The 141,344-nt window shown below is 46.5% G+C and overlaps 4 protein-coding genes and 2 pseudogenes across 10 annotated transcripts; 4 read left to right on the top strand and 2 right to left on the bottom strand.

Annotated features, from left to right (window-relative positions):
- Positions 1-17,459: 17,459 nt before the first annotated feature.
- On the top strand, positions 17,460-18,775 carry LOC136376448 (ribosome biogenesis protein NSA2 homolog; annotated as a pseudogene).
- Positions 18,776-55,150: 36,375 nt separating this feature from the next.
- COX5A (cytochrome c oxidase subunit 5A) lies at positions 55,151-76,281 on the top strand. Of its 2 annotated transcripts, XM_066342747.1 has the most exons (5): positions 55,236-55,464; positions 62,951-63,067; positions 66,836-66,957; positions 72,155-72,277; positions 76,053-76,281. In XM_066342747.1, the coding sequence occupies exons 1-4, from the start codon at positions 55,356-55,358 to the stop codon at positions 72,266-72,268; spliced, it is 462 nt and encodes a 153-aa protein (XP_066198844.1). In that variant the 5' UTR covers positions 55,236-55,355; the 3' UTR covers positions 72,269-72,277; positions 76,053-76,281. The 2 variants fall into 2 exon arrangements, with proteins under 2 accessions (XP_066198845.1, XP_066198844.1); XM_066342748.1 differs by lacking the exon at positions 72,155-72,277 and having other exon boundaries at positions 55,151-55,464.
- On the bottom strand, positions 60,699-60,835 carry LOC136377717 (U2 spliceosomal RNA; annotated as a pseudogene).
- Positions 76,282-84,652: 8,371 nt separating the features above from the next.
- On the top strand, positions 84,653-89,126 carry FAM219B (family with sequence similarity 219 member B). Of its 3 annotated transcripts, none has more exons than XM_066344375.1 (5): positions 84,653-84,947; positions 85,152-85,239; positions 85,817-85,894; positions 86,335-86,383; positions 88,873-89,126. In XM_066344375.1, exons 1-5 carry the CDS (start codon positions 84,734-84,736, stop codon positions 89,035-89,037), a joined length of 594 nt encoding a protein of 197 aa, XP_066200472.1. In that variant the 5' UTR covers positions 84,653-84,733; the 3' UTR covers positions 89,038-89,126. The 3 variants fall into 3 exon arrangements, with proteins under 3 accessions (XP_066200472.1, XP_066200471.1, XP_066200473.1); XM_066344374.1 differs by having other exon boundaries at positions 88,870-89,126; XM_066344376.1 differs by lacking the exons at positions 86,335-86,383; positions 88,873-89,126 and adding an exon at positions 86,198-86,327.
- Positions 89,127-93,373: 4,247 nt separating this feature from the next.
- On the bottom strand, positions 93,374-102,648 carry MPI (mannose phosphate isomerase). Of its 3 annotated transcripts, none has more exons than XM_066344370.1 (8): positions 102,570-102,648; positions 101,964-102,091; positions 100,411-100,611; positions 97,956-98,097; positions 97,231-97,413; positions 94,960-95,133; positions 94,165-94,373; positions 93,374-93,894 (listed from the first exon to the last, which is right to left on the bottom strand). In XM_066344370.1, exons 1-8 carry the CDS (start codon positions 102,583-102,585, stop codon positions 93,676-93,678), a joined length of 1,272 nt encoding a protein of 423 aa, XP_066200467.1. In that variant the 5' UTR covers positions 102,586-102,648; the 3' UTR covers positions 93,374-93,675. The 3 variants fall into 3 exon arrangements, with proteins under 3 accessions (XP_066200467.1, XP_066200468.1, XP_066200470.1); XM_066344371.1 differs by having other exon boundaries at positions 102,601-102,620; XM_066344373.1 differs by lacking the exon at positions 100,411-100,611.
- An 8,425-nt stretch (positions 102,649-111,073) lies between these two features.
- On the top strand, positions 111,074-140,885 carry SCAMP2 (secretory carrier membrane protein 2). Of its 2 annotated transcripts, XM_066341841.1 has the most exons (10): positions 111,074-111,254; positions 130,037-130,105; positions 130,511-130,609; positions 131,246-131,374; positions 132,562-132,679; positions 133,542-133,670; positions 134,326-134,485; positions 136,165-136,266; positions 139,899-140,016; positions 140,220-140,885. In XM_066341841.1, exons 1-10 carry the CDS (start codon positions 111,198-111,200, stop codon positions 140,352-140,354), a joined length of 1,116 nt encoding a protein of 371 aa, XP_066197938.1. In that variant the 5' UTR covers positions 111,074-111,197; the 3' UTR covers positions 140,355-140,885. The 2 variants fall into 2 exon arrangements, with proteins under 2 accessions (XP_066197938.1, XP_066197937.1); XM_066341840.1 differs by lacking the exon at positions 131,246-131,374 and having other exon boundaries at positions 111,076-111,254.
- Positions 140,886-141,344: the final 459 nt, after the last annotated feature.

The raw sequence follows: 141,344 nt of genomic DNA, 5'->3' as shown, positions 1-141,344 counted from the left end.
CCACACCTGTGGGGAAAAGGGTGAATGGCTAGCCAGGTACAGGAAGAGAAAAGCCAAAATAAACCTTTTCTCATAGCAATGAGCCATTTGCGGGCATTTGTCCCCACTGAAACTACCTCTCCTATGTAAATGCGTGTGGTTAACACGTGTGACTCAGGACAGAGAGATAGCAGATGAACACTAGATAATATAGGAATGCCTTTTAATATGTAAAGAGACATCTTTCTACCATTGTGTTGGCTTGTAAACTTTGTTTTCCCCAAAAGGATGTATGGCTTGCAAATTGAACGTGGTCTTATGTTAAAGGACATATGACTATAACCAATAGTGGTAAGGGGCTCCTAATTGCAATTTTTGCTTCTGTACTTCCCACTTAAAAACTATAAAAACTAAGTAGAACAAAGGGCCGGCGCGTGCTTTCCTTCAGAATTCTGTTGGAGTAGCCGCCGCTTGGCCAAGCTAGACAATAAAGCTTTGATGTGTAACCGACAGACCTTGTTACTGTCTTCAATGTTACGGGTCCCTCCCAATTAGGCTTAACACTTACTAGTGCTAGTATGTACCTACTCAGGATGGGTAGAAGCTTACCCTACCCGGATTAAAAAGGTCAAAGAAGCAACAAAGGTGTTGCTTAAAGAAGTCATTCCAGGCCGATTGGCTCAGCTGTAGAGCGTTGGCACAGTGTGTGGAGGTTCCGGGTTCGATTTCCGGCCAGGGCACACAGGAGAAGCACCCATCTGCTTCTCCACCCCTCCCCCTCTCCTTCCTCTCTGTCTTTCTCTTTCCCTCCTGCAGCCAAGGCTCCATTGGAGCAAAGTTGGCCCGGGCACTGAGGATGGCTCCATGGCCTCCACCTCAGGCACTAGAATGGCTCTGGCCACAGCAGAGCAATGACCCAGATGGGCAGAGCACCACCCCTTGGTGGGTAGGCTGGGTGGATCCCAGCCAGGTGCATGTGGAAGTCTGTCTGACTGCCTCCCTGCTTCTAACTTCAAAAAAATACAAAAAAAAAAAAAAAAAAAGAAGAAGTCATTCCAAGGTTTGGACTGCCACTTCATATAGGCTTAGATAATGGTCCTGCCTTTGTGGCTAAAATAGTGCAAGAGATGGCTCAAGCCTGAGGCATCACTTGGAAGCTTCATACAACATAGAGGCCTCAAAGTTCAGGGAAGGTAAAACGCATGAATAGAACCTTAAAGTTAAGGCTTAGCAAGTTATGTCAGGAAACAGGTCTTAAATAGGCACAAACCCTACCTTTAATTTGTTTAGAATCCGGTGCACCCCATCCCAAAACACTGGATACTCACTTTTATAAGGTATTATACAATAGGCCCTCCTTATTACATAACTTGCCCTCCCCCCCAGAAGCTAAGAAAGACAAAGCTACACAGACAGAGCCTTTAGGCCAGGGGCGGGAACCTATGGCTCGCGAGCCAGACGTGGCTCTTTTGATGGCTGCAACTGGCTCGCAGACAAATCTTTAATAAAAAAATAATAACATTAAAAATATAAAACTGCCTGACCTGTGGTGGTGCAGTAGATAAAGTGTCAACCTGGAAATGCTGAGGTTGCCGGTTCAAAACCCTGGGCTTGCCTGGTCAAGGCACATATGAGAGTTGATGCTTTCTGTTCCTCCTCCCTTCTCTCTCTCTCTCTCTCTCTCTCCCCTCTCTATAATGAATAAATAAAAAAATCTTTAAAAAAAAATATAAAACATTCTCATGTATTACAATCCATTTGTTTCCTACCGCTCATGTTCATGGTTGTGGGTGGCTGGAGCCAATCTCAGCTGTCCTCCGGGACAACACCAAATTGTTATTGGATAATGCATAACGTACACGGGTCGTTGTATGGCTCTCATGGAATTACATTTTAAAATATGTGGCATTCATGGCTCTCTCAGCCGAAAAGTTTCCCAACCCCTGCTTTAGGCAGAATAGTCACAACCATTTCCAACTAGGTGTTAGAAAAGATTCCAATCAGTCTGTTTGCTCCTGTTTATCCTTTTTCCCCAGGAAATCAAGTGTAAGTCAAGGATTGAAGTCCAGCTCCCCTCTGGCCCAAGTGGAAGGGACCCTACACGGTAATCCTGACCACTCCTGCAGCTGCCAAGATAGAAGGCATTCCCACATAAATTCACCACAACTGGCATAAGCCTTCAGCCCCTCCAGAGACACCCTCATGCACAGCACAGATAGACCCTACCAAGCCTTATATGCTGACATGTCCTGCTCCAGCCACAAACCAGGAGCTGGCTGGTCAATGTGTGCCTGAAACCTGATGAACCTCACTGTGAGGCTCCTGATAATTAGACTATAGGAAGGGAAAGATATCAGGACAGAGGACTGTGAATTATGTGTCCATGTCACCAAAAAGGGCCAGAGAGTTTCTACCATTCTGATATTCTACAGTTTCTATGAATGTGAAGGAACTCACCTGTACATATAATCAGACCCAATATTCAGTGTATGACCCAGAAAATAACCAGCCCTATGTCTGTTATAACCCTAAAGACCCCTCCTACCTCAATAGTGTTTAAAATAAAAATAACAGTAATATAATAAGGAAAATAAATAAATAGACCAACCATAGCCCAAACCAGGGTCAAGAGGAACCCTGATCAGGTTACACTAAGGTTTGATGCATGTGCAGCTGTAAGTCATTCAGCAAGAAGGTGTAGGTGCTTCCGCTAGAAGAAATACTATATAACAACAACAACAACAACAAAAAATAGCTCATTTTTACTCACCACTACCAAGCTCTCCCTCAAAATCTGAATTAAAAAAAGTGAGACTCCAGTGTGAAAGAGACTTCTGGAGTCTCAAAGGGGGGAATGAGTGAGGAAAGACTCAAAGGGCTAAGTTTTTTTTTGTTTGTTTGTTTGTTTTTTATTTATTTATTTTAGGGAGGGAGAGAGAGAGAAAGAGAGAGAAAGAGAAGGGGGAGGAGCAGGAAGCATCAACTCCCATATGTGCCTTGACCAGGCAAGCCAGGGTTTTGAACCGGCAACCTCAGTGTTTCCAGGTTGACACTTTATCCACTGCACCACCACAGGTCAGGCGGGCTAAGTTTGTTTGAAAAAATAACAAACCTCAGCTATGAAGCCCTTTATCAGCTCCCTGAAATAACTTGTAACACAGGCATGAAAAACTGGATACGTGAACAGTCAAGGACAAACAGTTCGAACCTCCTCTCATACCCTCTCTCTTCCCAGAGACATAAAAGTCACATAGGTCTGCAAACAAAAAAGTCAAAGAAATCAGGCACTTGTCACATGAAAGCTAAAGCTATAAAGATATATAATACTAAAAAAAAAAACTAACTTCAGAGAACTCACGTTTTGTTGCCTTTTTTAGGTACCGCTGCTCCACCAACTAAAATAACCTCCTCTTCCTCCAGCACTTGTCTGAACGTCTTTGTCCCCCTTTGTGTCCTGCAACACTACCTTGGTTTGTTTAGGGTTTGAGACGGATCCCTCCAACACCGGTAGGGGATGGGGGGTAGGGTCCACAGTTTCAAATTGGTAAAAGCTATAAGAGCTGTTGTGCATTACAGCAGGGAGAAGACCTGGGTACCTTACCACCACACCTACCCCTCCCCTTCCCTCCATCTCCCAGCCCCAAACCCATGAGCTGGGTAGTTAGGATGATTGCTATGTCTGCTTTGGCCACTAGGGATGTTCTAGTCTCCTCAGTTTCACTGAGATGTTAAAACACCTCTAGATCTCCCAGAGAAAGAGGTGAATGGAGGAAAGTGAGGGAAGGAGGCAGGAGGGAGAGAGGAAAGAAGGAAAGAAAGGAAGAAAAGGAGGGAGGGAGAAAAATACAACCACAGGAGGGTCTCCTTAGTGACACCAGGTTTCTTCTTGGAGCACAAGGTCTTAGTTTGTCCCCTCATTAATGTGATCCTCTGGCTGTGAGTCACTCCATTGAACCAGAAGCCCATGATTGAATAAATCCTGCCTGCCTTGTTCCCTACCTAGCTCTTGCCTCACAGAAAGCCCATAGAGACCTGGTGACTGAATGCACTAGCTGAGTCAGATTTCTGAGCTGCTCTGATGCCATATCAAAGTCCTTAACTGTCTAGCTCCACAGTGACCAAAGCTTCCCCTATCCTCACCACAGCTTCTCTTCCCATGTGGGCCCTTGTGTCTTCCCTGTTCTTTGAAAAAACTAGGTCACCATGGTGATTGGGTTTCTATACCCAATTTGAGGATTGCAGTGGGATTTCTGACACCACCTGATTATCACAGATATTGTGGATTGAACTGTGCCCTCCCCCCAAGATATGTTAAAGCTCTAAACCTGGTATTGGTGAATGCTCTTATTTGGAAATAGGGTCTTTACAGATGTCATTCATAGGTAATATGAGGTCATAATGAAGTAAGATAGGTCCTTAATCCAATATAACTAATGTCCTATAAGAAGAGGAGAAGAGATGGAGACAGACAGAGGGAAGATAACGTGAAGATGGAGGCATTTGCTACCTGTTTTATTTATAGTTCTCAGGATCTATGAGAAAATAGATTTCTATTGTTTCAAGTCACCCAGTCTACAGTACTTTGTTACCTCAGAAAACAGATACAATAGGTATTCTCACCATCTTCAGTGGAAATAGGGAAAAGGAAAGGATTGTGGGGTGTTTGCCAAGGTTCTTTTTATCAGAATTTCTGGTCCTGAAAGGAGGGAGGTTTTCTACTCTATAGGCAAATGCAATGCCTAGTGTCATGCTAAACATAACACAGGCTTGGGAGGAAGAAAGGCTGACAGTGATTTGCAGCAAGTTAATTCTCTGAGCCTCAATTTTCTTATCTGTGACATGTGCCAGACTGGAGTAGGATAAGAGATACAATAATATCAGGCTTCCAGACCTTGGTTCATCAGAATTACCTAGGACACGTTTGTTGTGTTTTTCTTTTTCTTTTTTAGTGAGAGACTGAGAGAGGGACGGATAGGGACAGACAGACAAGAAAGGAGAGAGATGAGAAACATCAATTCTTCGTTGCAGCACCTTAGCTGTTCATTGATTGCTTTCTCATATGTGCCTTGACTTGGTGGGGGGGGTGGTTCCAGCCAAGCCAGTGACCCCTTGCTTAAGCCAGCGACCTTGGGCTCAAGCCAGTCATGTTTATGACTCCATGCTCAAGCTGGCAACCTCAAGGTTTCAAACCTGGGTCTTCAGCATCCCAGGCCAATGCTCTATCCACTTTGCCATCACCTGTGCCGGGGTCCAGCCCCGGGGGGGATCCAGGGGTCCCACAGGAAGAGACGGCGTCGGCGAAATCGAGTGAGAGAGCCGAATTCTTTTCTTTCTCTTTATTCTCTAGTTAGCATTTACTGCCAGGCATCTCTACCAAATGCTAGTACAGCTCCTTTTTTATACACACACACCAAGTTACAATTACATGGTATTAATCATTGCTTCTGTTTCACTATGTTTACATGTTTCCAGATAACAGTTAATTTATATCTGTAAACTACAAATCAGGTGGCAAATCATTCAAAGTACAATTAAAAAATAACTTGAATAGCGATAACATCGGTAAAAGCTTTTAAAGGATTAGTACTAACTAATAACTCAACTTTACTGTTGTTGTGAGTCAAGGGGCAGAGAGAGATTAACAGACAAAATCATTAAGGACTAGCAAATGACCACCGCTTGCTCAGGCAAATGGCCTTGAGTTTATGCAGTGTCCTGACTTTTCTCACAAGATAACAAAAGCCTTGCCCATTAAGAAATTGACATAACATTAAGAGTAACTTTTACTTAAAGATATATAGAGTGCACTCGCAAGATAGCTTAGTAGCAACATAATTTCAGAAGACATTAATTGCTATTGCTTCTATGGATGCCCCCCGCCCCATACCTCTCATTATCTGAAGAAAGAATTTTTGGGAAAGTTATAAATCTCATGAGTGTCTCACTGAGAAAGTCCAGCAACTGCCTTCAGTCATAAAACAATTCTCTTAGCAAAACATTCTTTTCTTGCTGACTGCATTCCTATCCCAGGCCACGCAACGGGCCATTCCATAACACCTTACCTAAGATTCTATTGTCTAGTCAAACTTTATTTATTTACTATATTCACACACTAGCTAAGTTCTAACTATATTCTTTCTAACATGATTAATAAGAAGAAATTCTCCTACAAACTTAACCCTTTATGAGGGATATCATAGCCAGCCTCTTATGTTTATGAGCCCAGTTCAAGGGGCTTACAGGCTTTTCTGTGGAACTTACACCTTCTGTCTCATTTCCAAAGAAATTACTACAAATCTACAGGGAAAGTACGGTACTATTATCCCTGTGCCACAAATAATAGCACACACCCAGAAAAAGGGGGGATATAAGGCCAGATTAATTCAAAAGATTAAAGGGGGAAGTATCGTGCCTTTCCTTGCGGTGACTTTGTCAACCCGCAGCTGTTGGTCTTTACTGCGGTGACTCTATCTTCTTTTGCTGTGACTTTGTCAACCAGCAGTTGTGGATCTTCTTCTGCTGTGACCTAGTTAGCCAGCATTAGTGGATCGGCTCCCGACACACCTGGTCAGGCAAACAGAGCATTTCTTGAATGCATACTTTCCTTCACTAGATTTTCAAATGGTGGAAGAGTGTCTTTGTCCTTACAAGCTCCTCAATAGCATCATTTCTCTGCCCTGCACACATCAGAGAACATGCCTTATCACAACACTTCCAGGTTGAGAGCTCTGGTCACAGCAGGAAGGTGATAGGCCAGATCAACTGATGATGATGCCATGCTTCAGGCATTAAAAGTCCAGCTGCTGCCCTCGCCCAACAGAATGGTTGGAGTATCATCCCTATACACAAAGATTGCAGTTCTCTTTCCCTTCCTTTCTCTCTCAAATCAATAAAATAAATTTTAAAAATAAATAAAAATCCAGCGGCTGCTTCTCCAGAGGAACAGCAAATGGTAAGAACAGATAAACAGAGAGAGACCTGTGCACTGACCAGGGATGGAACCAGCGACCTTTGCTCTTCAGGACAATACTCTAATCAACTAAGCCACCTGGCCATGGAAACAATATTCATTTATTATTTCCCAGTTTCGGTAGGTCAAAAGTCCAGGCATGCCCTGGCTAGATAGCTTGGTTGGTTAGAGCATCAACTGGAAGCACAGAGGTTAAACATGTCTGGGGAAGGAGCACCCATCACAAGCAACAGAACTAAGCTGGAACCATCCTGGAGGCACAACTGGAGGCAATTTGGGAACAAGTAGAACCCTCAGTTGGCCCCAGTGATGTGCATGCTAAATTAAAAATGCCCCCCAAGATTCATGCCTCCTGGTGTACATGCTTTGTATAACCCAGGTGGAATCTGTGAGTTTGCTGGGATATTATTTCAAAGATTAGCCCTTTACTTTGAGCTAATCAAACGGGAGGTTACCTTGGATGTCTGACCTGATCAGATGAGGTCTTTAAAAGAGGTTGAAGTGTCTCCTGCTGGCTTGAAGAAATAAGCTGTGGTATTGTGAGGGGGCCTATGGAGGGGCCTCTAGAATCTGAGAGTGGTCACTGGCTAATAGGTAGCAAGAAAAAATGAGGACTCAGTCCTACAACTGCAAGGAACTAAATTCTGCCAACAACCTGAACAAACTTAGAAGAGGATTCCTAAGTTCAGGTGAGACCACAGACCTGCTGAAATTTTTTTTTTTTCTTTTTTTTTTTTTTACCCCCTCTGGCTAATATCTTGATTCCAGTCTTTTGAAACTCTGCATAGAGAATCAGTTGTGCCATGCCTGGACTTTTTTTTTCAATTTTTACTTATTGATTTCAGTGAGAGAGAGAGAGAGAGAGAAACCGGAACACTGAGCTGCTCCTGTATATGCCCTGACCGGGGATCAAACCGGCAACCTCTGTGCTTCCAGATGATGGTCTAACCAACCAAGCTATCTAGCCAGGGCATGTCTGGACTTTTGACCTACAGAAACTGGGAAATAATAAATGTTGTTTCCCTGGCCAGGTAGCTTGGTTGGTTAGAACATTGTCCTGAAGAGCAAAGATTGCTGGTTCCATCCCTGGTCAGCGCACAGGTCTCTCTCTCACCCAACCTACCTCTCTTACTGAAATCAATAAATTAAAATCTTAAAAATAAATAAATAAATAACTCGATATTGTATTAGGCTGCTTAGTTTGTGGTAAATTGTTATACAGCAACAGAAAATTAACTCAGGTGTTAAGAACTGAGAATTGCCCTCAAGTTAGTAGGGAGTTCAGAATTCACTGAGAAGTCAGCAAAAACTACCTTCACAGGTGGTAGGGGGGGAAATAACCTGATTTCTGGCCTGAACTGTGTTGGCACAGTGGATAAAACATCAACTTGACGTGCTAAAGTCAACAGTTTAAAACCCTGGGCTTGCCCAGTCAAGGCACATACAGGAAGCAACTACTACGAATTGATGCTTCCTGGTTCTCCTCCCTCTCTCCCTCTATCTAAAAATCAATAATTAAAAAACAAACAGCCTGACCAGGCGGTGGCGCAGTAGATAGAGCGTCAGATTGGGATGCGGAGGACCCAGATTCAAGATCCCGAGATCGCCAGCTTGAGCGCGGGCTCATCTGGTTTGAGCAAGGCTCACCAGCTTGGACCCAAGCTCGCTAGCTCGAGCAAGGGGTTACTCGGTCTGCTGTAGCCCCACAGTCGAGGCACATATGAGAAAGCAATCAATGAACAACTAAGGTGTCACAACGAAAAACTAATGACTGATGCTTCTCATCTCTCTCTGTTCCTGTCTGTCTATCCCTGACTCTGACTCTCTGTCTCTGTAAAAAATATAAATAAATAAAAAATAAACTAAAAAAAAACACAACGATTTCTGGAATCAGACAAACCTAGATTCCTATCTAAGCACTAGTATTTATTAGCTGGGAGATTCTTTTTATTTCTTATTTATTGATTTGAGAGAGAGAGAGAGAAAGAGACTGATTTGTTGTTCCTCTTATTAATGCATTCATCAGTTGATTATTGTGAGCGGCCTGAACAGCAATGGGTCCCGCAACTTGGCTGTATGGTAGCTGTGTGATTCTTGGGTTAGTATGCTTTAAGTCCATTCTGTCATCCACAAAATAGGGTTAAATACTTGATCTTATAAAGTTATGAGGCTCAGATAGGATAATAAATAGTTTGAGTGTTGTTAGTATCCAGGGTTTCACGAAGAGGAGCCACAAATGAATGAGGCTGCAACAATACCACAAGTGGTGGAGGACCCCAGTCTTTCCAGGATTAAGGTGACTTAGAGAGATCAGTTATCCAATTTATTAAGCAGAAACATGACATCATGCATAAGAAACTAACAAACAGAATACAGTGTACAATTTTATTATTTAGTATTGCAAAACTGATTAGATTTCTCTTACCCTTTCTGAGACATAACACCACACCATCTGCTGTCAGATTCCTGACCTGCAGAAAGCTCCAGCAGGGCCAAGCTTCCATGTCCCTGAGCCTTCCCTGGACGTGACTGCCTTCAGTCATGTGTGCTTGGTCTCGACCTTCATTACCTCAGGATGGGAACAGAAAGTCACTTGGTGCTTTGGCTTTCCTCCAACATTTGAATATGTGGTGACACATAATAAAATTATAGTCATAATTATATTAAACAATACTCTAGTAGCCAATCTAAGGCACTATAGGCAACGTGAAGAGACTGACAGCAAAGTGACCAGCTGGGATTCCTTTGCAATATGCCCAGTACTTTCTCAATTGTGGGAGCCCTCTTTGAGATTTGATGACTATTACCATATTTTTTTGCTTCATAAGCTGCACCTGACGATAAGACACACCTAGGGTTTTAAGGAGGAAAAGAAGAAAAAAAATATTCTGAACCAAATGGTGTGCTAAAATATTTAATAAAATACCGTATTTTTTGCTCCATAAGACACATGGGCATTTTCCTCTCCACATTTGGGGGAATAAAAGTGCATCTTACAGAGCAAGAAATATGGTAATATAAATGCAAAGAGGTCAAAGCTCTCCGTAGTGTCCTTTGGTTATGGGAGAAAGTGAGGGCAGGTGCTTTAGGGAAAAAATAGTCTTTTTATCCTTCCTGCAACCAGGTTTGTATCCCTAAAGCCCCTAAAGCCACATTGCTAAGGAGGGAAAATAAAAAGGTGTGAAATAGTGCCTGGGGTGAGGAAGAGGAGGCTGAGTCTCCATGTTTTCTTTTCTCAGTAAGTCAGGGGATAGAGAATGACGGTTAACATTGCGGAAGTGAACACAATGCACTAGACAAATGATGTGTTGTGGAATTGTGCACTTGAAATCTGTATATCTTTGTTAACCAATGTCACCCCAATATATTCATTTAAAAAGGAAAAGAGAATGAGAGACACCAAGTCAAAAGAAACTGTCTCGCCTGACTGGGCGGTGGCGCAGTAGATAGAGCATCGGACTGGGATTTGGAGGACCCAGGTTTGAGACCCCAAGGTCGCCAGCTTGAACGCGGGCTCATCTGGTTTGAGCAAAGCTCACCAGCTTGGACCCTAGGTCGCTGGCTCAAGCAAGGGGTTACTCCATCTGCTGTAACCCACGGTCAAGGCACATATGAGAAAGCAATCAATGAACAATTAAGGTATCGAAATGAAAAACCAATGATTGATGCTTCTCATCTCTCTCTGTTCCCGTCTGTCTGTCCCTATCTATCCCTCTCTCTTACTCTGTCACTGTAAAAAAACAAAAACAACAACAACAACAAAAAAAGAAACTGTCTCATTACCTCCAGGTGCAGTGAGATCATTCAGGCTTGAGAAGAGTGCTCAGGAGCTCAAAGTCAAGATGTAGTTAGTGGGGCCCTGGCCGGTTGGCTCAGTGGTAGAGCGTCGGCCTGGCGTACAGGAGTCCCGGGTTCGATTCCCGGCCAGGGCACACAGGAGAAGCACCCATCTGCTTCTCCACCCCTCCCTCTCTCCTTCCTCTCTGTCTCTCTCTTCCCCTCCCGCAGCCAAGGCTCCATTGGAGCAAAGTTTGCCCGAGCACTGACGATGGCTCTGTGGCCTCTGCCTCAGGTGCTAGAATGGCTCTAATTGCGGCAGAGTGATGCCCCAAGATGGGCAGAGCATCGCCCCCTGGTAGGCATGCCGGGTGGATCCCTGTTGGGCGCATGCGGGAGTCTGTCTGACTGCCTGCCCGTTTCCAACTTCGGAAAAATACAAAAAAAAAAAAAAAAAAGATGTAGTCAGTGGGGCCAAATTAGATGTTAAATGCCTGGGAATTTAACAATGGGTACAGAAGTTGGGCCAGAAATATCCAGGTGAGTCCTCAGATTTGTGCTTTGGTGACAGGAGAGCCTTGATTGCTGGCAAGCAACCTAATTTCTGAGCCTGTTTCCTTATCTGTAAAGGGAAGCGGTGAGACTTATTTTTCAAGGCTTGCAGATGTGTGACATTAGAACAGTTATTCATACCTGACTGGTGGTGGCACAGTGGATAAAGCATGGACCTGGGACGCTGAGGACCCAGGTTTGATACCCTGAGGTTGTTGGCTTGAGAGCGGACTCATCTGGCTTGAGCGTGGGATCATAGACATGACCCCATGGTTCCTGGTGTGAGCCCAAAGGCCACTGGCTTGAAGCCCAAAGTTGCTGGCTTAAGACCAAGGTCACTGGCTTGAGCAAGGAGTCAGCTGGAGCCCGGGGTCAAGGTGTGACAAGGTGCTAGGAAATTATAAAACTGTTAGTAAAAGTAAATGCTATTTCTTGTATTTTATATGACTTTCTGTAACCCCCTTGGAAAATTTTTATGTTTCTGTGAAAACTTGCAAACTGAGCTAGAAACCACAGAATGTATTAAGCAAAGATTATGTAACCTGATAAGTTAACCACAAGTTTTTGCTTCTATGTGATAGCTTCTGCATGGGCAGTGGTTTTCGCTTAAAAAAATTCGAGGCTCTTGCTCCTTATGGCTGCTGATTTGGGACTTCAGCCCCAGCAGTCAGATTAGCTTGAATAAATCTCCTTGAATCCTTCTGTAATCCTGGTGTTTCCTTGGAACTCATGGGTCACTTTACAACATTTGGAGGCCACAGCAAGATCCCCAGTACTCCATGTCACTGGATTGAGACATCCCGGCCAACTGGCCTCTCTGGGAGGTGGCCCAACCCCGCTGGATCTCTAGGAGCAACGCCCCTGAGATATTCCAGGAATCCAGCTATCCAGTGGGTTGCAGACAATTTCTTGGCAGACACCTCAGTCCAAAATTTGGCAAGGAACCCGAGGAGCACAAGCTGACCTCTGGAGGTAAGAAAAGTAAAGTAGAGCGGGAAATCTTTTGCTTTACTGTTGAGAGCTCTTGGTTTTATGGGACTAGTCAAGGACTGTTGCAATTGAGGATTGGACGCAATCACACTCACACAATAGGCTCTCCAAGGCTGAGATGTTGGCAGAGAGTTTTAGATGCCAGAACTCAAAGGAAAGAATTCTGGTTAGGTGAGGAATTAAGAACAACAGAAGGTTGTTCTCATTTTAGTTGACATTGTCTGTTTCTTATTTGTTTCTGTCTTGTTGAGATCTAAGTCTTTATGCTACTATTATTTGGTCTCCACACTACAACCTCTGAGTGATTAGTGCGTTAATGGGACCTCTGGTGCCTGCACCTGAGTCTCCAGTTCGTAGCTCCATGGTGAATAACTACGGAGTCTGAGTGGGTTCTAACCTGCGGTTCTGTGGAGATCCTCATATGGCTTAGGGTGGTATCAGACACTCTTTGATCTGAGTTGAGGCTTTATACCAATCCACCAATTGCTAAGAGGCACCTAAGCTCCTGCAAGGGATGCAGCCAAGTGAGCACCTGAGAGGCTCCTCACGGGGCACTCCATTCCTTTGTCCGTTGAACTGTGTTCAAAAGCCAAGCATAGCCATGTTGGCTCAGTGATAGAGTGTCGGCCCGCCGTGTGGAAGTCCCGGGTTCAATTCCCGGTCAGGGCACACAGAAAAGCGCCCATCTGCTTCTCCACCCTTCCCTTTCTCCTTTCTCTCTATCTTTCTCTTCCCCTCCCACAGCCAAGGCTTCATTGGAGCAAAGTTGGCCCAGGCGCTGAGGATGGCTCCATGTCCTCCGCCTCAGGCACTAGAATGGCTCCAGTTGCAGAGGAGCAACGCCCCAGATCATCACCCCCTAGTGGGCATGCAGGTGGATCCCAATCGGGTGCATGTGGGAGTCTGTCTGACTGCCTCCCCACTTCTAACTTCGAAAAAATACAAAAAAAAAAAAAAAAAAAGCCAAGTATAAAGGTAAATGGTAAATTGTTCTATAGATTCTCCCTTTTCTTTTCTTTTATATATATATATATAAAATATATATATTTTTTAATGGTGAGGGTGGAACCCAGGCACCAGTACTTTTTTTTTAAATTTTATTTATTGATTTTTAGAGAGAGAGGAGTGAGAGAGAGAGAGAGAGAGAGAGAGAGAGAGAAGGAGGAGGAGCAGGAAGCATCAACTCCCATATGTGCCTTGACCAGGCAAGCCCAGGGTTTCGAACCGGCAACCTCAGTGTTCCAGGTCGATGCTTTATCCCACTGCGCCACCACAGGTCAGGCAGATTCTCCCTTTTCATACAAAGAGTCTCTCGCGACATTTCTTGGTTTGGGCCACTCTCCTCGGACCCATTAGATCTCTTCTCTTGGATCCAAGACCTCTAGCTTTAAGGCACTCTGTCGGACTTTTCCCCAGAGGAAATTGTCCTTTTTGTTGGCTCCTGCCTCTGCTCTTGTATGATGTTTGACACTACTGTACTTAAATATCCTTTGTTCTGGGTACTAGTTCTTATCTCTGTGCTCTTTCTTGTCCTTAATCGATGTGCTGATTCTTGCCTCTTTCCAGATGGTTTTAATTTTGCAAACTGCCGGTGCCCTAAGAACTAAACACAGGTGGAGGGCCAAATGCACAAAGACTCCCTTCAGTTGTCTCCTTTTTTTTTTTTCCAGACTCTTTTATTTTATTTATTTATTTTTTTAATTTTTACAGAGACAGTGAGTCAGAGAGAGGGATAGAGAGGGACAGACAGACATGAACGGAGAGAGATGAGAAGCATCAATCATTAGTTTTTCGTTGAGCGTTGCAACACCTTAGTTGTTCATTGATTGCTTTCTCATATGTGCCTTGACCGCAGGCCTTCAGCAGACCAAGTAACCCCTTGCTGGGGCCAGTGACCTTGGGTTCAAACTGGTGGGCTTTTGCTCAAACCAGATGAGCCCGCACTCAAGCTGGGGACCTCGGGGTCTCGAACCTGGGTCTTCCACATCCCAGTCCGATGCTCTATCCACTGCACCACCACCTGGTCAGGCTTCAGTTGTCTACTAAGGCACTTTAATGAAGCCTATGAAGACAACAGTGATTATGGGATTAAGTGGTCAAAAGGAAGACTTCACACACTCTGTGAATTAGAATGGCCCACATTTAGAGTTGGGTGGCCAGACACCTGGACTTTTAATCCCCGGTTGTAAGGGCGGTCTGGAATATTGTGACTGGAGACCCAGGCCACCCTGATCAATTTCCCTACATTGATCAATAGCTAAATTTGACAATGCACCCACCCCTGTGGCTAAAAACATGTTCAATACAGAGAAGCTACATCTTCCTGGTTTGGCCTGACCTAAATAAAGAAGAAAAATGGGATAAAAAGAAAACCCCTGACCCCGGGTTCTTGCAGAACCTCCTGAGAAAACTGACTTGCCCCCCTTGTAATCCCCGGGTTGTGGCCCCTGAGCCTGCACAAGACCTTCAGGAGAGGGCTGTAACCTCCAATGTTACATCCCCTCCCACACCCAGAGTGGGTCTGGACATGGGAAAAGAGGGGATCCTATCTTGCCCCTCAGACAGGCTTCCCTTTGGGAACTGACCCCAACCCGAAGCACTGGGCTAAAAGCTGCAACCTGAAAGCCTACCAACCTTCTGAAGATCTCTGAAATTACCCAAGATCCGCAGGAATCCCCTGTGGCATTTCTTGAACGCCTCTGTGAAGCGTACCAGGTGTATACCCCTATAAATCTGGACACACCTGAGAACAGTACGGCTGTTAATTTGGCTTTTGGGATGCAGTCTGCCCTGACATTAAAAAGAAACTCCAGAAACTAGAGGGGTGCAAAGGCAAGAACAGGTCCCAATTAGTTACAATAGCTCAGAAAGTCTTCAATAACAGGGACACAATTGAGAAAAACAAGACAAAAAGATTACTAGAGTAATAGGAGCAGCACTCCAGGAAGCTAGTACACGTAAAGGAAAAGGGCCCCCAGGGAAGCGAGGCAAAAGAGGGAATAGCTGTCCACATATGGCGGCATCTCAAGGAAGCAGGAATCTTGGTACCCTTCTAATCCCCATGGAACACTCCTTTATTGCCGGTCCTAAAGCCCAGAACAAAAGACTACCAGCAGGTCTAGGACCTTTGGGAAGTTAACAAGCGGGTAGAGACCATACACCCCACAGTCCCTAACCCATATGCCTTGCTCAGACTCCTGCATCCTCAGCATCAGGTCTACAGTCTTGGACCTCAAAGATGTTTTCTTTAGTGTCCCACTAGCCTCTAAAAGTCAGCCCATTTTTGCCTTTGAGTGGGTGGACCCAGCAGGAGAATTCTCTGGCCAACTAACATGGACCAAACTGCCCCAGGGCTTCAAGAACTCTCCTACTATTTTGATGAAGCCCTAAGCACAGACCTAGTAGCCTTCCAGCAGAAACACCAAGACTATACCCTACTCTAGTACATAGATGACCTACTATTGGCAGCAGCCACAGAAGAGCGCTGCATCAAGGCAACTCGAGACCTTCTCGTCTCGCTCCAAGCACTAGGGTACCGATTGTCCGTCAAAACAGGCACAACTCTGCACTTCAGAGTTTACTTATTTAGGCTACAGGGTGAAAGAAGGGCAAAGGACTCTGTATCACTAAGACATTAAGGCCATACTCCAGATCCCCACTCCAACAACTAAAAGGCAAGTAGGGAATTCCTCAGGGCGGTAAAATATTGCAGACTATAGATTCTAGGTTTTGCTGAGTTAGCAAAGCCTCTCTATGCTTTATCAGATGGGTCACAACCCTTAGAATAGACTGAGACTGAGCAAAAAGCCTTTGAGGACCTTAAGAAGGCCCTGACTTCTGCCCCTGTTCTTGCCCTGCCTGATGTCTCCAAGCCCTTCCAGTTATTCATCCATGAGGCTCAGGGAATTGCAAAAGGGGTCTTAACTCAGCCCTTAGGACCACAGAAACAACTGGTTGTATACCTGTCAAAACGGCTAGACCCTGTTGCAGCCGGATGGCCTGCTGCCTGTGGGCCATAGCAGCTACCAAAATCCTTATCAAGGAGGCTGTTGTAAACAGAACAAAGGGGGGACATCTAGTAAAAGAGGAATGTAGATTTAAAAAATAAAATGGCAATAAACAGCCTGACCAGGCGGTGGCGCAGTGGATAGAGCGTCGGACTGGGACGTGGGGGATCCCGGTTCGAGACACCAAGGTCGCCAGCTTGAGTGCGGGCTCATCTGGTTTGAGGAAAAGCCCACCAGCTTGAACCCAAGGTCACTGGCTGGAGCAAGGGGTCACTCGGTCTGCTGTAGCCCCACGGTCAAGGCACATATGAGAAATCAATCAATGAACAACTAAGGAGCAGCAACGAAGAATTGATGTTTCTCATCTCTCTCCCTTCCTGTCTGTCCCTCTCTCTAACTCTCTCTCTCTCTGTCTCTGCCACAAAAATAAAATAAATTAAAATTTTAAAAAAATGGCAATAAACAACTACATATCAATAACAACCTTAAATGTAAATGGATAAAATGCTCCAATCAAAAGACATAGGGTAGCTGTGTGGATAAGAAAACAGGATCTGTACATATGCTGTCTACAAGAGACCCACCTCAAAACAAAAGATACACACAGAGTGAAAGTAAAGGGATGGAAAAAATTTTTTCATGAAAATAAAAGCTGGGGTAGCAATACTTATATCTGACAAAATAGACTTTGAAGCAAAGGCTATATATAGTAAGGGATAAAGAAGATCACAATATAATGATAAAGGGAGCAATCCAACAGGAAGATACAACAATTATAAATATCTATGCACCTAATATAGGAGCACCTAAATATATAAAGCAGATTTTGATGGACAAAAAGGGTGAGATCAACAGCAATACTATAATAGTAGGGGATTTCAATACCCCACTAACATCAATGGATAGATCCTCAAGAAAGAAAATTAACAAAGAAACAGCAGCCTTAAAGGACACACTAGATCAACTGGATTTAACAGATATCTTCAGAACCTTTCGTCCTAAAGCAGCAGAGCATATATTCTTTTCGAGTGCTTATGGTATGTTCTCTAGGATAGATCACATGTTAGGACACAAAATGAGTCTCAATAAATTTAAGAAGATTGAAATATCAAGTATCTTCTCTGATCACAATGGCATGAAACTAGAAATCAACTACAATAGAAAAACAGAGTTACGTGAAGTAGGTTCATGAGCCTCTGACACCTGAAAGTTGAGCGGTTTGTCGCGCTGGGGGGAGTGTGCCCGGAGGCTCAACGACCGTAACCATGCCACAAAATGAATATATTGAGTTATACCGCAAATGCTATGGCTATCATTTGGATTACCATGAGAAAAAGAGAAAGAGAGAAGGTCGAGAGGCTCATGAACATTCAAAGAAGGCAAAAAAGATGATTGGTCTGAAGGTTAAGCTCTACCATAAACAGCGCCATGCTGAGAAAATACAAATGAAAAAGACTAGTAAGATGTATGAAAAGCCTGACCGACAGTGGCGCAGTAGATAGAGTGTCGGACTGGGATGCGGAAGACCCAGATTTGAGACCTCGAGGTTGCCAGCTTGAGCGCGGGCTCATCTGGTTTGAGCAAAAAGCTCACCGGCTTGGACCCAAGGTCGCTGGCTCCAGCAAGGGGCTACTCAGTCTGCTGAAGGCCCACGGTCAAGGCACATATGAGAAAGCAATCAATGAACAACTAAGGTGTTGCAATGCGCAATGAAAAACTAATGATTGATGCTTCTCATCTCTTCATTCCTGTTTGTCTGTCCCTGTCTATCCCTCTCTCGACTCTCTCTCTCTGTCTCTGTAAAAAAAAAAAAAAGCATGAAAAGAGAAATACCAAACAAAAGAATAATGACAAGACTCCACAGGGAGCAGTACCTGCATATCTATTGAACAGAGAGGGACAGTCCTGAGCTAAAGTCTTTCCAATATGATTAAGCAACAACGAAAAGAGAAAGCAGGAAAATGGGAAGTCCCTTTGCGCAAAGTTTGTGCCCAGGGAGAAACAGAGATATTAAAAGTTATTCGAACAGGAAAGAGAAAGAAAAAAGCATGAAAGAGGATGGTTACCAAAGTCTGCTTTGTTGGAGATGGATTTACTTGAAAATCACCTAAATATGAAAGATTCATTAGGCCAATGGGCTTACGTTTCAAGAAGGCCCATGTAACACATCCTGAACTGAAAGCCACCTTTTGCCTGCCAATACTTGGTGTAAATAAGAATCCCTCATCCCCACTTAATACAACTTTGGGTGTTATTACCAAAGGAAAATATGCCCAGGTTACCAACAATCCACAAAATGATGGATGCATAAATGCAGTCTTACTGATCTGAAAGAAGTTTGATACAAGTAATTCCTTACAATTGTTAAAGACTATGCACCAATCAGAACTCCTTTACTGTGGTGTTTCTGAGTACTATCACACAGCTTCCATGTCTCCAGTCATCCTGAGAACTATTTATTCTATTGTAAAGAACTTTAAAATAACCCAGTTTTACCAAAAAAAAAACAAAAAAACTGAAAAACATTCAAACATTTGGAAACTAAATAGCATGTTATTAAATAAGGAATGGGTTAACAATGAGATCAAGGAAAAAATAAAAAATTTCCTTGAAACAAATGAAAATGAACATACAACAACTCAAAATTTATGGCCACAGCAAAAGCAGTCCCGAGAGAGAAGTTCATAGCATTACAGGCATTCCTTAAGAAGCAAGAAAAAGCTCAAATAAACAACTTAATCCTGTATCTAAAAGAATTAGAAAAAGAACAGCAAGTAAAGCCTAGAGGAAGTAGAAGGAAGGAAATAATAAAGATCAGAGTGGAAATAAATGACATAGAGGCTAAAAAACAAAAAAAAAACAAAAAAAAATACAGAAGATTAACAAAACTAATAGCTGGTTCTTTGAAAAGGTAAACAAGATTGATGAACCTTTAACCAGACTCACCAAGAAAAAAGAAAGAGGACTCAAATAAATAAAATTAGAAATGAAAGTGGAGAAGTAACAACTGACACAGCAGAAATTCAAAGGATTGTAAGAAAATACTATGAAGAACTGTATGCCAAAAAATTAGATAACCTAGGTGAAATGGACAAATTCCTTGAAACATATAATCTTTCAAAAGTTAATCTGGAAGAAACAGAAAATCTAAACAGACCAATTAAAACAAATGAGATTGAAACAGTTAGCAAAACACTCCCAACAAAAAGCCCTGGGCCAGATGGCTTCACAGGTGAATTCTACCAAATATTCAAAGAAGAACTAACTTCTATCCTTCTCAAGCTATTTCAAAAAATTCAAGAGGAGGGAAGACTTCCATGCTCCTTTTATGAAGCAAGCATAATCCTTATTCCAAAACCAGGCAAAGACAATACAAAGAAAGAAAACTATAGGCCAATATCCCTGATGAATTTAAATGCTAAAATTCTAAACAAAATATTAGCAAACCAGATCCAGCAATATCTGAAAAAAATCATACATCATGATCAAGTGGGATTTATTCTGGGGAGGCAAGGCTGGTACAATATTTGCAAATCAATCAATGTGATTTATCATATAAACAAAAGGAAGGAGAAAAATCACATGATAATATCAATAGATGCAGAAAAAGCATTTGATAAAAATCCAGCACCCATTATGATCCAAAACTCTCAGCAATGTGAGAATACAGGGAACATACCTCAGCATGATAAAGGCCATCTATGACAATCCCACAGCCAACATTATAATCAATGGGAAAAAATTAAAAGCAATCCCCTTAAGATCAGAAACAAGGCAGGGGTGCCCCCTTTCACCACTCTTATTCAACATAGTTCTGGAAGTCCTAGCCACAGCAATCAGATAAGAAGAAGAAATAAAAGGCATCCAAATTGGAAAAGAAGTAAAACTATCATTATTTGCTGATGATATGATACTGTTCATAGAAAACCCTAAAGTCACAGTCAAAAAACTACTGGACCTGGCCCTGGCCGGTTGGCTCAGTGGTAGAGCGTCGGCCTGGCGTGCAGAAGTCCCGGGTTCGATTCCCAGCCAGGGCACACAGGAGAAGCGCCCATCTGCTTCTCCACCCCTCCTCCTCTCCTTCTTCTCTGTCTCTCTCTTCCCCTCCCGCAGCCGAGGCTCCATTGGAGCAAAGATGGCCCGGGCGCTGGGGATGGCTCCTTGGCCTCTGCCCCAGGTGCTAGAGTGGCTCTGGTTGCAATAGAGCGATGCCCCGGAGGGGCAGAGCATCGCCCCCTGGTGGGCAGAGCTTTGCCCCTGGTGGGCGTGCCGGGTGGATCCCGGTCGGGCGCATGCGGGAGTCTGTCTGACTGTCTCTCCCCGTTTCCAGCTTCAGAAAAGAAAAAAAAAAAACTACTGGACCTGATAAATGAATTCAGCAAGGTGGCAGTATATAAAATTAATATTCAGAAATCAGAGGTATTTTTATACACCAACAATGAACTGTCTGAAAGAGAAATTAAGAAAATAATCCCCTTCACTATTGCAACAATGAAAATAAAGTACCTAGGAATAAATTTAACTAAGGAGGTTAAAGACTTGTACTCAGGAAATTATAAAACACTGATAAAAGAAATCAAGGAAGATACAAACAAGTGGATGCATATACCGTGTTCATGGATAGGAAGAATATTACCCAAAGCAATTTATAAATTCAATACAATTCCTATTAAAATACCAATGACATACTTCAAAGATATAGAACACATATTCCAAAAATTTATATGAAACCAAAAAAAACCACAAATAGCCTCAACAATCTTAAAAAAGAAGAATAAAGTGGGTGGTATCACACTTCTGGATGTCAAGTTATACTACAAGGCCATTGTACTCAAAACAGCTTGGTACTAGCATAAGAACAGGCATATAGATCAATGGAACAGAACAGAGAACTCAGAAATAAACCCACACCTTTATGGACAATTGATATTCGACAAAGGAGGTAATAGCATACAATGGAATAAAGACATTCTCTTTAACAAATGGTGTTGAGAAAATTGGACAGCTACCTGCAAAAAAATTAAACTAGACCATCAACTTACAACATTCACAAAAATAAACTCAAAATGAATAAAAAACTTAAATGTAGGTCGTGAAACCATAAGCATCTTAGAAGAAAACATAGGCAGTATGCTCTCTGACATCTCTAGCAACAATATATTTGTTGATTTGTCTCCATGGGCAAGTGAAATAAAGGACAGGATGAACAACTGGGACTATATCAAACTAAAAAGCTTTTGCACAATATGAACAAAATAAAAGGACAAACCACACAATGGAAGAATGTATTTGACAATACGTCTGATAAGGGGTTAATAACCAAAATTTATAAAGAACTTGTAAAATTGAACACCAGGAAGGTAAAAAATCCAAGCAAAAAATGGGCAGAAGAAATGAATAGACACTTCTCCAAAGAGGACATACAGATGGCCAATAGGCAGATGAAAAAATGTTCAACATCATTAATCATTATAGAAATGCAAATTAAAACCACAATGAGATATCACCTCACACCAGTCAGAATGGCGCTCATTAACAAAAAAATGCATAGTAAGTGCTGGCGAGGATGTGGAGAAAGGGAACCCTCCTGCACTGCTGGTGGGAATGCAGACTGGTGCAGCCACTGTGGAAAACAGTATGGAGATTCCTCAAAAAATTAAAAATGGAACTGCTTTTTAACGAGCCATCCCACTTTTAGGAATATATCCTAAGAATACCTAATCACTGATTCAAAAGAAGAAATGCATCCCCATGTTTATTGCAGCATTGCTTACAATAGATTGGATTTTCCCGAGTGGAAAGCTTGATGCATTTGGAGTGTTAATGTCCGACCTAATGCATTGTTTACAATAGCCAAGATCTGGAAACAGCCCAAGTGTCTGTCAGTGGACGAGTGGATTAAAAAGCAGTGGTACATATACACAATGGAATACTATGGGGCCGTGAAAAAGAAGGAAATCTTACTTTTTGCAACAACATGGATGAACCTGGAAACTATTATGTTAAGTGAAATAAGCCAAGCAGAGAAAGAAAAATATCATATGACCTCACTCATTTGAGGAATCCAATGAACAATGTGAACTGAAGAGCAGAATAGAGACAGAGGCGGGATCAAAGGGACCAGAGGGAAAGCAGACAGAGGGAAAGGGGATGAGAGGATGGGATCAGAGAAGAGAAAGAGATTGGTGAAATTATATATACATAACACAGTATTATAGAGAGCAGGAAAGCAAATCCTGGAGGGAAGGGGGGAGGATGTGGAGGGGAGAGGGCAAAGGAGAGGTTGAGGGGAACACGGGGATGGGGAGGATGCACTCGGTGGGACACTTAAATCTATGTAGTAAACACAATAAATTAAAGTAAATAAATTAATTTTAAAAAAGAAAAGAAAGGGGACTCCTTACCTCAGCTTGGAAGGACATCAAAAACAAAGAAGAAATTTTAGCCTTATTAGAAGCAATCCAACTCCCCTCAGTTGTAGCAATCATTCACTGTAAAAGGCACCAAAAAGGAGATTCCAAAAAAGCTCGTCGGAACCAAGCAGAGGACCTAGAGGCCCGAGTAGTAGCCATAAAACCAGTAGGGCCTCTACAAGTTTTAGTGACTTTGCCTTTGCCTGAATTTTCCAGACACCACTTGCTACACTCAAGAAGAAACTGCTTTAACCCAAGAGAAGAAGGCTGCCAAAAGGGCTGATAGCTGGTAGGTCCTGCCAGATAAAAGAATCATAATTCCAGAGACTTTAGGATGGACGTTAACACTCCATATGCATCAAACTTTGTTATGGACGGTAAATGGCAAAAAGCCTTTGTGGATTCGAGGCTTAGCATAGCAAAAGGCTAAGTTCTCCCCCCTTCACCTCCATATTGGCTATGATGCTGAGTATTTGTACCCACTTCATTTGCTTGTTTAAGTTGCTGGAAGCAATTTACATGCCCTGCCTCTTACTCTTTGTTTGTTTAAATGTTGGTTGATTTCACTTATGCATGGTGGGGGGATTCCTGTTTATGCCTTGGGAGAGTTCCTGTTTTAGCCTCAGATGTATAACTTTGTATCAAGGACTTCCTTGATTTGCATATGGCTATATAATAAAGCAAACTGGGGCTATGGGGTACTCGGATATTGCCATCAGCATTGAAGAATCCTCCCTGTCCCATCCTTTTTTCTTTCTTAATGAATCTGTTTTTGTTACATCCCAGGAGACAGACCACAGCAAACCCAAAGTGAATTTTACAAGTTTTATTGCAAACCTGCGCAGGGACTGCAGGCAACCCACGCAAGGGAGCACTGCAGCCCCGAGCTTCTAAAATGGCTCCTTTTTTTTTTTTTTTTTTTCATTTTTTCTGAAGCTGGAAACGGGGAGAGACAGTCAGACAGACTCCCGCATGCGCCCGACCGGGATCCACCCGGCACGCCCACCAGGGGCGACGCTCTGCCCACCAGGGGGCGATGCTCTGCCCATCCTGGGCATCGCCATATTGCGACCAGAGCCACTCTAGCGCCTGGGGCAGAGGCCACAGAGCCATCCCCAGCGCCCGGGCCATCTTTGCTCCAATGGAGCCCTGGCTGCGGGAGGGGAAGAGAGAGACAGAGAGGAAAGTGCGGCGGAGGGGTGGAGAAGCAAATGGGCGCTTCTCCTGTGTGCCCTGGCCGGGAATCGAACCCGGGTCCTCCGCACGCTAGGCCGACGCTCTACCGCTGAGCCAACCGGCCAGGGCTAAAATGGCTCCTTTTTATAGGATGGCTATCTAGGCTGAGCAGATATGGCAGTTAGCTATTCGCTAGAGAGGTCGTGCACAGCATAGCAATGGGGGGTGCATAGCTCAGTGGAGAATTTCAAACATAAACTTCTGATAAGGGTCTTTGACTCATAGTTGCCCAACTTTGTGCTGAACTCTTTGTTCTCGGCCTCACAGGGACCTTGTTAGCACTTCCCTGCTCCTGTTTTTCTAAGAGTTAGACTCTGGCAGCCACAGCACACTTCCTTGAACCTAACATTCCCCCATTTCTTTTGGGCATAAATCAAACCCTTGATTCTTCATCAGTGGGGAGAATGGTATAAGGCTGGGGCTTATGAGAATTTTCTACTTTAGCTGTAGCTATAAGCTAATTGGGTCAGGAGTCCTCCCTAGTATGTGCTGGCACGCTGATAGTGTGCCCTTAGTACTACAAGCTTTATGGCTTGAATTTTCTTTTGTACATATTGCATGAGGCAGTTGATAATATATGGACTAATGGTGACCCCCCTACTATAAGCCAAATGAGGGGTCCGGTAAGAGCAGTAAGTAATGTAGTGAGCTAAGGGGATGAAGAGAATAAATTTTTATACTAATTTCTTTCTGCCTCGTATTTTCTTTTTTGTACTAATTTCTTAAAACTTGCACAAACCTTTTGCAACTTACATAAACCTTCAACTTTTATGAACTTTTTTAACTATTCATATATAACCAGCTTTCACAATAACTTATTTTTTCTTTTCCTTTTAAAAGTACCTCTATACCTTATATTATTAAAACCATACAATTCCTTTCCAATTTATTAGAATTCTTAATTTCTAAAACCTTAATCTTTAGTGAGGACTAAATCAGTAATAAGTAATTCTCTTTTAAAGATTGCTTTTTGGGTCCTGGCCAGTTGGCTCAGCGGTAGAGCATCGGCCTGGCGTGTGGGGGACCCGGGTTCGATTCCCAGCCAGGGCACACAGGAGAAGCGCCCATTTGCTTCTCCACCCCCCCCTTCCTCTCTGTCTCTCTCTTCCCCTCCCACAGCCAAGGCTCCATTGGAGCAAAGATGGCCCGGGCGCTGGGGATGGCTCCTTGGCCTGTGCCCCAGGCACTAGTGTGGCTCTGGTCATGGCAGAGCGATGCCTGGAGGGGCAGAGCATCGCCCCCTGGTGGGTAGAGCGTCGCCCCTGGTGGGCGTGCCAGGTGGATTCCGGTCGGGCGCATGCGGGAGTCTGTCTGACTGTCTCTCCCCGTTTCCAGCTTCAGAAAAATACAAAAAATAAATAAATAAATAAATAAAAAAGATTGCTTTTTGGAGGTGTCCTTTTCATAAGTAGCCTATTGGACACATGACCAATATTCACAGGTTATTTTATAGTGATATTTATAAGCACATATATAATTTTCATTTACCTTGTAACCCTGTAGCTTCTCTCTCAGCCAAGGGGCCTACACCCCCTTTCTGTATGACTCATAGCAGTACATGCATTAAACCTTAAGATGACTTACTTGGCTTTTCTTTACCTTAGTTTCCCTCCCTCCCCAAAGTCTAATTAAAAGGAGGTCTTTAGTGAGTTTCTTTAGGCATTAGCCATGCGTGGACCAGTTAATTTCTGGTTTGTGGCTGAAGCAGGGCATGCTGTCCTTCTCAGGGTCAGCTTACAAGGGTTGGCAAGGTCAGTCTTCGCTGTCCACAAAGGTGTCTCTGCTGGGTCTGCAAGCTTCAGCTGGCTGCAGTGGATCCAGGCGAGTATGCCTTCTACCTTGGCAGTAGTGGGGGTGGTCAGGATCATGGTGTGTGGACTCGTCTACGTGGGAGTCAGTCCTTGAGTGGTGTACTGCTAGAAGTGCCTCTTGGACAGTCTTTGAACAGTTTGCTGAGTAACCTATAAAACCTGCAAGTACTGGCCCTGGCCGGTTGGCTCAGCGGTAGAGCGTTGGCCTGGCGTGCGGGGGACCCAGGTTCGATTCCTGGCCAGGGCACATAGGAGAAGCGCCCATTTGATTCTCCACCCCCCCTCCTCTCTGTCTCTCTCTTCCCCTCCCGCAGCCAAGGCTCCATTGGAGTAAGGATGGCCCGGGTGCTGGAGATGGCTCCTTGGCCTCTGCCCCAGGCGCTAGAGTGGCTCTGGTCGCGGCAGTGATGCCCCGGAAGGGCAGAGCATCGCCCCCTGGTGGGCAGAGCGTCGCCCCTGGTGGGCGTGCCAGGTGGATCCCGGTCGGGCGCATGCGGGAGTCTGTCTGGCTGTCTCTCCCCGTTTCCAGCTTCAGAAAAATAAAAAAAAATAAAAATAAATTAAAAATAAATAAATAAATAAAACCTGCAAGTACTTAGGGAAAGGGTGTTACATTTCTACACTTTGCAGTTAGAGTTTAAGTCCTAGTGACCACTGCTTCTAGCTGGAATTAGTAGCAGGTCCCAGCCTATAATAGGCATGGGGCATTGAAATAAGAGAAATAAAGGAGATACTAAACATTAAATAAAGCAATAAAATCAGACTGTCAATACCCACAGTAGAGATTTTTGAGGGATAAATAAAATTTAAATATTCGAGCAAGGCATAGTACATGGCCCTTGTGTTTACAAGAAATGAGATTAGCTTATCTGCTACTTGGAAGAAATACCTTAGGCTCGTGAACGATGTCCTTGGGCCTTCAGTGGCAATTCCCAGCACGCTGGGCAAGGTCAGGTCACAGGTAGCTAGAGCAGGGCTAGAAGAGACTGAACCCTCCCTCCATGGAGCAAGGGGGCAGCTTACCTTCTCATGTCCCCCTTTCCATAGCACAGGTGTGTCAACCATTGGGACTGGGAAGCCTGGCAGGCTTCAGTTCAATGACCTTTCTTTCCACTCTGGAGCAGGGCCTTGATGAAATGCTATGAAGCCCCTTAGGGCACTGGAGCCAAAAGTTGGTATTTCCTGACTTCTTTTGGGCCTTATTTGCCTTTTCTGTTACTTTCTTGGTCACTACAGACCTTAAAAGCCATGCTCAGAAGATCTTACTGAGGGGCTTGACTAAGAGAACAAAATTGGGAATCCTGTATTTAAAGAAGCCTATTAGACCAAGGAAAGAAAAGATTTGATCTGGTGGTAGATGGTTGGAGACTGTGGAGGGTCTGAAATCAGGTGGAGGTTCAGGATTATGTCTTTAGAGTTCTTTTTTCTACCTATTATGTTAAGAATTCTGCTATTAAGCTAATCAATAGTAATATTTGTTACTCTGGGTTTTGTGACCTAATATTGAGCAATTAACAATTACTGAATTATTATATATCCCCTAATATTTATTTATTTTTTATTTATTTATTTATTTATTTTGTATCTTTCTGAAGCTGGAAACGGGGAGAGACAGTCAGACAGACTCCCGCATGCGCCCGACCGGGATCCACCCGGCACACCCACCAGGGGCGATGCTCTGCCACGACCAGAGCCACTCTAGCGCCTGGGGCAGAGGCCAAGGAGCCATCCCCAGTGCCCGGGCCATCTTTGCTCCAATGGAGCCTTGGCTGTGGGAGGGGAAGAGAGAGACAGAGAGGAAGGAGGGGGGGGTGGAGAAGCAAATGGGCGCTTCTCCTATGTGCCCTGGCCGGGAATCGAACCCGGGTCCCCCGCACACCAGGCCGACGCTCTACCACTGAGCCAACCGGCCAAGGCTTATCCCCTAATATTTAAACTAAAATTTTAATATCACAGGCTATGAAATAGCGAATGAAAAGGAGAATTAACAAAAGACTGTTGACATAACATATACATTTCTAACATAGAAAATGTTTTGGTTTTTTTTTTACAACAACAGATTCTTGGTACAAAAAGGAAGTCTTTGTACTTGACAGACTATACAGTTTCATATGCTTTACTATTAGTATAAATTTAGTACGATTTACAACAAGAGATTATAAACTACTATTCCTAATGAACTACTGATTTTCAGAGAAAAATAAGGAATGGCCTCAATTTCCTCAGGAACATAGTAACCCTATAATTCCCTGAGGACCTTTTTCCTATAATTCTTGACTATTATGGCTAAAGCAGTGGGTTTAGGAGGGGCCGTATTCCCTAAATCTTCTCCTCGGATCTGGCACCACATGGAGGCGGAGATTTCCCGGAGCCAAAGCAGAGGAGGGCAGGGGCTGTAGCAAGGTGATGATAACCTCTAGCTTACTGCACTGTTATCTTTTGCCTGACTAAGCAGTGGCGCAGCCCTTGAGCCGGTGCCCAAGGGGGAGGGGCAAGTGCCTGAAACTGTGAGGGGAGCCTGCTGCTTCTCTTGCAGCCAGCTGCAGCCTGGCTGCCTTTTCTTTCTCTACCTCTGCTGCTATACTGGGCTGCATACTGACCGTGCCACCTGCCTGCAGGTGGGTGCTGGTGATAGTACACTAAACTCTCTATGTTTTCTATGGGTCTAGCAATCCTTGGTTTGGCCAGTCTGCTCTTAAGTTGGCCATTCTAGTTCACTAAGAGTCCGCAACGTGGAGGAATCAACAGGAGTCCCATAGTCTCGTGCCCTGCGAGAGAAATCAGAAAAGTTATTAAGCAAGTACTGAAGAGGCTTTAGGGCAGCAGATTGCCCCTGACCCATGGCCCTTGACTCTTGAAGGAATCCTGTGAGGAAGCAATGGGCAAAGCAGACAAACAAACCAAATATGCACACAAAACAAACAAAACTTCTAAACCAAAACCAAAGGGAGAAGGCAGCGTCCTGCATTCCCCGACTGACCAGGTGGGGAGAAATCAGGTGGCATCCTGCCTGCTCCACTACACCCTTTTCTAACTAGAGCTCTGTTTCCAAATATTCAAAGAGGAAGCTTCCTTACCAAACAGTCTCGAGACTCCAAATGTTTCGAATCAGCCAAATTCAGTTTCCAAATGGCAACTGCCGGAGGCTGGCCAGCTACCAACGTCTGCTGCAGTCCACTCCGTGAGGAGGGGTCTTACATGGCCTATCTCACTGGGGCCTCCATGTGTTACATCCCAGGAAACAGACCACAGCAAACCCAAAATAAATTTTATAAGTTTTATTGCAAACCTGCGCAGGGACTGCAGGCAACCCACGCAAGGGAGCACTGCAGCCCCGAGCTTCTAAAATGGCTCCTTTTTATAGGGTGGCTATCTAGGCTGAGCAAGCAAGCAACGTTTACAAGGGCGGGAGAGGTCGCGCACAGCCTAGCAACGGGGGGGGGGGCATAGCTCAGTGAAGAATTTCAAACATAAACTTCTAATAAGGGTCTTTGACTCATAGTCGTCCAACTTTGTGCTAAACTCTTTGTTCTCGGCCTCACAGGGACCTTTTAACACTTCCCTGCTCCTGTTTTTCTAAGAGTTAGACTCTGGCAGCCACAGCACACTTCCTTGAACCTAACATTTTCTTAATTCCCCACCGTTCTCATTCAAAACCCAGAATTAGGAGCCACACTAGTCCATGGCAAGTGGCGCCTGAACAGAAGACTTGAGTATGAGAAAACTAAACTGAAGGCAGGTGATAGGACTCCTCAAGTGAAGTGAGTACAGTGAGTAAAGAACGTTTTGGGGGAAAGTGTAGTCGAAAGTAAAAAATTATGGGGCAGTTAGGGTAAAAAATAAGGAAATTTTTTGTAGAAATGTTTCTGTATGAGGACAAATTGTTGCCTGAAGAGTATCAGGGTGAGCTGGAAACAGAGGGATGAGAATACGAGGATAACTTGGAGTCTGAGGATGACTCAGGGGATAAAAAATCTGCAGCTATGGCTGCCTTAGCTGTGGGGCCTCTGCTGCCCTCGGTTCCATTCTACATTCAACCCTCTGCTCCTCCGTTCCCTTATCAGGCTGGTTTCGGAGTCTATGGCTCAAAATCTGGGAAATCCCCTCTCCAACAATCTATAGACCAGGCTCAAAATGTAGGGAAACAATAAATGGCTTTACCTGTTTTCCTGTTGTAGAAAGACAGGATGACACAGGGAGACTAGTGAGAGAACATGAACCTGTACCTTTTAGAACTCTGAAAGAGCTTAAACTTGCTTGTGTTCAGTATAGGCCTACTTCCCCTTTTTCACGTGGTTTATTAGATACTATTAGTGCAAAGGCTCTTCCCCCAAATGACTGGAAGGCGATTGCTCGTGCTTGTCTCTCTGGGGGTGATTATTTGCTGTGGAAGTCAGACTTTCATGAAAAGGCCGTTGAGATAGGGGTTAATGTTCTAACTACAATCTTCTGAACTATCATTTTGTTTTTTTCTTATTCTTTGCTAGGAAATTGAGGCAGGGGACCCGTGTTGGATCTGACTATGGAAAATTTCCCAGCAGCTGCCAAGAGCAAATTTTCTCAGGGAGATTTTGTTTAGGCTCATCCTTCAGTACTTCTGTCATAAAATGCCCTGACTAAAATCAGGCAGGTATCTTTCTAATCTGGTTGTGCTCTGAAATCCCAGGTTTCTCTCTGGTTTGTCTGGTTCATCTAATTCACGGGTCCCCAAACTTTTTACACAGGGGGCCAGTTCACTGTCCCTCAGACTGTTGGAGGGCCGCCACATACAGTGCTCCTCTCACTGACCACCAATGAAAGAGGTGCCCCTTCCGGAAGTGCGGTGGGGGGCTGGATAAATGGTCTCAGGGGGCCGCATGCGGCCCACGGGCCGTAGTTTGGGGACACCTGATCTAATTCTTGTTTCTGTGAAGTCTTTGTTTAATGTCTAAATGTGTCTGTTTTTGAGGCCTGAATTGATTTCTTGCATGCAAAGATTGGAAATGCTGGCTCTAATATTTAAAATATAAAATTATTTTAGAACTTCTAAGGAGGGCTCATTTAAATTTAAATAGAATAGAATGTAGATCCTTAAGACTTACTGATTTGGTTAGTGCATTGTGAGGTGTGTTCAGAGTTAGGAGCCAAATAGCAATTCAAATATTAGGATTAATCAAAGTTATATGTTATACTTGTGTTTTTTATGCATAAAATGTCTTGTTTATGTGTAAGGTTATACTCAGGTAGGTAAAACAAAGGAATTGAGCAAAATTAAGCAGGGTCCTAATAAGTCATTTTAAGAATTTGTCTCAAGCTGCTTCAGGCAGTTAGAAGAATAGTAAAAGGATGCTAATTCTGCTTCTCAGACCAAACCTTGCAAAAAGAACCCTGAAAAATTTGAGGATTCAGCTCCACTGATTTTGCCAATTGGATTCAAAAAATAGGTCAGGAATGCCCTGAAATAGAACTAACAATACAAGGGTATAAATTTAAAGGACTTTTAGATACTAGAGCTGATGTATCTGTTATTGCTAAGCTACATTGGCCTCCTTCCTGGCCCACTCATGCAGCAGCCACAGAATTACAAGGTATTGGGCAGGGTAAATCTCCTCAACAAAGCTCTAATTTTTTACAATGGGAAGATAAAGAAGGTCATTCTGGACTTTTTCAGCCTTATGTGCTCCCTGGATTGCCAGTTAATCTGTGGGGTAGAGATGTTTTGAAAAAGAGGGGAGCATTGCTTGTCAGTCCTAATGGTTTAATCAGTACTCAAATGTTTGATCAAGGATTTTTGCCCACTAAGGGACTAAGGAAAGAACAGCAGGGAGCCCTGGCCGGTTGGCTCAGTGTTAGAGTGTCAGCCTGGCATGCAAGACTCCCGGGTTTTTTTTTTGTTTTTTGTTTTTTGTTTTTGTTTTTTTTTTGTATTTCTTCTGAAGCTGGAAACGGGGAGAGACAGTCAGACAGACTCCCGCATGCGCCCGACCGGGATCCACCCGGCACGCCCACCAGGGGTGACGATCTACCCCTCCGGGGCGTCGCTCTGCCGCGACCAGAGCCACTCCAGCGCCTGGGGCAGAGGCCAAGGAGCCATCCCCAGCGCCCGGGCCATCTTTGCTCCAATGGAGCCTCGGCTGCAGGAGGGGAAGAGAGAGACAAGAGGAAAGGGAGGGGTGGAGAAGCAAATGGGTGCTTCTCCTATGTGCCCTGGCCGGGAATCGAACCCGGGTCCCCCACACACCAGGCCGACGCTCTACCGCTGAGCCAACCGGCCAGGGCGACTCCCGGGTTTGATTCCTGGCCAGGGCACACAGGAGAAGCGCCCATCTGCTTCTCCACCCCTCCCCCTCTCCTTCCTCTCTGTCTCTCTCTTCCCCTCCCGCAGCCAAGGCTCCACTGGAGCAAAGTTGGCCCAGGCGCTGAGGATGGCTCCATGGCCTTTGCCTCAGGCGCTAGAATGGCTCTGGTTGCAACAGAGCGATGCCCCAGATGGGCAGAGCATTGCCCCCTGGTGGGCGTGCCAGGTGGATCCCGGTCGGGCACATGCGGGAGTCTGTCTGACTGCCTCCCTGTTTCCAACTTCAGAAAAATAAAAAAAAATTAAAAAAAAAGAACAGCAGGGAATTCTCACCTCCATAGAAGTGGCACCCAATACCAAAAGGCATGGATTAGGATATCAAAATTTAGCATAAGTGCCTTGGTAGCTCCTGCTACCCCAATAATGCATTGTGCAGACCCAATTACTTGGAAATCAGATAATCCTGTATGGGTAGACCAATGGCCCCTTTCTCTGGAGAAACTTAAGGCAGCTGCCTGATTGGTACAAGAGCAGTTAAAGTTTGGGCACATTGAACCATCTAATAGCCCATGGAATCCGCCTACATTTGTTATTAAAAAGAAATCAGGAAACTGAAGGCTATTACAAGATTTGAGAGCAATAAATAAGACTATGGAAATTATGGGTCCTCTCCAGCTAGGACTCCCTTCTCCTATTGCCATTTCATAGAATTTTCACCCTGTAATTATTGACTTGAAGGATTGCTTTTTTACTATTCCTTTAAGCCAGGGGTCCCCAAACTACGGCCCGCGGGCCACATGCGGCCCCCTGAGGCCATTTATCTGGCCCCCGCTGCACCTCCGATAGGGGCACTTCTTTCATTGGTGGTCAGTGAGAAGAGCACAGGATCCATCCTCATCCTGTGCTCCGGGAGTACTGTATGTGGCAGCGCCACAAAGCGCAGCATGGCTCGCATACAGTACTACTTCCGGTGACATGGGATGCACACATCACGGCTCCGGAAGAGCGTCATATCACCTGTTACGGCTAGCAGTGACAAATATGGAACCGGACATTGACCATCTCATTAGCCAAAAGCAGGCCCATAGTTCCCATTGAAATACTGGTCAGTTTGTTGATTTAAATTTACTTGTTCTTTATTTTAAATATTGTATTTGTTCCCATTTTTTTTTTTTACTTTAAAATAAGATATGTGCAGTGTGCGTAGGGATTTGTTCATAGTTTTTTTATAGTCCGGCCCTCCAACGGTCTGAGGGACAGTGAACTGGCCCCCTGTGTAAAAAGTTTGGGGACCCCTGCTTTAAGCCCTCATGATTGCAAGTGTTTTGCATTCAGTGTTCCTTCACTTGATTTCTAGGCTCCAATGGAGTGATACCAGTACAGAGTTTTGCCTGAAGGTATGGCTAACAGTCCTACCTTGTGCCAAAAATATGTTGCTCAAGCTATCTCTCCAGCACCCTAAGGCATACATAATTCATTATATGGGTAATATTCTTATCGCTCATTCAGATAAAGACACTGTGTTGACCATTTTGCAACAACTAGAATATTCTTTGAAAAAAAATCAGGACTTTATATAGCTCCTGAAAAGGTACAGCAATCTTTACCTTTCTCTTATTTAGGACATATTATTGAGGGACAACAAATTCGTCCACAAAAATTAGAAATCAGGACAGATCATTTACAAACTTTAAATGATTTCCAGAAACTATTAGGAGACATTAATTGGCTTAGACATTCCTTGAAATTAACTACTGGGAAACTGAAGCCACTTTTTGATATTCTAAGAGGCTCGACTGAACCAGCTTCTCCTTGGCTACTTACAGCTGCAGGACAGCAAGCTTTAAAGCTTGTAGAAAATGCCTTGCAACAAGCACAACTAAAATGCATAAATCCTGAAGAATCAATTGCCTTACTAATTTGTCCCTCGAGTAACACTCCAATGGGACTATTGTGGCAAGCTTCAGGTCCTATTGAATGGATTCATTTAGCTGTTACACCTAAGAAAGTTTTCGGTATTTTGATCTTGTCGCCTCATTGATTATCAAGGGGCATAGGCGAATCTTATAGTTTGTAGGTTTTGAGCCTCAAATTATTGTTGTTCCTTTCTCAAAGGATCAACAACAATAGCTCTGGGAAACTTCCACTAAATGGCAAATTGCTTTTGCAATTTTATAGGCCAAACTGATTCTCACTACCCAGGTGATAAAGTAGTTCAATTTTCATTAATTACTACATTTGTCTTTCCTAAGACAATTGTTAATGAGCCCTTTTCCGAAGCACCTACAGTCTGTACTGATGGGTCCAGCTCAGGAATAGCAGGCTTAATAATTGATGGAAATCAGCTCAAAGAGTAGAATTACATGCCATTATCATGGCTTTTCAGCATTTGCCATGTTCCTCCTTTAATCTGTATACAGACAGCAAATATTTACTTATGGTTGTTTCCACTATAGAGACTGCTATCTTAGGGACAACTACTGATGAGGAACTATTCCAGCAGTTTCTCCTTCTTCAAAGACTTGTACGTCAACATAGAGCTCCATGTTTTATAGGACATATTTGAGCTAACTCCATGCTCCCTGGAGCTTTAGCACAAGGGAATGGCCTGTTGATCAAACTACCCAAAAGAAAATTATTGGAGCAACCATGACAGAGCAAGCAATCCAGTCTCATACTATTCATCACCAGAACACTGCAGCCCTGCGTAAACAGTTTCAACTTTCTTGGGAAGCAACACAGCAGATCGTTAAATCCCGTCCAAGGTGTGCTATACTACAATCTGTCCCTTCATTTGGAGTTAACCCTCAAGGACTCCTACCAGGATGACTTTGGCAAATGGATGTTACTCATATACCTTCATTTGCAAACAATCCTTTGTCCACATTACAGTGGATACTTATTCTGAATTTATAATAGGCTCTGCCAGAACAGGAGAGGCTGCTAAGCATTTTATAGTTCATTGTATGCATTTTCTATTTTTGGACTTCCTAAACTGATCAAAACTGACAATACTTCTACATATGTAGGAAAAGCATTTACTATATTTTGTCAAACTTTTCGAATTACGGGTATTTCTTATAATCTTTAAAGTAGGAAAAGCGGCCCTGGCTGGTTGGCTCAGTGGTAGAGCGTCGGCCTGGCGTGCAAGACTCCCGGTTCAATTCCCAGCCAGGGCACATAGGAGAAGTGCCCGTCTGCTTCTCCACCCCTTCCCCTCTCTTTCCTCTCTGTCTCTCTCTTCCCCTCCTGCAGCCAAGGCTCCATTGGAGCAGAGTTGGCCCAGGCGCTGAGGATGGCTCTGTGGCCTCTGCCTCAGGAGCTAGAATGGCTCTGGTTGCAACAGAACAGTGCCCCAGATGGGCAGAGCGTTGCCCCCTGGTGGGCATGCTGGGTGGATCCTGGTGGGGCGCATGTGGGAGTGTGTCTGACTGCCTCCCCATTTCCAACTTCAGAAAAATAAAAAATAAATAAAGTAGGAAAAGCATTTGCATATTTTGTCAAACCTTTTGAATTGTGGGTATTTCTTACAATCTTTAAGTCAAGGCATTATTAAAATGTACCCAGCAAATATTTAAGGTCAATTTTAAAAAAATATAAAAGGGGGAGTCTTATCATGGAACTCCTGCAGGTCTACCTTATCATGCTTTTTACTTCAAAAATTTCTTTTGAATGCTGATGTACAGGAGATGCCAAATCTTTTTCTCCTGCAAACTTCTACCCTCTTTTATTTTGATCCAGCTAATAACACTGTTTTGTCTTTTTCCAAATAGCTCCAGATATATGGAAAAATTTTATATAGGTGAATGAGGATCCTCAAACCATTCAGTGAGATCTTCTGAGCATGGCTTTTAAGGTCTATAATGACTAAGAGGCAGAAAAAGCCCAAAAAAGATCAGGTGAAATACCAGCTCTTGGCATACACCCTTAGAGGCTCCAATGCCCCAAAGGGGCCTCATAGGACTCCATCTGGGCCCTGCTTCAATAGTGGAAAGGAAAGTCATTGAGCTAAAGCCTGCCAGGCTTACATGCCTTTGCTGTGGGAAAAAGGGACACGAGAAGTTAAGCTGCCCCCTCGCTCCTCTAAGGGAGGGTTCAGTCTCTTCCAGCCCTGCTCCAGCCACCTGTGACCTAACCTGGCCCAGCCTGCTGGGACTTGCCACATAAGGCTAAAGGTGCCCAGGGCCATCGGCCCCATCTCACGTCTCACGTGGATGAGCCTAGGGTATTTCTTCCAAATAGCGGATAAAATTATCTCATTTCTTGTAAACACAAGGGCCACTTACTATGTCTTGCCTGAATATTTGGGTTTTTATTCATCCCTCGAAGATCTCTGTTGTGGGTGTTGATAGTTCTATTTTCTGCTGCTTTGTTTAATATTTAGTGTTTCCTTTATTCCTCCTGCCTCAATACCCCATTCAAATTTTAGGCTGGGACTTACTCCTAATTTAGAGCTCTCTTTCTCCTTTTTGTCAACTTCTGTTAAGAATTTACCTTTGCCACCCAGTTTAGTGTATACTAAGGTTCTCCTCACCACTCCATGGCTGTAAAGCTCCAGGGAAAGGCCCCCTGGGTTCATCTCTCCAGTTTTGAAGAAAATGGAAGCTCAATCTCCATACATGCTGCCGATGGTTTTTCCAGTCTTTCTGAATCATTACCAGCCAGAAGCAGTGGTCATTGTGACTTGGACACTAGCTGCAAAGTGTAGAAATGTGACAATTCCTGAGCCATGAGGACTTTTCCTGGATGTGTTTCCTGGACTCCTGCTCCTTGTGACAGCTCTTAATGGAGTGAACTGGGGTTGGGTTGCATTTGCAGGGATGTGGAATAGTGATGGTGCCAACTTGGACTTGTTGAACATGTTAAGGACATTCAAAACAGCAAAGACTCTTTTATAGATCCTGTTATATTGGCTAAGAATTTGCTTAAAGGCTTTATTCCCGGCCCTGGCTGGTTGGCTCAGTGGTAGAGCATCGGCCTGGCGTGTGGGAATCCTGGGTTCGATTCCCGGCCAGGGCACACAGGAGAAGCGCCCATCTGCTTCTCCACCCCTCCCCCTCTCCTTCCTCTCTGTCTCTCTCTTCCCCTCCCACAGCCGGGGCTCCATTGGAGCAAAGTTGGCCTGGGCGGGCCCTGGCCGGTTGGCTCAGCGGTAGAGCGTCGGCCTGGTGTGTGGGGGACCTGGGTTCGATTCCCGGCCAGGGCACATAGGAGAAGCGCTCATTTGCTTCTCCACCCCTCTCCCCTCCTTCCTCTCTGTCTCTCTCCTCCCCTCCCGCAGCCAAGGTTCCATTGGAGCAAAGATGGCCCGGGCGCTGGGGGTGGCTCCTCGGCCTCTGCCCCAGGCGCTAGAGTGGCTCTGGTCGCGGCAGAGCGACGCCGTGGAGGGGCAGAGCATCGCCCCCTGGTGGGCAGAGCGTCGCCCCTGGTGGGCGTGCCGGGTGGATCCTGGTCAGGCGCATGCGGGAGTCTGTCTGACTGTCTCTCCCCGTTTCCAGCTTCAGAAAAATACCAAAAAAAAAACAAAAAAACGTTGGCCTGGGCGATGAGGATGGCTCTGTGGCCCCTGCCTCAGGCGCTAGAATGGCTCTGGTTGCAACAGAGCGACACCCCAGATGGGCAGAGCATCGCCCCCTGGTGGGCGTGCCGGGTGGATCCTGGTTGGGCGCATGCAGGAGTCTGTCTGACTGCCTCCCCATTTCCAACTTCAGAAAAATACAAAAAAAAAAAAAAGCCTTTATTCCCTGTAATGTATTAGAATACTTGTTTGGGTATCTGTTAGCATTGGCTATACTAATTTTGTGTTTATTCTGTATTTTTTCAGTCTGCCTCCAAATTAGAATCTGGGAAACTAGAAAATCAGATGAGTGCAAATCTCAGCACATAAATTAAAAATAAAAAAGAAAAGGGAGATATATTGTGGACCGTAAGTGGCAAAAAGCCTTTGTAGATCCGAGGCTTAGCAAAAGGCTAAGTTCTCCCCACTCCACCTCCATATTAGCTATGATGCTGAGTATCTGCACCCACTTCACTTGCTTGCTTAAGTTGCTGGAAGCAATTTACATGCCCTTCCTCTTACTTTTTGTTTGCTCAGATATTGGTTGATTTCACTTATGCATGGTGGGGGGATTCTTGTTTATGCCTTGGGAGAGTTCCTGTTTTAGCCTCAGATGTATAACTTTGTGTCAAAGACTTCCTTGATTTGTGTATGGCTATATAATAAAGCAAACTGGGGCTATGGGGCACTCGGATATTGCCATCAGCATTGAAGAGTTCTCCTGATCCCATCCTTTTTTCCTAATGAATCTGTTTTCTTAATTCCACACCATTCTCACTCAAAACCTAGAATTAGGAGCTGTGCTGGTCCGCGGCAAAGCTTCCCACCTGGGGTATGACCAGGCAGTGGCGCAGTGGATAGAGCATCGAACTGGGATGCAGAGGACCCAGGTTTGAGACCCTGAGGTAACCAGCTTGACCATGGACACATCTGGTTTGAGCAAAGCTCACCAGCTTGGACCCAAGGTCGCTGGCTTGAACAAGGGGTTACTCGGTCTGCTGTAGCCCCCCCCCCCCCATCAAGGCACATATGAGAAAGCAATCAATGAACAACTAAGGTGTCGCAACAAAAAACTAACGATTGATTCTTCTCATCTCTCTCCATTCCTGTCTGTCTGTCCATATCTATCCCTCTCTCTGACTTCATCTTTGTTAAAAAAAAAAAAAGTTTCCCACCTGGGAAAATTCAAAATGACTGATTTGCTCCAAACCAGTTATCTTATACCACACCTAGACCAAATACTGAGCAGCACTGTAGGACGTTGTCAGTCTTGCGCATGGGTAAATACTAAACAAGGTAGGAAAATTCTCATAGGAGTTAGAGAAAAGGGAGCCATGCCAGGGGAACATTGGGAAATTGATTTCACTAAAATAAAGCCACCCCATTCAGGGTACAGGCATCTCCTAGTCTGTGTAGACACTTTCTCTGGGTAGGTTAAAGCCTTTCCCACTAGATCAGAAACTGCCACCATAGTACTTAGGAAATTGTTTCATAAAATAATTACCCGATAACAGTCTACCCACCACCATAGGTTCTGAAAACAGCCTGGCATTCATTGCCAAAATATCGCAGGACTTAGCAAAAACCTTAAATATTAATTAGAAATTACATTGTGCCTATAGAGCTGTTGGAGTAAAGCCAAAGCACCGAGTGAGTTTCTGTTCCCATCCTGAGGTAGTGAAGGTCGAGACCAAGCACACATGACTGAAGACAGTCACGTCCAGGGAAGGCTCAAGGACGTGGAAGCTTGGCCCTGCTAGAGCTTCCTTCAGGTCAGGAATCAGACAGCAGATGGTGTGGTGTTATGTCTCAGAAAGGGCAAGAGAAATCTAATCAGTTCTGCAAACAAAACAATAAAATTGTACACTGTATTGTTTGTTAGTTTCTTATGCACGATGTCATGTTTCTGCTTAATAAATTGGATAGCTCATCTCTCTAAGGCACCTCAATCCTAGAGAGACTGGGATCCTCCACTTTCAGTATTGTTGCAGCCTCAGTCCTTTGTGGCTCCTCTTCATGAAACCCTGAATATTAACCACAAATGGCGCCTGAACCAGGGACGTGAGGAGGAAATAAGTCTTCGAGACTGCTTTTGGTTTTCAGCCCAAGGGAACTAGAGGGATTCATGCAGATGGGTAAGTCCCTACTCTGGGATAGTGGGGCAATGGGAATTCCCCATCAAGTGACCATGAAGCCTGTGCCTATTCGCAGTTGCTTAAGACGTCACATGATTCCGAAGTCAAAGTTAAGAAAGAAACTTTAGACAAACTATGGTATTTAGTTAGAAGGCATTGTTATTGGTTTACCCCCACAGGAAAAAATTTACTTAATTTATGACAGTGGAGATTAGTAATGAAGTCTCTCTGGAGAGCTCATCAGAGTGGAGAAATCATTCCTTTAAACGCCTGGTCCAAACTTTGGCAAATGGATGTTACTCATATACCTTCATTTGACAAACAGTCCTATGCCCACGTTACAGTGGATACATATTCTGGATTTATAGTAACCTCTGTCAGAACAGGAGAGGCTGCTAAGCATGTTATAGCTCATTGTCTGTATGCATTGTTCTATTATTGGATTTCCTAAACTAGTTAAACTGACAATGCTCCTGCATATGGAGCAAAAGCATTTACTGTATTTTGTCAAACCTATTGAATTATGTATATTTCTTACAATATTTAAAGTCAAGGTATTATTAAAGTGAACCCAGCAAATATTTTAAGGTCAATTTAAAAAAAATTTAAAAAGGCCCTGGCCGGTTGGCTCAGCAGTAGAGCGTCGGCCTGGCGTGCAGGGGACCCGGGTTCGATTCCCGGCCAGGGCACATAGGAGAAGCGCCCATTTGCTTCTCCACCCCCACCCCCTCCTTCCTCTCTGTCTCTCTCTTCCCCTCCCGCAGCCAAGGCTCCATTGGAGCAAAGATGGCCCGGGCGCTGGGGATGGCTCCTTGGCCTCTGCCCTAGGCGCTAGAGTGGCTCTGGTCACGGCAGAGCGACGCCCCGGAGGGGCAGACAGAGCATTGCCCCCTGGTGGGCAGAGCGTCGCCCCTGGTGGGCGTGCCAGGTGGATCCCGGTCGGGCGCATGCGGGAGTCTGTCTGACTGTCTCTCCCCGTTTCCAGCTTCAGGGAAAAAAAAAATACAAAAAAAAAAAAATTTAAAGGGGGGAGTCATATCCTTGAACTCCTACGGGTCTACCATATCATGCTTTTTACTTAAAAAAATTTGAATTTCTTTTGAATGCTAATGAACAGGAGATGTCAAATCTTTTTCTCCTGCAAACTACTACCTTCTTTTATTTGATCCAGCTAATAACACTGTTTTGTCTTTTTCCAAATAGCTCCAGATATATGGAAAAGATTTATATAGGCGGAAGGGGATCCTCAAACCCCTCAGCGAGATCTTCTGAGCATGGCTTTTAAGATACCAAGAGGCAGAAAAAGCCCAATAGAGATCAGGTGAACTACCAGCTTTTAGGATACACCCTTAAAGGCTCCAACACCCCAAAGGGGTCTCATAGGATGCCATCTGGGTCCTGCTTCAATAGTGGAAAGGAAAGTCATTGAGCTAAAGCCTGCCAGACTTACATGCCTCTGCTGTGAGGAAACAGGGACACTGGAAGATAGGCTTCCCCCTCGCTCCTCTAAGGCAGGGTTCAGTCTCTTCCAGCCCTGCTCTAACCACCTATGACCTAACCTTGCCCAGAATGCTGGGGTTTGCCACTGAAGGCTGAAGGTGCCCAGGGCTGTCAGCCCCATCTACGACACTGTGGACGAGCCTAGGGTATTTCTTCCAAGAAGCAGGTAAACTGATCTCATTTGCACAAGGGCCACTTAACTATGTCTTGCCTGAATAGTCAGGTTTTTTATTCTCCTCTCGAAGATCTCTGTTGTGGGTGTTAATAGTCCTATTTTCTGCTGCTTTGTTTAATATTTAGTGTTTCCTCTATTCCTCCTACCTCAATGCCCCACTCATATTTCAGGCTGGAACCTACTCCTAATTTAGAGCTCTCTTTCCCCCTTTTGCCAACTTCTATTATGAATCTACCTTTGCCACCCAGCTTAGTGTATCCCAAGCTTCCCTTTACCACGCCATAGTCGCAGAGCTCCAGGGAAAAGCAACCTGGTCTCATCTCTCCAGGCAGAGGAGAACAGAAGCTCCATCTCCACACATGCTGCAGATGGCTTTTCCAGTCTACCTGAATCATTACCAGCTAGAAGCAGCGGTCATTGGTGCCGGGGTCCAGCCCCGGGGAGGATCCAGGGGTCCCACAGGAGGAGACAGCATCGGCGAAAATCAAGTGAGAGAGCCGAATTCTTTTCTTTCTCTTTATTCTCTGGTTAGCATTTACTGCCAGGCATCTCCGCCAATGGCTGGTCTAACTTTACTTTTTATGCACACACACTAAGTTACAATCACATGGTATTTTGAATACACCATTGTTTTAGTTTCACTGTGGTTACATATTTCCAGATAACAGTTAATTCATATCTATAAACTACAAATCAGGTGGTAAGTTATTCAAAGTACAGTTATACAATAACTTGAATAGTAATAACAATATTGGTACAAACTTCTAAAAGATTAGTACTAATTAATAACTCTATTTTACTGTTGTTGTGAGTCGAGGGCGCAGAAAGAGATAGCAGACGAAATCATCAAGGACTAGCAAAGGGACCACCGCTTGCTCAGGCAAATGGCCTTGAGTTCATGTAGTGTCCTAATTCTTTTTTCACAAGACTACAAAAGGCTTGCTATTTAAGAAACTGACATAGCATTAAGAGTAACTTTTACTTAAAGATACATAGAGTGCACCTGCAAGATAGCTAGTAGCAACATAATATCAGAAGGCATTAGTTGCTATTGCTGCTATGAATCCCACCACATTCCTCTCCTTATTCTTGGAAAATACAAAAACCTCATGAGAATCTTTTACTGGCCTGACCTGTGGTGGCAAAGTGGATAAAGCATTGACTTGGAATGCTGAGGTCGCCAGTTTGAAACCCTGGGCTTGCCTGGTCAAGGCACATATGGGAGTTGATGCTTCCTGCTCCTCCCCCCTGTCTCTCTCTCCTCTCTCTCCCTCTCTCTCTCTCCTCTCTAAAATGAATAAATAAAAATTAAAAAAAAAAAGAGAATGTTTTACTGAGAAAAGCCCAGCAACTGCCTTCAGTGACAAAACAAGTCTTTTAACAAAACATTCTTTACTAGCCAGCTGTACTCCTATCCAAGGCCACACAACAGGCCACTACACTACACTTTACCTAAGATTCTAATGTCTAGTTAAACTTTATTCATTTACTATATTCATATACTAGCTAAGTTCTAACTTTATTCTTTCTAACATGATTAATAAGAAGAAATTCTCCTACAAACTTAACCCTTTATGAGGGATATCATGGCCAGCCTCTAATGTTTATGAGCCCAGTTCAAGGGGTTTACAGGCTTTTCTGTGGAACTTACACCTTCTGTCTCATTTCCAAAGAAATTACTACGAATCTACAGGGAAAGCACAGTACTATTATCCCTGTGCTACAAATAATAGCACACACCCAGAAAAGGGGGGATATAAGGCCAGATTAATTCAAAAGATTAAAGGGGGAAGTATCATTGTGCCTTTCCTTTGCGGTGACTTTGTCAACCCGCAGCTGTTGGTCTTACTGCGGTGACTCTATCTTCTTTTGCTGTGACTTTGTCAACCAGCAGTTGTGGATCTTCTCCTGCTGTGACCTAGTTAGCCAGCATTAGTGGATCGGCTCCCGACACATTGGGACTTGGTCGTGAGCTGCAAAGTATAGAATTGTGACAATTCCAGTGCTGTGCGGAGTTTTCCTGGATGTGGACTTTTCCTGGACTCCTGCTCCTTGTGACAGCTCCTAACAGACTGAACTGGGGTTGGGTTGCATTTTTCAGGGATTTGGCATGGCGATGGTGCCAATTTGGACTTAGTGAACATGTTAAGGACACTACTCTTTTATGGATTCTTGCTGTATTGGGCAAGAGTTTGCTTAAAGGCTTTAATCACTGTAAATAAAAATAGAAGACTGGATAAAGAAGATGTGGCACATATACACCAAGGTATACTACTCAGCCATAAGAAATGATGACATCAGATCATTTACAACAAAATGGTGGGATCTTGATAACATTATACGGAGTGAAATAAGTAAATCAGAAAAAAACAAGAACTGCATGATTCCATACATTGGTGGGACATAAAAACGAGACTAAGAGACATGGACAAGAGTGTGGTGGTTATGGGGGATGGGGGGAGGGAAGGAGGGAAAGAGGGAGGGGGAGGAGAAGGGGCACAAAGAAAACTAGATAGAAGGTGACGGAGGATAATCTGATTTTGGGTGATGGGTACGCAACATAATTGAATGACAAGATAACCTGGACATGTTTTCTTTAAATATATGTACCCTGATTTATTGATGTGACCCCATTAAAATTAATAAAAATTTTATTTAAAAAAGAATTTTGTTACAAATATATGCTCATTTAAAGCAAGCAAATGTATTACTGGATCTAAATAATCTGTCTGTGGTGCCTCAGCCCTCGCTTTCTGAAATGTGTTGAAATGGTGTTTCAGGGGATTGATGCTCATTAGAGACTGAATGTTTGTGTCCTGCAAAATTAATTTGTTGAAACCCTAAATCATTAATATGATAGCATTAGAAGGTGAAACTTTGGGGAGGTAATTAGGTCATAAAGATGGAACCAGAGAGCTCTCTGGTTTTTTTGTTTTGTTTTATTTTGCCATGTGAAGACACAAAGAAAGTCAGCAGTCTGCAATCCAGAAATGAACTCTCATCAGAACCTCATGGTGCTGGCATCCTGATCTCAGAATTTCAGCCACCAGAACTTTGAGAAATAAATTTTTGTTGTTTTAAAAAAAAAGGTCGGTCCAATGGTAGTGGGTTATCAGAACTTATTAACTTAGTTTGCCATTCAGCTGGAACTGGGGTGGAGGAGAGGTCTCAGCATGGTCAACCTGAACTGCCAGTTGCAGCAGCTATAGAATTTGAGAATGATTAGGAAACTCAGGTATTAGGAAAGTTACAGCTTTTCCTGTTATGGTCTGATTTTCTTTAATGTTTTAGCTACAATCCTCTGAACTATTATTTTGTTTCTTTCTTATTCTTTGCCTGGAAATTTAGATGGGGGACTCCTGATGGATCCTATTACAAAATCTCCCAGAGGCCACGAGTTTCTTTTTTTCTTGGGGAGATTTTGATTAGTGCCATCCATTATTAATCTCTCTGTCAGAAAATGCCCTGAGATCAGGCAGGCATCTTTCTAGTCTGACTGTGCTCTGAAATCCAGGGTTTCTCTCTGTTTTGTCTGATTCTAGTTTCTGTTTAGTTTTTGTTTGATGTTGTCTAAAATAGTAGTCCCCAACCTTTTTTGGGCCACGGACCGGTTTAATGTCAGAAAATATTTTCAAGGACTGGCCGTTAGGGTGGGAAGGATAAATGTATCACGTGACCGAGCTAAGCATCAAGAATGAGTCTTAGATGGATGTAACAGAGGGAATCTGGTCATTTTTTAAAAATAAAACATCGTTCAGACTTAAATATAAATAAAATGGAAATAATGTAAGTTATTTATTCTTTCTCTGCGGACCAGTACCAAATGCCCCATAGACCGGTACCGGTCCACGGCCTGGGGTTTGGGGACCACTGGTCTAAAATGTGGCTTTTTAAGGCCTGAATTAAGTTCTTGCATGCAAAAATTGGAAATGTCGGCTCTTATATTGAAAAAACTAGTTTCATCTCTACATTTTTTGCTTTAAAATTGGAACTTGTAATCCTTCTTAAAGGAGGCTTACATTTAATCCTCATTTAAATTTAAATTGAATAGAATGTGGATCCTTAAGACTTGCTCATTTGGTTAGTGCATTGTAAGGTATATTCGAAGTTAGAAGTCAAATAGACGCCTGACCAGGTGGTGGCGCAGTGGATAGAGCATCGGACTGGGATGCGGAAGGACCCAGGTTTGAGACCCCGAGGTCGCCAGCTTGAGCGCGGGCTCATGTGGCTTGAGCAAAGAGCTCACCAGCTTAGACCCTAGGTCGCTGGCTCCAGCAGGGGGTTACTCGGTCTGCTGAAGGCCCGCGGTCAAGGCACATGTGAGAAAGCAATCAATGAACAAAAACAAACAAACAAACAAAAAAAGAAGTCAAATAGTCATTCAAGTATTAGGACTAATCAAAGTTATATACTTGTGTTATATACATGTTATACTTGTATTTCTGTGCTGAAAATTGTCTTGTTTGTGTGTAAAGATGTGCTCAGGTCTGTGAAACAAAAGAATTAAGCAAAATTTAGCAAGGCCCTAATAAGTCATTTCAAGAATTTGTCTCAACCTGCTTCAGGCAGTTGGCTGCTTGTCAGGCCACATCCTGCAAAAGAGGACCAGAGGAAATCGGGAATTTGGCCTCTGATGAAGAAGAACATTTATCTTATAAACAATTAAAGGAGTGACTTTTTAAATTACAGTCTAAACTTTCTGGCACAGAGGTTCAACATAGTACTAACCCTTTCAAAACTGACCAAGATAACTAGCCTCCACCCCCTCCTTCTGTTGTTGGGAGATATTAGCTCGGACTGTTCTATCAAGGGTGGAATATTTACAATTTTTAACTTGGTAGGAGGATCAGGCTCATATTCAAGCTAATCAGAATGCTAACACTAACCCTCCTGTTAATATTACACAAGATGAGTTTTTTGGACAGGTACAGTTTGCTGATTTACAACAGCAGTGTGGGCAAAATAGGGGGGCGAGGATTTGCTCTTATCTCCACAGATACAGGAGACCAGTGGATACCTTCCAGAAGATTGAAGCCTCGGCATGAGTTGGAAGTGGAAGAGAGGGAGATTTGACATCTTTGAGCCGCCAGAAGAGGAAATGGAGAGACTAAGCCTAGAGCCAAAGGTTATCAGAGAAGTGAAGGCGAAGACAACTGCAACACAAAAAGCCGAACCGCCGCCTGACCAGGCAGTGGTGCAGTGGATAGAGCGTCGGACTGGGATGCAGAGGACCCAGGTTCGAGACCCTGAGGTCGCCAGCTTGAGCGTGGGCTCATCTGGTTTGAGCAAAGCTCACCAGCTTGAACCCAAGTTCACTGGCTCCAGCAAGGGGTTACTCGGTCTGCTGAAGGCCCGCGGTCAAGGCACATATGAGAAAGCAATCAATGAACAACTAAGGTGTTGCAACGTGCAATGAAAGACTAATGATTGATGCTTCTCTTCTCTCTCCGCTCCTGTCTGTCTGTCCCTGTCTATCCCTCTCTCTGATTCACTCTCTGTCTCTGTAAAAAAATAAATAAAAATAAATAAAATTAAAAAAAAAAAAAGCCGAACCACCTACTAGGGGGCAACTGAAGAAACTTACCCAGGAAGCAGAAAATGTTTTAATTGGGACTAAGACTCTAAAAACATCCTTGACTCTGTTTCTAGCAATATTGGTCGTTGTGTCTGTAACAGTAAGTGGAACTAACTATTCTTACTGAATATATATTCCTAATCCTCCTTTAACTAGACATTGGAAAGGTATCCCCCTTTTTCTGTTTATGTTAATAATTCTAGCCCTGGCCGGTTGGCTCAGCGGTAGAGCGTCGGCCTAGCGTGCGGAGGACCCGGGTTCGATTCCCGGCCAGGGCACACAGGAGAAGCGCCCATTTGCTTCTCCACCCCTCCGCCACGCTTTCCTCTCTGTCTCTCTCTTCCCCTCCCGCAGCCAAGGCTCCATTAGAGCAAAGATGGCCCGGGCGCTGGGGATGGCTCTGTGGTCTCTGCCCCAGGCGCTAGAGTGGCTCTGGTGGCAACATGGCGACGCCCCAGATGGGCAGAGCATCGCCCCCTGGTGGGCAGAGCGTCGCCCCATGGTGGGCGTGCCGGGTGGATCCCGGTCGGGCGCATGCGGGAGTCTGTCTGACTGTCTCTCCCTGTTTCCAGCTTCATAAAAATGAAAAAAATAATAATAATAATAATTCTGTTTGGGTTCCAGGACCATTTGACAGCCATGGACCCTTAAGGCCTGAAAAAGAAGGACATTATATCAAATTATACTGTTGGCTCACATAGATTACCTGTTTGTATAGGTGCAGGAAATCATTGCTTAAAGATAAAAATCACAGGGTTGGTTATCTACTATACAAAACGAGTCACATCACCTTATTTTATATATATTACAAGGGTGGACCTTTTAGAATGAGTTATCTAATGGCACCACTGATAGTGCTTCCAATCTTCCTAATGTGGGAAACATGTAAAGGAGAAATAGGAAGAATACTTCTTAATACTTCCTATAAGAGCATCACTGATTGGGCCCCAGTTGACTCTGCTCCGACCAAATATTCTTTACATATGTTAACCTAGAAACGGGAATAACACCATATTTACCAATAGCACTGGAGAGCCTATTGTATGGCACAGTGGAGGAATGTCTCCCCCAGCTCCTCACTTTATAGGAGGACCTACACATACAGATTTATGGAAAATTGGAATAGATTTACATCATATGAGTACATGGAAAAGTTCATATATTTATTAATCAGGAACCTATTCATTGACATTTACACGCAATGAATCCCATAATATATAGGGTACGTGTCTACCCTATATGTTCATAATTGGTCCTGTGTTCTGGAATGAATCCATTAATCTCATTACCTATGTGAATTGTTCTTTTTATACATGTCTCAATTCCTCTATTAATTATAATCAATCTGTTGATTCTGTGTATATACTTAAAGCTAGAACAGGAGTCTGGATCCCTGTTCAGATGCATAGACAAACAACAATTGCAACAAGATAGACAGTGTGTCCGTAAAGTCGTGGTGCACTTTTGACCAGTCACAGGAAAGCAAGAAAAGACAATAGAAATGTGAAATCCGCACCAAAAACAAGGAAAACCCTCCCAGTTTCTGTAAGATGATGTGGCAGCATGTGCGCATATGCAGATGATGAAATAACACCATGTATACAGCGGAGCAGCCCATGGCCATGCCAGTTGAGATGTGGACGGTACAGAGGAAAGTTCAGTGTGTTCTGTGGGTTGCTAAATTCGAATCTGTGACCAAAGTGCAATGTGAATATCGGTGCGTTTATAACAAAGTGCCACCACATAGGAATAACATTACTCGGTGGGATAAGCAGTTGAAGGAAACTGGCAGTTTGGTGGAGAAACCCCGTTCTGGTAGGCCATTAGTCAGTGACAAGTCCGTAGAGCAGAGGTCCTCAAACTACGGCCTGTGGTGCGCATGCGGCCCCCTGAAGCCATTTATCCAGCCCCTGCCGCACTTCCGGAAGGGGCATCTCTTTCTTTTTTTTTTTTTTTTTAATTTTTATTTTTTGTACTTTTCTGAAGTTGGAAACAGGGAGGCAGTCAGACAGACTCCCGCATGCGCCCGACCGGGATCCACCCAGCATGCCCACCAGGGGGCAATGCTCTGCCCACCTGGGGCTTCGCTCTGCTGCAACCAGAGCCATTCCAGTGCCTGAGGCAGAGGCCACAGAGCCATTCCAGTGCCTGAGGCAGAGGCCACAGAGCCATCCTCAGCACCCGGGCCAACTCTGCTCCAATGGAGCCCTGGCTGCGGGAGGGGAAGAGAGAGACAGAGAGGAAGGAGAGGGGGAGGGGTGGAGAAGCAGATGGGCGCTTCTCCTGTGTGCCCTGGCCCAGAATCGAACCTGAGACTTCTGCACGCCAGGCCGACGCTCTACTACTGAGCCAAACGGCCAGGGCTAAAGGGGCACCTCTTTCATTGGTGGTCAGTGAGAGGAGCACAGGATGCCTCACTCAGTTTCTTATTAATTGTAATCATAATATTATGTTCTACATTCAAGAGTCAAGGAAATCCCCAAAGGCCAAAACCTAACATTACATAGGAACTAATTAATGACACTGGGGAAATCCTGTCCGGTTACTGGGAAATAGAGCCAAACCCCCCTTGGACCCCAACATATACTGCAGGCACATAATTTATAGAGTCAAATAAAGAGTCTAGGTTCACTGTAGACATGTGTGCTCTCTTACCATAAGCAGCACAAAATTATCTATTTTGGAAAGCAAGAGCTTGCCAGGAAAGAATTATGAACAGACACTTAGAAATCTGACACCTTGATGTATACCCAGGGTACAACCCAATGAATTTAATCTGCCAAAATAATACAAACTACTTTTGTCCTGAACCCTCCTATACCACTTGGTCAACTTACCCAGGAAGGTCTAGGGACCAAGACCCAAATCTTGCCATCTACTGTAGCCAATTCGACCATGTTGGGAGATTAGCCTACACCCCCAGCAAGTGTAACCCTCTATATATTAAAGTCAAGACACCTCATAGCAAGTTCTGGGACACTGAGTGAACTTAGGAAATAAAATTAAAGGAAACTAGCAGACAATTAGGGACCCTCATTAAAATTAGAAGAAAAGTACAAATAGGGAAAAACCTACCTATCAGTCTACCCATCTCAGTTAAAGCTAGACTCACCCAGTTACCAGACAGCCGCAAAAACCCAAGTGGCCAGCCTGACCAGGTGGTGGCGCAGTGGATAGAGTATTGGACTGGGATGCAGAGGACCTAGGTTCAAGACCCCAAGGTCACTAGCTTGAGCACGGGCTCATCTGGTTTGAGCAAAGCTCACCAGCTTGAGCCCAAGGTCACTGGCTTCAGCAAGGGGTCACTTCATCTGCTGAAGGCCCACGGTCAAGGCACATATGAGAAAGCAATCAATGAACAACTAAGGTGCCACAACGAAAAACAGATGATTGATGCTTCTCATCTCTCTCCATTCCTGTCTGTCTGTCCCTATCTATCCCTCTCTCTGACTTTCTCTGTCTCTGTAAAAAAACAAACAAACAAAAAAACCCAAGTGGCCCAAAGCCACATTCACCTCCTATAGCACCACCACTTCTTTCCATACTTAAAGCTGTAGGCCATTCTATAAACACCTCCTGACCAGATCTAGGAAGGGACTGTGGCTATGTCTAAATACAAGACCCCCATACTATGTAGGTGTAGGACTATCTGATGCTATCCCCCAGACAACCAACTCCTCTGCCTGTGATTAGGACCAACCCGTACTCAACCTTAGGAACATACAGTGAAAAAGGACTTGTATTCTCTCCCCAGGTTATTCCTTAAGCAAGTCCCCCTATGCTGACTTTTGCAATGCCACCATCTTCGGGAACAGTAATGCCCCCAACTATTACCTAGCCCCTGTGCACTCATAGCTAGCATGCACTAATGGTCTAACTAAACGTGCTTCTTCTGACCTATTCATGTCTGGAGAGGACCTCCTCAACATCCTAATTTATACTCTACCCCAGGTCTCCCTCTATAACAGGGAATCAGGGAGAGCCTATATATATCAAATCCTAGACCAGGGGTAGTCAACCTTTTTATACCTACCGCCCACTTTTGTATCTCTGTTAGTAGTAAAATTTTCTAACCGCCCACTGGTTCCACAGTAATGGTGATTTATAAAGTAGGGAAGTAACTAACTCTACTTTATAAAATTTATAAAGCAGCCTGACCTGGTGGTGGCGCAGTGGATAGAGCGTCGGACTGGGATGTGGAAGGACCCAGGTTCAAGACCCTGAGGTCGCCAGCTTGAGTGCGGGCTCATCTGATTTGAGCGAGGCTCATCAGCTTGGACCCAAGGTCGCTGGCTCCAGCAAGGGGTTGCTTGGTCTGCTGAAGGCCCGCGGTCAAGGCACATGTGAGAAAGCAATCAATGAACAACTAAGGTGTTGCAACGCGCAATGAAAAACTAATGATTGATGCTTCTCATCTCTCTCTGTTCCTGTCTGTCCCTGTCTATCCCTCTCTCTGACTCACTCTCTGTCTCTGTAAAAAATAAATTAATTAATTAAAAAAAAATTTATAAAGCAGAGTGACAGCAAGTTAAAGCATATAATAATAATTACTTACCAAGTACTTTGTCGGATTTTCGCTAAGTTTGGCAGAATAAATCTTTATAAAACAACTTAACTATAGTTAAATCTATCTTTTTATTTATACTTTGGTTGCTCTGCTACCGCCCACCATGAAAGCTGGAATGCCCACTAGTGGGCGGTAGGGACCAGGTTGACTACCACTGCCGTAGACCATCCGCACCGCCAAAAGTGAGCCCCCCTATTAATACCCCATATAGCCACTCTAGGAATTATAAGATCAGCCGCTCTCAACACCACAGCCTTAGTCAAGGGTAATATAGACCTCAAAGAGTTAAGTAGCCAGGTAGATGCTGACATACAACATTTGAAGAGCTCTGTCTCTGAGCTCCAGCGACATATTGACTCTAGCAGAAGTAGTGTTACAAAATAGAGGGCCCTAGATATACTGCTTCTAAGACAAGGAGGGCTTTGTATAGCCCTTGAGGAAGAATATTGCTTCTATGCCAACAATTCAGGATTAATTAGGGAAAGCCTAGAACTAGTTCAGAAAAACCTAGATAAAAGAAAAAGAGGGCTTGACCAGGCGGTGACGCAGTGGATAGAGCATCGAACTGGGATGCCGAGGACCCAGGTTCAAGACCCCGAGGTCACCAGCTTGAGCGCAGGCTCATCTGGTTTGAGCAAAAGCTCACCAGCTTGGACCCAAGGTCACTGGCTCGAGCAAGGGGTTACTCGGTCTGCTGAAGGCCCGCGGTCAAGGCACATACGAGAAAGCAATCAATGAGCAACTAAGGTGTCGCAACACACAACAAAAAACTAATGATTGATGCTTCTCATCTCTCTGTTTCTGTCTGTCTGTCCCTGTCTATCCCTCTCTCTGACTCTCTCTCTGTCTCTATAAAAAAAAAAACCAAACAAACAAACAAAAAAAAAAAAAAAGAAAAAAGAAAGAAAGAGAGGGAAAAATCCCAGAACTAGTTCCAAAGTATGTACAACTGGTCCCCCTGGCTGACCACTTGACTCTCATCCATCACAGGACCCCTACTCTTATTAGTTCTAGGCCTAACCATAGGCCCTTCTCTGCTCAACAACCTTTTGCATCTCATCCAACAGCGAATAAACTCAGTAAAATGAATAGTTCTCCAAAGCACTTACTCTCCTGACTCTATAGAGGAAAATAAATCAAAGATTTGATTAAAACTTAAATAAAACCAGTGGGGAATGTGACAAGGTGCAAGGAAATTGTAAAACTGTTAGCAGAAATAAATGCCATTTCTTGTATTTTGTATGACTTTCTGTAACCCCCTTGGAAAATTTTTATGTTTCTGTGCAAACTTGCAAACTGAGCTAGAAACCACAGAATGTTAAGCATAGATCATGTAACCTGATAAGTTAACTGCAAGTTTTTGCTTCTATGTAATGGCTTCTGCAAAAGCTGTAGTTTTTGTTTATAAAAACTTGAGATTCTTGCTCCTCATGGCTGCTAATTTAGGACTTCAGCCCCAGCAGTCAGATTAGCTTGAATAAATCTCCTCAGATCCTTCTGTAATCCTAGTGTCTCTTTAGAACTCGCAGGTCACTTTACAACAAAGGCACCTATGAGAAAGCAATCAATGAACAACTAAGGTGCCACAACTATGAGTTGGTGCTTCTCAACTCTCTCCCTTATGGTCACTGTCCCTCTCTCTTTCTCTCTGTCTCTCACACCAAAAAAAAAAAAAGTAATAGTTATACATGAGGTTGGTCATATAGTGATAAGGTGCCAAGAAACTATAAAACTTAGCATTAGCGGCCCTGGCCGGTCCGCTCAGTGGTAGAGCGTCGGCCTGGCGTGCGGGAGTCCCGGGTTTGATTCCCGGCCAGGGCACACAGGAGAAGCACCCATCTGCTTCTCCACCCCTCCCCCTCTCCTTCCTCTCTGTCTCTCTCTTCCCCTCCCGCAGCCAAGGCTCCATTGGAGCAAAGTTTGCTAGGGCGCTGAGGATGGCTCTATGGCCTCTGCCTCAGGTGCTAGAATGGCTCTGATTGCGGCACAGCGACGCCCCAGATGGGCAGAGCATCGCCCCCTGGTGGGCATGCCGGGTGGATCCCGGTCGGGCGCATGCGGGAGTCTGTCTGACTGCCTCCCCATTTCCAACTTCAGAAAAATACAAAAAAAAACAAAACAAAAAAACCTCCCAAAAAACACACAAAAAACTTAGCATTAGCAATGCTATTTTAAAGAGGAAAAGTCAGGCTTCTTACCCCCTCCTTTCTGTAGAGAAAGGAAAGAAAAGAATGCAGGAGGAAAGGCTTGCAAGGACAACTGGGTCAGCTAACCAGTCATAAATTAACTACAGAGCAAAGAAGATAGAACTTATCTGAAAACCCCTTCCTCTTCTCTGTTATATCCCAGGAAACATACCACAGCAAACCCAAAGTGAACTTTATAGGTTTTATTGCAAACCTGCACAGGGACTGCAGGCAACCCACGCAAGGGAACACTGCAGACCCGAGCTTCTAAAATGGCTCCTTTTTATAGGGTGGCTATCTAGGCTGAGCAAGCAAGCAACGTTTACAAGGGCAGGGGAGGTGCGATTAGCTGACCTTGCTCTTGGCTAAGTCTCTAGGGTAGGGTTCAGTGGAAAATATTGCTACATTTCTAACGGTTGTTTATCTTTTTTCTTCCAGCCATATACTGGATGCACTCAGTTTTCATGGCTGGTGGCCTGCACCGCTTGTCCTAAGATGTCATATTCTCTTTTCTTTTTTTTTAAATGTTTTTTATTTATTATATATATTGGTTTGTTTTTGTTTTACAGAGACAGAGAGAGAGTCAGAGACAAGGACAGAGACAGACACAGGGACAGACAGGAACAGAGAGAGATGAGAAGCATCAATCATTAGTTTTTCACTGCAACACACCTTAGTTCATTGATTAGTTCCTCAAATGTGCCTTGACTGTGGGGCTACATTAGACCGAGTAACCCCTTGCTCTAGCCAGAGACCTTGGGTCCAAGCTGGTTAGCTTTGCTCAAGCCAGATGAGCCCATGTTCAAGCTGGTGACCTCCGGGTCTCGAACCTGGGTCCTCTGCATCCCAGTCCTACGCTCTATCCACTGCGCCACCACCTGGTCAGGCTCTTCTCTTTTCTTAAAAGCCTTTAGAAAAGAATGTTTATGTACCTTAATTAAGAATTCCGACACTCTGACTCACCCTCCCATCCTAAAGACATGAGAAGGACATATACCTCTAGACAAAGGGATCACAAACCCCTCCTTACCCACTCTACCCAGTACGTGATTTTGTCTATAAAAGCAGGCTCAGAACTGTATTGGGGCTTACATGATTTGGGGTTGTGCCCCGTGTAGCTAGCTGGATAATAAACTCCTCTTTTGAAATTTTCCTGTGACTTGGGTGTTTTTGTGGAACTCGCTAGTCACTTTACAACAATATGTACAGTCGCTTTTTTCTTTTTAACCGTTTGTTCTGCTATCTTTAGGTTCAAACTGGGTGGAAGAGGAAGCAAAATTATTTTTATTGTGACCTGCCATTGTTATTATCATCATTGGCATTTTGAAGTGATGGACTCACCTTCGGACCGGACTTCAACTCCGACCAAGCCCACGCTTGCCCCACCCCTCCCCTCCATCCAGGTTCCATGATGGCGGCCGCGAGCCACTCAACCAGAAATCCGCGCAAGGCGACGCAGGAACAGTTTGTTCTGAGCGCGCCGCCGTAGCGCGTTTGCGGCCCCCGCCATGCCCATTCTCGCCGAGGCGCGCGCTGCAGTGGGCGGGGCCTCGCGCTCCGCCCGCCGTGCGTCCATGCGTGAGTCCGGCCCCCGCGAGCTCAGAGCCGGCTTCACTTCAGCTGCCTCCTGCGCACCGCCATCGCCGCAATGCTGGTCGTCGGTCTTCGCCGCTGCGCCGCCGCAGCAGCAGTCGCAGCAGCCCGGGCCAGCCCTCGAGGCCTCCTGCACCCCGCCCCGGCCCCGGGTCCCGCCGCCGGTAAGGCTGCCTCTTGCCGCCGTCCGCGTCCGCGTGTCCTTGTGGTGACCTGAGTCTTCGCGGCCACGCGAGGGCAGGCTCGCCCCGCGGCCTAGGTTGCTCTGAGGGCGGGTGTCCGAGCCTAGTGTCCGTTGGCTGCCCTCCCCGCCGCTTCCAGCCGTGGAGGACGCGAGGGCGCGCCCTTGGGGCCTACCTTGGAGCCACTTCCTGGTGCGGGCGCCGTGGATGGTCAGGTGGGGACCTGCTGTGGGCGTCCCGCGCGCGGCCACCCGCTTCCTCCGGTTCCGGTGCCGTAACCGTCCCGCCGCTGGCGCTTTGGCGAAGGTGACAGTGTGCCGTGGGGGGCGCCGCTCCGTGCTCTGGCGGGGAGGCCGGTTGGTGGAGAACACGGCGTGCCTCCTCGTGGGATCTCCATCTGGCGGCTCCGGGTCTGCGCGCTCGTGTGGCCTACCCGGACCGCCGTGCCACGTTTTGACCCTCGGACGTTCACGATAGATCGACGTGTGTGGTCGTGTTCCGAGGACTGCAAGGGAGGCGGAACAGGCCGTGCTGGGGACGTTCCAGTTCCGGGAGTCGGGTGCCCGGACGCGGGGAGACCGTATTGTGTGCTTCACTGCGGGGCACGGAGACGTGTTGCTGGGCCCTGTCCGGTGCTTTTCTCCCGTGGGTGCCCGGTGACCGCAGCGCAACACTTAACTGTCGTCGCACTTTGACCTTGAACCATGACGGTCGCGTCGGCGGCATCCCTCGGCCCCGGGCGTGCAAGTGTTAACAGAGTGACGCACAAACTCAGAGCTAGGAAGGTTTTCTGGGCTGTTTGGGGTGTTTTAAGTAGACCCTTCAGCCCTGAAGGAATAGGTTTCGCTCCATTCAGCCTCGACTTTATCTTCCTTAACTTATAGAACGGTGAGGCTGGCATATTGCGGAGCCCCTCATTTTTATATGAGGTAGCTGAAGCCCCTCTCGGGAAACTGGCTCCTTCATTAGGGGTGGAACCACGTTCTGCTTCTTAGCCATGGTGCCTTTCAAAATATCCTGGTGTTTTATTTGTGAGGTTTTGTGTGTGTTTGTTGTTGGGTTTTTTCCTATCGACACATCTTGGGGAGGTTTTTATGATCTTCAAAAGAATTGTTATATTCTGCAGTATCCCTTAGCGTTCTCTTTCCACTCTTGAATGTGATTCATAAACAAAAAAAGGAGTATTGTAGGTGTTTGTCCCGTACACGGAAATATTTGCCACAAGGAGTCCGTATTGCTTAACAGTTGTGGCTGGCTAGTTACTAGCTGTTGTAACCTTGGATGTGTTAGTTAAGCTTTAGACTTTGTTGCTTCATTTTAAGTCAGGACAATATTTGGTAGTTGTGAGGTATAAGTGGGATAAAGTAACTCTTTTTAGCACCTTGTCTGGCATTCAAGTTTAATACATACTTGCTTTACTAGGGTACATTTCCCTTTTGTATATTATAGGTTGGGATTTATTACCAGTGTGATACTGAAGAGGTTTTTGTGCAGTTGAAAGTCAGAAAGAATTAAGGTTCTTGGAAGAGATTGATCCAAGGTCAAATGAAAGTACTGGAAAGAACTCTGGGGTTAACCTGAGGGGCCTCAAGTTTGCTCTAGTTAAGTAGCAAACTAAATTCCATATTTGGTCTGTGAAGAAGCCTCCAACTTGAAACAAGTGTTTTCCACTAAACGCTGCATTAGATAATTAAAATGTTTTCAACAAAGGCTAGATTCTGTAGTCAACCCTTAAAACCTACGCAAGTCTGACTCCTACATCCTTACCCTGATGATTTGGGAAGGATGGGAGGAGTTTTTCTCTTCCCCTTTCTTGGTGCAGGGCTGAATTTAAGTGGCACTTTTTATCACCTTCCAATCATCTTTTCTGTACCACTACCACATTTCTGGGCTTCTAGCACTTGGGCCGCCCTGAGGTCCACTTCTGCTTGCACCTCAGTAACTCTGCCTTTGAGTTCGTTCATGTACTCTCTCTATTAATGACTCTTTTCCTTTACTCCTAGAATAACCACCAAAATGTTCATTCTTTGGGCCTTGTTCCAGCGGATTAGTTATTAAAAGGAAGCCTTCCTAAGTTTTGTTTTAGTTTGTTTTGTTTTGTTTGAGAGATGAGAAGGGGGAGAGTTACTTCACTTTAGTTCATTGATTACTTCCTGTGCCTTGATGGGGGTAGAGGTGGAGGTCAAACTGAGCTTGTGACCCCATACTCAGTTCAGCCACCTTGAGCTTCAAGCCAACGACCTTTGGACTCAAGCCAACCACCCTGAGAATTTGAACCTGGACCTCAGGGTTCCAGCTCGACGTTCTATTTGTAGAAATGTCCCAGTTTTTTGTTCTTGTTCTTTTTTACAGCTGCTTTTCTCTCTCTCTCTCTCTCTCTCTCTCTCTCTTTTTTTTACTCTTGGTCCTTTAGGTTGTATGAAAGCACTGAGCAATTGTGTTCTAAAATATATACTTTGCCTTACAAGCCTCAAAGCTAAGTGGAAAGGTTATACTTAAATAGGGTCAGTGGTGGGGAGGGTTAGAATGCCTACTGTTTACCTAAAAATCTAAATGTTAAGCATATGGGGGCATGTTAATAACTATGAGAATAGATCCTATTCTGCCCGTTACTGGAATTAGGAATATAATTTAAACAACGTGTTAGGGTCATTTTGCTTACCTGGAAGGGATGTGTGCCCCTGGTGCATGCTTAGTGTCTATATTTAGGACATTGGGTGCGTCTTATACAGTGGTTGTGGATTTTTTTTTTTAATTTTTTTTTTTTTTTTTACTTTATTCATTTTTTAGAGAGGAGAGAGACAGAGAGAGAGAGAAGGGGGGAGGAGCTGGAAGCATCAACTCCCATATATGCCCTGACCAGTCAAGCCCAGGGTTTCGAACCAGCAACCTCAGCATTTCCAGGTCGACACTTTATCCACTGCGCCACCACAGGTCAGGCGAGTGGTTGTGGAATTTCAAATGCCACAAATGGAAGTAAGGATGAGCAATATATGAAAACTGATTTGTCATCAGACACAGATGAAGACACGCTAATGGATAGGAGTTTTGACAGTGATGAGGAGTTGTATGAATTTTATGGTGAATAAAATTTGAGTTCAATAAATTTATGTAATATTTTCTTTTTCAAATTTCAGGCCCCCAAATTAAGGTGCATCTCGTACATGGGGAAATACAGTAGTAGTTTTGTGTAAGGCTTTTTTTTTTAAAATAAAATCAGTTTGTAATTTGCCCCCCCTCCCCCAAGGAAGATAAACACATTACTGAAGATGCTCCATTGATCTCCTTGACTAGGAAGTGCAGTTGCTGGTCATCTTTTTCACAGTTACAAAGTTGTCAGTCATCTGGTGAAATCTGTGCCCAGCAGTGAGTAAAAGAATTGGTTATCATGACCTGACCTGGCGGTGGCGCAGTGATAGAGCATCAGACTGGGATGCAGAGGACCCAGGTTTGAAACCCCGAGGTCACCAGCTTGAGCCCAAGGTTGCTGGCTTGAACAAGGGATCACTCAATCTGCTGTAGCCCCACGGTCAAGGCACATATGAGAAAGCAATCAATGAACAACTAAGGTGCCACAACAAAGAATTGATGCTTCTCATCTCTCTCCCTTTCTGTCTGTCCCTCTCTCTCTGACTCTCTGTCACTAAATAAATAAATAAAATAGAAAAAAATAAAGAATTGGTTATCATGAAACCCTTTTCTGGGGGGTGGTAATAAAGGTATATTTAGTAATTACCTCTGGGGAGGGAATACATGTGTTTAATTTTTTATTATGTAAATACTAAGAAGTGGAATTACTGAATGGCATAGTAGGTATGTGTTTAACTTGGTAAGAACAGTCTTCTGAAGTGGTTGTATCGTTTTACATTTGCTTTTTAAGTATTTAGTTAAGGATAACTTTCGTTTTTGAAAAAGGAAGTGTAAAAATTTTTGGTAAGCGTGGATAGGATTGCTGTGATCTGTGCTTCTGATACATTAAGTTTGAATATTAGTCTTATAAGAATTATTAAACATCCATATTGGGGGTTTTTTTGTTTTGTTTTGTGGTTTTTTTGTTTTGTTTTAGAGAGGAGTGGGGGGGAAGGGGAGAAGCAGGAAGCATCAATTCATAGTAGTTGCTTCCTGTATGTGCTTTGACCAAGCAAGTCCAGGGTTTCAAACTGGCAACCTCAGTATTCCAGGTTGTCACTTTATTCACTGTGCCAGGCGATATTCATATAGTTGTGGTTTTTTTTTAATTTTTATTTATTTATTTTTTAAAGAGACAGAGAGTGAGTCAGAGAGAGGGATAGACAGGGACGGAGAGAGATGAGAAGCATCAATCATTAGTTTTTCATTGCGCGTTGCAACACCTTAGTTGTTCATTGATTGCTTTCTCATATGTGCCTTGACCACGGGCCTTCAGCAGACCAAGTAACCCCTTGCTGGAGCCAGCGACCTTGGGTTCAAGCTGGTGGGCTTTTCCTCAAACCAGATGAGCCCGCACTCAAGCTGGTGACCTCGGGGTCTCGAACCTGGGTCCTCTGCATCCCAGTCCGACGCTCTAGACACTGCGCCACAGCCCGGTCAGGCCATATAGTTTTGATTAAATGTTTGCACTTACCAGATAGTTTTAGGTCCAGACAGCCTTTTTTTTTTTTTTTTTGGTCATAGAAATGAAAGGGTGTCCAATTCCAGTTATCCACATGTCCACTTCATTCTGGGCTCATACTGTGGAGGTAGTTTAGTCTCTGGTAAGATTGGGACTTATGCTGTGGTCCAATCTGACTAATGACTGGTATTTTGGTATAGGTGCAAATGGTAATTCAAGTGAAAATTCTTTTGCTTAATCTAGCAGTGACAGTCCATCTCCAGAACTGACTGGTTTGACATCTTTTCATCCTTTTCTGTTTTGTTTCTTTAAAAAAATTTTTTTAGCACTTTCTCTTGCCAGTTGTGGCATTTCAGAGGATACTTAGAATCCAAAGGTTTCTCTGTAGGATTGTTTTGGGGGGGTTGTTTGTTTTTTAGATTTTATTTATTTATCTTTTTTAGAGAAAGGCAAAAGAAAGAGAGAAGGAGGGAGGAGCAGGAAGAATCAGCTCATAGTAGTTGCTTGTCCTATGTGCCTTGACTAGGCAAGCCCAGGGTTTCAAACTGGGGACCTCAGCTTTCCAGGTGAACGCTTTATCCACTGCACTACCACTGATCAGGCTTGTTTTTTGTTTTTGTTTTGTTTTTGATAAGCCTTTAAAAATAACTGGAGAGTAAACCAAGCTTGTCTAACTTATCTAATGAGAAATGCAATTTGAAAAGTGTTTTATTTCTATAAATTATACTACACTTGATCTTAGCCAAAAGGCTGAGAAGCAATTATTATTTCTATAAACTATGATTTCTATAAATAAAAGATCAACTAAGACATTTTTAGATAAGGATTACTTGATGGCTACCATTTATTGAGACCTATTTGCTAAGTCCGAGGCAGTGTTACCTGGCCTTCATTACTTGCTTTCTTTTTTTGTTTTTAGTTGATTTGAGAGAGAGAGGAGAGAAGAAGGGAGGGAGGGAGGAGAGAGATGAGAACCATCAACTCATAGTTGCTTCATTTTAGTTGTTAATTGATTGTTTCTTTTATGTGCCTTGATGAGGAGGGGGTGGGGAGAGGCTCAAGCTGGCAACCTTGGGGTTTTGAACCCAGGACCTCAGCACCCCAGGTTGACACAGTCCACTGTACCACTATTGGTAAGGCTCCTGGCCTTCATTTTTAATCGTCATAATTTGCTAAAGTAGTGGTATCACTCCCTATTTTACAAATAAGGAAAATAAAACTTGAGTTAATTAGTGGTCGGATAATTAGGCTCTGCTGCTTCCAAAACCTAAGGGTAAAGTTACCTTCTTCCCCTCCCCTACTATATAGAGCAGGGGTCCCCAAACTTTTTACACAGGGGGCCAGTTCACTGTCCCTCAGACTGTTGGAGAGCCAGACTATAAAAAAAACTATGAACAAATCCCTATGCACACTGCACATATCTTATTTTAAAGTAAAAAAACAAAACGGGAACAAATACAATATTTAAAATAAAGAACAAGTAAATTTAAATCAACAAACTGACCAGTATTTCAATGGGAACTATGCTCCTCTCACTGACCACCAATGAAAGAAGTGCTCCTTCTGGAAGTGCGGCGGGGGCCGGATAAATGGCCTCAGGGGGCCGCAGTTTGGGGACCCCTGATATAGAGGCTGTTTAGAAAGAACCCAGATTTTCTAACTCCTAATTCAGTGAGTGTTTGACAGGCAGTAACTAGAATGGAAAGGCTTTTCATGTCGTACTACAAAGGGTTTAATGACTGGGGGTTTTGGTTTTTTTTTTTGTTTGTTTGGGTTTTGTTGACAGAGAGAGGGATAGATAGGGACAGACAGGATGGGAAAGAGATGAGAAGCATCAGTTCTTCCTTGCGGCACATCAGTTGATCATTTATTGCTCTCTCATTTGTGCCTTGACTGAGGGGGCTACAGCAGACCAAGTGACCCCTGGCTCAAGCCAGAGACCTTGAGTTCAAGCTGGTGAGTGAGCCTTGCTCAAACCAGATGAGCCTGTGCTCAAGCTGGCGACCTGGGGGATTTGAACCTGGGTCCTCTACATCCCAGTCCGATGCTCTATCCACTGCGCCACCACTTGGTCAGGCTGTCTTGTTTTCTTGAAATCTCACTTTTTAGAAATCTTATAAATTAGAAATTAATACTCTTGCTTATTATAAAAATTTAGATATTGTGGAAATGTATAAACAAATAGTTTTTCCTTGCAAACATAACCAATGTTAACAATTTTAAGTTGGCACTACACATTGGATGGTGAGCATAAACATACATCTATAGTACTTTTTGTCCTAATTTTCTTTGCTTTTGTTTTTTTTTGGTTTTTTTGTTTGTTTTTTTTACAGAGACAGAGAAAGGGATAGATAGGGACAGACAGACAGGAACAGAGAGAGATGAGAAGCATCAATCATCTATTTTTCGTTGCGACACCTTAGTTGTTCATTGATTGCTTTCTCATATGTGCCTTGACCGCGGGCCTTCAGCAGACCGAGTAACCCCTTGCTTGAGTCAGCAACCTTGGGCTCAAGCTGGCGACCTCGGGGTCTCGAACCTGGGTCTTCCGCATCCCAGTCCGACACTATCCACTGCGCCACCGCCTGGTCAGGCTCTTTGCTTAATTTTTAAGATTTTTTTTTTTTATCAATACATAAGATTTGTTTTATTTGACCTGCTGAATAATTTTTCTACTGTGACATGTAGTTGATTCAAAACTTAATGCGTTTAATGTATTTAATACCATGGAACTGTGCACTTAAAATGGTTAAGGTGGTAAATTTTATACTATGTATATTTTAACACAATAAAAAGGAAACAAAAAAATCTTAATGTATTGACATGATATGTCAAGTACTACTTTTGTCCATTGAAGTTATTCTTTCTCCCTTGTAGCTATCCAGTCAGTTTGCTGCTACTCCCATGGGTCACATGAGACAGACGAGGAGTTTGATGCTCGCTGGGTGACATACTTCAACAAGCCAGATATTGATGCCTGGGAATTGCGTAAAGGTAATGGGAAAAGGATTGCTAAGTAGTCTATTTTGTCTCTTCTGGTATAGGATTATGAACTACTTTGTAGTCTTCCACTACTTTTTTTAAAGCAACTATTTTGAAATCATGCATCGTGTTAACAGAGTACTCTCATGCAACTTGAAGTTAGGAAATAAAGCTTTTGTAATGAATGTTTCCTGTAGAACAGGGTTTAAAGCAGATACAGTTGACATTTTGGGCCAAGTAATTCTTTGCTGCAAGGTCTGTCCTTTGTATTACAGCATGTTTAGCAGCATCCCTGGCTTCTACCCACTAGGTGCCACTACCACTTCTCCCCCATCCCCAGGTGTGACTACTAAAAATGTCTCCCAGGGGATCACTTCTGATTGAAACCACAGGCCAAGGTGAGCAAGAGTTAATTTTTGTATCTTTTAGATAATTTAGGCAAGAAGTCATTTGTTTTTTCTCCCCTCTTGGTTATAATTTGGGTTTTTTGTTATTTTTATTATGTTATCATTTGTCTTGTCCTGAATAAGTGTCCGAAGTAAGTAACCTAGAACTTAAATTTTTCCTAAATTTTTAGATGTGCAGTTAACAGGAGTGAATAGCATTAATGTAACTTGTCTAACAGATAACTTATTTTAAGTGTAGGCATTTTATCTTGGACCAGTCTCTATGACTGTATTCTAGCATTATAGTTACTGGTGTCCTTTGTTTAAATATTTTAAAGTAAAAGCAAGAAATCTAAGTGCTTCAGTCTTCTCTGTAGTAATGTAATCACTCCATTTTGCTTCAACCAAGGAAATTCTTACTAAATAATTTTGAGAAGTAATGAAAAGAACAGAAGTTCTGTACTTCTGTTAAGTCCATGCATTGATGTTTCTTTGTGTCTCTGTTCATTTGACCTTCATTAACTCTGGCTCCTTTAGCATTTCTCTGGTGGTTTTTAGATTATTTTCCAATCAAATTTATTTTAAAATAAAAGTTTGATTGCACACATTGTACTAAGAGTTAAAGATACCAGTTGAAAATGACCCTCTTGCCTGACCAGGCGGTGGCGCAGTGGATAGAGCGTTGGACTGGAATGCGGAGGACTCAGGTTAGAGACCCCGAGGTCGCTGGCTTGAGCAAGGGGTCACTCGGTCTGCTGAAGGCCCACTGTCAAGGCACATATGAGAAAGCAGTCAATGAACAATTAAGGTGTTGAAACGAAAAACTGATGATTGATGCTTCTCATCTCTCTCCATTACTGTCTGTCCCTGTCTATCCCTCTCTCTGACTCTCACTCTGTCTCTGTAAAAAAAGAAAGAAAGAAAGAAAAAGAAAATGGCTCTCTTATTTGAAAAGAAACCAGCAAATTATTACAAAAATTGTGTTTGCATTGAAAGAAATTCTTGGGGTTGGTTTGTTTGTTTTCTTCAATCTGCAGGCTACTGCATAGTTCTTTCCACTAATTCATTGTAGAAGAGCTACTATGATCTTTTCATCTAGAATTTGTTGGAAGTAAATTCTCTCATTTTGTAGATAAGAGAATAGAGGCCCGATAAGGTTCCAGGACTCAATTCCAATGTGTGTGTGGAGGCTTCTGCACACCAGCAAATAAATCTGGATGCCAGCAGGGGGTCCAGAAATTCAACTCAATGTGGCATTATCTTCCCTACCTGGAAGTAGAATCTGCTTCCACAGGCTCAGTCTTATAAGATTACTTTCCACATTAGAGGCTAGTTGCAAGCCCAGGTTGTTCATCTGTGCTTCTGACCTGCCAGCTAGAAATCAGAATTCCCACAACCCCCTCCTTGGGTTCCAGTTGCTCTCAGAACTCAACCTGTTTACTCAGTAGAGTATCAATTTATTACAAAGCTTATTAAAGGATACAAATCAACTGCTAGATTAAGAGATAAATATGGTGAGGTCCCAGATGAAAATGCTTCTGTCCTCATGAGCTTGGGACTTGGCAGAGTAACTTATGGAAACATTCTAGTGCCCTAGCATGGAGACTCTCCAGAAAAGGACCAAGGGCCTGGCCTGTGATTTCTATGGAGACTTCTTTACCTAGTCACAATTGACGAAGTCTTTGGCCTTTGGTGATTGTCAACCTCAGGCTCCTCTTTCTTCCCTGGAAATCAGGGTGGGACTATAAATTCCAATTTTATAACCACAGGGTTGTCCTGTGCTGGTGATCAACCCCACTCTTGGGTGTGGGGATCCGAAAGTTAGCTCCTCAAGAAATTCCAAGGGGGTTGGGAGGTTCTGTGCCAGAAACAGCGACATAGACAAAATATACATTTACTATAAATCACAGTATCACAAGCCAAACAGACAAGATCACATCTATGTGTCAGTTAAAATATAGGTAACTAAATTACAGTTTTACATGAGCTGTTCTAGCCTCAGCAATCAGACAAGAAGAAGAAATAAAAGGCAGTCAAATTGGAAAAGAAGAAGTAAAAATATCATTATTTGCTGATGATATGATACTGTACATAGAAAACCCTAAAGTCACAGTCAAAAAACTACTGGACCTGATAAATGAATTCAGCAAGGTGTCAGGATATAAAATTAATACTCAGAAATCAGAGGCATTTTTATACACCAACAATGATTTGTCTAAAAGAGAAATTAAGAAAACAATCCCCTTCACTATTGCAACCAAAAAAATAAAATACCTAGGAGTAAATTTAACCAAGGAGGTTAAAGACTTGTACTCGGAAAATTATAAAACATTGATAAAAGAAATCAAGGAAGATACAAACAAGTGGAAGCATATACCGTATTCATGGCTAGGAACAATAAACATCGTTAAAATGTCCATATTACCCAAAGCAATTTATAAATTCAATGCAGTTCCTATTAAAACACCAAGGACATTCTTCAAAGATATAGAATATTCCAAAAATTCATATGGAACCAAAAAAGAACACAAACAGCCTCAGCAATCTTGAAAAAGAAGAATAAAGTGGGTGGGCCTGACCAGGCGGTGGCGCAGTGGATAGAACGTTGGACTGGGATGCAGAGGACCCAGGTTCGAGACCCCAAGGTCGCCAGCTTGAGCGTGGACTCATCTGGCTTGAGCAAAAAAAACCTCAATAGCTTGGACCCAAGGTCGCTGGCTCGAGCAAGGTTTACTTAGTCTGCTGAAGGCCCGCTGTCAAGGCACATATGAGAAAGCAATCAATGAACAACTAAGGTGTCGCAACGAAAAACTGATGATTGATGCTTCTCATCTCTCTTTGTTCCTGTCTGTCTGTCCCTATCTATCCTTCTCTCTGACTCTCTCTCTGTCCCTGTAAAAAAAAAAAAAAAAAGAATAAAGTGGGTGGTATCACATTTCCAGATGTCAAGTTATATTACAAGGCCATCGTACTCAAAACAGCCTGGTACTGGCATAAGAACAGGCATATAGATCAATGGAACAGAACAGAGAACCCAGAAATAAACCCCGCACCTTTATGAACAATTGATATTTGACAAAGGAGGTAAGAGCATGGAGTAAAGACGGTCTCTTTAACAAATGCTGTTGAGAGAATTGGACAGCTACCTGCAAAAAAAAAACTAGACCACCAACTTACACCATTCATAAAAATGAACTCAAAATGGATAAAAGACTTAAATGTAAACCGTGAACCAATAAGCATCATAGAGGAAAACATAGGCAGTAGTAAGCTCTCTGACATCACTTGCAGTAATATATTTGCTGATTTATCTCCACGTGCAAAAGAAAAAAAGGAAAGGATAAACAAATGGGACTATATCAAACTGAAATGGCCCCTCTTTTTAATTTGACAGGGATGAACACGCTTGTTGGCTATGATCTGGTTCCAGAGCCCAAGATCATTGATGCTGCTCTACGGGCGTGCAGACGGCTAAATGACTTTGCTAGTGCTGTTCGTATCCTAGAGGTTGTCAAGGTCAGTGAAATAATGCTACAGTTGTTCTGCAAGATCTGTGGTGTGTTGATTAGGTGTCAGCATATTCTGAATTTTTTCATGTATTAAAATACCTAAAATTAGTTCTTATATAGCTAGAGGAAATATACATAGCAATTAATTTTTTTGGAGTGCAATTTGTTAGGATTTATCCCAGGCCTTAAATATTGTGCTTGAGCCTGACCAGGCGGTGGTGCAGTGGATAGAGCGTTGGACTGGGATGCAGAGGACCCAGGTTAGGGACTCCAAGCTCGCTGCCTTGAGCACGAGCTCATCTGGTTTGAGCAAAGCTAAGCTAACCAGCTTGGACCCAAGGTCTCTGGCTTGAGCAAGGGGTTACTCGGTTTGCTGTAGCCCCACGGTCAAGGCACATATGAGAAAGCAATCAGTGAACAACTAAAGTGTCCAAACGAAAAACTGATGATTGATGCTTCTCATCTCTCTCTGTTCCTGTCTGTCTGTCCCTATCTATCCCTCTCTCTGACTCTCTGTAAAAAAAAAAAGTGCTTGATACTCTGTTTAGCACTTCCATTTGAGAATTTATCTTAAGGATATACAAAGGATTAACTATAATTTATTTTTGTGCTATTTATAATACAAAATTAAATGTTGTTAGTTTCCTAACATGCAACTTCCTAGAAGTATTTATCATTACACATCTCTTTTCTTTTTTTTGACAGAGCTAGAAAGGACAGATAAAGATAAACCGACAGGAAGGGAGAGAGATGAGAATCATCAATTCTTTGTTGCAGCACCTTAGTTGTTCATTGATTGGTTTCTCATATGTGGCCTGACGGGAGGTTGAGGGGTGGGGATGGGGCTACAGCTGAGTGAGTGACCCCTTGCTCAAGCCAGTGACCCCACGCTCAAGCTGGATGAGCCCTTGCTCAAGCTGTTGACCTTGAGATTTTGAACCTGGGTCCTTTGCGTTCCAGTCCAACACTCTGTCCACTGTGCCACCACCTGGTTATGTTACACATCTCTTAACATTGTAAAAATGTGCTTAACATTAAACATATTCGTATTAAACAATTATAGCATGCTAACTGAAGAAAATTATAAAACTGTTTTTATGGTGTGACCCCACCTTACTAAACTATATACTTAAAAGTATAAATGAAATGTAGGCAGACATATTCACCCTCTTGTTTGATTATAGTTTCTAATTTTTCTGTAAGGAGCAAATAAATACATTTTTTAATTGATTGGGGGGGAGGAAATGAGAGGCATCAGCTCATAGTTGCATCACTTTAGTTGTTCATTGATTGCTCCTCATATGTGTTTGACCAGGGGCTCCAGCTGAGCCACTAACCCCTTGCTCAAGTCAGCGACCTTGGGCTCAAGCCAGCAACCTTGAGATCATGTCAGTGACCTCATGCTTAAGCCAGCGACCTCGGAGTTTCAAACTGGGGATCTCAGTGTCCCCGGTTGATGCTTTGTCCACCAGGCAGTGGCACAATGGATAGAGCATCAGACTGAATGCAGAGGACCCAGGTTCAAAACACCAAGGTCGCTGGCTTGAGCCCAAGGTCACTGGCTTGAGCAAGGGGTCACTCGCTCTGCTGTAGCCCCCTCATTCCCTATCAAGACACATGAGAAAGCAATCAATGAACAACTAAGGGGCTGCAATGAAGACTTGATGCTTCTCATCTCTCTCCCTTTCTGTCTGTCCCTGTCCTTGTCTCTGTCACAATTTTTTTTAACAAGGACAGAGAGAGAGTCAGAGAGAAGGACAGATAGGGACAGACAGACAGAAACAGAGAGAGATAAGCATCAATCATCAGTTTTTCGTTGCGACACCTTAGTTGTTCATTGATTGCTTTTTCCTATGTGCCTTAACCGTGGGCCTTCAGCAGACAGTGTAACCCCGCGCTCAAGCTGGCGACCGAGGGGTCTCGAACCTGGGTCCTTCCGCATCCCAGTCCGATGCTCTATCCACTGCCCATCGCCTGGTTAGGCACAAAATTTTTTTTTAAATGAAGAATTTTATAATTTAAAAAATACAACTAAGGATACTTAGAATTATGAAAGGCAGAGGATAGCAGCTTCGCCCTGGCCAGATTGCCCTGTTGTTAGAGCACTGTCCCAATACACAGGTTGCCAGTTTGATCCCAGTCAGGGCACATAAAGGAACAGATTAATGTTCGTTCTGTCGTTCGCTCTCTCTAAAATCAATAAATTTTAAAAATTAAAATTTTTTAAAATTTTATTTAGAAAATTAAATTTAACAGGATGACATTCATCAATAAGAGTACGTAGGTTTCGGGTAAAAAAATAAATAATTTAAAAGATGAAAAAGCCTGACCTGTGGTGGCGCAGTGAATAAAGCGTCGACCTGGAAACGCTGAGGTCGCCGGTTCAAAACCCTGGGCTTGCCTGGTCAAGGCACATATGGGAATGGATGCTTCCAGCTCCTCCCCCCTTTCTCTCTCTCTGTCTCTCCTCTCTCTCTCCCTCTGTTTCTCCCTCTCCTCTCTAAAATGAATAAATAAAATAAAAAGGAAAAAGAAGAGCAGCTTGGCAGTGTCTTAGTCCGTTTAACTTTTAAATATTTGTCCCTGGGAAACCTAGTAACAATACAGTGTGTCCGTAAAGTCATGGTGCTTGACCGGTCATACCTATTCAGTGCAGTTTGATGTGGGCTCACGCACAGATTTTTTAGGGCTCCTTAGGTAGCTATCCCGTATAGCCTCTACAGACTCGTCACTGACTGATGGCCTACCAGAACGGGGTTTCTCCACCAAACTGCCGGTTTCCTTCAACTGCTTATCCCACTGAGTAATGTTATTCCTATGCGGTGGCGCTTCGTTATAAACGTGCCGATATTCACGTTGCACTTTGGTCACGTATTCGAAGTTAGCAAGCTACAGAACACACTGAACTTTCCTCTGTACCATTCACATCTCCACTGGCATGGCCGTGGGCTGCTCCGCTGTATACATGGTGTTACGTCATCATCTGTGCATGTACACATGCTGCCACATCATCTTACAGAAACTGGGAAGGTTTTCCTTTTATTTGGTGCATATTTCACATTTCTATCGTCTTTTGTTGCTTTCCTGTGATCAGTCAAAAGTGCACCATGACTTTACGGACACACTGTATATAGGTGTAATTATGTATTGTGGTGAGTATTTTTGAACATTCTCCTGTCCTAGAAACAGGTGTTCTCTAAGTTTAGCTCTCTATGGAAAGTCATGGTCTCTACCAAAGAAAGTCAAGGTCTGTGAAGGAGAAAGTGTGACATTACTTTATCTACAATGGGTAAGATAATTAAGGGTTCTGTAAGCTATCAATTCATTTAGCACCAGTAGTTCATTCAATTAGTGTCTCAAATTGGAGGCAAATTTAAAAACTTTTCCTCTGTTAACTTAATTATTCCTGTTGCCTGCTGGGCATGTTTAATTCCACAGAATTCTGTCATCACCACCTTGTTTTCCAGTAACTCAGATTTTGAAAAAATGTTTTTCTGGCCCTGGCTGGGCAGTTCGGTTGGTTAGAGCGTTGTCCTGATATGTGAAGGTTGCAGTTTAATCCCTGGTCAGGGCACATACATTAATCAGTGAGTTGTGTTTTTTTTTGTTTTTGTTTTTTTCCATTTTTCTGAAGCTGGAAACAGGGAGAGACAGTCAGACAGACTCCCGCATGCGCCCGACCAGGATCCACCCAGCACGCCCACCAGGGGCGACGCTCTGCCCACCAGGGGGCGATGCTCTGCCCATCCTGGGCGTCGCCATATTGCGACCAGAGCCACTCTAGCGCCTGAGGCGGAGGCCACGGAGCCATCCCCAGCACCCGGGCCATCTTTGCTCCAATGGAGCCTTGGCTGCAGGAGGGGAAGAGAGAGACAGAGAGGAAAGCGCGGCGGAGGGGTGGAGAAGCAAATGGGCGCTTCTCCTATGTGCCCTGGCCGGGAATCGAACCCGGGTCCTCCGCACGCTAGGCCGACGCTCTACCGCTGAGCCAACCGGCCAGGGCAATCAGTGAGCTTTATTGATGGTGGCACAGTGGATAGAGTGTCAACCTGTGGTGCTGAAGTCCCAGGTTTGAAACCCTGAGGTTGCTGGCTCATCCTAGCTGGCTTGGGTGCAGTCTTACCAGCTTGAGCATGCGGTTTCCAGTTTGAATGTGGGATCTTGAACATGATCGCATGGAGGCCCCTCCCCCTGATCAAGGCATGAATGAGAAGCAGTCAATGAACAATGAAAGCGACTCAACCACCAGTTGATGCTTCTCATCTCCCTCCCTGTCTTTGTCTGTCTCTTTCTCTCTCTCAAAAAAGAAGTCAACCAGTGAATGCATAAATAATTGGAGCAACAAACTGATGTCTCTTATCTCTAAAATCAGTAAATTTTCTTTTTCTTTTTTTTTGTATTTTTCTGAAGCTGGAAACGGGGAGAGACAGTCAGACAGATTCCCGCATGCGCCCGACCAGGATCCACCCGGCACGCCCACCAGGGGCGACGCTCTGCCCACCAGGGGGCGATGCTCTGCCCCTCCGGGCGTTGCTCTATTGCGACCAGAGCCACTCTAGCGCCTGGGGCAGAGGCCAAGGAGCCATCCCCAACACCCGGGCCATCTTTGCTCTAATGGAGCCTCGGCTGCGGGAGGGGAAGAGAGAGACAGAGAGGAAGGAGAGGGGAAGGGGTGGAGAAGCAGATGGGCGCTTCTCCTGTGTGCCCTGGCTGGGAATCGAACCCGGGACTTCTGCACGCCAGGCCGACGCTCTACCACTGAGCCAACCGGCCAGGGCCAGTCTAATTTTCTTATTCTCAAAGCACCTTAAAAACCTACTTTGAGTACTGCCCACAAAGTTGTCCTCTTTATTGAACAAATATGTTAACTTAAAAGTAGTTGATTTGGCCTAACTGGTGGCGCAGTGGATAAAGCATCAACCCAGAACGCTGAGGACCCAAGCTGGCTTGGCTGGAGCCCCTCCATTAAGACACATATGAGTAGCAACAAATGAACATCTAAATTAGGTTCCACAACTACGAGTTAGTGCTTCTAATTTCTCCCTCCCTTTCCCTCTCTCTTTCTCTCTCTCTAAAAAAAAAAAAGTGAGTTGTATTCTCTGCTACTGGTCTCTGCCTATGTGATTAAAAGCATTTTCAAGTTTATTTTGTAAGTAAAAATGGCTTTTCCGAGATCTAAACATGAATATTTTCTTTGCCATCAGGACAAAGCAGGACCTCATAAGGAAATCTACCCTTATGTCATTCAGGAACTTAGACCAACTTTAAATGAACTGGGAATCTCCACTCCAGAGGAACTTGGCCTTGACAAAGTATAAACCCAGTGGGTAAGCAGCACACACTAAATAGAATAGAAGCATCTGGAGAGGGTAAAGGAGTGACACTATAGAGTTCTTAGAGTAAGCCTCCTAACGGTCTTGTTAGAAGCTGTGAGCATAGCGATTAAGAGAGTACTGATGGTGGTGACTTTAAGGAGCTAAGATTGTTATTTGTGGTGGTTACTGGTGTAAAGGCAAGTAAAGGTCTCCTTAATCAACAGCTACATACAATATTTCAAGCAGAAAGAATAGCATAGAGAATCAATGTAACCATACCCAGGTTTCAGATAATGATTATTTTGCCATATTTGCTTTATTTTCCCCCCAAGAAATGATTGGTTTCATCTAGAGTTGAAGCCCTCTGGGTATCCTTTCCTCATTCAAGATGTTTATTGTGCATGCTTTTATACATTATTTATTTATTTTTATTAATTTTGAGAGTGTTCCCCCCCCCTCCACATTTCTCTGTCACCCATTCTCCACATCTGCTTATTTTTTAACAGCAGGGGTTTATTGATGTTTTTGTTTTTGTGTGCCCAGGTTAGAATTTAATAGTCAGCTAAATGTACATCAGTAATAAAAATGTACTTGAGCCTCTCCATGCCGTGGTGCAATGGATGGAGCATCAGACTGGGATGCGGACGACCCAGGTTCGACACCCTGAGGTCACCAGCTGGAGTGCGGGCTCATCTGGTTTAAGCATAGCGCACCAGCTTGGACCCAAGGTCGCTGGCTCGAGCAAGGGGTTACTTGGTCTGCCGAAGGCCCACGGTCAAGGCACGTATGAGAAAGCAATCAATGAACAACTAAGGTGTTGCAACGAAAAACTGATGATTGATGCTTCTCATCTCTCTCTGTTCCTGTCTGTCTGTCCCTATCTATCCCTCTCTCTAACTCTCTCTCTGTCTGTAAAAATAAAATAAAATTAAAAACAAACAAAAAATGTACTTGATACTTTGTCCTGTGTGGAAATCAGTTTAGTTAATAAAACTAGCCACAAAATTGTCTGAGTAAGCAGTGTGCAGAAAATCCTTTGTAAAACAAACTATATAAGCAATAACTATTTTTATTTTATTTAACAGATACATAGTGTATATAATTCTTTTTTTATTTCCTTTTGTGACAGAGAGACGGACAGATAGGGACAGACAGGAGAGGAGGAGAGAGATGAGAAGAAGCATCAGTTCTTCTTGCAGCTGTTTACTTCATTGATTGCTTTCTCATATATGCCTTGATGGGGGGGGGGGAGCTACAGCAGAGCGAGTGACCCCTTGCTCAAGCCAGCAACACAGCACTCAAGCTGTTGAACCCACGCTCAAGCTGGCAACCTCAGGGTTTCAAACCTGGGTCCTCCATGTCCCAGTTTGACACTCTTGTCCACTGTGCCACTGCCTGGTCAGGCTATAGTGTATATAATTCTTGATATGTGTCAGGCATAGTTTTAGGTACTGTATAAAAATATTACTTCATTTAATCCTCCTAAACTGTCCTACTTATTATAATATATTACATATTGTATTTAGTATTACATTATTCCCATTTTATTATTTACTGATGAGGAAATTGAGGCATCTTATCCAAAGACAAGGTAGTAGAATCCACATTTAAACCCAAACCGACTGGCTCTATAGTTCATGGTCTTACTATGTTGTATGTCCTGTATAGGCATTATGAGGCTTAAATAAAAGTACCCAAAAAATTATTTGAGGAGCTAATATCAGATCCTTCACAAGATAAAGAACCAGTGATCCTGAATTAGTGAACATTCAGTTTTCCCATTCCTACTGACAGACTAAACAGAAAATGTCTGAGGTTTTACTGTAATTTACTTCTGGGCTTGCTTTTTGGAATAGGAATCTTAATTTTACCTTAGTCCACAACCACTGCTTCTGTGAAGTCAGGTAGCTCATCTTTGTAATATATGAGAAGGTTTTTGTGTATTACTAAAAATTTCTATGAGTACTTGGGAGAAAACTAGGTATTCAGAATAGAAGATTTTCTAGTTATATATTCGAAGCTCTTATCTGTGGTTTATATTTCATAATGGATTTTCTTTTTAAACACTTGGGCTTAATTTGTATTTTATCAAGTAATATTCCAAGGCGTCTAGAAAATCTTTGTTATATAGGGTATATTCTGTTTTGTTTTGGTTTTTTTTGCATTTTTCTGAAGCTGGAAACAGGGAGAGACAGTCAGACAGACTCCCGCATGCGCCCACCAGGGGGCGATGCTCTGCCCATCCTGGGCGTCGCCATGTTGCGACCAGAGCCACTCTAGTGCCTGAGGCAGAGGCCACAGAGCCATCCCCAATGCCAGGCCCATCTTTGCTCCAATGGAGCCTTGGCTGCAGGAGGGGAAGAGAGAGACAAAGAGGAAGGAGAGGGGGAGGGGTGGAGAAGCAGATGGGCGCTTCTCCTGTGTGCCCTGGCCAGGAATTGAACCCGGGACTTCTGCACGCCAGGCCGACGCTCTACCACTGAGCCAACCGGCCAGGGCTTAGGGTATATTCTTGATATAGTAATGTGTTTAAAATTTTTTTAAAGGGTAACTCCCCAACACTTTCCCTTCCTCCCTCCCTTTTTCTGAAGTGAGAAGCAGGGAGGCAGAGAGACTGACTCCAGCATGCACCCAACTGGGATCCACCCAGCAAGTCCACTAGGGGGTGATGCTCCTTTGGAACCAGAGCCATTCTAGCGCCTGAGGCAGAAGTCATGGAGCCATCCTCAGTGCCCAGGCCAACTTTGTTCCTTTGGAGCCTTGGCTGCAGAAGGGGAAGGGGGAGATAGAAAGGACACGGAGAGAGGTGGAGAAGCAGATGGGTGCTTCTCCTGTGTGCCCTGGCTGGGAATCAAACCCAGGACTTCCACATGCCGGGCTGATGCTCTACTGCCGTGGACCAGCGTGGCTCCTAAGAACGGTGCAGAATTAAGGAAACAGACTTATTAAAAAAGATGGGACCAGGAGGACTCTTCAAATGCTGATGGCAATATCTGAGTGCCCCATAGCCCCAGTTTGCTTTATTATAGAGCCATATGCAAATCAAGGAAGTCCTTGATACAAAGTCACACATCTGAGGCTAAAACCAGAACTCTCCCAAGGTATAAACAGGAATCCCCCCCCCCCCCCCCAAGCATAAGTGAAATCAACCAACATCTGAACAAACAAAGTGAGAGGCAGGGCATGTAAATTACTTCCAGCAACATAAGCAAGCAAGTGAAGTGGGTGCAGATACTCAGCATCATAGCCAATATGGAGGTGAAGGGGGGAGAACTTAGCCTTTTGCTAAGCCTGGAATCTACAATGGCTTTTTGCTATTTACAGTCCACAATACTCTACTGGCCAGGGCCTCTCTCTTTCTTTCTTTTTTAAGATTTTATTTATTGATTTTGAGAGAGAGAGAGAGAGAGAAAGGTGGGTGGGGAGGTGCTGGAAGCATCAACTCATAGTAGTTGCTTCTCATATGTGCCTTGACTGGCCAAGCCTGGGATTTTGAACCGGTGATCTCGGCATTCCAGGTTGAATGCTTTACCCACTGCACCACCACAGATCAGGAACCCCAACACTTTTCTGATTGGAAAGGAAGACTAATCCAGGTAGTATCAGGTTCATGAACAACTAAAAGCCACAGACATTCCCTGCAAGGTGAGTGTAGGAAAGGATTAAAGAAGAGCATAGAAAGGGCTACATAGAAGCAGTGATTTTCCTGGGCTGTTGCTGAAGGTTATTTTTAAGGTTTATGCCTTTTCTTTATTTCCTGGCTAATTCTTTATGTTTTCTCTTATAGATGGGCTTCCCAAGGATTTACTGATAATGCTACTTGATTGTAAACAAGCACCTGGAAATACTGATGATAACATATTACCTTATTTGAACATGTTTTCCATTATTGGAGTACCAAACCATGTAATGGTAACTTGGACTTTAATAAAAAGGAAATAAGTTTGAACTGAAATGAAATATTGTTCCATGGATTTGCATTGAAAAGCAGAAAATAAACTATTATAGGGACCTTGGTTTCATCGTTTTGTTGTCATGTGTTGAGAGAACTTTAATTTTCTGGAAACCATCTGACATGAAAGTCTGCTATATAATAAACCTGCTTGGGTGCACTTGCTAGTAAATTAGGCTAAAGGTTATTTATATTGAATTTCCTTGTTGACAGGCCAGCAAACCCTGGGGTGAGGGGATTGGTTATCTGGGGTAGATCAAATTGTGTACCTTCCCAAGACAGGTGAAATCAAGTGTAAAAGCCATCATTAAGATGGTCCTGAGGGTGTGCTGTGGTACCAACCCATCTCAGTGCCCCTCCCCTTCTCTGCCTGTTCTCCTGAGCACTGTGGGGTTACCCATGGGCACCAAAGAATTTACTGTTGTTGACTTGGAGCCTTTCTGCTTAAAGAACTGAGTAAATGGATTTACTTCTAGAGAGAATAAAATAAACAAATCCTGTCTTGCTTTAGAAGCCCCATAAATAGTGGTTATCAGTTGCTGGAAAAGGAGGTTCTAGGCCTCAGTGACTTCTGTGGCCAGTCTGACTGACTGCAGCATCCGAGAACAGTGAATGTTCAGTTGACATTTCAATGTCTTCTCTCCTAAAACCATGTAAGGATATGTCAGTAAATGTGTGGGTAAGGCTTTAACACAAATGACCTTTTTCAGAAGGCTGACTCCTTACCAAAAAGCCCTTTCCCCCCCTATTATAAGAAGTATAAATGTGAAATTTACTGAAACAGCCACGTATATCTATTTAATATGTACTTAGTAGACTGTAGTTCTCAGGTTCAATCCTTCTGCAGGCCAGTTCTTTCCCCTTGTCCCATGTAGTATAAGGTCCCGCTTTGCTGCTCTGTTTTACCCTCCCCAGTGATGAATATGAACATAGTCCTGCCCTTGTAAATCCTAGACACTGGGAGGCAGAGGAAATATTAAACAGAATAATCACAGATAGAGATGTGGATGCCTGATTTGTGGTAGTTTAGTGGATAAAGCATCAACCTGGAATGCTGAGGTCAGTGGTTCAAACACTGGGCTTCCCGGTCAAGGCACATATGAGAAGCAACTGCTCAGAGTTGATGCTTCCCGTTCTTCCCCCTCACCTTTCTCTTTATCCTCTCTCTAAAATCAATAAAATCTCTCTTTTTTTTTTTTTTTTTTTTTTGAGAGGAGACAGCCAGACTGGAAAGAGATAAGAAACAACAGCTCTTAGTTGCAGCACATTAGTTGTTCAATGATTGCTTCTCATTCGTGCTTGACCAGGGGGTACCAGCTAAGCCAATGACCCCTTGCTTAAGCCAGCGACCTTTGGTCTCAAGTCAATGACCATGGGATCATGTCTATGATTCCACACTCAAGTTGGCAACCTTGTGGTTTGGAATCTACCTCAGCATCCCAGAAGTTGATTTTAGGCAATGAGGGAGGAAAGCTCCTGAAGACTGGTTAAGTCCAGAAAATGAAGGGAAAGATGGTGAGGGTTGAAGAAGTTACTGGCATTTTTTTGACATGCTGGAGACTTGACTGCAGAGGGAAAGAACTGGCAGCTAGAAAATGTGGTTACTGGTTCCTTTCCATCCTAAGTTCTGTTGAGATTTCTAAATTTAGTTTTTTGTTTTTGTTTTTTCTAAATTTAGTTTTTATTTAAGTCATTTGTGCTTTTAGAAACAAATGGGTATTGTAGTAAATTTTTTGTAAATACTTCTAAACCCCTTAAAGTTTGTTATGGCAATGCCTTAGACTGCAGAAATAAGTTCTGCCTTTTTTGTCACAGGCTGTGTCTCCTTTATCTCTAAGGTAAGTATGGCTGGCATACTATGGCCCTTGAGCCAGATGTAGCTTACCAGTTCTTGTATGGCTGGCAAGCAAAATACTGTTTTTTACATTTTTAAATGGTTTAAAAATGTATATAAAAATAATGATAGCGCCGGACCAGGCAGTGGCACAGTGGATAGAGTGTCGGACTGGGATGCGGAGGACCCAGATTTGAGACCCCGAGGTCGCCAGCTTGAGCGCGGGCTCATCTGGTCTGAGCAAAAAGCCCACTAGCTTGAACCCAAGGTCGCTGGCTCCAGCAAGGGGTTACTCGGTCTGCTGAAGGCCCGCGGTCAAGGCACATATGAGAAAGCAATCAATGAACAGCTAAGGTGTTGCCATGCCCAATGAAAAACTAATGATTGATGCTTCTCATCTCTCTCTGTTCCTATCTGTTTGTCCCTGTCTATCCCTCTCTCTGACTCACTCTGTGTCTCTATAAAAAAAATATATAGGCCCTGGCCGGTTGGCTCAGCGGTAGAGCATCGGCCTGGCGTGCGGGGGACCCGGGTTCGATCCCGGCCAGGGCACACAGGAGAAGCGCCCATTTGCTTCTCCATCCCCCCCCCTCCTTCCTCTCTGTCTGTCTCTTCCCCTCCCGCAGCCAAGGCTCCATTGGAGGAGCAAAGATGGCCTGGGCGCTAGGGATGGTTCCTTGGCCTCTGCCCCAGGCGTTAGAGTGGCTCTGGTTGCGGCAGAGCGACGCCCCGGAGGGGCAGAGCATCGCCCCCTGGTGGGCAGAGTGTGGCCCCTGGTGGGCGTGCCGGGTGGATCCTGGTCGGGCACATGCGGGAGTCTGACTGTCTCTCCCCGTTTCCAACTTCAGAAAAATACAATATATATATATGATAGCCTGACTGGAGGCACAGTGAATAGAGCCTCGACTTGGACACTAAGGACCCAGGTTTGAAACCCCGAGGTCACTGGATTGATCGCAGGCTCATCCAGCTTGAGTGTGGGGTTGCCCCATTGAGCATGAGGTCATAGACACGATCCCACAGTCGGTGGCTTGAGCCCAAAGGTTGGTGGCTTAAGCTTGAGGTCACTGGCTTGGCTTGAACCCTACCCTCCCCAGTCAAGGCACAAACAAGAAGCAATCAGTGAACAACTCAAGTGATGCAAGTACAGTTTGATGCTTTTCATCTGTTTCCCTTCCTGTCTCAAGAAAAAAATAGATTAAAAATTTGAATGTAAGCCTGACCTGTGGTGGTGCAATGGATAAAGCGTTGATCTGGAATGCTGAGGTCGCTGGTTCAAAGCCCTGGGCTCACCCAGTCAAGGCACTTATGAGAAACAACTATTTGTTGATGCTTCCTGTTCCTCCCCCCTTCTCTCTCATCTTCCCCTCTAAAATCAATAAATAAAATTGTTAAAAAAAAATTTTTTTTAATGTAAGACCTAAAACCATAGGACTCCTAGAATAAAACATAGGCAGTAACCTTGACATTGGTCTTAGCAATGATTTTTGGATCAAACTTGAAAGGCAACAAAAGCAAAATGATCAAGTGGTACTACATCAAACTAAAGAGCTTCTACATAGCAGTGGAAACCATGAGCAAAATGAAAAAGCCTGTTGCACTGGGAAAAACATTTGCAAATAATATATCTGGTAAGGGGCTAATATCCAAAATATATAAAGAACTCAATAACAAAAAACAATCTGCTATGGCCAGATAGCTCAGTAAGTTGGAGCACTGTCCTGATATGCAAAGGTTGCCAGTTCTAGGCCCAATCAGGGCACATACAGAAACAAATCTATGATTCTGTCTTTTCTTCTCTCCCTAAAATCAATTTATCCTGGCCTGACCAGGCGGTGGTGCAATGGATAGAGTCGGACTAGGATGCGGAAGGACCCAGGTTCAAGACCCTGAGGTCGCCAGCTTGAGCGTGGGCTCATCTGGTTTGAGCAAAGCTCACTAGCTTGGACCCAAGGTTGCTGGCTTGAGCAAGGGGTTACTTGGTCTGCTGAAGGCCCACGGTCAGTATGAGAAAGCAAGCAATGAACAACTAAGGTGTCACAACGAAAAACTGATGATTGATGCTTCTCATCTCTCTCCGTTCCTGTCTGTTTCTCTCTCTGACTCTGTCTCTGGAAAGAGAAAGAAAGAGGCGGGGAGGGGAGAGGGAAGAAGGAAGGAAAAGTTAAAAGAAAAATCAATTTAACCTGACCAGGCAGTAACACAGTGGATAGAGCATCAACTTGGGACAGTGAGGACCCAAGTTCAGAACCGAGGTCATTGGCTTGGGCATTGGCTCACTAGAGCTTGAGCACTGGGTTGACAGCTTGACCATGGGATCATCGACATGACCCCATAGGGTCACTGGCTTAAGCCCAAAGGTCCCTGGCTGGTTCAGCTGAAGTCCCCCTCCTCCATCATGGCACATATGAGAAAGCAATCAATGAACAACTAAAGTGCCACAAGTTGATGCTTTTCATCTCTCCTTTACTGCCTGCCTGTTCCTCTCTCCCTCTCTTAAAAAAAATCTTAAAGAGGGGGAAATAGGACATTCATTCAACAGATATGTGATACTATGTGCTAAAAACAAGGGATACACAATAAATAAGACTGCCTGCCCTTGGGGAGCATAAAGCCAAGTAAGAATACACACTAAGTACCTAGAACACTAAACTTCGTAAGGTTACATCGGAGTACCAAGTGCTATTCCAAGCACTTGACAACTTAATCTCAATACAATTAAATAGGTACTATTATTATCCCCCTCTTTTTTATTTATTTTTTTATTCATTTTAGAGAGGAGAGAGAGAGAGAGAAGGGGGGAGAGGGGCAGGAAGCATCAACTCCCATATGTGCCTTGACCAGACAAGTACAGAGTTTTGAACTGGCAACCTCAGAGTTCCAGGTCGACACTTGATCCACTGCGCAACTACGGGTCAGGCTATTATCCCCATTTCTCAGCTAAAGAAACTTAAGACATAAAGATAAATAATTTGCCAATAAGTGGTAACAATAAGAGCAAACAATCTGGATTCAGGGCCCATGTCCAATCATGTGGCAATAAACTGGACACTGATGATGAGGTAAAGTGGGAGGGGTTACATGAAGCCTACTGGTGATAGATTAGGGAGGCAGGAGGAAGCAAAGTAGGGAAATCCAAGGGACTGGATAAAAAGTAAAAATGTATATGCTCAAACTTATTTTACATAGGCAGGCACGAGATAACGTGATAATGAGGGATTTATAGTTTCTGTTCTGGTTGGGTGGCTGCCATGAGGGGGCCGGAAAAGATTACAGTTGTCCCTTGTTATATTGCAGTTCACTTTTTGCAGTCTCACTGTATCATAGATTTTAAAATTGTATATATCTAATTTTGTATAACGATTTTTTGCTATATCACGGGATTTTGCAGTATATTATTTTAATTATTTTTGCGGTAAAATAAGCATTTTCTAGCCTAAAAAAGTGAAAAGGGCCTGACCGGGTGGTGGCGCGGTGGATAGAGCATTGGACTGGGAAGTGGAAGGACGCAGGTTTGAGACCCCGAGGTCGCCGGCTTGAGCGCGGGCTCATCTGGCTTGAGCACAAAGCTCACCAGCTTGGACCCAGGGTCTCTGGCTCCAGCAAGGGGTTGCTCGGTCTGCTGAAGGCCTGCGGTCAAGGCACATATGAGAAAGCAATCAATGAACGACTAGGAAGTGGCAACGCTCAACGAAAAACTAATGATTGATGCTTCTCATCTCTCCGTTCCTGTCTGTCTGTCCCTGTCTATCCCTCTCTGACTCTCTCTCTCTGTAATTAAAAATAAAAATTGAAAAGGTTTATAAGAGTGTGGGGAGGGTTTATAAAACCTTAAAATATATATAAATAATAAGATAAATATAAGGTCACTACTTCGTGGGTTTTTGCCTATCGCAAGGGGTTCTGGAACCTAACCCCCGCAATAAATGAGAGACCACTGTATTCTTTTTTTTTTTTTTTTTTTTGGCAGAGACAGAGTCAGAGAGAGGGACAGACAGACAGGAAAGGAGAGAGATGAGAAACATCAATTCTTCACTGCGGCTCCTTAGTTGATCATATTGATTTCTCATGTGTGCCTTGACCGGGGGGCTACAGCAGACCAAGTGACCCCTTGCTCAAGCCAGCGACCTTGGGCTCAAGCTGGTGAGCTTTACTCAAACCAGATGAGCCCACACTCAAGGTGGTGACCTCAGGGTCTCGAACCTGGGACTCTGCATCCCAGTCCAATGGTCTATCCACTCCGCCACCGCCTGGTCAGGCTGTACTCTTATTTTCAGATGTATGTTATCAGGTATGTTATTGTAGATGCAAAAGAAAACAGGCACGATTAAGGTAAGCATTGACCTTGACATGACTACCCATCATGACCTGCTTTTAGTTCAGACCATTCTGTGTGGTTACCATGCAGGCCTCCCTTGAGCTCGTCAGGTTCAGCATGTGGCCCCCTTTTTATCCACAAAGTGGGTTTTGATCACATTTTCTTTGGCCTTTTGTGAGGTTCCCAACAATTTAACAGGTAGCATAGTCATGAGAAAAACCGTTTCTTTTTTATTATTTTTTTTATTTATTCATTTTAGAAATGAGAGAGAGGGAGAGAGAGAGACACACACACACACACAGAAGGGGGAGGAGCAGGAAGCATCAACTCCCATATGTGCCTTGACCAGGCAAGCCCAGGGTTTTGAACCAGCGACCTCAGCATTGAGAAAAACCGTTTCTTTAGAGTCCACAGAAAACGGGATTCAAATTCTAGGCTCATTGCATGTAAGGCTGGTTAGGCCAGAAGACAGCAAAGCCTCTACTCCCAACGTGCCTTAGATACCTACTTCCTTGGGTATTCTGCCAGTTGGTCATCTCCCTATTACTTATCTGAACATTGTTATAGTTATTATCATTACCCTCCCACCGTTTAACTGCCATACTTAACAGAAGTTTTTGCCCTGTGGCTGGAAATACTGCAGAGTTAATGGAGGGCGCTCCCAGTGTACACCTTGAGCCCCCCAAAACCCCAACTTTTTTCTCATTTAAGGGGCTCAATATTTTCTGCGCTCAACAGACTTTACCTTAATCTGCCTCTGGCCAAACCCCATCCTAGGCTAGGGCTTCTGGTCTTAGCCCATCTGTACACAGACGCCCCAATAAAAATAAATCTTTATTTTTGAGAGAGAGATAGGGACAGACAGGAAGGGAGCGACATGAGAAGCATCAGTTCTTCATTGTGGCACTTTAGTTGTTCACTGATTGCTTTCTCATATGTGCCTTGATGGGGGGGAGGGGGGAGCTGCAGTACAGCGAGTGACCCCAGCGACCTTTGAGCTCAAGCTAGTGACCATGGGGTAAGGTCTATAATCTCATGCTCAAGCCAGCAAGCCCACACTCAAGCTGAGGACCTCAGGGTGTCGAACCTGGGTCCTCCACTTCCCAGTCTCATGTTCTATCCACTGCACCACTGCCTGGTCAGGCCCAATAAGTTGTTTTTATCCTCACGTTTGGCCTGGTTTCCTTCTCTGGGAGACTTAACATTGCCTAACAACCAGCTTCATTAGGAGGCCAGGAAGATTAAATATCAAATTGAACCATGATTGCTTTTTCTGTCAAACCACAAGTGGAATCTAACAGTAGCATTCCTTTGTGCCTCTAATTAAAAGCCAAAAACGAAAAACCCTCCAGCTCTAAATTGTTTTCTTCAATGCTGCCTAAGACACAGATCAGCTCCACTGTGGCTCTAGAGCTCAGAAGTTGCATTAGCCTCCAGCAGCCTCTTGAGATTTGGCAGTTCCTACAAGGACCCAGAACTTCTTCCCAGCCAGCTCTGGCACATCCCATGGGGCCAGAGAAGTCAAGAGCTGTGACATCCTGCTGGGCCACACGCAGACAACAGCACTGCCACCCTGCTTTCTGCAGCTCTTTTCACCTTTGCTTGTGGCTCTCTGTGCAGGGAGCAGTGATGTTGGTTCCGTTTTAAAATGTGGAAACTGGCCCTGCCGGGTGCTCAATGGTTAGAGCATTGGCCGGGCATATTGACTTCCTAGGTTCCAGCCCGAGCCCTGGGTTGAATGCCCGGTGGGGAGCTATATCTGCTTTTCTCCGCCCCCCCCCCCCCCCCCATCTCCTTCCCCAGCCAGTGGCTCGGTTGATTCGAGCATCAGCCCCCGGGCACCTGCTGGAGTCTATCTCCGCTCCTCAAAAAAAAAAAAAAGAAGTGGAAACTGAGGCCTACAGAGGGTGTGCCCTCGTCCAAGATTACAGGCCGCCGTGTGGTGTTGAGATAACTAGGGCTGGCGTTAGAGCCAACATCCTAGACGCTGCCTCCAGTTCTGTGACCTCCGCAAGGTCCGTGACCCTCGCTCAGGCCTGCTAGCTCTCCTGGAAAAGCACCACTCAAGCAAGTGCGCGCAGGGGCACACCCAAGACCCTCCCAAGTATCAACACTTGACTCTGACTAGAGAACAACCCACCTCTAAAGTTCAGGAGCAGACTGACCAGTGCCGCAGTGCACCAGAAAGAAGCGACTGAGAGGACCCCGCCCCCGGAAGAGCGAGCGGCTGCGCCACGCCCCCACCGGGCGTGACCGGAAAGTTCTGCGGAGTAGGCCCACGCCTGCGCGCTGACTTGTTCAAAGGGGGCCCGTCTCGCTCTCTGTCTACAGCGCCTCAGCCCCTGCGCCGGGCGTGGCCAGGCCATGGCGGCGATGGAGTCTAGCGATCGCGCGGCGCGTGCCTCGACCCCGGGACCCTGGCCCGGTGGGGCCCCGGGCCACGTGACACGGGCTGCAGGGCCGCCCTCCGGGCGAAGCGCCCGCGGAGCCCCCCGATCGAGAGAGCAGACCTCGGCGGCCGTGGAGAAGCGGGGCCCGTACATGGTGATGCGCGCGCCTTCCATTCAGGCCAAGCTGCGTGAGTGCGGCCGGACGGGGGTCTGTTCCTGGGCGGCCTGTCGCGTCCACCCGGCGGCTCCGGAGCCCCGCTGGGGAGACCCCGGAGAGGCCTCTGCGGCCTGCTCCCGCCCCGAAAATCTGTTAAACACGAGCAGGTTCTTGGCGCTTGGGAGACCCTGCGGAGCTGGGCAGAGCCCGTTGACCCGCGTCCTTTGACTTTCAGAGAAGCACCGGGACCTGGCCAAGGCCGTTCTGCGGAGAAAAGGCATGCTGGGTGCCTCGCGAGGCCGCCCCGACGCTGCAGGGAAAAGGTGCCAGCAGGCGCTGTCTCCTATGCAAGGTTTCCGGAGAAGGCCTAGTTCTGGGGCTGGGAAACGGGGGCCCTCGGTTAAGGGCAGCTAGGGACCGCGGACCCCAGCTTGTCAGGTTTACTGGTATGAACGACCCTTTGTGTGTGTGTGTGTGAGACAGTGCCCGGCGAGGGCTTCGGAGCAAGAGTTATATCAGATGCGTGGTGGCTGGGTCCCCGGTAGCGCAGGTGGCACGCGGGGTGGGAAGAGCCGGAGCGAGTGGTAGACCCTGGGGGTCGGATGGACCTTGTGCAGTAGCTCTGCCAGGAACAGTTGACACTCTGTGTTCTCTAGTTAGATGCGGTGTGTGTGCGCGCGGGCATGTGGTCCTGATTGGTTCAAGTCGTGCTTTCCTCGGAGCCGCGGGGGAGTGGTGTGGATACTGCGCTTTCTGAGGAGCTGCAGCCAGGTCCAGGCTGGCAGTGACGGCTCTGTGACTAGGTAGAAGGCAGGTCGTGACATAAAGGCAAGAATTCTGGCTTTCCCTGCGAATACAGCTGCTTCATCTCTGCGTGATCTCTCCTCCCACTATCCTTAGGTTGATGAAGTTTAACAAAGGCTATACTGCTCTTAGTCAGAGTCCAGATGAAAGCCTGGTGTCCCTCAACTCTGACAGGTGAGTGCTCTCCCTGGGAACACCTGGGGAATGACCTGGGTAAAACGGCAGATCCTGTGGTACCTTTATCTGGTCCCTGTCTCTCTCAAGATCCTTCCTGCATGTTCTGGGGCTGTTTTCCTTGCAGCACTATCCCTTCCCAAGATGGCTTGCTTTGAGGACTCAGCAGATTCTTGCTGTTCTCAGACTTGGAGCACCAGCCTTGTCTGAGGACATCATCCTGCCCTGTTATGTCGTGCACTGTTAGTAACCATGATTTGACCCTGTTGGGGCCATTGAAGGAACCATTTATACTGACAACAGATTCTGGGCTGGAGTGCTGTGGTGTGTGGTCCTTGCTTCCTCAGTCCTGCAGACAGACTCCTTGCATGATGTCCACCTTGCCATTTGCAGCTGTGCTCCACAGGCATCCCCCTGAATTGACTGTTTTCCTCTTCTAGTGATGGGGACCTGGAATCCAGATACTCCTCCGGGTATTCCTCTGCAGAGGCAAGTCCAGAGTGCCTTCCTGTGCCGGGCCAGGCATAGGACAGTGTCACCACCACTGCCAAAAGCTTGTGTAGTGCCTACTGTATGCTTGGTGCTGGGCCACACTTCCAGTTGATTCTCCAGTCTTCTGCTCTGCCCTCTTCCCACAGCAGAGGTATAGGTGTCCAGGGAGGGCTATTGAAAATCCTGGAAAGCCCTAGACCCTTAGGGATGGAAATGACCTCACAGATTTAGTCTGGGCCACCACTGAGAAAAGGAATCCTCTAGATATACCCCAGCTAAGTTTACCCACCTCCATTTGCTTGGGTGTTTCTTGTAATCAGGTACCCACTTACCCACTTACCTCCAAGGAACTGTGCTGCCTGCCTTTCCCTCCCAACACAGATGTACAATTCCTTCTTCAGGTAGCTCTTAGAGCTAAGTCTTCCTTATTAATTTGAAGTGTCTTCTGCAGCCTGGACTCAGTAGTCCTAGGCCTGCTCTCCAGTGTCACCCAGTTATTCTAGTCTCCCTTCCTTTGATTGTGTGTTTTATCTGAGATCAGGATTCCTGACCCTCCTCTGGCCGTCTCCACCAAGCTTGCCTTCTTCCAGGCCAGACAACTTCTGTTCCTTCAGTTGTTCCATCTATGGGAACTCAGACTGAGATACTCCTGGGCTGGCCTTTTAGACACATTTCCAGAGTGATTGTCCCAGACAGAAACAAGGGATGTCAAGTTCTGACTTACGTGGTTTACTGCCTTTGACAGAAGTGAAGTGCTGGGGACATGACTATACACCACTGGTACTTCTTCCTTATTTTCCTGGAAACTGTTGGCTACCTCCAAGTTTCCACCAAAGAAAATAAAGGCAGTTTATAAATTAATACCTGGGTGCCTAAAATTGTTAAAACTAAGACAAGAAAAATTAGCCAAGCTGGTTTTTTTTTTTTTTTTTTTTACAGAGACAGAGAGTCAGAGAGAGGGCCAGATAGGGACAGACAGGAATGGAGAGAGATGAGAAGCATCAATCATCAGTTTTTCGCTGTGACACCTCAGTTCATTGATTGCTCTCTCACATGTGCCCTGACCGCGGGCCTTCAGCAGACCAAGTAACTCCTTGCTCGAGCCAGCGACCTTGGGTCCAAGCTGGTGAGCTTTGCTCAAACCAGATGAGCCTGCACTCAAGCTGGCAACCTCAGGGTCCCAAACCTGGGTCCTCCGCATCCCAGTCCAACGCTCCATCCACTGCGCCACTGCCCAGTCAGGCCCAAGCTGACTTTTCTTCTGCTCAGCAAAACTGGTAAAACCAGGCTGATAGGCCCTGGCTGGTTGGCTCAGTGGTAGAGTGTTGGCCTGGTGTGTGGAAGTCCCGGGTTCGGTTACCGGCCAGGGCACACAGGAGAAGCGCCCATCTGCTTCTCCACCCCTCCCCCTCTCCTTCCTCTCTCTCTCTCCCCCTCCCGCAGCCAAGGCTCCATTGGAGCAAAGATGGCCCGGGCGCTGAAGATGGCTCCATAGCCTCTGCCTCAGGTGCTAGAGTGGCTCTGGTCGCAACAAAGTAATGCCTCAGATCGGCAGAGCATCGCCCCCTGGTGGGCGTGCCGGGTGGATCCTGGTCAGGCGCATGCGGGAGTCTGTCTGACTGCCTCCCCATTTCCAGCTTCAGAAAAATACAAAAAAAAAAAAACTAGGCTGACAAGTTCCACTTTGCAAGAAATGAGCTCTGCTGACAGCTGAGGACAATATATCTAATTGGCAGTGCAAGACAAAGCTGTTCTCTACCCTATTCTACTGTAATTCATATTCTTTTTATATTCTTTTACTATTCAACATTCTGGTATCATTGTCCCATATTTTTTAGCCTTCATTCCCAGTAGGAATGGTCAGAGCAATGATTTTCAAACATATCTGCAATCTAATATATCAGTTTCCTAGGTAGTTTTTTTTTTTTTTTTTTTTTTTTTTTTTGGTGACAGGAAGGGAGAGAGATGAGCAGTGTCAGTTCTTTGTTGCAGCTCCTTAGTTGTTCATTGCTTGCTTTCTCATATGCGCCTTGACCAGGGGGCTACAGCAAAGCAAGTGACTCCTTGCTCAGGCCAGTGACCTTGGTTGAGCTCAAGCTAGCGACCATAGGGTCATGTCTATGATCCCATGCTCAAGCCAACAACCCCACGCTCAAGCCGGAGACCTCGAGGTTTTGAACATGGGTATTCTGCATCCCAATCCGATGCTCTATCCACTGCACCATCGCCTGGTCAGGCTCCTCTGTATTTAGTGAGAGCAGCTCCCCTGGGGGTTGGTGACAGTGCAGCCTGGACAGTGCTGGCTCAGGCCCCTGGGTGTCCCTCACTGCTGGCTGAGACACAGGTAGGAAAAGTACAGGACTGTGTGGGGTTGACCTGAGGGTGGAGCATGGCCAGGAAGCTCTGGTAAGAGACGTGGAGCTGCGTTTTGGGTAGCAGTTATTTCTGCTTTGCAGCTTACACTTTTCTCTTCTTGCTTTTAGCAGGTGAACCAGGATGTGAGCCGCCAGTTGCTCCAGGATGGGTATCACCTGGATGAGATTCCAGATGATGAGGACTTGGACCTCATTCCCCCCAAGCCTATGGCCTCCTCAGCTTGCTCCTGCTGCTGGTGCTGTCCTGGGGACTCTTTTTCCTGTACCCTCCAGTAGACAATCCCCTAACAAGGGTGCTGCTTGCCATGCCTACAGAGCCCTTTTGGCTCCTCAGAGGTCACAGAGTAAAATGGGAACTGCTGTCAGCTCCAGAATCATTTGTGGTACTGACCTTCTGGGAAGTCAGTGACCTTCAGTTAATCTTTACCTGGTGCTTTTCAGGCAGAGGCCCCATCTTGGTGATAGGGTGATACGTGGAATTCTGCAATTTGCCTCTGCTGTTGGAGCAGTTTGGTGAAACCACTTTAATTAGGGCAGGAATAGAGGAATGCTGGCTCTATGTTGAGTGACAAAGATGGCTAAGGAAAACACTCGCAGACATCCAGACTGGTATTTGTTGCCATGCTCTTTAGGGGAAAAAGAGCTTCTATGCCCATGTGTGCTGGGTGGTGGTGTTTAGAATCAGGGAATAGCATTTTGTGGCTTGCAGCTTGGGATCTTTGAAAAAGAATTTAAATATGTGGGACCAGTTCAAGAAATTCCTTAAGCTCTTATCTTCCCAGCTCCAAGACGTGTTTGCCCTTCAAGAGCATAAAGCGGGCCCTTTGGCCCTCTTGGTTGTGCATGTCTGTTGTCAGGAAGACAGCCGCTTGCTTGATGACGCAGCAGGATCAAGGCTTCCAGACTATCTGGACCCAGAGTATCCCTAGCTGATCAGACTAGATTTAGTGACTCTGGTTAGCCCTAATCAGAAAAAAACTGCTCTGCTGGGTGCATGTGTGTCTTTCTGTGGTCGCCCTCTTTTGCCTTGGTCTTAGCTAGATTCTGCATCATCTTTGAGCTCAAGGTTGGCCCAAAAGCCAGCAGATTTTGGTTATCAGCAGAAGGAGGCAGGGAGCATCAGGTCCCTTCCTATTCAGCATTTTTTTTTTTTTATAATCTCAAAAAATTTTTTTTTTAATTTTTTTACAGGGACAGAGAGTCAGAGAGAGGGATAGATAGGGACAGACAGGAACAGAGAGAGATGAGAAGCATCAATCATCAGTTTTTCATTGCGACACCTTAGTTGTTCATTAATTGCTTTGTCATATGTGCCTTGACCGCGGGCCTTCAGCAGACCAAGTAACTCCTTGCTCAAGCCAGTGACCTTGGGTCCATGCTAGTGAGCTTTTTGCTCAAGCCAGATGAGCCCGCGCTCTAGCTGGCAACCCTGGGGTCTCGAACCTGGGTCCTTCTGCATCCCAGTCCGACGCTCTATCCACTGTGCCACCTCCTGGTCAGGCCTATTCAGCTTTTTAAACTGTGAAGTAGCCATGGGTGCGAAGTACACTGGCTAAACTGTGTGGTCTCTGACATTGACTAAGGCTCACAGACAGTATGGGGAGAGAAAGTGGTGCAACCTCCCAGTGCCCTCCCTGATGAGATAATCTGCCATTGCAGAGGGCCTTCTTTGCCCCATTGTGGACCATTGTGTCCAGCTCTCCAGATTCTGACTACAGCATGGGCCTCACAGTGGATACTCAGGATTGGACTTTTTACAATAAACCTCCAGGTATAACATGCCCTCTCTCAGCCCCCAATGTGAACACAGCAAAGACGGCATAATCCCCCCCTATGACCCCTATTAGCATCTCTTGCTAAACCACACCTTTCCCTAGAATTTAGTTTGAAAATGTTTTGCCTTGCTTTACCTAGAAACATGGTGAAGACTAAGTGGGAGTGGACAGGGTTCCCAGACAAAGGGGCATGGTAGTCAGTAGAGGGTGGCCCCATGTGGGACAGTACCTGGTCTGCTGACTCATAGGAGGGAAGGTATGGACTTCCTCTGCTACTACATGAGCTGACTGAAGACTAAGTGTCAGATAAAAAAGGCCATATCATTTGCCTGACCTGTGGTGGTGCAGTGGATAAAGCACCAACCTGGAATGCTAAGGTTGCTGGTTCGAAACTCTGGGCTTGCCTGGTCAAGGCACATACAACCAATGAACAACTAAAGTGGAGCAACTATGAGTGATACTCCCCCCATCCCTTATCTCTGTAAAATCAATAAATCTTAAAAATAAAAAGCCATATCTGCCAGACAGCTAGCCTCCCAAGAGTAACCGGTAAGTGCTTAATGCATCTATCTCAATGCTTTTCTCCAATCTTAGAAAGCTGAGTAATGTATCCAGAGTACTGTGGCTGACTTGTATTCTATAGTCTTAAGTGTCACAGCAAGAGGAAGATGGGACAGGGACTAGAGGCATCTCACGTTGGGGTCTGGGATAGGGGAGCGGGGTGGTTATTCCATTCTGGAATGGGGCTCTGCAGCTCTACACAGGTGCACTTTGCAAATGCTCAATGGGAATGATGATGTCTCCATTCTGAACCCCTTGCCCATCCAGACTATATCCAGGCCTTTCTGGTTTCTGCAGAGGGCACAGATATAGGACAGTGTAAAGGAATACACTGTAATGGGAAACCCAGTGGACGCCAGAAAGTGGCTGTGGCAGCCAAGTGTGGAGCAGTTCTTTGGGCAAGTTGGTTAGGACTGGGCAGAGTAACCCAAGCATTTGGCAGCTGCTTGGGGTTAAGGGTGACAACAGGAACCCAAAACCAAGGACCTCTGGTTAATTGGGTGCTACTCATCAACACCATGGTTCGCTAGGTTCTGCATCCAGTCTTTGAGCTCAAGGTTGGCCCAAAAGCCAGCAGATTTTGGTTACCAGCAGGAGGCAGGGAGCATCAGGTCCCTTCTTAAGCTTTTTTTAAATCTGAAAGTAGCCATGGGTGCGAAGTACACTGGCTAAGCTATGTGGGCTCTGACATTGACTAAGGCTCACAGACAGGATGGGGAGAGGAAGTGGTGCCAACTCCCAGCGCCCCTGAGGAGATAATCTGCCATTGCAGAGGGCCTGCAGATGTTCTGAAACAATGTTCCAGAGCTGGTTGTGAGTGGGGCATTACCTTTGTGGAAAAAGTTGTAGGAACCTGAAATGTGCAGTGAGGCAGGATAGGAAGTCTGTTTGGGGCCAGAGGTTAATATGTCAGTCACCAGAAAGCAGTAAGGTTCCCAGAGCCAGACTGCCTTAACTGAGAGTGCTGGGTGTTCTGTGCTCTGGGGACAGGGATGTATGCAGGCTTATCTCACCAGTGGGAGTGGTCCTTTATGTGTTTAAAGTATTCTACAGAATTCTTGGCTTAGGCCTCTACAGCTATCTAAGTTTATAATAAATACAGTCATGCTAGTTGAGCCGTCTCTGTGGCAATAGGGTTTTTATGCAAGGCCCAGACTGCAGTCATTGTCTCTTCTGAGTTCTGCAACGAAGAAACAGCCTAACGGCCCCAATTGCAACTGTTCCTCCTAGGACCTCCTCTCCTTTCTGCTGTTCCCAGTGGGCATCACTTTCTGGCCTCCCCACTGGCAGCCACAGATGGAATCAGCCTCTGCACATCCCCTCTCTTTACAATGAGCTCCTTTAGCAGATCCTTTTTCCCCAGGTCTTTTTCTCTTTCTAAGCCCAAAAAATCCAAAGGCCAAACTTTTTTTGAGGGGAGTTTTCTAGAATTCAGTTGTACCGGAAGTCTAGTGTGGGCCCAGCTGTAGCCCAGGAAGATCCTTTTGTGAGTCTAAACCCTTACTCCACAGGAGGAAACCAACAGCTGGTTCTCTGCTTAGTTTGGGGCAATAAGATCAGACTGTTGCTTAGACTCTTCAGTGGCAAGCGGACAACTGCAGCCTCCTGTAGAAGTGTCTCACCTCAGAGGGGAGGTGCAAGGGCATGCCTTCCTAGGCACTTCTGCCAGTTTAGAAAAGATAGGTTGCTTTTCACAATACAAATTGGATTGTCCTGTCCCTCTATCTGCAATGGCTCAATGTGCTCCACAGAAGTGACTGAAAAATGTTCCCCTGTGAAGGGCCAGGCCATATAGTCTGGTACATGTACTCAGCTGTATAACCCCAGAGCAATCAGACAGCATGCAGATGAGTGGATGTGGCCAGGCTCAGCCTGCTGGCCTTCACAGGCTGACCTCTGCCAAAAGTCAGCTCAAATACTGAAGAAGATTCTTGCTCTTTAAGCCAGCATTCCAGTGTCTGCAGAGCCAGAGAGCCCAAAGTCTGCCTGCAAACTGTGCACCAGAGGCTGAAGCTAGCTGCTTCTCCTATGCCTTCCTAGAAAAGGGCTCTTAAGTCTAGCCTACCTATTTCAGAGATGACCACCAAAGGCTCAGTGCCTTTCACCCCACAGCCTTGACACAGCAATCTTTAATTGCTTTCACAAAGCAACAGGATGATAAGGACCAACACTGGTCCAAAGGCCTATCCTTTTACTGCTCTGCTGTGAGGAAATGGGCACCCCAGGGCCAGAACCCCATTCCTAGAAATCAGTCACATACCCTTTTGCTAGAACTGATGGTGAGCTAATCACAGATTTCACCAGCCTAATACAGTAGGTGAAACAGCTGCTCTCCTGCACCAAGTCTGACTCAGGTGTAAAGAGGACACAAGTGGAGTGTTGGCCTTTGTCCTCACAGGAAGAAAGTACAGCTCAGGCCTGCATGGGAGTCACCACCTTTGAGCTCACTGCTCTACACCAGCTCTTCCAGGGAATACTCAGAGTCCACAGCAGGAAAGGAGTCTGGGCTGGGCCTGAGGAGGTAAGGCTAGACAGGATTTGGGGTGACTGGGCAACAGAGACAGGATGGCTGTGGCCTCTACAGCACACAGCAGGCACGGAACATCAACAAGTCCTCCAGCACAATGAGCTTCAGTGAGACAGTCTCATTGGCTCCAATGAAGAGCACTCTACCACGATGCAGGGGGATAACTTCCTGGGCTGTGGACGTGCTGGCTGTTGCTGTGCCCTGCACCATCAGGAGAATGCTGGCGGAGTCCAGTGCCAAGATCTTATACTCGGTGACTGATCCAGGCACCTAGGTGTGAAGAAACAAGAATGGTGGACCTCACACTGTTTCTACAGCACAGGACCACTCCAAGAGCAGTGAGGGACAGCTCTGCCACCTCTCCCACTGCTCAGGCTCTTGTCAGCACAGAGGCCTACACCTGGTCCCTAGTACAGAGAGGAGTGGGCAGGCCCCTGGACATCTCTCACCAAATGAACTTCACAGAAAGGAAACCCAACCCAGGTAGAGGACATAATGTGGCCCTTGCCAGATTTCCTCCCACCATGGCCCCTAACTCACCTCCATCTTCATAACAGTGAAGTCTGGTACAGGGGGGTTATAGAGAGAAAGGTATGGGTCTTCCTGACTCCGTGTTGGAGCAAAGAGCCTGTCCTTGCTGGGGCTGGGGGTGTAGTTGAGCATTTCGCACAAAGTTGGCACATCAATGAACTTGAGTGTTAGGCCAGCACGTACTGTATTGTCTGAAGATGCCATGCACTCCACACAGTCTGGAGACAGAATTGTCATGTGCTAAGCTGATGAAGGATGTCTAGTCATAACTTGAGCACCATGAACCCCCCTGATGTTAGGTAAAAATGTGGGAATTGCATTCTCTGGGAGAATATCACACCAAAAACGAGACAGGTCACCTGCTATTATCAGGGGTAGTCACATTCACCCTTGGCGGAGCCTCAGCCCTCCTCAGACTAGTTCTCCCACAAAATCCTATCCACAAATAGATGTATGGCCAGCACCCTCTGAATACATGTATTTTAATGTAAAATCTCTGGAATGACAGGACAAACATGAAGGCAGTATGATGCAAGTGAGAGAACAGCCTTGGTCCCATGCAACCTAAGTTCAAATTGTGGTTCCCATACGTAGACAGGGTTTAATGTGAGAATGCACAACCTCATGGAGTTAGTGTGAGGATTAAAGCAGTGTCTGACATCACCTGACATGTTACTCACCTCTTCCCTGCTAAGCTGGATAGGACCTTAAGTCTCCCTGACCACCCTCCCCATTCACCTGGATGGGGAAACATGGCCCAAGCCGGGATGTGGCAGTGAGGCTCCCTGCTTCATTGTGGCTTACCTCCTTTCAGGTAGGCATGGGGCACATTGGCCTCCAGAAACATGGCCTCGCCTGGCTTCAGGGTAAGCAGGTTCAGGAAATAGATGGCAAAGCATCCAATGTCACCTGGATACTGCTGGTGCAGCTGCAGCAAGAGCTCCCCACATATGTCTTCCACGTTGTTTCCAGCAGTCACTGAAGGTCACAGAGCACCCCAAGGCCATTTAGACTTCACAGCCTCACCTTAGCCAGGGAGTCCTGGGCAAGTCCCTCCCCAAAGGAATCTAGAAAATGGTGGACATGGTTGCCCAGCCTCTTGGGGACCAGCCTTTCTTGATATTCCAGCCTGCAGAGATGCCATGTTTCCCATTTTGACCATCTATGTGCCTAGCACTACACTAAGCATGAAAAGAACTAGAGTGGCGTTTCTAGGAAAGTATTTCTCAACCTCAGCACTACGGACATGTTGGGCCAGATAATCCTTTGTTGTGGCTGCTGTCCTGTGCATTGTGGGATATTTAGTACCATCCCTGGGTTCCATCACAAGATACCACTTTCATTGCAACCCAGGTTCTGACAACCAAAACTGTCTCCAGACAGTGGCCAATGTCCCTTAGTTGAGAACCACTGCTCTAGGAGCTCAAAATCTAGTTCAGATGTAACTCAAGAGTTCCAGGCATCCCGACTCAGGCCTTTCCCTTTCTCAGCACTGAAAAGTACTGCATCTCAGCCTGACCTGTGGTGGCGCAGTGGATAAAGTCTATCTGGAATGCTGAGGTTGCCAGTTTCAAACCCTGAGCTTGAAACCTTGTATGGGTTTGAAACCTATACAACAAGCAACTGCAAATTGATACCTCCCACTCCTCCCCCCCTTTCTCTCTCCTCTCTCTAAAATCAATAATTAAAAAGAAAGAGTACTGTATCTCAGAAAATTACTGTTACGGGAAAACCAAGAAGGCTGGGCACCCACCTCAGATAGCATGAGGCAAAATGAATGCACCAAGGGGCAAAATGTGTCCTGCAGACTGACCAGGCCAGGCTGAGCTTAGCTTGGGCTAGAGTGGTAAGGGAAGGCTTCTTGGAAATGGACAGGGAGTCTGTGTGTGTGTGTGGGGGGGGGGGGGTCAGGGATGAGTTGTCTTGAATGCTTTGGAGGGAGGATATTTGTAAGTAAAGCTGGGTGTTCAGTGCCACAATGAAGAAAACAGATGGTCTGGATCGAAGGGTTCTTAGTTCATACAGACAGCTGAATGCCTACTCTGTGCTTAGCACTGGGGACACGTAAAGGTCAAGGAGACAGGTCCACAGCCTGTGTATGCACACGACATAGGCTCACAGGTGCTAAGGGCTGTATCTGACATAGGAACAGGGTGCTACAGAATCTCTAGGCAGGAGGAATCAGTTCTGCTGTGAGGGCAAGAATCCCTAAAGGGACAGGCATGCAAGCAGACAACAAAACATAGGGTAGGCTTGGGTAAAATAGTTCCTTGTGGCTCAAAGGCAGCAAGGAAAATGTTCAGGGACAGAACCATAAAAGTTCTGGGTTCATCTGGAGAAGGAGCCAGGGACTCATCACATGTGCCACATAAGCTCACAGCTTAGAGTCCATTCTGCCTTGTTTTCCACTATCCTGTAGTTTTTCCAATCCAAAGGTGACCACACCTACCACAGTCACTTCCTAAACACTCCTTAGTAAAGACTGGGCACAAAGCACATATTTAAGATTTACTAATTCAGAGCTCTGGGCATCAGGACTATGGAGGAGAGAGAGGATCCCCTTCCCTCTTCCTACTATCTAGCCCAAAAGTACAAATCCATCCACTGGAGGCAGCTGCAGGGCTGGGGGAATCTCAGAATGCCTGGGTAAAGACATCCTAATTGTCTTCCAGGCCAGTCTGTCTCCAGCCACCTAGAGAAGATGGCCAGTTAGGAAGCATTATTCAATGCTTCTCCACAAAGACTAAGAAAGAAATGCTGGGCCCTGGCCTAGTTGCTCAGTCAGAGCGTTATCATCCTGACACACAGGTTGTGGATTCGACCCCCAGTTAGGGCACATATATAAGAATCAACCATTGGAAACATAAATGGGTAGAATAGGAAGTTAATGTTCCTCTCTCTCTAGAATCAAAAATTTAAAAAAAATAAAGCTAAATCACCAACAGCCATCTAAGTTGGGCCTATTTTAGTGTTCCATTTGAGTAAAGAGGTAGGTTGAGAACCCTGTGCACACAGCTGTGCCTGTGCCAGGGACCCAGGACAGGACATTGCCCCCAGGCCTCCGATGACACTCACCTTGCTGGGAGATCCGCTTTACTAGCAAGTTGAGCTGCTCCACCACCACCTTCTTCTCACTCTTCATCAGGTGGGAGAAACAGGTCTGCAGGGCAGTAGCCATGGCCTGGGAGCTCTGGCTCAGGCTCTGCTTCAGCTGCATTGTTGCATCGTCTCCAATTAGAAACTGGAACTCAGGCACCTCTGCAGGAAGGACAGGCCAGGGCCCGTATCAGGAATGGCAAGATGGGACACAAGGAAGTGGGTAGTTGCAGGAGGCCTACCCAATCTCAGCCCCAACTAAGGAGTCAGGCAGTGAAAACTGATCGCTCACCACCAGACCTCAGCAAGACCACACCTAAGCCTGATCTCATAGGATTATCTCAGTGGCTTCAAGAATTCATGAAGCCAGTCTGACCTGTGGTGGTGCAGTGGATAAAGCGTCAACATGGAATGCTGAGGTCACTGGTTCAAAACTCAGGGCTTGCCCAGTCAAGGCACATATGAGAAGCAACTACTAGGAGCTGATGCTTCCTGCTCCTCCCCCAAGCCCCTTTTTCTGTCTCTCTAAAAAATCAGTAAATAAAATTTTAAAAAAGAAAAACTACAATTCATGAGGCCAACCAGTCCTTCAGTTCCTGTGACATTCTACCTCTCTGTTCCTGGTCACTGTTCCAGCTCTGCCCTGGGTTGACCAAGCATCGTAGGCCCAATATGCATGCTCTCAGCATCTTGCCCAACCTTACTTGTCAGAAAAGTCACAATTTCCTCAACTGGTCGGAAGCCACACAGGGCCTGAAAGGAGGTGAGGGCAATGGCCATTTCTGGCTTATGATTGGCATCAGGGTAGTGTTGTGGAGACTGGAGGTGCAGCTTCTCTGCCAGCTCCTGTGGAATGACCAGGGGAAGAAGAGAATGGTCAAGGTATGCTATCACCTAGTAGGACACCAGCCCCACCCAGGCCTTGTTCCCTACCCTCCCCAGTCACCAGAATGCAACAGCTTCCTATTTCTTGTAACAAGTCCAGTCAAGGCATAATGCAGAAACTCCAGGTTCAGCTGACCCAGGGCAGAGGCATGGTCCAAATATGGGCAAGAGCTGGGGTAGACTTTAAGAGGCCTTGACTACAAATCAGGAAACCCAAACACCAGGCCATGCTCTGACACAAACAAGCTGTGTGAGAGACTACAAGTAGCAAAGCTCTTGTAGGCCCTGGCCGGTTGGCTCAGTGGTAGAGCGTCGACCTGGCGTGCAGAAGTCCCAGGTTCGATTCCCGGCCAGGGCACACAGGAGAAGCGTCCATTTGCTTCTCCACCCCTCCCCCTCTCCTTCCTCTCTGTCTCTCTCTTCCCCTCCCACAGCCAAGGCTCCATTGGAGCAAAGATGGCCTGGGCGCTGGGGATGGCTCCTTGGCCTCTGCCCCAGGCGCTAGAGTGGCTCTGGTCGCAACAGAGCGACACAGCGGAGGGGCAGAGCATCGCCCCCTGGTGGGCAGAGCATCACCCCTGGTGGGCGTGCCGGGTGGATCCCGGTCGGGCGCATGCGGGAGTCTGTCTGACTGTCTCTCCCCGTTTCCAGCTTCAGAAAAAAAAAAAAAAAAAAAAAAAAAAAAAAGCTCTTGTAGTTCAAGGCTTAGCAAAAGGTTAAGTTCTCCCCCCAACTCCTCCATATTGGCTATGAAGCTGAGTATTTGCATTCATCCCTATCCCCCACTTCACTTAAGTTGCTAAAGGCTAGGTTTTTCTCCACACATCCAAGTTAGCTGTGATGCTGGATTGTTTGTATTCGTCCTATCCTCCAACTCCCTTGGAGAGACTGAAGGCTGTTTTCTTTTTATCCTTTGTTTTGTGAAGTTAAAATGTTAATATGGTGAGGGTTTTCTACATGTGGAAGAATTCTTGGGTTGCCTTAGAAATGTGACTTGTTTTAATGATCTCTTTGATTTGCTAATGACTTCACTTTGCCCTATAAATAAAGTAGGTAGGGGGGTGGGCACTTGCCTTTTTTTAAAAATCTTTTTCTTTCTTTTTATTCATTTTTTGAGAGAGAGAGAAAGAGAGAGAGAGAGAGAGAGAGAGAGAGAGAGAGAGAGACAGAGACAGAGACGGGGGGGGGGGGGGCATCAACTCCCACGTGTGCCTTGACCAGACAAGTGCAGGGTTTCAAACCAGTGTCTATGTCGACGCTTTATCCACTGCGCCACCACAGATCAGGCTGAGACTTGCCTTTTTTTTTTTTTGTATATTTCTGAAGCTGGAAACGGGGAGAGACAGTCAGACAGACTCCCGCATGCGCCCACCCACCAGGGGGCGATGCTCTGCCCACCAGGGGGCGATGCTCTGCCCATCCTGGGCAGCACTCTGCTGCAACCAGAGCCATTCTAGCGCCTGAGGCAGAGGCCACAGAGCCATCCTCAGCGCCCAGGCCATCTTTGCTCCAATGGAGCCTCGGCTGCGGGAGGGGAAGAGAGAGACAGAGAGGAAGGAGAGGGGGAGGGGTGGAGAAGCAGATGGGCGCTTCTCCTGTGTGCCCTGGCCGGGAATCGAACCCGGGACTTCTGCACGCCAGGCCGACGCTCTACCACTGAGCCAACCGGCCAGGGCTATTTTGTAAGCTATCTTTTGCGTTGCAAAGAGTCCTCCCAAGCCCAGCTTTTTTCTCTTTAAGCCTATTTTCTTAATTCTGTGCCGTTCCCACTCAGGACCTGGAATTACTAGCCATGCTGGTTTGCAGCAAAGCTGTATGACTGGGCAAATCCCTCACTTCTCTGGTCTTACTTTGCCCATCTAGAAATGGGGAGTTTAGACAAATGCTCATAATGTGACTCAGGGGCTTGTTGCAGAAAGATTCCCTAGGGGTTGGAGCTGAAGGAACAGCTAGGGTACCTGCCCTGCCCCAGAGGGTGAACTTTCCCAGAGGGCCAAGTGGGAAAATGTTAGATATGAATATGTGCTGGGTGAAGGGAGCTTAGGAAGAAGCTTGGAGAAACTCCCTGGCACAGGCTGGTCTGTTTCCCATAGACTTGGCTGCCAGTATGTGTCACCAGCATCTGGCCTTGCCAAGCTCAACCAGGAGCATCAGGCCTGGATTAAGCTCTGAGCTGAAGCCTGGCATGGGTGAGGTAAAAGGAGCAGCAACAGTCATAAGAGCACCTTAATAAGCTCTTCTCTACTCTGATTGTGCTTGGCTCTGGTTCTATACCTTGTTAGGATGTGCCTGGATGGACAGGGCCATTTCAATTGAGAGCACTTTGAAGAGGAAGGGCAGCTTGCCATTAAAGGTTTCCTTGACCTTTGAGCCCAAGCAGTCCTGGTTCTCAGTGATCCACTGGCCTAAGGTCTTCTGCAAGACGTGACTGTCAAGAATCTTGGCATCTCCCAGGGGGTGGGTTCCCATCCATAGCTGGAAAAACAGGAAATTTGGGAGGAAAGGGGGAAGAATCTAGCACCACCACCAGTTTGCCTACCTTAATCCCAGTTACCCTGTGTTCCCTATAGGGCAGCTGAGTCCCAAGCACGCTTCATAGGAGTAGGTATAAATAAATGCTCATGGCCCTGGCCGGTTGGCTCAGAGATAAGAGCGTCGGCCTGGCGTGTGGAAGTCCCGGGTTCGATTCCCGGCCAGGGCACACAGGAGAAGTGCCCATCTGCTTCTCCACCCCTCCCCCTCTCCTTCCTCTCTGTCTCTCTCTTCCCCTCCCGCAGCCAAGGCTCCATTGGAGCAAGGATGGCCCGGGCGCTGGGGATGGCTCCTTGGCCTCTGCCCCAGGCGCTAGAGTGGCTCTGGTCGCAACGAGTGACGCCCCAGAGGGACAGAGCATCGCCCCCTGGTGGGCGTGCCAGGTGGATCCCGGTAGGGCGCATGCGGGAGTCTGTCTGACTGTCTCTCCCCGTTTCCAGCTTCAGAAAAATACAAAAAAAATAAAAAAAAATAAAATAAAATAAATGCTCATGCCACCAGAGACATAAAGGGAAGCAGCAGACCACAGAACACCAGGAGTCAAGACACCCAGGCTCTAGTCCAGGTCTGACTCTAACCAGCTGGGGAGGGTTTGACTAGTTACTTCTGTCTCTGGGTCTCAGTTTCCTTATCTTCTCAACAAAGAGAATAATACCTGTAATGTCAAGGTCGTTGAAAATCTCTGACTTTCAAATGGCTCTGTGAGGTTATCAGCATTCACTTATACCAGTCTTCCTATGCTAAAGCCTCCCTACTGTTTCACTACTAAATGGGCAGGAAAAATATAGAGTATTTTAGGTTTAAAAAAAGCAAAGAGTTAGTCAAAGTACACTTTAACAATTAAAATTCAGTAAGTGCTGCACTGGCCAGGTAGCTCAATTGGTTTGGAGCATCCTCCAGATACTCCAAGGTTGTGGGCTCGATCCCAGGTCAGGGCACATACAAGAATCAACCAATGAATGCATAAATAAGTGGAGCAACAAATTGATGTTTCTCTCCCGCCCACCCCACCTTCCTTTCTCTCCCTAAAATCAACTTTAAAAAAAGAAATTCAGTAAGGGCTAAGAATTCTTTGAGGAAGGAGGATCTGGTAATCCCAGCCTATTATAAGAAAACCTTTCTTTTGGTGCCACCATCTGGGTTCCTCAACGTGCACTGATCCGAATAGTGGGGCCTGCTACTTTTGTACCACCACCCCTCCCAGGTGACCCACGTGACTGCCTCAGACCAGTTGAGTGGAGGAGCCCCTGGGTCTCACCTGCTGGTCAAGTGGGCTGCATATGCCCAGCTCTTACCTCTGCATAGGGCTTGTCCTCGGAAATCCGGGCCAGTGGGTCGCTGCTGGCCAGTAGCCGAGCCACCTCGCTGCTGGAACCCTTCTTCCCCCAGGCATACTGCTGCACCACACAGGAAAGCGGGAACACTGCGGGCACAGAGGGTCAACTCCCGCCCCGCCCCGCCCCGGAGGCCCCGCTCCACTATCCCCGGGAAACCTGGCACGAGCTGAGCTGAGGGTTGTATCTGAGGGATCAAGTCAAATAAGGGCTCTGTTGGCTGTGAGCTGAGAACCCTTCTCCCCTGCGGACCTCAGTGTTCCCACTTGTAAAACGGGCAGTAAGGGTCTCGTGCAGAGGCGAGACAGACAGCTGCGCCGAGGGGACGGCAGGGAGTGGGAGGGATATTTTGCGGCACACTCCTTCTCGAAGTGGCTGTGGTGCGGGTCTTCCCTCCAGACCTTCATCGGCAGTGCTGCAGCACCCTATCACAGGAGCCCCACCTCCGCCCGCGGCCAGCCGCGAAGGGCCCAAGAGGGAGCACGACCTGGCCCATCGAGTCAGAAGGGTCCTCCCGCCCAGGGAGCAACACATCCCCTCGCGCGCCTGCACCCACGCACAGCCCACCTCGTGGAACCGCCATCCTGATAGCACCTACTAGGTTTCCCGCACGTAGACCCTTCCCGGCAGCACCCGCGCCCACTGCGCCCAGAGCTTCATAGGAAATGTAGTTCCCTAGGCACCTCCTCTTGCGGCCACACCCCTTGCGATCAGGCCACACACTCCTGAATCCCTCCCCCACCCCAGAGCAACCAAGGGGATTATGGCTCCGACGTTTCCGACCTGCAATCTCAGATCTCAGTATCCATTAATTTGTCCCTCCACCGGACACATTTATCGAGAACCTGATGAATGCCATGGGCTGTTTGAAGGACCAGAGAGCTTATAATACAGCAATAAGACCTTAGAGTGGGTTGAAAAATAAGCGATACCTCCCCCCCCAAAAAAGGAGTGGGTGGTGGTCTGCATCAGGGGTCCCCAAACTATGGCCTGCGGGCTGCACGCGGCCCCCTGAGGCCATTTATCTGGCCCTGCCGCACTTCCAGAAGGGGCACCTCTTTCGTTGGTGGTCAGTGAGAGGAGCATAGTTCCCATTGAAATACTGGCCAGTTTGTTGATTTAAAGTTACTTGTTCTTTAAATATTGTATTTGTTTCTGTTTTGGTTTTTTACTTTAAAATAAGATATGTGCAGTGTGCATAGGGATTTGTTCATAGTTGGGTTTTTTTTTTTATAGTCTGGCCCTCCAACGGTCTATGGGACAGTGAACTGGCCCCCTGTGTAAAAAGTTTGGGGACCCCTGGTCTGCGTAATTTAAAATGCTGTCTCGGGCCTGACCTGTGGTGGAGCAGTGGATAAAGTGTCGATCTGGAATGCAGAGGTCGCCAGATCAAATTACCTAGCCTTACCTGGTCAAGGCACATATGGGAATTGATGCTTCCTGCTCCTCTTCCCTTGTGTCTCCTCTTTCTCTCTCTCTCTCCTCTCTCAAGTGAATAAATAAAAATTTTAAAAAACAATAATAATAAAAATAAATAAAATGTCTCGGAGCCTCATCGAGAAGCTGACATTAAAGCACAGACTTGGAGATGAGGAGGAGAGAGTGTTCTCAGCAGAAGAAACAGCCAGCCCTAAGGTGGTGGGACCTGAGAATGTACCAGTCATGTGGTGGAGTAAAGAGCACAGAAGCGTGTGTGGCTGGAGCTCAGTGAGCTGATCGGGTGGTCAGAGAAGAAAGGTGATGAGCCCTGGCCAGATAGTTAGAGCACCCTCCCAAAGCACAGAGGTTGCTGGCTCAACCCCTGGTCAGGGCACATACAGGAACCATGTTCCTGTCTGTCTGTCTCTCTCTCTCTCTCTCTCCCCCTTTCTTTCTTTAAAGTCAAATAAATATTAAAAAAAGAAAAGAAAGAGAAAGGCAATGAGTAGAACTTTGAAGGCAGTTTTGAAGACTTTGTGTTTTACTCCAAGTATCACAGTCATTAGCAGGTTTGAACAGAGAATTGCTATGATCTAAGCAGGGATTCACTGATGGCTGGATCATGATGGCAAATGTCACATGCACAACTCTTAATCTGTCTGAACCTCACTTTCTTCCTCTGTAAAATGGGATAATAATGTTGGCCTGACAGGCTTTCTGGAGGGTCAGATAGGGTGATGTAGGATGTCAGAGCAGTCATTGCGGGGTGCTCCTCTTATCCTCCCTGACCTGAGTACTGCAGGACTTAACACTAGCTCCTCCCACAGGCTGAGCTGGTCACAAGTCACAACACACAGAAGTCAAGGAGAGTCACTAGGAGTACCACATGACAAAGGCTCGGCTGGGCCTTGGATATGGAGCAATCGTGCTATATCCTGTGGAGAAAGGCTCTGACAACCAGACTGCCTCTAGTCTACAGCTCAGGAGGAGGGCAGCCAGCTGGAGGTGCCCAAAAACACAGCACCCAAAGTTCCAGTGAACCTGGAGTGAGGTGCTCCAGTCCACACTTTGCCTCCCCTTCTCTTTCCCCTACACTGATTCCCACAGCCTCTACCACACATGCCAGGGAAAAGAGGGGATGATGTTTTTTCTGTTATGCCCAGCTGTGAACATCAACCTCCCTTGGAGTCCCCTGGCTCAGATAAATCAGCCTGCATTTCAAAGGAAGCTTCTGGCCCTGGCCGGTTGGCTCAGTGGTAGAGTGTTGGCGTGCGGGAGTCCCAGGTTCGATTCCTGGCCAGGGCACACAGGAGAAGCGCCCATCTGCTTCTCCACCCCTCCCCCTCTCCTTCCTCTCTGTCTCCCTCTTCCCCTCCCGCAGCCAAGGCTCCATTGGAGCAAAGTTGGCCCGGGCGCTGAGGATGGCTCTGTGGCCTCTGCCTCAGGCGCTAGAATGGCTCTGATTGCGGCAGAGCGATGCCCCAGATGGGCAGAGACTTGCGCCCTGGTGGGCATGCCGGGTGGATCCCGGTCGGGCGCATGCGGGAGTCTGTCTGACTGCCTCCCTGTTTCCAACCAAAGAAAAATTAAAAAAAATAATAATAATAAACGGAAGCTTCTAAGCCTGACCAAGTGGTGGCACAGTGGATAAAGCATCGGCCTGGGATGCTGAGGACCCAGGTTCAAAACCCAGACATCGAGGGCTTGAGTCTAGGCTCCCCAACTTGAGTGTCGGATCATAGACATAACCCCACGGGCACCAGCTTAAAGTCCAAGGTCACTGGATTGAGCCCAAGGTCGCTGGCTTGAAAAAGGGGTCACTGGCTCAGTTGGAGCCCCACTCCCACCCCGTCAAGGCACATATGAGAAAGCAATCAATTGAACTAAGGTGCCACAACGAAGAGTTGATGCTTTTCATCTCTGTCCCTTCCTGTCTGTTCCTGTCTGACCCTGTCTGTCTTCCAATCTCTCACAAAAAAAAAAAAAAGGAAGCTTCTAAAATGGAAAACACAAGAATCATACAAACAGCACATCTCACATATATCCAACCTTGAAAGTTTCCTTCCCCTCATCTCCACTCTCCCAACCATATGAACCTCTAGGAGAAGAATGAAGGATTAGTTTAGACACGGAGTTCTTAGAGCACCTCCCACTTACCACCACTATTGAAGCCAGTTCTACTCACTTCCTTACAGTATCTGCACAGAAAGGAAAGAATTTAAGATTGTTGGAGCAGAGCCTCCACACCATGCCACCCTCCCTACACACAAAAATATATCTATAAGAGAAACTAGGGTGTTTAGAGAACCTAGAACCTTTCAACCTTTCACCCTTACCTCTTGCTTGTCTATCTCTAGTAGAACTGATCACACTTTATATCCAGTGATGATATGCTTTCCTCTCTCTCTCTAACAGATCATGTGTCTCATTCAATGTCACATTTCTGCCAGTGCCCAGCTGAGGGCTCAAGCTATAATTGCGGCTAACATTTATTTGTTTTGTACTAAATCATGTGCTAAGTCCCCTTCAAGAATTCCCTCACTTCATTCTCAAAACAACCCCATGGGATAGGTACTGTCATAAGCCCCTTTTTCAGAGATGAGAAAAATGGGCCTTGGAGAGATGAAGTAACTGGTCGAAGGGCATAGAGTTCCAATCTATTCCACTTCCTCCCTTGTTGAGTATGTAAATGAGTAAATTAATGCATGATGTCTCTCTCTCTCACAAGAAAGTGAACAGAACACAGGAGTCTTCAGAGACAGATGGGTGGGCCAGCTCTACTTTGGAGATATCAAGTTCCATTCTTCACCAGTTCACCATGATAGTAGGTTGGCCAGACAAGGACTTTTGTTATAGGACCTTTCTCTCAGGCTGCAGACAGCAAAGATCTCTGTATGCTGCCGGTGATAGTGTGATATAATAACCAGCTCCTGGTCTGAACTCCTAAAACCTTTGTAATTTCCTCAGCAATAAAGGTGCTAGGGGCATTATTATTACTATGGTTCTATTATTTAGTCTAGGACCATGGTTTCTGACACAGGAACCTAAATCCCTTGGAATTTCCTGGGTGATAGGAACATTTTCTGTCCAAATGAGAACTCATGGTGGGCTCCTAGATAGCCTCAGGATGTGGCTGGTCACCAGAAAGGCCAAGCCTTGATTGGAAGCTTGGACCTTTCAGCCCCACCTTCCATCACCCAGGGAGGGATAAAGGGAGACTGAGTTAACTATCAATCATGACCATGCCTATGAAGTCTCTTTGGAAAGTTTCCACATTGGTGAATATCCATATGCCAGAAAGGTGATGCATTCCAACTCCACGGGCACAGGAGTTCCTGCCCTCGGGACCCAGAGCTTGCCCCATGTATCTGTTTGACTAGCTGTTCACCTGTATTCTTTTTTTTTTTTTTTTACTTTTTTTTTTTTTACTTTTATTAATTTTTAGAGAGGAGAGAGAATGAGAGAGAGAGAGAGAGAGAGAGAGAGAAGGGGGAGGGAGGAGCAGGAAGCATCAACTCCCATATGTGCCTTGACCAGGTAAGCCCAAGGTTTTTTGTTTGTTTGTTTTTTTTTATTTTATTTATTCATTTTAGAAAGGAGAGAGAGAGAGGAGAGAGAGACAGAGAGAGAGAAGGGGGGGGGGAGGAGCAGGAAGCATCAACTCCCACATGTGCCTTGACCAGGCAAGCCCAGGGTTTCGAACCAGCAACCTCAGCATTTCCAGGTTGACGCTTTATCCACTGCGCCACCACAGGTCAGGCCTTTTTTTTTTTTTTTTTTTTTTTTTTTTTTTTTTTTAAAGAGAGAGAATTAGATAGGGACAGACAGAAACGGAGAGAGATGAGAAGCATCAATCATTAGTCCTTTGTTGCGACACCTTAGTTGTTCATTGATTGCCTTCTCATATGTGCCCTGACCGTGGGGGCGGTAGCAGACCGAGTGACCCCTTGCTCGAGCCAGTGACCTTGGGTCCAAGGTGAGCCAGATGAGCCCGCGCTCAAGCTGGAGACTTTGGGGTCTTGTCTCTGGGTCCTCCGCATCCCAGTCCAATGCTCTATCCACTGCGCCACCACCCGGTTAGGCTCACCTGTATTCTTGATAACATCTCTTATTATATAAAAACCAGTAAACACGTTTCCCTGAGTTCTGGAAGCTGTTCTAGAAAATTATTGAACCTAATGGGGTGGTAGGAGCCCTAATTAATAGAAGTACGGTTGACAATCTGAGACTTGCAATTGCCATCTGAAGTGGGGGCACTCACGTGGAACTGAGTCCTTAACTTGTGGGATCTGATGCTAACTCCAGCTAGCATTCAGAACTGAATGACACCCAGCTGGTGTCAGAGAACTAGTTAGTATGGAAACAAAACCTGTGTCTGGTCACAGAGGTGTTCTGTGTGAGTAGTAAAGGAGAAACACAATTCTTTCTTTACACTCTACTTGGGAGGACTGGCTGTGGAGGGTTTAGGGGTGGGTCATTTCTAAGGGGACACAAACATTCTTCCACTTGAGGACATTCCCTGGAGATAAGTTGAGCTGGACCCTAAAGGATAGTTGGGATTTAGACAGGAGCAAGGAAGGTAACAGAAGTGGATGAAGGAAATAATAAATACATACCTAACTGATTGCCTATCATGTGCTGATACTATGTTAGCACCAGAAATACAACAGTGAGCAAAACAGATTCTACTCCTGCCCTTGTGGAGCTTACACTCTAGTGAGAGAGACAGACATAAGTAAATACTGTCCATACACATGTGTACTTACAATCTGCAATAGGTATTATGAAAAAAAAGTACAGACCTGTGGTGGCGCAGTGGATAAAGCGTTGACCTGGAAATGCTGACGTCGCCGGTTCGAAACCCTGGGCTTGCCTGGTCAGGGCACATATGGGAGTTGATGCTTCCTGCTCCTCCCACTTCTCTCTCTCTGTCTCTCTCTCCTCTCCCTCTCTCTCTCCTTTCTAAAATGAATAAATTAAAAATTAAAATAAAAAAAAAGTACAGGTAACAATGAGTTTAGGGATAGGTTAGAGGACTGATCTAACCTATAGAATGAAGAGAAGCCACTCCGAAGGGGCATCTAAACTTGAATTTGAAGGATATTAGGAGTTAACTAGATGATGATGAGGGCATGGGCTAAGAGCACATGAGGAAGAAGGATCATCAAGTGCAAAGGCCCTGAGACAGGAGGGAACAAGGAAAGTTTGAAGAACCAAAAAACCATTAGGAGGGCTGGAATGCATGGGGGTGGGGTGGGCAAAAGAAGAGTGTGGATAGATTAAGTGGGGGCACATACTGCAGGACCAAGAGGCCAAGTTAAGAATTTGGGCCTGGTCTCACCAGGCAGTGGTGCAGTGGATAGAGCATCGGACTGGAATGCTGAGGACCCAGGTTTGAAACCCCAAGGTTGCCAGCTTGAGCGTGGGCTTATCTGGTTTGAGTAAGACTCACCAGCTTGAGCCCAAGGTCGCTGGCTTGAGCAGGGAGTCACTTGCTCTGCTGTAGTGCCCCCCCCCCCCCCGCAAGGCACATATGAGAGAGCAATCAATGAACAACTAAGGTGCCACAACAAAGAATTGATGCTTCTCATTTCTCTCCCTTCCTGTCTGTCTGTCCCTATCTGTCCCTCTCACACACACAAAAAAAAAGAATTTTGGCCTGACTTGTGGTGGCACAGTGGATAAAGTGTCAACTTGAAATGCTAAGGCTGCTGGTTTGAAATCCTGAGCTTGCTGATCAAGGCACATAGATGTTGATGCTTCCCACTCACTACCCACTTCTCTGTTTCTCTCTTTCTCTCTCCCCTCTCTCTAAATATCAATAAATAAAATTTTTAAAGAAAGAAAAGAATATGGGCCTTCTGGCCCTGGCCAGGTAGCTCAATTGGTTAGTGCATCATTCTGATATATCAAGGTTACGGGTTCAATCCCCAGTCAGGGCACATACAGGAATCAACCAATGAATTAATAAATAAATGGATTTCTGCCTGACCAGGCAGTGGCACAGTGAATAGAGCATCAGACTGGGATGCAGAGGACCCAAGTTTTAGTCACTGAGATCACTGGCTTGAGCAGACTCACCAGCTTGAGTATGGGGTCACTAGCTTGAGTGTGGATTTATAGGCATGATCCTGTGTTTGCTAGCTTGAGCCCAAGGTCACTGGCTCGAGCAAGGGGTCACTCGCTCTGTTGGAGCCCCCGGTTAAGGCACATATGAGAAAGCAGTCAATGAACAACTAAGGTGCCATAACAAAGAATTCATGCTTCTCATCTCTCTCCCTTCCTGTCTCTGTCCCTCTCTCGCTAAAAAATAATAAATTAATTTCTCTCTCTCTAAAATGACATTAAAATTTTTTTTTAAAGAACTTGAGGTTTTGTTTGTTTTTTAGCAGCCCAGCCAGTGACCCCTTGCTCAAGCCAGCGACCTGTGCTCAAGCTGGATGAGTCTGCGCTCAAGCTGGCAACCTTGGGGTTTCAAACCTGGATCCTCTCCATCCCAGGCTGATGCTCTATCCACTGTGTCACTGCCTGTTTAGAATTTGAGCCTTAAAAAAAAAAGATTTGATGACTTTACAGAGAGAGAAGGGGAGGAATGAGAAGTATCAATTCATAGTTGCTTCATTGATTGCTTTTTTTTTCCTTTTTTTTTAGATTTTATTTATTCATTTTTATTAGAGAGAGAGAGAGCGCGGGAGAGATAAAGAGAGAACAGGGGGAGGAGCAGGAAGCATCAACTCCCATATGTGCCTTGACCAGGCAAGCCCAGGGTTTCGAACCGGCAACCTCAGCACTCCAGGTCGACGCTTTATCCACTGCGCCACCACAGGCCAGGTCTCATTGATTGCTTTTTTGTATGTGCCTTGATGTGACAAGCCCAGGGTTTTGAACCAGGGACCTCAGCATTTCAGGTAGATGCTCTATCCACTGTGCTACCACAGATCAGGTGAATTTGGATTCTTATGTCAAATAAATGAAGGATTTTAAACGTAAAGTTCCATAATAATTTTGCCCCCTTTAAATAGATCTCTGGTTACAACACGAACAGACCACTTAGCAGACCTGTACTACTCCAGGGTAAGGAATGGAAGCGGCAGGTGGATTCAGTGGTGGCAGCGATGAACAAAGCCAGAAAGATGAATAAATAAAGTCGTTTGTGGGAGTAGAGTCACTGCAAATGCTTGACGCACACGTTCAAATCCCGGCGCAAGCCCTAATCTTGTGTCTGGGCATCGGGGGCAAAGCCTGAAAGCAGCAGAGCTCTGCTAGTGTGGGGTACAGCGGTGGGGTCCGTTTCTCAGGAAAGCACCCCTCTGCCTGGCCCCTGTCACCAGGACACTGCCGTCCCCGCCTGGACCAGTGGGGCGTCCCCACTTGCCCTCCAGGGAAAGAAAAGGAGTTCAAATCCTGACTCTGCTTTGGGGAGTTTCCAACACAGACATGGACGCTGTCAGACCAAGAGGCATCTGGCAACAGCTCTGACCCCGCACCTGGCTCCCTGGTCCCGCGACACCCGGGAACCCCGGAAGCCCAGGTACCGAGACAAGCCACTGGAAGAGGAGTATCACCTAAGGTTCCGCGGAGCTGGGGGGGGAGGGAGGGCCAGTGGTAACAGGGCGTCTGTGACGTATGGACCACGTCCCCTGGGGAGGTCGCTGCGCCTGCGCCAGAACGGTTGTCTCGCTCCCGGAAGTGGCGTGTCTACCCAGAGAGAGCCGCTGGGTCTCGGTGCCCGGAGGAGGAGCGTTCGCGGAGCTCGCCTGTCGGCCTCCGACCGCCATGTCAGCCTTTGACACCAACCCCTTCGCGGACCCGGTGGACGTAAACCCCTTCCAGGTAGAGGTTTCGACTCACAGCTCTCTCGAGCGCCTTAGGCTGCTGCCCAGGCCTCTTTCACTCGAGCCGGGAGACGTGGCGTAGGAGGGACGGGCAGATGGCCCAATGAGGGAGCGGGCTCTGAGGGCGGGCCTATCGTAGCTCCTGGGGGCGGGACTAGCGGCAGGTGAATTGGGCGAGGGGCTGGACGCTGAAGCCCGGGAAGAAGCAAGACCAGGCCCTAGCTTCTCGGACGAAGGCCTTCGAATCAGTGCCGCTCGAGACGCGGACTGGAGGTTCCCCTAACGTTAGGGAGAGAAGTGATTCCACCTTGGGGGGAAGTGTGGCTGCCACAATCCTGCAGTTTTGGCTTGAGTTGCGTTAGGAGAGGGGGTGACAGCAGCAGTAAGGAAGAGATGGAAGTCTTAATGGGATGGAGAGAAGTGGAGATCCCAAGATACCTTGTCTCCCCCACCCCCAACACCCGAGCTAGCGAGTATCTGAGATTTGTCAGGAAGCGCAGGCTGGGGTGGGGTGAGATGTGGAAAATACGGCCTTGATAAGAACTCCACACTTTGGCCTTGGGCTAGTTTGAACTGGACTGGCTAGATAAGAGAGCCCAGGTTGGGGGGGGGGGGCTCTGAGGGTCTCGAAGCACAAGGAATGTCGGTCTAATGGAGAGTTGCTGAGATGCGCTGACCTATGAGGTGGCCTCATCTTTTCAGCAAATGATCGAGGAAGAACCAGTCTTCCTGCTTAAAGCCAAAGCTTCCTGCTTGGGAGCTAAGGCCCCAGGGATATTTTTTGTCTGAGATGAACAATGAAAGGCTGGGATTGGCACCCCACCTCCTGGGCCTCTGTTTTCAGGTCTGCTTAAAACCGGTTCTGGGGAGCTGGTTTGTGCTGGCTAGTAATTCATGGGCCCCGAGGTTTCTGCTCTGTTGGGATGTCACCAGGCACAATAGCTCATCCTGCTTGGACTTGGTCCTTGGCAGCTTCCAAGTTTCCTGCAGGTGGAGGGGAAGTCCTTGGAGGGGGTCCTTCCTGCAGATCCCAGTATGGGCTTCCCCACTTTGAACCACCTCAACCTTCAAAGACAAAAGGACACTAGACCAAAATTACTGTGCGCTGTCAGAATAGTGACATTTTTATGCTTCTCCCTTGGTCTCAAGGTGACTTAGCCAATGGGAGCCCTCAAGGCAAATTTTGGTAACTTTTCTCTGTAACATCAGGGAATTCTGTAGCTTAATGCTTTCTGACTGGTCCTTTGGAAGGACCTCCTCTCTCTTATGTAATCTAGTCATCTCTCTATTAGTAAAGAAAGAGCATTTGCATTTGTCTGCAAGGGTCTTCTGGTAACTGTTTTTGCTTTAATTACAAAACTGTTGTATAATACTGGAGTTTGAGTTTGGCCTTTTGGTGTGTGCTGTGTAATCATTTGCTTTTCTTTTGTTCTATCAGAGTTAGAAATAAAATGTCTCTGCTATCTGACAGAGGTGGTCAGCTGTCCCAAGATGTGAAGAGCTTGTCCCCAGTGCAATCAGTGGGCAGGATAGTTGGCCTGAGTTCAGTCCTATATGAATAGTAGCTTGAAGGTCTTAAAACTACATCTTCAGCCTCCGAAATGATTGTGCAAACCCTTAGAAGTAACTTCTGCATTCAGGCAAGATAGGCTGCCCATCAGGCAGTCCGAGGATAAGGCAGGACAGGAAGCAGCTGCGGCCTGTTCAGAGCAACATCTGGTGGGGACTGGCGTAGGAAGATGAGTGGGGGCTGACTCCGCTCCTTACTCTGGGCTGGGTTTTTCCTCGTGGCACACCATTGTGTAGGTACAAGGAGCTGTGGAAGTGAGGCCCCCCACACTCCTCCTCCTGGAGACCTGCCCTCCCTCTCCTTGTGATGATCATATCTGGTTTCCTGACTGCCAGGGCTGGAACATTGGGAGGGTGCAGCCCTTGGGTGACTGGGTGTGAACCCAGCTCCGTTTACTCAGGGTGTTGGCACAGAACTGAGGAGAGAGGCCACAGGCTCAGAAACTGTCCCTCTTAGACAGCCTTCAGAACAGTCCTTTTTTTCTATCACTTGGTGGTGGGTTATGAAAATATACTTAGCATTCAGAGTCCGTGCTAGACTATCAGACCTGGGAACGTCCTCGCAAATCTCATCTAACCCCTTTAGTTCAGAAAACCAAGAACCCAATGAGGATGGGACACACCAGCTAATTTGCAGCAGGAAGGGGCCCAGACCTGGGTCTCATTCCCAGAACAGTGCTATTTTAAAAGTTTCTCAAGCTCAGATGTTGGTCTTAAACTGCCCTGGGGTTCCCTGGCCAGATAGCTCAGTTGGTTAGCATCGTCCCGAAACACAGAGGGTTTGATCCTTAGTCTTTGATCACAGGTTGGGGCACATACAGAAACAGATCATTGTTCCTGTCTTTCTCTCCCTTTCTCTCTCTCTAAATCAATAAAATAATCATTAAAAAAAACCCAAAAAACCAAAAACCTACCCTGGGATTATTTAGGCCATCTAAAGAAAGAATGTTACACCGTCACCACTGCCACCATTCTTAAAATGAGAGAGTACTGGTTAGGCCCTGGCCAGGTAGCTCAGTCCATTAGAGTGCTGTCACAATACACCAAGGTAGCAGGTTTGATCCCTGGTTAGGGTACATACAAGTCAACTAGTGAGCGCATAAATAAATGGAACAACAAATCAATGTTTCTCTCTCTTTCCATCTTCCTCTCTAAATACATACATACAGCCTGACCTGTGGTGGCGCAGTGAATAAAGCATTGACCTGGAATGCTGAGGTCGCCAGTTCAAAACCCTGGGCTTGCCTGGTCAAGGCACATATGGGAGTTGATGCTTCCTGCTCCTCCCTCCTTCTCTCTCTCCTCTCTCTCTCTCCTTTCTAAAATGAATAAAAAAATAAATAAATAATAAAAAATAAATACATACATACATACATACATACATTTAAGAAATAAGAGTACTATAGGGGTGAAAGTAACAAATTAGTTAAGCTCTTTTCCCCCCCAATGTGTGGCATTGGAATAGGAATAATACAGATTGTTTTATGCTAAGACAGTATTTTTAAAAATTGATTTTAGAGAGAGGAGAGAAAGAGAGAAAGGAAGGGGTTGAGCAGGAAGCATCAACTTCTAGTAGTTGTTTCCCTGTATGTGCCTAGACTGGGCAAGTCCAGGGTTTCAAATAGGCAACCTTAGCATTCGAGGTCGATGCTTTATCCACTGTACCACCACAGGTCAGGCCTTAGACCGTATTTCAAAGCAGCATATGTTCTGAATAATACTGTACCAGTCCTGAAAGGTGCTCAGGGTCTGTGGTCAAGTAAGTTAGGGAATCACTACTTGTTCCATTTTTCCTGAAGATTGATAAGGCTTGTTAATTTGTTAAAGGCTCTGAGAAATCCTACAGTAAAGACATTTACTCAACTTTATTTGACCCAGCATTTCTCAAAGTTATTAAACCATGGAATTCTTCTGCTATCTTTTGTAACATCCCATGAAATTCTTGGTGTGCCTTTAAGTTGACTTCCTTACCCATGTTCTTTTTTTTTTTTTCTTTTTTTCCTTATTTTCTTCTCTTCTTCATTACCCATGTTCTTTATCTACCTTCAGCTCCCACCCCTGCCCCACCTGTGGGCGTGAGTTTTTATGATCTCTTCCTAGCATATAGTAATAATTGAGATTGTTAGAAAACTTCCTGCAAAGTAAGAATTGTCACAAGAGTGCAGCAGAGGTTTTACCAAACTCTAGGAAGAAACAGGAAACTGCAAGCCAACAGGAGATTTCACAACCTCCACTGATACTCCCTAACCCTCTCTCTCTCTCTCTCTCTTTTTGTGACAGATAAGGGGACAGACAGGAAGGGAGAGATGAGAAGCATCAATTCTAATTTTTATTTATTTATTTATTTTTAGAGAGGAGAGAGAGAGAAGAGAGAGACAGAGAGAGAGAAGGGGGGAGGAGCTGGAAGCATCAACTCCCATATGTGCCTTGACCAGGCAAGCCCAGGGTTTCAAACCGGCGACCTCAGCATTTCCAGGTAGACGCTTTATCCACTGCGCCACCACAGGTCAGGCAAGAAGCATCAATTCTTTGTTGCAGCTCCTTAGTTCATTGATTGCTTTCTCACATGTGCCTTGACCAGGCGGGCTCCAGCAGACCGAGTAACCCCTTGCTCAAGCCAGCAATCTTGGGCTCAAGCCAGCACCTTTGGGCTAAAGCCAGCAACCATGGGGCCATGTCTGTGATCCCATGCTCAAGCTGGATGAGCCTGTACTCAAGCCGGCAACCTCGGGGTTTCGAACCTGGGTCCTTTGTGTTCCACTCCGACGCTCTGTCCACTGTGCCACTGCCTGGTCAGGCTCCCTAACCCTCACTTAATGATAGTGCATCTGCTTTGTACCCCTGTGGGGATATGGGTCCTGCTTTGGATTGATTCCTGAGTGTCTGCTCCTAAAGCAGTGATGGGCAATCTTTTGAGCTTGGTATGTCAAAATTTGCCAAAAAAGAAAAAAAAAATTGCCAAAAAACTGAGCATAACTCGGTGGTGTGTCACTTCGAGAAAAAAACCCATAATTTTGCAATTTTTATAGTTTAAATAACAAAAGTGTATAATTGTAATATAGAACTGTATTTAATAAACCAAAAACTAATTATTTCACTTACCTGCTTAGTGACTTCTTTGTTCATCTGTCAGTCGGTTTCTTTTCTTGGCCTTGATATTATTTAACTTGTGTGGGGTGCTGTGAACTAAGATAAGTGAGGGGGAATTCTTTAACTAACCTGCCTATTAGTGACTTTTTTGTTGCTGAATTTCATTGTCTAAATCTTCAATTGAAGGTTGGTAGTTTGTGCACTTCAAGCCCAAGCAAGCGCTACTAACTTCATCTGTCAATCTGTTTCTTTTGTTGGTTTTGATATTATGTAATCCTGAGAATAAGGTCTCACAAAAATAAGTAGAGGGAAAAATTGTGAGTAAAACCATTGCTATATTTTTCAGGGTGCTAAAAGTGTCTGGTAATCAGTTCCAGGCACTCCAAATTTCCTCTTCATAGTGGCACTCCTCTAGATTCTTCAAGAAGTACCTTTCCAAATTCTCAAGCTTTGACCTCAAGTTGACAAACACCTGAGCCCAGATGCTGTCTTGAAATTCTGCAAGTTGCATCCAATGTAAATTAAGGTGGCTGCTGCTATTTCTAATGGCGGGAAATGGCACCCATAGAACAGACCCTCACTTCTCCCAGCCTCCCCCTCACTTATCTCAGTAGTGATGGTCAATTAGAAGTCCACGACACCCCAGAACAGTAGATTGGATGATGGTTGCTGTGGTTATGTGGTTGCTGGTAATGGTGATCACAGGGCCCCAGAGATGCGTCCCCTGTGGCATTCCGCTGCTCCGCCAGCCAGAAGTGAGGTCAAAGATCCCCTAACAGCCTAACCGGAAGTCCCAGAACTAGACACTCTGTACTGGAGTTCTGTTGTTTTGGCCTACAGACCTCCGGCACAGAGTGTCTATATTACAGCAAATGTTTTATCCTTGGCTACTGCACCTGGCCATGCAGGAGCCGAGGATGAAACGTCCTTCTTGGCATGTGGCCCCATACTTCTCTGGTATGCACCATATGCGTCCGCGTGTCATTGAAAATGGCTACGTGTGTCAGTGCTGACATGCATGTCATAGGTTTGCCATCACGGTCCTAAAGGTTCTTAGTCTCAGGTGATGGGGAGCTAGAGAGTTGAAAAGGTAGGCATGGTACTGTTCCTTTGATTTTTCAGCAGTCCACTAACAAGCAGGTCACCCAGATAAACACCAAGGTTGCTCTCCTCCTCAGCATCCCTGCCGGGTTACCCCAGCACCCTGCATTGATCCAGCTGGTGGTGCTGAACAGAGAAAGCTTTTAGGTCTTGTGAGTTTCCAAAATCACACAATATCACTTTTACATGTTGCCTCTTTGCAGTTAAAAGATAAACTCAGGTCCAGGCCGGCTGACTCAGCAGTAGAGCATCGGCCCGGCGTCTGGAAATCTGGGTTCGATTCCTGGTCAGGGCACACAGGAGAAACACCCATCTGCTTCTCCACTCTTCCCCCTCTCTTTTCTCTCTGTCTCTCTCTTTTCCCCTCCTGCAGCCAAGGCTCCACTGGAGCAAAGTTGCCTCAGGCACTGAGAATGGCTCTGATTATAGCAGAACAAGGCCCCAGATGGGCAGAGCATCGCCCCCTAGTGGGCTTGCCAGGTGGACCCCGGTCGGGTGCATGCGGGAGTCTGTCTCTTTGCCTCCCTGCTTCTTACTTCAGAAAAATTAAAAAATAAATAATAAAAACAGATCATCTCAGTGGTGTGCCTGCTTCTCAGAGAATTTGAAACATTTCTCTCCTGTGGGAGGAGAAAATGGTAGCAGAAATGTGATTTGAATGTGAGCAGTTACAGGAGTTTCAGTGCACAGACACCAATGGCGTTGCCACTTCTTTGAGAGGGCGGGCTCCAGCTTGATTCTAACTTTGGGCATTCTTTTTTTTTTCTTTTTATTCATTTTTTTTTAGAGAGGGGAGAGAAAGAGAGGGAAATAGAAGGTGGGAGGAGCAGGGCGCATCAACTCCTGTATGTGCCTTGACTGGGCAAACCCAGGGTTTTGAACTGGTAACCTCAGCGTTCCAGGTTGACACTTTATCCACTGTGCCACCCAGGTCAGACTTTGGGAATTCTAAAAACCTCCAAATGGACCTGTTAGAACTTCCCTGTGGAATGGGAGCATTGTCTCAAGAAATCTGTGTCATACACTTAGGCGTGTCCTTTCTGTCCTCGACTCTGTTTTCACTGCATACCTCTCTGAATAAGTTCTTCCATTTACGTGGCTTCAGAATAGCATCCACATAGCAGTGATCCAGATCTAGAACTCTAATCCTCATCCCTCTCCTGAGCTTCAAGCTGCTGTTCAGCTCTCCCCTGGACCTTTCCAGCAATTCCAACCAGATACTTTCCATATGTATCTCCAGTCTGACCCTGTATCTTCTCAGATCCTCTCCCTGCTCCCACATACCCTACACCCAATCCTGAAAAACCTGTTCCTCTTGTTCCATGATCACTTATGATCAGTGGCAGCCCTGGTCCCCAGTTACCCAAACTGGCAACTCAACTCTTTCCTCTCCCTTCCCTGCTGCACCCCTTCTTGCCCTGCAGTAATGCCATACTTTCCCCATCCCAGAGAGTGGCTAAGCCTGTAGCATCCACCTGAAAAGGGTCTCTGGAGTCTATACCTTCTTTTTTCTCTCCAGCTGTCATACCTTAGTTCAGTCCTCATTGTCACCCACATGGACTGTTGTGTCCCAGCCTGGTTTCTCTGGCATCCTTCTTCCCCGAGCGCTGCATCCTCCACTGCTAGTGGACATGATCATGGCAGTCCCTGCTCAGTCTCTCCTTGTCCTCCATTGCCCCCACAGTACAGTCCGAACCCCTGCAGTCTGGCTATAATGCCGGTGGCCAAGGCCAGGCAGGTCCACATTGGATTCTGGCAGATGATAGAAAAACTGCAGAGCCAGAAAGGCTTGGGCTATTCCGTTTAATAAAGTCTCACAAGGGTGGACAAAGCACACAGGCAGGGAAAAACCGCCTCTGTTGCAGTAATATAAGGCTATAGTAATTAAATATATAGAAATATAGAAAAATACGGAAGCTATATAAAAGCAATTAAATATAATATTAAAAGCAATTAAGGAAATAAAGTACTATCGTTTGGATAGGAATAAATATGTGTACAGATATGATAAACAGACTCTGCCTTTTGCGCAGGACTCAGTTAGTGTGTGTGTGAAGTTACCACATATAGATAAGTGGCTTGATGTCATAACTCTGTGCGTTGATGTAGTAGACAGGAGGCTTCCCTAGGAACATTTTAAAAGTGGCTTTATATAACGTTTCAGTAGATTAACATAAAAAGGGCTCCCTGTGAGGAACTCCCCAAAAGGGGGTTTGAGGTGATAATCCTGTAGATTGACACCTGGTAGAAGGCATTGGCCAGAAAAGGTACTAAAGCTAAGGGGCCCCCCTGCTGCGGTAGTCAGTAGTCACTCAGTCTCCAATGTGAACATGGTCTTGTCTCCATGCCACTCTGACCAGGAACAGCCGAGAGGAGCAAGCGACAGGGCCCCCTTAAGCTGTACCCAGGCACACCAAAAGGATTTGTGAGTAATAAACTAGTTGCCTTGCCCTGGCCGGTTGGCTCAGTGGTAGAGCATCGGTAGAAGTCCCGGGTTCGATTCCCGGCCAGGGCACACAGGAGAAGCGCCCATCTGCTTCTCCACCCCTCCCCCTCTCCTTCCTCTCTGTCTCTCTCTTCCCCTCCCGCAGCCAAGGCTCCATTGGAGCAAAGATGGCCCGGGCGCTGGGGATGGCTCTGTGGCCTCTGCCCCAGGCGCTAGAGTGGCTCTGGTCGCGGCAGAGTGATGCCCCGGAGGGGCAGAGCATCGCCCCCTGGTGGGCGTGCCGGGTGGATCCCGGTCGGGCGCATGCGGGAGTCTGTCTGACTGTCTCTCCCGGTTTTTAGCTTCAGAAAAATACAAAACAAAAAAACAAAAAAAAAACTAGTTGCCTGTGTGATTCTTGCAACTAACTTGTGCGTCAGTCGTGTCTATTCTCCAGTGGCAGTTAGTGTCGGCACTGGTAAGTAGAATCTTCATAGCTGCCTCAAGAGTAGTCTCGAAGAGGCTGCCAGCCCTGCTGATAAGCAGGAGTGTCCCACTGCACAGGGAAGTCGAATCAAGGGACACCTGATTGACATAGAGCTCGGGCTCTACTGGGACAGCCTCTCAGGCAAACAGACCTCAAAATGGCCCCTCACAGTTGCGGGCAGGCAATCTGCACATCCATAATCCCTCATCTCTTTCAAGCACAAACCCCTATAGCCTTATCTAGGCCATACACAGGTGGCGCAGCACACACTTATGTACCTATCAGGCAAAGTGCTTGCAGCTGGTAACCCTGCAAGCAAGCCTAACACAGCTGTTTTCCCCACACTGGCCCTGCCCCTTCTTTTGGTAGGCTCCCTGATGCTCCACAGCTCCCAGAACCTTCTTCTGTTCTTGGAACACATGAAAGCTGTTTTTAAAAGTACTGAGCCTTGCCCTGGCCGGTTGGCTCAGTGGTAGAGCGTCGGCCTGGCGTGCGGGAGTCCCGGGTTCGATTCCCGGCCAGGGCACACAGGAGAAGCTCCCATCTGCTTCTCCACCCCTCCCCCTCTCCTTCCTCTCTGTCTCTCTCTTCCCCTCCCGCAGCCAAGGCTCCATTGGAGCAGCGTTTGCCCGGGCGCTGAGGATGGCTCTGTGGCCTCTGCCTCAGGCAGTAGAATGGCTCTGATTGTGGCAGAGCGATGCCCCAAGATGGGCAGAACATCACCCCCTGGTGGGCGTGCCAGGTGGATCCCGGTCCGGCGCATGCGGGAGTCTGTCTGACTGCCTCCCCTGTTTCCAACTTCAGAGAAATACAAAAAAGAAAACAAAAAAAAACAAAAAAAATAAAAGTACTGAGCCTTTGCAAATGCTATTTTTGCCTTCCCCTGTAGTGCTAACTAAATTTTTTTTCATCTCTCAAGATCCAACTGAGGTGCCACCCTGTGAAGCCTTTCTTAACTCTTCCAGATAGCTTAGTCCCTCCTTGACCTGTGATGCCCTCGCCCCTGCCCGCTCCTTGTTGCAGCACTGACCCCGTGCTGTCTCTGTGTGCCCTGATTTCTGTTTGGTGCTCTGTATTATGTGCTGCTTGAGGGCAGGAGCCAGTGCTTTTCCCAGGTCCCTCACCCTGTGATGGTTTATACAGGGGTCAACAGAGGGGGCAGGCAATGGTGAGTGGCTCTGTCTGACTGAGAATGGACTGATGAGAGGGATGCTGTGCCAGGTCCTGGGGGCTCGAGGCTGGGCTGGGCGGCTCAGGTCATTGTGGCAGCAGGGAGGCCTGAGAGTGCGCTTGGCTCATTGAGTGGGTACCCAGGCTCTTTTTTAAAATATGTGTTTTTAAAGTAAAAATAACAGTCACATTATAGAAAATTTCAAAAAATGTCACTCATATTTCTACCAGTCTTTTGCAACTATTGTTATTTTTATGTGTTTTCCTGCCAGTTTTTTTTCATGAGTACTTTGGACAAAATGTCTTCATTTCACAATGCCCTTTCTGCATTGCTGCCCTGTGTTCATAGCTGTGATTCTGAATGGCCATTCAGGCCATTGAGAGAGTGTGCCCCAAAACACATTTGTGCTCACTTTCATTGGATATTACAGTTATTTTCTGCTTTTATTCTTCTATTGTAAATCCTGGAGCAATAATATCTTTGCAGACACAGATGTTCATGTGTTTTCAGCATATTTCCTTAGGATGAATTCTTAAGTTCTGGATCAGAGAGTACCAAGGTTAACTGTGGCTCATGTGCACTTGGGACAGCCAGCCTGTTCAGGGGTGGTCATCCATTCTTGTGTGGACACATTCTCTAGAGAAAGTAGGACTTCACAGAGCTTCTAAGGTACTGGTGACTCCATGCCTCCTAGAGAGAATGGCTAAGGTTTTTAACCCATGAGATATTTATTTAATATCTATTTGGAGCCAGAAATAAATGCCACACTGGGAGCTTGGGTGGAGTGCAGGATGAGACAGCAAGGACAAGTCCCAGAGAGCTAGAGCCAGCAGGATCTGGGAGCCAGGCATTGTGGGGTGGGGGGAAGGGTGATAAGTGGGGATGGACAGAGACTTGACTTGGAGGGGAGAACACACAATAAGGTGTACAGAGATGTGTTTTAGAATTGGGTACCTGAAACCTGTATGATTATGTCAACCAGTGTCACCCCAATAAATTAAATTTAAAAAAAGTAAAATCATTGCGAAACCAGTGAGAACCAGTGTGTCCTTCAGGTCCCCTCCCTGCCTCGGACCAGTGCAGCTAGTAATTGTCCAGGTCCTGAGTGAAAACGGTGCAGGATGAAGAAATAAATTCAGAGAAGAAAAAGGATGGGATTGGAAGGTCTCTTTGCAACGCAGGTAGCTAGCTTGCAAGAGCAAAAGCAAAGCCCCGGGTCTGCTTTATTATATAGTGCAGAGCCAGCCTGACCAGGCGGTGGCGCAGTGGATAGAGCGTCAGACTGGAATGCGGAGGACCCAGGTACCAGACACTGAGGTCGCCAGTTTGAGCACGGGCTCATCTAGTTTGAGCAAAGCTCACCAGCTTAGACCCAAGGTCGCTGGGTTGAGCAAGGCTTACTTGGTCTGCTGTAGCCCCACAGTCAAGGCACATATGAGAAAGCAATCAATGAACAACTAAGGTGTTGCAATGAAAAACTGATGATTGATGCTTCTCATCTCTCTCTGTTCCTTTCTATCTGTCCCTATCTATCCCTCTCTGTCTCTGTAAAAAACAAACAAACAAACAAAAAAACCCCCCAAAAATATAGTGCAGAGCCATATGCAAATAAGGAAGTCTCAGATAGAAAGTCACACATCTCCAAGGCAACTGAAGAATTTTCCCAAGTGCAGAACCCCCACCCCATACCTGAAATCAACCAACATCAAAACAAACAAAGGGGCCTGACCTGTGGTTGCGCAGTGGATAAAGCGTCGACCTGGAAATGCTGAGGTTGCCTGTTCGAAACCCTGGGCTTGCCTGGTCAAGGCACATATGGGAGTTGATGCTTCCTGCTCTTCTCCCCCTTCTCTCTCTCCTCTCTCTCCCCCACTCCTTTCTAAAATGAATTAAAAACAAACAAACAAAAAAACCCCCAAAAAACAAAGGGTGAGAGGAAGGGCATGTAAATTGCCTCTAGCAGTTTAATCAAACAAGTGGGGATGGGAGGAATAGAAACACTCCAGCATCACAGCTAATGTGGAGGTGTGGGGAAAAACTTAGCCTTTAGCAACTTAAGCAAGCAAATGAGGTGGGGGGTTGGGCAGCATGTCAGCTTACTGCCAGTCCTCCATACCTCAGTTCCCCAAAAATCTAAACCGCAAGGACCCTGTCAGCTTGCAGTCCCCAACACCCTCTTGGCAGAGCTCCAGCCTGACTGCCTTTTTTCTCTCAGGTCCCTTGCACCCAGTAGCAACGAAGTACTCCCCTGCCCCAGAGCTGGGTTGGGCCTTACTCACTGGTCCTTTGCTCACCTTCTCCCCCTCCTCTTGAAACTCTGCCTTCCTCAGAGCCCAGCTCAGCCTCCCTTCTCCCCTCTCCTGTCTTCACCCTACCCAGCGTTCCTGTATATGTATCTCTGCTGCCTTGTTCATCTTGGTGTGTCGGTCACACTGTTTGTGACTGTTAACTGAATGACATAACTGGGTTCAGGAATGTTTTATTTGTTATTGTTGGGCAAATACGTTTGTGGAATTTGTGTTGTTTGGTTTTGTTCACTTTTATTAGAAATGGCGCTGCCCATGTGGGGCGGCTGATTGCCTTCATGCTTGGGAAGGGGCTTGTTTATATTAATGTATGCTGGAGGAGGGACTTTTCCCTGGAAAAATTTTTAAAAAGAGACCACGTTGTTGCAGAGGAGAGAGCCCATGTGGTTGCAGGGGAAGAGGCAGCCAAAATGGAGGTGCGCAGAGGGGACTGAGTGAGACTTTTGGGCCCTTGATTCTAGGAAAAAAACAGAGAAAGTCAGTGGCTTTGGGAGCCCTGAATGGAAAGGGAAATGTTTTCCAGCCGTGTGTATTTTCTCACCCACTGGTTGCAAGCAGGAATGAAAATGGCCCACCAGTTCTTGGCTCTGTTGTCATCTGTCCGAATTAAATGGGAACCTGCACAGGCCAGGTGGCTGTGATGATGGCCACGGCTACTGGCGTTACAGCTATGAATTCAGTAAAGAGCATCAGCCCAGTCTGGGGCCTTTGGCATTGATGGGGTTTTAGGTTACTTTTCGGTAGGTGAAACTTCGCTCTCACTGTCCTTTTAAATAATGACCTGACCCACTTATAAGTTCACGGATGAGTGGTGAGTGGAATAGAAGGTTGCTCTGTAGACGCCTTATTTTTGACAAAGTAAAAGCCAAGGGTCCTCGTTCAGGCCCGTAGGTATGGTCCTTTGTCGCAAGACTCTGCATATGTCCTACAAAGGGCATTCCCCAAGAACGACCTCTCTGAAGCCCCGGAATAAAGACATGAGCAGAAGCAGTTGTCCTAGTCCTTCACGGTGCCCTTGTCCGTGTCCTTCCGGAGCAAGGCTCATGCGTTCAGTGGCACACTGATGCACACCTTCTGTTTGTCAGGCGCTTTGCCACTGCTGAAAACAGCAGACCTGCCCTTTCCCTCTCAAGGTCACCCCGCGTGTTTTTGCAGACAGACAGACCTGGGCTCAGAGTGGGGCTCAGCCACTGCCCCTGAGATCTTGGGCAGGCTGCTTCCACTCTAAGCAGAGGCTTTCTCCTGCTGCGACTTATGTCCTAGGCAGGCAGTCATGAGGTAGAAGGAGGAGGAGGTGTGGCCTCTGTAGCCAGGCCTCCTCAGCTGAGCCACAGGACACAGGTACTGATTTCAGTGGCTGTTTCTCTGGTCTCTCAAGAATGGAATATAGCCTGACCAGGCGGTGGCACAGTGGATGGAGCATCGGACTGGGATGCGGAAGACCCAGGTTTGAGACTCCGAGGTCACCAGCTTGAGCGCGGGCTCATCTGGTTTGAGCAAGGCTCACCAGCTTGGACCCAAGGTCGCTGGCTTGAGCAAGGGGTCACTCGGTCTGCTGTAGCCCCCCCAGTCAAGGCACATGTGAGAGAGCAGTCAATGAACAATTAAGGTGCCCCAAAAAAGAATGGATGCTTCTCTCTCCCTTCCTGTCTGTCTGTCCCTATCTGTCTCTCTCTGTCTCTGTCACGAAAAAATTAATTAAAAAAAAATCTTAAAAAAAAAAGGGAATATAACCAGGGCGGTTTCAGGATGCACAGGAGGCATTCCCGACAGCGATGCCTTAGGGTAGTGGGGATTAATTCTTTCTTTCTTTTTATTTTTTATTTATTGATTTTTAGAGAGAGAGGAGTGAGAGAGAGAGAAAGAGAGAGAGAGAGAGAAGGGGGAGGAGCAGTAAGCATCAACTCCCATATGTGCCTTGACCAGGCAAGCCCAAAGTTTCGAACTGGCAACCTCTGTGTTCAGGTCGACGCTTTATCCCACTGCGCCACCACAGGTCAGGTGGATTAATTCTTTCAATGAACCAGGTTGAGAAAGATTGGTGCGACCTTCTTTTCTGATGGTTTGACACAGTGGCCAGTTCTGGGGTGACTAGGCTTTCCTAGTAGCATCCTGGTGTATAAGTCTGGCACACAGCAGACACTCAGGAAACACCAGCTGCCTTCCTCAGCCCCTGTCATCTCTACCTCTGTCGCCAGGCCTCAGCTTTTCTTGAATCTGCCCACGTTTCAGAAGGAGCCCAGGTCTCCTCACATGGGAAGTATCCATGTCTACCAGAGTGTTCCAGGCTCCTTTTCCTAGGCAAGGTGCTTCAGAGCCTGGGGCTGCCACTGTGATGGAAGAGTCTCCTTCTCTGTGCCCTGGCCAATGAGTGGTGCCTCCTGGAGAAAGCACTGGGCCCACAGCATGCAGCATGTACCCCAGACATTACCTGAGCTGCTGCTCCACACAGGCTCTGCCCCAGTGCTAGGGAGCCAGAGTGTGAACTAGACACCTGGCTGCAGACTTGACTGCCTATTAGTGGAGACAGGACTTGTTACGGTGAGCCTGGTGTCTCTAAGGTTTTAGAAAAAGGGAGAGGGCTTTTATTTTATCCTAAGAATACCAAATCACTGATTCAAAACAAGAAATGCACCCCCATGTTTATTGCAGCATTGTTTACAATAGTCAAGATCTGGAAACAGCCCAAGTGTCCGTCAGTGGAAGAGTGGATTAAAAAGTGTGGTACATATACACAATGGAATACTATGTGGCCATGAAAAAGAAAGAAATCTGACCTTTTGCAACAACATGGATGGACCTGGAAACTATTATGCTAAGTGAAACAAGCCAGGCAGAGAAAGAAAAATACCATATAACCTCACTCATATGAGGAATCTAATGAACAGTGTGAACTGAGAAATGGAATAGAGATAGAGGTGGGATCAAAGGGACCAGAGGTTTTTTTGTTTGTTTGTTTGTTTTTTCATTTTTCTGAAGCTGGAAACAGGGAGAGACAGTCAGAAGACAGACTCCCGCATGCGCCCGACCGGGATCCACCCGGCACGCCCACCAGGGGTGACGCTCTGTCCACCAGGGGGCGATGCTCTGCCCATCCTGGGCAGTCGCCATGTTGCGACCAGAGCCACTCTAGCGCCTGAGGCAGAGGCCACAGAGCCATCCCCAGCGCCCGGGCCATCTTTGCTCCAATGGAGCCTTGGCTGCGGGAGGAGAAGAGAGAGACAGAGAGGAAAGCGCGGCGGAGGGGTGGAGAAGCAAATGGGCGCTTCTCCTGTGTGCCCTGGCCGGAATCGAACCCGGGTCCTCCGCACGCTAGGCCGACGCTCTACTGCTGAGCCAACCGGCCAGGGCAAAGGGACCAGAGTTTAAGCGGTCAGAAGGAAAGGGGAGGAGAGAATGGGATCAGAGAAGGGAAAGAGATTAGTGAAATTATATATACATAATACAGCGTTATACAAAGCAGGACAGCAAATCCTGAAGGGAAGGGGGGAGGGCATTGGGGGGAGGGGTCAAAGGGGGTATCAAGAGGAGCATGGGGGCCCTGGCCGGTTGGCTCAGCGGTAGAGCGTCGGCCTGGCGTGCGGGGGACCTGGGTTCGATTCCCGTCCAGGGCACATAGGGGAAGCGCCCATTTGCTTCTCCACCCCCACCCCCTCCTTCCTCTCTGTCTCTCTCTTCCCCTCCTGCAGCCAAAGCTCCATTGGAGCAAGGATGACCCGGGCGCTGGGGATGGCTCCTTGGCCTCTGCCCCAGGCGCTAGAGTGGCTCTGGTCGCGACAGAGCGACGCCCCGGAGGGGCAGAGCATCGCCTCCTGGTGGGCAGAGCGTCGCCCCCTGGTGGGCGTGCCGGGTGGATCCCAGTCGGGCGCATGCCGGAGTCTGTCTGACTGTCTCTCCCCGTTTCCAGCTTCAGAAAAATACAAAAAAAAAGAGGAGCATGGGGGGAGATAGATATATTCGGTGGGATACCTGAATCTATGTAAGCACAATAAGTTAAAATCAATAAAAAAAAATTTTAAAAGGGGAGAGGGGGACCAGTGTGGACAGTGCAGTCAGCCCCCATCCCCCCAGAATCCTAGTTTGGCTGACCTTGGTGAGGGAGATAACATCTCTTCATGAGACTGAAGCTGCACACTAAACACAGGGACCTCTGGCAGTTGTGTATGCCAGTACCTGAAACTGCCACCAGAGCCGAGTCCCTGTCCTGTTTTCTGTCCTATAGTGGGTCAGACTTGAGGAACCAGTTCCTTGGATGGTGGGTACAATTTCAGTGACTTTAGCTTCCTCACTGTGCTGTGGCTTGGTTTCTGCTGTCAAAGGGGAACTGATGCTGAGTCCTGAATCTTTCCTGAGGGAAGCCAGCCTAATAATTCAGAGAGAAATCTGCTAGTCATTCAGCCAAAAAAGTATCCTCAAGGCCAATGCCTCCAGCTCCATGTGGCCTCCTGAACCTTACCTTGTCACATTGTCCAAGTTGTACCAGGCAGGGACAGTGTCCAGCAGAAAAGACAGGCTACACTGTGTCTTTACAGAAGAGGTCACATGGAGATACAGAGGGTGAGGTCCCACCAGAGACAAGGAGGGAGCTGGGGCAGAGTGCCCAGCTCTGGATTAGGCCTGGGGCAGGTTGGACACAGCCTTGCCTTCTAGGAACTAGTAGCTCAGGTGGGAAGGCATTGGGGGGGAGGGGTCAAAGGGGGTATCACACAGTTACCTGTGAGAAGGTTAGAGAACACCTTCCGTGTGACCCTGAGGTCTATAAATGTCTAGAATAGGGAGCTAGCTTCCATCTTGAGACCTAGGACAGGTACTGCACCATGGTGAGTGTCCATTTCCCATATAGAAAAAAGTGAATCTAGTTAGTGTTAACACTGTGTTTAAAAAAAACAACCTATGGAGGCTTCCTGGTGGAGATGAGGCTGTGCCAGAGGACAGGTGCATCTGAATGAGTAGTGGCGGGGAGGGTTAGGTGTGCGGGCAGTGAGCCTCAGTGAGGCTTGTCACGGGGCCTTGGCAGGTCCAGTGGCAGTCTGCTACTCCCACAGCTGTTCCTCCAGAGCCGGGCCACTGCCGCTGTACTAGACCTGATCCTGTCTGTATGTCTGGGGAGAGGTGGATAGGAGCTCTGCTGGGCAACAGCACGATGACAGGTTGGCTTCAGGCCGGTAGGGAGGCTGCTTGGGTGAGGAGGGCTGTGGGGAGCCTTGTGCAGGCCCTAGGCGGGAAAGGGCTGGCCTCAGCAGAGATCAGATGGGAAAAGGAAGATTAAAAAACTTAGGACAAGGCCTGACCGGTGGTGGTGCAGTGGATAGAGCATCAACCTGGGAAGCTGAGGTCCCAAGTTTGAAACCTCAAGGTCACTGGCTTGAGCACAGGCTCATCCGATTTGAGTGCAGGCTCACCAGCTTGAGTGTGGGGCCACTGGCTTGAGCATGGTATCATAGGCATGACCCCATGGTCATTGGCTTGAGCCCAAAGGTCGTTGGCTTAAAGCCCAAGGTCACTGACTTGAGCAGGGGGGTCACTGACTTGGCTCAAGCCCCCTGCAAGGCACAAATGAGAAGCAATCAGTGAACAACTAAAGTAATGCAACTACGAGTTGATGCGTCTCATCTCTCTTCCTGTCTCTCTAGCAATAAAATAAAATAAAATAAAATAAAAAATAAAATAAAATACTTAGGATAAGCTATGTTCTGAGGACATGTTTATATCTTAAAAGAATCTAGAGACCGTGGCTGGTTGGCTTAGTGGATGGAGCATTGACCTGGCATGTGGATGTCCCTGGTTCAATTTCTGGTCAGGGCACATGTGAGAAGTGACCATCTGCTTCTCTCTTCCTCTCTCTCTCTCTTCCCCTCCTGCAGCCAGTGACTTAATTGGTTAAGGAGTATTGGCCCCAAGTGTTGAGGATAGCTCATTGGAGCATCAGCCTCAGGTGCTAAAAATAGCTTGGTTGATTTGAGCATGAGCACTGGCCCCAGAGAGAGGTTGCTGGGTAGATCCCGGTCAGGGTACATGTGTAAAGTCTGTCCCACTATCTCTCCTCCTCTCACTTTAAAAAAAAAAAGAATCTAGAAAAAGAAGAACCAAGAACATTTTCCTGGCTTTTTATCTGAGCCTGTTTGTCTCTTCGTTCCTAGTAAGTACGGCTGATGTATTCAAACCAGCACTGGCGCCAGCAGCGTGTTTTTGTTCTAGAACCTTGAGCTGTCCTTTAAAAAATAAAGAGTAATAAAGTAGTATATAAAACAGTACAGAAAGGTCAAGTCTCCACCCATACTGTCCATTCACCTTCACCCTCACCACAGAACCCACTCTGGAAGTGAGTGCTGGGAATCGTCGCACATCGATAAGGGACACTGGCCACGTGCAGTGCTGTCCTCTGGCCTCAGCATGTAAAGCTTGCTTTGTATGTCTTGTGGGAAGTCACCCGGGCTGTACCCCTCCTTCTCCAGAAAGGGAAAAGTATTGCAGCTCTGTGTGGCAGGGGCTGGGCACCACAGCCTCACTTTAGCTGAGTATTGTGGGGATTGTCTGCTGGCCCTGAGGGGGTGCTGTCCCCATCCCCCCCTCCCCGCCACCTCACCAAGTTACTCTCTTCTCAGCATCTCATGGCTCTTTTTCTCCTCAGGATCCCTCTGTGACCCAGCTGACCAATGCCCCACAAAGTGGCCTGGCTGAATTCAACCCCTTCTCAGAGGTTGGTGATTATGTCCTCTTTCTGAGCCCCTGGGTCCTAGGCATGTTGCTGGGGTCTCTGGGGCAAGGAGCCTTGGCAAACAGGGTGCTGTGACCAGCTGCATTCCTCAAAGGAACAATCTTAATGGGAGTTTGAGGGTGGGGGAAGATGAGAAAGCCACCAGTTCTCCCCTTGGGGTCCCTGATCTGGGCACACCCTGAAGAGGTCAGGGCAGCGCGAGGATCCCGAAAGGTCAGGTGCTGGGCTAGGCCTCACACTGTCCAGAGCCTGAGGCTTGCTGAGAAGGTGCGGAAGGCAGCCTGGAGGGAGCACTCCTCAAAGGCAGGGGCACTGCTTATCCTGCTGCAAGTTTGCTCCCCAATGAGTGGAGTCCCATTCATCTCACTCCTGATCTGTCCCATGCAGACAAATGCAGCCACAACAGTTCCTGTCACCCAGTTCCCTGGGCCCTCACAGCCGGCGGTTCTCCAGCCCTCAGTGGAGCCAACCCAGCCAACCCCCCAGGTAACAGCTGACAGAGGATCCTTCTGCTTCTTTTTCAGAAAGGGCAAGTCCTGAGATCAAGGCTGTGGGGCCTCATTCCTGGCTTCTTCTCAAGGGACCTGTTGATCACCTCTTTGGAGTTGGTCACTTCCGTGTAGAGCAGGGGTCCCCAAACTTTTTACACAGAGGGCCAGTTCACTGTCCCTCAGACCGTTGGAGGGCCGCCACATACAGTGCTCCTCTCACTGACCACCAGTGAAAGAGGTGGCCCTTCCGGAAGTGCGGTGGGGGGCCGGATAAATGGCCTCAGGGGGCCACATGCGACCCGCGGGCCGTAGTTTGGGGACGCCTGGTAGAAGGTCTACTCTCCTATGTCCTCACCCCCTGCCCCACTGCCAGCACCAAATGCTGCCCCACTCACCAGGCAGCATTGCCTGTCATCCCATTCCAGATGCTTCTGGGGCCTTGAGTGTGTTCTCTCTGACTTGGGGGCCAGATCTTTTTTTCCTAACCTCATTTATTCCTGTCTTCCTTCCTGTTTTCCTTTGTCCCTTCACCAAACACTGTGAGTCTTGTCTGCTTAGTGCCCAGCTCTCCACCCCCTCACTCCTCACTGCTCCTGCTGAGCATGGCCCACAATGGAGTTGTATGTTGCAGTTTCTGCTTAGACAGGCCAGCAAGTTCCTGCCTACCAGATTCCTGGCAGTGAGTGAGCTCTCAGAGAGGCAGATGCTCCTAGGAGGAGATAGTATTCTCAGAGACAGCTACATGCCAAAGCTTCCAAAGGTAGGCCAAGTATAGGTGAGCGTGAGTGAGAGCATGTTGGCTGGAATCTGCCCACGCTAGACTTTGGACTCTAGTGGGCCCCATGCTGCTCCCGTCTGGCGTACTTACTCTGAAAGTGCTGTCCCTGCATGAAACCCTGGGCCCCTGGGCCCAGCCACGGCCCTGGGATCCTATGAGCCAATACCCTGAGGCCAGTTTAGCTGGGTGGTGGGTCCTGGGACCTGCTCATTTGAAGTCACAGACTTCGGGAAATAGGCTCAGACTCTCCCTGTGGTCAAGTCTGGTCATGCTTCTACCTCTAATACCCAAAATTTACCTTCGGAAGATACCTTAGCTTTTTAGAGACCTCATTTTTGGGGGGAGAGAACATACATCTATGTACATGTCATACTGTGCTATGACAGGTTTGGTATTGGCTCCCTGAGAAGGACTATGGACTTCAGGCGGGACTGGGCCCGGCAGCAGCGACACCAGCAGGAGCAGGGCTGTGAGCTGGAGCTCTGGGTCCAGCTCTGCTCAGCCTCATGTGGAATCTCCTAGCTGCTTCACTCAGAGGCCCTGCTCTCCCTGGACAGGGGATAAAGCTTGGACTCCATGAAAGCCAGGTAGAGCAGGACCACACCCAAAGAAGCTATCTGGAGTATAGCCAGTCACAGCTCAGGTGGACCTCAGGGGCAGTTCCTGGGAGTGGAACAGGGGGAGGTGCTTGAATGTGCATCACTCAGGCTCCAGGTATACACAGGATGGCCTCAAGCGCCTTCCCTGCCCACGCACTCTAGCATGTTTGCACTGTGTGCCTACAGACACATCCAGGCTATTCAAGTAAGACTGGGGTCTCTGGGTTTCTGGCTGTAGGGCAGCCTCTTGTGAGGCCTTTCACCATTTGCTGTCGCCCCAAAGGTCAGCATCACTGAACTTGGCCTGAAGTATGGGGGGTGTTTCTCTATCTCAAGCTTCAGAATGAAGGGGAGAGGAGAGACCTGATAATGGTGAAGGGGCCAAAGGTATTGTAAGGGCAGTAGGGGACAGGTAACCTTGGCCTCCCTGTGATGGTCTCAGGTACACAATATACTGGGGGTGGGATGGCCTCTGGGATTCCTAACTGGCTCTCCTTGCGTGGGGCACAGGCACTGTGACTTCCTGTCAGGCCAGCACTGTCCCTCTGTCTCACTTTCTTTTCGCTCCAGGCGGTGGCCTCTGCAGCCCAGGCCAGCCTGCTCCGGCAGCAGGAAGAGCTGGACAGGAAAGCAGCCGAGCTGGAACGCAAGGAGCGGGAGCTGCAGAACACTGCGGCCAACTTACACAGTGAGAGGCCACGCGGGGCCCTGGTTGCCCAGCCTGGTGCAGGGAGCTGCCTCTGCCTGCTTGTTCCTGGGCAGTCTCTGGCGTTTGCTTAGGTCACCTTAGAATGGTGCTGGTCCTGGGGAGGGAAGTAGGGTGCAAGTCAGGAGACCTGTAGTGTAACCTTAATGGGTATACATTATTTCTGTGTTCTTCTCAGCTCTAAGTGTTTTTGATAGAGTGGGGGCACTGGTCTACGATTCCTTGCTTATGGGCAGTTTAAAAAAAAATCACTTCGGTGCCTGACCAGGCGGTGGTGCAGTGGATAGAGCGTCGGACTGGGATACGGAGGACCCAGGTTTGAGACCCTGAGGACGCCAGCTTGAGCGTGGGCTCATCTGGTTTGAGCAAAGCTCACCAGCTGGGACCCAAGGTCACTTGCTTGAGCAAGGGGTTACTCGGTCTGCTGTAGCCCCACAGTCAAGGCACATATGAGAAAGCAATCAATGAACAACTAAGGTGTTGCAACGAAAAACTGATGACTGATGCTTCTCATCTCTCTGTGTTCCTGTCTGTCTGTCCCTATCTCTCCTTCTCTCTGACTCTCTCTCTGTCTCTGTAAAAAAAAAAAAAAAAAAAAAAATCACTTAAGCTGTTTAGCTCTGTGTTTCCCAGTGCATCTGAGGTTTGTTGTCTGGGACTGAGTTTGTGGGCACTTATGTCCCATTGTCCTTTTTTGTCCCCACTGTACACCCATGAGAATCGTGAGCCCGCTTGCTGGAGCCCCTCTGGGAACCCTGGTGTGGCCCCTACCCTGGGTTGGCACGCACATTGCACTGTGCTGCTGCCAGAGCTGGGCCTCACCTCACCATCTCTTTCTGCACAGTGAGAGAGAACAATTGGCCGCCCCTGCCCTTCTGGTGCCCTGTCAAGCCCTGCTTCTACCAGGACTTCTCCACAGAGATTCCTGCTGACTACCAGCGGATATGCAAGATGCTCTACTATCTCTGGATGTGTGAGTCCAGCCCCAGCCCCTCTGAGCTCAAGACTGCAACGGGCTTTGTCTTGAGAACCTTATGGGTGCTCTGGCCACTCCTCCCTGGCACAGTCCAGCCTTCATCGACTTTCATTGGTGCTGGTTGGGCTTCCTGGGGGACCGTCTGTCCACATAATTGGCCCTCCAAAGTCACTTCCTGTCCTGGGAACCTCCCCTCAAGGCCAGTCTAGACCATGCATCGGTGGAGTGGGACTGGCTGCGGGCTTCTGAGTTCCTGTGGTCACTGCATGAACAGTCCTTCATAGGTGAAGGCCTCCCCTCGTCACAGACCCCTGGGCTCCTGGAGTGTGGATGAGACTCCCTGTTGCTCCCTGTGGGCCATCCAGGGCCAGGGAAAGAGTTGCTTAGAAAAATACTCCATTCCCCAAGGATCAGGTCTAGGGTCTATTCTCCACCGCCACCCCTCAGATACCCAGGCTGTCCCATCACCTCTTACAAACTTGGTTTGGTCCCTGGTTTGGGGGTCCTAAAAAGTCAAGGATAGGAGGCAGCCCTGCCTGGGTACAGGTCTTGACAGCATGGACCTCATTCATGTCTTTTCCAGGGTGTGGTTTGCCCTGTCCAGAAGTCCTTTAGCCACCTTGGCACTAGCCCGTGTTTGTCTTCTCCGTAGTGCATTCAGTGACTCTGTTTCTGAATCTGCTTGCCTGCCTGGCCTGGTTCTTAATCGACAGCAGCAAAGGAGTGGACTTTGGTCTCTCGATCCTGTGGTTCGTGATCTTCACCCCCTGTGCCTTCCTCTGTTGGTACCGACCCATCTATAAAGCCTTCAGGTGGGTGAGGATGGGGCAAGGGGGAAGTGTACAGCTGGCATCCCAGGTAGCAGGCCAAGAGCCATGAACCCTAGGGCCCCATTTCAGTTCAAGCAGAATAAAATGGAAATTCACTTCCCCTTCCCACCCACAGCCAGAGTTGGCAGGGATCTGGAGCCATTTCCTTCCTCAGTGGTACCTGAGGTCTGCTCTGGACCCTGCCCTTCAGACAGGAGATTGAGGGAAGGGAATGGGAGATTGCTGGCCCTTCTGCTCCAATCTGTTGGCGCAGGAGGACTGCAGTCATTGGGCATCCGGCAGAGGAAGGGGGCTTCTGTAGCTCCCTTCCAAGGCTCTGGGGCACCAATTTTCAACCCTGTGCCACAAGGACTTTTAAAACATGCAATATCTTACTGTTTAGTCAGGGGCACTGATCTCTTTTTCCTTAGACTTTCAAATAAAAAAAATCACAACAGCTGTCTGATGTGAATGAGTCAAAATTACACCTTTTTTTTGTCAGATCAGCAAAAAATATATTTTTTTGGTGTGCTGCAGAATTTTAGTCATTAGTGTATGTGTGCCATGAGATGAAAAATGTTGAACTCTCTGCTCTATGCCCTGGCTGGGTGGCTTGGTTGGCTGGGGCATCGTCCTGATGCACCAAGGCTGCCGGTTTGATCCCCAGTCAGGGCACACACACAGGAGTCAGCGGTGGGCACATGGATGGGTCAGCATTTCTGTCTCTCTCTGCCTTTCTCTTTTTGATATCAATAAATAAATGTTAAAAACAAAACAAAAAACTGGGGTGTGCTTCTATAATAGAGTCAGACTCTGAGATACACTCTTACTGGCTTGTGTCCATGCTTACTCACACCCCTTTCCCCCTGTGTCAAGCATTGCTGACTGGGTGACATAGAGCATATACTGTGGACTTCAGTAGGTCCACTTCACAGAGCTGACACTGTCAGGGCTGGGAGCAGAGTGGGGCAGGGGCTGAACCCCCAATGCACTCAGCAGGTGGGACCTGAACCCTCACTGTACTCTAGCCCTCAAGGACATGGAAATGGAGGTACTCGAAACACCAGTTTTGTCTAGAATTTTCTTTTCTTTTTTTTTTTAAAATATTTTTATTTATTTATTCATTTTAGAAAGGAGAGAGAGAGGGGGAGCGAGAGAGGAGAGAGAGAAGGGAGGGAGGAGCAGGAAGCATCAACTCCCATATGTGCCTTGACCAGGCAAGCCCAGGGTTTCGAACCGGTGACCTCAGCATTTCCAGGTCGGTGCTTTATCCACTGCGCCACCACAGGTCAGGCCTGTCTAGAATTTTCTACTACCCAAAAACCTTTTCTGCCAGTGAGGTCGACAGTTTTGTTATTAGGAGTTATACTGTTAGCTTAGTTTTTTTTCCTGTTATGAAATGCAGATATATACTCCAGAAATTGGACTGTTAAACTCCTTATATTGTCCTTTGGGTAAGCAACATTAATAGCTCTTTGAAGAAGGGGTCAAGCATTGACCTCTTAAATTGGAAGGCAGTGAAAGACAAACCCTTTGATTATGGTGGGTGTCTGTGTGTGTCCAGATAGCTCTGTCTGCTCTCCTGCCTCTGGCTCCAGTGAGGAGGAAACATCACCCCATGTGAGAACTCCGAGAAACGAATCCAAAGCCCTCTATGACTCCTGGTTTCCCTCTCTCCACAGGTCCGACAACTCTTTCAGCTTCTTCGTGTTCTTCCTTGTATTTTTTTGTCAAATAGGGATCTATGTCATCCAGTTGATCGGCATCCCTAGCCTGGGGGACAGGTGAGATGTGGGGCAGTACCGAGAGAATGATGCTTTGGAGGCTCAGCTCAGCCTCTCACCCTGATTACCAGACCAAGAGCCCTGCAGGTGACTCCTTTTCACCACGGCAGGGGGAGTGGTAACAGCCAGCCTGGGTTTGCCTTCGCCCTTCTTTAGCTCTTCGCCAGTAGCTAGTTGCTGTCTTCCTTGCTCACCACTTTCTGGGGTGTTGTGGATGAACTTGGCTTGAATTCTTAGGCACCTGGGCTGTGTCCTGCATTGACTGCAGCCTCTTCCTGCCACACCCTCCTAGAAGTTGGTGCTGCCAGCACAGGTTCCAGACAACCCCCTGGCTTTGGGCAGCTGCTGATGGCTGCCTGGTCTTTGCAACCCTGAGTGGTGACTGTTTGCAGAGGCCCTGTGACCTTGGGAGATGGAGCTCCCGCCTCTCTGGACGATTCCTCTGCTGTCTTTGAGCACCTAGCTGGCATGGCTTCCTGGGTGTCGCAGTCTCCACTCAAAATAATCACAGAAAGAAAAGCTGATGGTCGATGTCTTCCTTTCTGCCTCAGTGCACAGGGAACACTACAGAAAGGTCAGGCAGGCTTGGCTAGAAGCCTGAGCCTGCAAGGGCTGAACTATTTTGGTCCCATCTCTAGTGGAGCTGGGCGGAGGGGGGGGGGGCGCTGAGTGACTTCCACCTCAGAGCCAAGTGTGTGCTGCCCTCCCACCATCCCTCTTCTTTCTCATCTTGTTTATAATTTGGCCCCTTTTCTCTTTGTTTGGTGACCCAGTTTCATTACTTATTACCTTAAATGAGATGCTGGTAGGAAGGCTGTGATTAACTGCTGTTTGCACCCTGGACGGCAGAGTCAGAGGCTTGATGTCATGGGTGGCCCCGCCCCCACCGCCCTGCGGAGATTTGCCTTGCTGAGCTCTGCAGCCTTCAGCCTCTCAGCGCCTTTCTCCTCTCATCACACCCCCTTTTGACTGTAAAATGCACACAACATAAAGCATTTTGTGTATCACTGAAATCATTTTAAAGTGTACAGTTCAAATTTAAAAAGTGTACACTTCAATGGCATGTAGTAAATTTTCAGTGTTGTACAGTCATTACCACTGTCTAGTTCCAGCACATTTTATCACCCCAAAAGGAAACTCTATTTTTTTTATGAGAAACATCAACTCATAGTTGAGTCACTTTAGTTTTTATTGGGTTTTTTTTTTTTTGTAACAGAGACAGAGAGAGGGACAGACAGGAAGGGAGAGAGATGAGAAACATCAATCATCAGCTCTTCATTGAGGCACCTTAGTTGTTCATTGATTGCTTTCTCATATGTGCCTTGATGGGGGCGGGGGCTACAGCAAACCAAGCAACCCCTTGTTCAAGCCAGTGATCTTGGGTGAGCCTTGCTCAAACCAGATGAACCTGCTCTCAAGCTGGTGACCTCGGGGTTTCAAACTTGGGTCCTCCATGTCCCAGTCCGATGCTCTATCCATTGCACCACTGCCTTGTCAGGCACTTTAGTTGTTCATTGATTGCTTGTCATACATACCTTGACCGAGGGCTCCACCTGAGCAGTGACCCCTTGCTCAAACCAGTGGCCTTGGGATCATGTTGATGACCCCACATCAAGGTGGCGACCCCGCACTTAAGCTGGCGACCTTGGGGTTTTGAACCAGGAACTTCAGTGCTCTGGGTCGGCGCTCTATCCACTGTGCCACCACTAGTCAGGCATTCAGCAGTAACTCTTTACTCCCTCCTTCCCTGAGCCCCTAGCAACCTTATTCAACTACTTTCTGTTTCTCTGGATTTGTGTCTGGCTTCTTTAACTGAACATGATATTTTTGTGGTTCATGTGGTATGGATCAGTAAGTACCCCATTCCTTTTTATGGCTAACTAGTATTCCATTGTTTGGATGTACTGCATTTTGTCTATCCACCTATCATTTGATAGGGACTGGGGTTGTTTCCATCTTTTTGCTGTTGTGAATAGTGCTGCTGCAAACATTTGTGTACAAGTTTTTGACTACCAGTTTTCAGTTATTTGGGGTTTGTATCTAGGAGTGGAACTGCTGGGTCACATGGTAATTCTCTGTGTAATTTATTGAGGAATTGCCAACTTGTTTCCCATAGTGGCTGTTTTACATTCCCAGTAGCAGTGTGTATGGGGTCCAGTTTCTTCATATCCTTGCCACCATTTGTTATTGTCCACCTCTTTCTTTTTTCTATTGTAGCCAACCTAGAGGTGTATCTCATTGTGGTTTTTGGCTGGCATTTCCTGATTGGTCATCTCCTATGTGTTTGTTGGCCATTTGTATATGTTATTTGGAGAAATGTTTATTCAAGTCCTTTGCGAACTCAGTAATTGGGTGCTCTTTTTGTTGTTGAGTTCTTTATATATTCTGGGTACTAGATTCTTTTTTTTTTAGACAGAGCGAGTCAGAGAGGGGACAGACAGACAGGAAGGGAGAGAGAAGAGAAGCATCAATTCTTTGTTGCAGCTCCTTAGTTGTTCATTGACGGCTTTCTCATATGTGCCTTGACTGGGGGGCAACAGCAGAGCCTTGCTCAAGCCAGCAACCATGGAGTCATGTATTTGATCCCTCGCTTAAGCTGGTCAGCCCATGCTCAAGCCAGATGAGCCCACGCTCAAGCCAGCGACCTTTAGGTTTCAAACTTGGGTCCTCCGCCTCCCAGTCCAACACTCTATCCACTGCACCACCGCCTGGTTAGGCAGGGCACTAGATTCTTATCAAATGTAATTTACAAAATTTTTTCTATTCTGTTTTGTCATTCTCAATAGTGCCCTTTGATGTACAAAAGTTTTTAATTTTAATGAGGTCCAATTTATCTTTTTTTGTTGTGCTTTGGGTGTCCTATTTAAGAACTATTACCAATCCAAGGTCATGGAGAGTTACTAAGACTTTTATAGTTTGAGTTTGTATTATTAGGTCGTTGATACATTTTGAATTAATTTTTGTGTATGGTTGAAATACATGTTGGACTTAATTGTTTTGCATGTGGCTCTCCAGTTGTCCCACCACCATTTGTTGAGGAGACCATTCTTTCCCCATTCAGTGGTCTTGGCACACTTGTAAAAACCTGTTGACAACAGTTGTGTGGGTTTGTTTCTGGACTCTTCTCTTCCATTGATTTATATTTCGCATATGTCTGTCTTCCTGCAGGAGCCACACTGTTTTGATAACTGTAGCTTTCTAGTAAGTTTTTAACTCATAAAGTGTGAGGATATCTCCTTTTATAGATGATGAAGCTGGGGCTCAGGAGACATGACTGACTGGAGGCAGAGGGGGCTGTCCTGGCGCCACTGGGAGGAGCTGAGTGCAGTGGGCTGGCCAGTAGTTCTCCTTTCTAGATAGTGGGCCCTCAGGAGTGAGTAGCAGGCTTTCCATGTCTCTCCAACTCCCAAAGCAGCAGGTAAAGGCCCTATCCAGTGCTACTCCCGACTGTGAGGGCAGCAGCCACATCCCCCCAGACCTCACATGACCCAAAGATTTCATGTGAGCAGTGGGGGTGCTTACCAGCCTAGGTGGTGGTCAGCACAACAGCAGATACTTGGAAAACCCCTCATGGGGGACCTCTGGGGCCCACTCCCCACTACACCCTCTCAGGCCTTCTCTTCCCTTTGTAGCGGTTGGATTGCAGCCCTGTCTACGCTGGAAAAGAACTTGGCTGTGTCGATCATCATGATGGTAGTGGCTGGCTTTTTTACCCTCTGTGCCGTGCTCTCCCTCTTCCTCCTGAAGCGGGTGAGTGGTGGGTGCTGGGCCAATAGCAAGCTGGGGAAAGCAGGCTCCTTTCTCCTGCCTTCACCCTGGGTATGTTATGTTCATCACTATAGCTGTTGGGCTTCCTGAGTCCCCAGAGGCCCAGGGGCAGTGGTAGGTCAGGCAGGCTTGGGTTCCCTGCTGGCCCACAGGATGGGCCCCTCTCACTCAGCCTTTTCCCACAGGTGCACTCCCTGTACCGCCGGACAGGGGCCAGCTTCCAGCAGGCCCAAGAGGAATTCTCCCAGGGCATCTTCAGCAGCAGGACCTTCCGCAGTGCTGCCTCATCTGCTGCCCAAGGAGCCTTCCAGGGGAATTAGTCCTGGCTGTCCTCCCTCTAGCCCAGCCTTTTCTCGTGCCTGCCTTCTGAGCTGCACTTTCTGTGGATGCCTTATGCGGTGCTTGTGCCTGGCACAAGCCAGGGATGGTCTAGCTGTGGCTCCTTTTCCTTCCTCAGCAACCAGCTCTCCCTTCTACCCAAGGGAAGGGCAGGGCGGGGCAAGGGCTTTTTTTACAGAAGAGAAAAGGGAAAAAACAAAGCTGTCTTTTCTTTTCTGGGGGTGGTTTGGTAGGATTCTTTTGTCTCTCTGGAAGCAGTGGGACTGAAGTTCTCTTCCCCCTACACCCACACTCACACACGCATGTACACATGTACACACTTGGAATCCCCTGCTGACCTGGGCCCACTCCAGCTGAAGTCATATTTCTGCCTGGAGCCTGGGCCTCACTCCTCCCCCAGCAGCCTGGCCTGAATCTGGCTTCACAAACCCAGCCTATGGCTTACACAGTCCCACCTGCCCTTCCTGCTGGGCTGGGATGACGTCCCAAGGGCTCCCCTGTAGATGAGCTGTGATCTGGGCTGGTGGGCAGCTCTGTCTCTGTATCACTCTGGCCAGGTCTACAGGCTTCCAGCCTCTGCCCTGGTTCCTCAGCCTCTTCCCTGCCTCGTGTTTCTCACAGATTCATAGCCCTTGGGGCCCTCTGCACCTTCCTGGTGTGGGCAGAGCTCCATGTCATCTGGGACCCTCCCTGAGGCCTCCCCTCTTTAGACTTACTGAATGTGCATCGGGGTTGACTGGGGTCTGGGAATGGGGAGGGACAGAAGACAACCCCAAGTTGTCCTGCCCAAACATTAGCTGTCTTCTAGGAGGGGGAGAGAGGTATTCCTGTCCTGGTGTGGGTTGTTTGTCCGATTGTTCTGATTTCCTCTTCTCCTGGGGGACAGTTGCACTCTTCCCCCCATGTCAGCAATATCTAGCTTGTGTGACTCTAGGAAGGGTGGGGTGAGTCATTCTAGAACTGTATCCTTT

Source organism: Saccopteryx leptura, chromosome 6 (genome assembly GCF_036850995.1).
Source record: "Saccopteryx leptura isolate mSacLep1 chromosome 6, mSacLep1_pri_phased_curated, whole genome shotgun sequence".
NCBI classification, from domain to species: Eukaryota; Metazoa; Chordata; class Mammalia; order Chiroptera; family Emballonuridae; genus Saccopteryx; species Saccopteryx leptura.
Note: the sequence above shows the minus strand (reverse complement) of the source record. Positions and strands in the feature narration are given on the sequence as shown.

Coding starts and splice junctions, on each gene's coding strand:
- SCAMP2 (XM_066341841.1), top strand. CDS start 111,198: ATGTCAGCCTTTGACACCAACCCCTTCGCGGACCCGGTGGACGTAAAC. Junction 111,255..130,036: donor TGGACGTAAACCCCTTCCAG/GTAGAGGTTTCG, acceptor TTTTCTCCTCAG/GATCCCTCTGTGACCCAGCT. Junction 133,671..134,325: donor GCTCTACTATCTCTGGATGT/GTGAGTCCAGCC, acceptor TCTTCTCCGTAG/TGCATTCAGTGACTCTGTTT.
- FAM219B (XM_066344374.1), top strand. CDS start 84,734: ATGGCGGCGATGGAGTCTAGCGATCGCGCGGCGCGTGCCTCGACCCCG. Junction 84,948..85,151: donor TTCCATTCAGGCCAAGCTGC/GTGAGTGCGGCC, acceptor TTTGACTTTCAG/AGAAGCACCGGGACCTGGCC. Junction 85,240..85,816: donor CCCGACGCTGCAGGGAAAAG/GTGCCAGCAGGC, acceptor CACTATCCTTAG/GTTGATGAAGTTTAACAAAG.
- COX5A (XM_066342747.1), top strand. CDS start 55,356: ATGCTGGTCGTCGGTCTTCGCCGCTGCGCCGCCGCAGCAGCAGTCGCA. Junction 63,068..66,835: donor TGCCTGGGAATTGCGTAAAG/GTAATGGGAAAA, acceptor TTAATTTGACAG/GGATGAACACGCTTGTTGGC. Junction 66,958..72,154: donor GTATCCTAGAGGTTGTCAAG/GTCAGTGAAATA, acceptor CTTTGCCATCAG/GACAAAGCAGGACCTCATAA.
- MPI (XM_066344370.1), bottom strand. Junction 95,134..97,230: donor AAAGCGGATCTCCCAGCAAG/GTGAGTGTCATC, acceptor TGTGACCTTCAG/TGACTGCTGGAAACAACGTG. Junction 93,895..94,164: donor TCACTGTTATGAAGATGGAG/GTGAGTTAGGGG, acceptor CTTCACACCTAG/GTGCCTGGATCAGTCACCGA.